Source organism: Anabrus simplex, chromosome 5, assembly GCF_040414725.1.
Source record: "Anabrus simplex isolate iqAnaSimp1 chromosome 5, ASM4041472v1, whole genome shotgun sequence".
Lineage (NCBI taxonomy): Eukaryota > Metazoa > Arthropoda > Insecta > Orthoptera > Tettigoniidae > Anabrus > Anabrus simplex.
Window position 1 is genome coordinate 409119432 of NC_090269.1, and position 144179 is coordinate 409263610.

Genomic DNA, 144179 nt, shown 5'->3' on the forward strand with positions numbered 1-144179 from the left:
GGGCGATGATTGCAGATGGTATGCTAGGCTCTACACCGCAAACCACGCAGCTATAGGTGTTAGCATAGGCAGAAGGCGGTGGTATCGGTGGAAGATGTACGATGTTTCCAGGAGCATCTGTAGTAGAATTTCCCTCGGCAGGTGACTGAAGAGATGCGTCGTGGAGGCCAGTGCATAGGCTACTTGAAGCCACCAGCAGTGCCAATGCACTATGAGAGACTATGTTTCACTTCCAAAATTGATGTCTGCCTGGCCATCAGATGATATAAATGTTGATTCCCATAGGGAACATGAAATATTTGTCCTGAATGAGTAAATTTATAATACCAATATAAAGTATAAATACTTAGAATCTGCCCTAGCCATCAATCATTCTACGATTAAAGAAGCACTCAACACTTCTCCACTTGCCACCGCTCTCCTTAATAATGACCGCTCTCCTGCTATCTCTTACTTTTTCCCCACCCCTATCACGTAACTTCCCCCTCTGTCCCACTGCCTTTTAATTCTAACTATTCTTTTACTGGATATTATGATGCTCCTCGCGGCAGTGGTACCGGCCTCCAATATCTGTGTCTGAGTGCTTTACGACACTACCAGTGTCATCTCTATCCGTGTTCATTTTCCATCATTCTGTGTTTTTCGCGTCCTCATTGTTTCACTAGTGTTCGTTCATTTTCTTCTGCTTCCACCATAGTGTTTTTCGTATCGTACGTCAAGATGAACTGAAGACATTTCTCTCTCAGTATGATGTGTTGTGCGTTTATATGTTGTGTGCCAACCGAAATCAATGAAAAATAGACTGACATGGAAGAAATCACATACTATTTTCTTGTTATATACTTGTGTATGTTTTATATTTTCTCTGTTTCAATCTGTAATTGACTATGTTTTGTTTTCAGTATGTACGAGACATACTTCTATGTATGTGTTCCAAAATTCTACTTTTATGTACCCACTCACCGGCCAAAGAGCTACATGTTAAGCTGGTGGCCGGCCTGCCCCTTACTGGGCAGGAATGAAATAACTAGGCCTATTTGAATATTAAGAATAAAGCCTCCACGGTATGCAGTAGCCTTGCGTCTTGGTGGGTGTGCTAAGTGCCAGCTGATGAGCCCAACTTAGCACACAAGGGCGAAATGCAGGCAACCAAGAATGATGATGCTTTTTGTTTAAAGGGGCCTAACATCGAAGGTCATCAGCCCCAACCAAAAATGAGTTAGCTGGAAAATTTATGATGTCCAATAATGGACCATTATATTGGTATTATAAATTTACTCATTCAGGAAAAATATATTTCATGTGCCCTATGGGAATCAACATCTATATCACATACCACTTAGTCGAGCAGCTCGTCTTCTTTCTCACAGTTCTTCCCAGCCCAAACTTTGCAACATTTTTGTAACGCTACTCTTTTGTTGGAAATCACCCAGAACAAATTGAGCTGCTTTTCTTTGGATTTTTTCCAGTTCTTGAATCAGGTAATCCTGGTGAGGCTCCCGTACTCTGAAACCATTCTCTAGTTGGGGTCTTACCAGAGATTTATATGCCCTCTCCTTAACATCCTTACTACAACCCCTAAACACCCTCATAACCATATGCAGAGATCTGCACCCTTTATTTACAATCCCAGTTATGTGATTACCCGAATGAAGACCTTTCTTTACATTAACACATAAATACTTACAATGATCCCCAAAAGGAACTTTCACCCCATCAACAGAGTAATTAAAACTCAGAGGACTTTTCCTATTTGTGAAACTCTCAACCTGACTTTTAACCCTGTTTATCAACATACATTACCTCTGATTCCACTTGTTTACTCATATCATTTATATATATATAAGGAATCATAAAGGTCCAATGATACTGCCCTGAAGAATTCCCAACTTAATTATTACATGGTCAGATAAAGCTTCACCTACTCTAATTCTCTGAGATCTATTTTCTAGAAATATAGCAACCCATTCAGTCACTCTTTTGTCTAGTCCAATTGCACTCATTTTTGCCAGTAGTCTCCTATGATCCACCCTATCAAATGCTTTAGACAGGTCAATCGCGATACAGTACATTTGACCTCCTGAATCCAAGATATCTGTTATATCTTGCTGGAATCCTACAAGTTGAGCTTCAGTGGAATAACCTTTCCTAAAACCGAACCGCCTTCTATCGAACCGGTTATTCATTCCACAAACATGTCTAATATAATCAGAAAGAATGCCTTTCCAAAGCTTACATACAACACATATCAAACTTACTGCCCTGTCTTTATGTCTATCACCCTTTCCTTTATACACAGGGGCTACTATAGCAACTCTCCATTCATTTGTTATACCTCCTTCGACCAAACAATAATCAAATAAGTACTTTAGGTATGGTACTATATCCCAACCCATTGTCTTTAGTACATCCCCAGAAATCTTATCAATTCCAACCAGTTTTCTAATTTTCAACTTTTGTATTTTATTGTAAATGACATTGTTGTCATATGTAAATTTTAATACTTCTTTAGCATTAGTCTCCTCCTCTATCTCGACATTATCCTTGTAACCAACTATCTTTACATACTGCTGACAGAATACTTCTGCCTTTTGAAGATCCTCACATACACACTCCCCTTGTTCATTAATTATTCCTGGAATTTCTTCTTGGAACCTGTTTCTGTCTTAAATACCTATACTTACCCTTCCATTTTTCACTAAAATTTGGACGACTGCCAATTATGCTTGCCATCATATTATCCTTAGCTGCCTATGTTTTCTCTACATCTACGAAAAATAACTGTCTATTTCTCTCGTAGCACTTTTCAATTACCTGCTGCATATGGAAAATATGATACTGACATCTGTTGTGTGTGTCCTCCGCCGCCTGCAAGCTCCTCAGCCCGCCCAACATCAACGTTTCAAGAGACCACGAGGTGGACTGCAGTGCGCTGACGTAATCGCCTGTGATGTCAGCCAGCACTATAAATTGAGTGACGTTTCCGCCTCTTCAGGCACTCCCACAGTGTCCAACGACCAGACTACACCGTATGTCAGACACGGAGGTACCCTCTTAAATAAGTGTTCTGAATAGGTGGACTAACTCTGGCTGGGAGGTTTCGTCTCAGGACATTGCCTCATACATCCTGCCTCCCTTATCGCCGTCATGCATCCTGTCCTAGCATTCTGCTACTCATGAACTTTAACACAGGTTCCCTGCAAGTTCTCCATCTTCAATGCAACCATTCTGCTATTCATGAACTTTTCTGCAAGTTCCTTGCAAGTTCTACAACTCCTAACTAGCATTCTGCTACTATGGACTTTTTACAAGTTACACTTGTCATTCTACCAACTACAGATAGTCGTCAACTATCACAGACATTCATTCATCTGAGCAGCCTATCTCAACAAGATAGAACTCAATGTACATAGAAATATTAATGTGTATAAGTGTAAATAGTTTTCAGACCCTCAGTCTACTAATTTATGTTATCATTGAATGTGTGTAGCATATTAATCATCAAGAGAAGTTTCGTTCCTTTTATGTACATACTGTATGAAAATTTCCAAGAAATAAACTTTTATGTTGTGTCTTGTATATCAAGTTCCTCGTATACAACAACATCCCTCTGTGGTCTGAAACCACATTGTTTTTCATCCAACTTCCTTTCAACCACTGATCGCACCCTCTCTTCCAAGATGCCAGTGAATAGTTTGCCTAGTATACTAATCAATGGGATTCCTCGATAGTTGTTACAATCCTTCCTGTTCCCTTGCTTATAGATAGGTGCAATTACTGCTTTTGTCCAATCTGAAAGTACCTTACCATCACTCCATGCTAATCTTATTCCTCTATGAAGCCATTTCATCCCTGCCTTCCCATTATACTTCACCATTTAGGTCTAATTTCATCTATTCCTGTTGCTTTATGAAAGTGGAGTTCATATATCATCCTTTCCACTTCCTCAAACGTGATTTCACCAACATAATTTTCTTCCTCCCTCCTCCCCATGAGCTCGGTTGTTCATGACACCACCAGGAAGATTTCCTTTCACATTGAGAAGATTTTCAAAATATTCTCTCCACCTGTCCAGTGATTTCCTGGGATCTATTATAAGTTAAGCAGAATTACCCAAAATACTGTTCATTTCTCTTTTCCCTCCCTTCCTAAGATTCTTTGTTAATGTCCAAAAAGGTTTCCCTACTGCTTGTCCTAGCCTTTCCAGGTTATTACCATAATCTTCCCATGACTTCTTTATGGATTCAACAACTATTTGTTTTGCTCTGTTTCTTTCATCTATGTACAATTCCCTGTCTGTATCAGCCCTTGTTTGGAGCTATTTCTGATCCGCCTTCTCTTTAAGTTTACAATGCTGCACTCACTTCTTCATTCCGCCAAGATGTTCTCTTTTTCCCAACTTTAGGCATTCCCTTGCTGATTCTACTACAGCATCCCTGTATGCCACCCATTCTCTTTCTATATCCTGAACCTGTTCAGAACTTCTCACCAATCATATCCATGTACTTCTGTCTAATTTCCTCATCCTGGATATTTTGTACCGTTATTCATTTGCAGACAGATTTCACTGTCTCTATCCTAGGCCTAGAGATACTTAGTTCAGTACAGTTTATATGGTGGTCTGTATCATAAAAAAATCCCTGAAAACCTGTACATTCTTAACAGATTTCCTGAATTTGAAGTTTGTTAAGATATAGTCTATTATTGATCTGGTACCCCTACACTCCCTTGTATAGAGGTGATTAGCCTTATGCTTCAAGAATGCATTCATAATTGCTGAACCCATACTGAGAAGGTACTAGCATTAGTGCCAAGGAAAAAGGAACATACACAGAGGGGAAGCGAGTTGAACCAAGCTTAAGGAGATGTCCATCCGTAAATTCATCTGTCATTTATTCTAAGGTAGCAAAATATTTACAAAAGAAAACTGAAGCACCTTACAGCAATAAACTAATAAACCTCTATTGCCCTCATATTATATATATAACAAGAGAACAGAAAGTCTATTATATATTACAAGAAAACAGAAAGTCTATTATACATTACAAGAGAACAGGAAGTCTATTACCAAAAAGTAATATAAAAGTAATACAAATAACAAAAATGGAACAGCCTTCGACAGGAACCTAGGCCCCTGGACTAGGAGCACGGCACATGCAAACAGCTCAGCACACACAGAAGCACAACTCTCGTATGCTGCCACAAGCATATACCTTCTCAACATACACGTTCACTCCGATGCTCGCAGGCCAGCAGCCTTGGGTTCGAAAGGAAGTAGATACTGAGTTCGAGCAACAAATAATTATGATCCACAATCACTGGACACAATCAGTCACCAATCAGAAGAGAAGGGGAAGGAACAGGAGGGGGAACATCTAATGTTGAAACAGAAAATCACATACCAATAAGATACACTCAAATCATAGCGCAGGTGCACTTCAAGCATCTGTAAGCATCTTTTGAGTCTGAGCGAACAATTCAAAGTTTTTTGTTATACAATTTTTTTAAAGAAATGAATAACATCTGTGACAATACTAGTACAGAAATCTAGCTAATGCTTCCCGTTCCTGTTTGCTTCCATATCTTCCCCACATTTACTAATCACCCTCTCACAACATAAGGTTAAAGTCAAGAGTGTTAGCACGACCAGGGATAAATAAGCAAAATTAAAGGAAATACTTACAAATTATCCCAACAAAAGGCCGTCGCTGATTGAGGAAGCACTGGACACAAGAGGCCAAGCGAATCAACTTAAAATAAGCTTAACTCATTGGCTGAAATAATAATTCCTTGATCAATTTAAAAATTTTAATAAGCCAAAATCGTACGGAACATCTGAGCTTCTTAAAATAATTTAAATTTCGAGCAATTAATGAAAGAAACTCAATTCAGAATTATAATATTAAAATCAAGTTTTAAGAATGAGGGCTGAAAATCTTCCAGAACAATAAATCAATGTAGTTCAGTTCAACCTAAAATGCTAAGTCAACCCAAATCATTTAAGGTAAGTACCAACTTCAAATCTGTAATTAAAATTCAGATCCCTTAAGTAATGGGAGGTCAACTCAAATAAGAAAACTTGAATCAAATATTTCAATATGTAGGCTGAAAACTTCTCCAATCGATTATCTCGGTTACCACAAATGGTATGAAAAACAGTCATAACCCACAACACACATTACTTCAGAAATGAGTCAGATATAATGCAATGACATGCAATAAATCCACAAGTAGCACAATAATTAGATACCCCACAAGGAACAGTAACTTCAATAAAATCAGTCACACAAGACTGAAGAAAGGTAAGCAACACGGGCAAACAATCCTTCCCAAAAATCAGATGACAGTCAAGACATAATAATTACCCGACACTCATGTGTCAGACACAAAGGAGCAACGCCCCCTTTCGTTTGCATTCTGTTACACGGTTGGTGTAACAGAGTGACAACCACCATGATCAAATCCCAACTCAAGTACCGAGTAATTCATCAGAAAAGCTTTCATCCTAAAACTTATTCTTTTCCTCTTACTTGCTCCGAAGAGCTTAAATATATTTAAATAATAACATCATTATTACGATTTAAAGGAGGAAATGAAGTTAACCACCATAAGCTTAAGCAAACACTTCGTATATAGTAGTTAGTTGGGAGCTCCGCAACGTAAATATACTTTTACTAACATGGAAACTTCGAAAACAGCATTAAAGCAAACAATAATATCTTTCATACACTCGAATTCAAATACCAAAGGTATGAGTATTACATTAAAGTATTACATAGATATGATGAAATCCAGTTTTTTTTTTTTTTTTTTAAACTCTAAAAATTTTAAGCTCGAAAGTCCGAAAGATCAGCTGTAGAAAATCACACATATCGTAGTGTTTAGTAGTGTCCATGTCTCTTAACACAAATAATTAGCAGCCTTCGATGGGGTAGGTTAACCATAATAGATATGCTTGAAGCTACTTACAAGGTCAGACGCAAGAAGAAATGAAATCTCTTTAAAATAACAAACCAGTTCTTCAGGCCCTTACGCCCTGATGGAGAAATGTTTATCCAGGATCAAATCCCACAATCATTTTCCTTCTCTTCACGGATAATTTATCCTCAAACCAGAACCAGAAGTGTAATTTTTCAAGGCGTCTTCTTCCAATTCACCAACAAGAATTTAAAAAAACTGCAATCGATTTCATTATTGACAAGCCACGATCACTGGCCTAGCAGGGTTAACTACTTCCCGGCTAGATAGCAGCACCGCTTGGTCACCTCCTACGACTGGTTCAAACTCGAACGCCAGATGGCTCACCATTACCAAATCAGAGAAGGTTCAAGGAATCTTGAGATTTGAATTCACCGTGACACAGACAGTAAGAGACGCATGAATAAAATGCTGAACTGATCGTACATAGCGAGGAATAATACTAAATCCATTACAGCCTCCCCCCCAAAAGCATCAACATGGGGTGGCGTATATCAAGCAGGCATAGTTGAAAACCATCTGTTGTCTCAAGAATATGTGTAAGAAAGGTTCCATCTTCAATAATTTAACCAAAACACGTCTCAATGTGAACAGAGGTATACTTGGGTGATATATAACAGTGATACAGACCACTCGCAGTTGTTTAGTGTTCAAGTAAGTCCATGTTTTCACGCGCAATATCATTAGCGCGCCAATTTTCCTTGAAATGTTCAGATAATACTAAGGTAACTAAGGTAATCGGAGTTTGCTTAATCACAATAAATTTTCAGACACATAACCTACACAAGAAAACAGGTCTTACAATGTTTAAAACATAGCATAATTCTCATTCGAACATAATTCAGGGCTTCAATTATAGGGAATGACAAGACTTCATGAGTGATAACCATATTACCACATAAATACCCCAAAAGGAAAACACAAGAAGAAGAAGAAGAAGAAGAAGAAGAAGAAGAAGAAGAAGAAGAAGAAGAAGAAGAAGAAGAAGAAGAAGAAAAGGACCAAAATAAATAGGAAAACATAAGCCTCCACAAGAAGTAAGTCAGTGCAACAAACATTAGATAATTCTTTAAGTAACTTATCACACTAATTACTTTATCATCATTTTCCTCCAATCCGATCAGAATACCACAGCAAGAGCCGAAACCTGAACATCAGATCATTCACGATAATTATCACATCAAGTTTAAGTGTAGCAAATCAATCAATATATCAATAAGGCTAAAATTTTAACAGACATATCTGTGAAATCAAAACCCCCCAATCAATAGATGATAACCCTTTTTTTAAATTTTCAAATCATTTCTTGGCTTAAATTAATATTCCATTCTCACAGCTTCAACTTCCATAGGCTTACTACACATATACTCGTTCCAAGCAGAAGGTGAAAACAAGAAACAATAATAAATAGAAGGATACCGAATAACACGTTTAGAACAGTAAGCAAAGCAAGAGTAGAAGATATGAATGTTTAGAGCCAAGGGTAAAAGGTTAATTACAGTTGGAGACATATGTACAATTCAGATGTAGGGTACGCATAAGGTGGGTCATCAACAACCGAACTATCAGCAATTACCAGGCAATCAACACACAATATCAACACTTACACCGGGATAGGAAATGACCAGGAGAAACACCGGAGACAAACTAGCCTGAAATCACATAGTCCTACTACAAGCTCCCATATGCAGGTAGAGGATCGATGACTGCAATACCGACTGTACAAGGAGAATAATCCCATACTTATTCTTCTACAAAACAGAACGATAAGTTACGATACCAACGATACTAATCCAGGAAAGGCTCCATTTAAAAAAATGCGCTAGACAGGCAGGTTAATCGAAATGAAAATTAAGATCGTAGGATTAACAAGATGACTTCAGAAGAACGGGTTATGGCAGAGAATATAAGAAGTTGAACCAAGAACAAGATGACAGTCACCAAGATACCAATTAGCTAATAATCATTCCCAAAAGAGTTGTAGACGCCAAGATTAGTTCTATTTAAATCCCACTCGACACCAAGAAATCACATCAAAAGTCATGTCCAACCTACTCTTGATGTCCATCGAAAACTCCCCCAAACTAGATTACCACAACAACAATCCAACACCACTCAAATGATTACCAGTGCCGATGTGTCAGCCACAATGGTAAAGGGCATACAAATCCTCGACAGCATCCCACAAATCACAGAGTGCCCACCCAATATCATTACAACAATGGCAATAACCACCATTATGACTTCAGAGGAACACAGTTACCTCTCAACGAAACCATAATGCCACCCCAACATAATTCCCAAAATCAAATCCATAATTCCAAACTTCACCGATACACAAGGATCAGAAACCATACCATAAGGTCAAAAGGATGTACACTCCTTAGGTCATGAATCCTATATTACCCAAACCAAAATCCCACAACAACCCATGAAGCCAACGAATGCCAAACCTCTAACATGACTCTACAACTCTACGCCAAATCAGTACAGCAAAATAGGTTTAAATTTCCCTAAAACCCTCAGCAGAAAGAAAACAGTGATGTACAGGCAGGATACTCGACTGCAATTCAAAATAAGGCCACCCGATTACAACTTGCATAGGCTCAGAAATAACGCTACAAGATTTAACCCACCACCTACCTTAGTAATTCCCATGCCAAACCAAATAAAAGAACAGGAACAAGAGATTCATGAAATAAACACGATTTATACTGAGAACCAAATTACTTCAAAGAAAAAACGTGAAGTTCATTTACCCAAAAAAAAATCCATTTTTCCCCGGAAACCAAGAACTAAGATACAGTAAGAGCACAAGGCTCATGCACACAGCAACCAGTAACTCTTCTCCAGCTCCGGACGACAGGATTTCATCCAATTAACTTCACTCGGATAAGGGCAGAGTATCCAATATCCTCAACACCTTTCCTCAAGATTTCATAACCAAACCTTTAAGACCCATAGCTCCAGAGAAACACCTTTTTCTTATTATCACCGCAAGTAAGTACCCAGACAAGGAAAAAAAACTCGAGATTACAAGATACATCAGAAATTTTACGGTACTACGTTATGGAACGCAAGCACTCAACATAGGTAATTAAAATCTTAGAATTTTTCTAATAGACACTATATCAATACCAATATCACCCAAATTTTTTTTTTAAACACAGAAAGTTCTCTTATAGACATCCATCCTGCACACCACTGAATCATACTACTAAGGCCACATTACCAAAACTGGGAACCACCACAATTCTCAAATTTCAATCCCCCACCACAACAGGCTCCAATTAAATTCACACCGATTATACTTAACAATGATAATAATAATAACATTATTTTAACTTCCATCCATTGATCACTGAGTATTAATTTCACAGATATTCCCTACTTAAACATGATGAAACATTTAATACAGCCTTTCTTACATTTGTCCACTTCAACAAGATTCATACTCACCAAGGATGAAAATTATCAAGATACACACGCCCCAATACATAACTTCCCCAACCTCCATATGGACAGCACAATTTCCACACTTCCATTACCCATTTTAATCAAATAATAACCCGATCCATAATTACCAACCACAAATAAGATTTTGAACTCAACCAACCCCCCCAATATATCAAGTCGCTTTCACTTGGGATAAATGAACTCTCCGAATCCTTTTCGCCACAGGATCACTGACAAGCATAGATACAGGGCTCAAAAACTGCAATATCGTACAAGCTCCCTGAAATCTAGGAGCTAATTTTGAAGTAAATTTATTTATAGCCTTGCTGACAGGATAACATTTTACGAAGACTTGGTCTCCAACACTTAGCTTGGTGGGTTTTCGGCCTTTGTCATAGTTCTTTCGTACCTTTTCATACGACACAGCCAACCTCGTTTTGGCCTCATCCCACACCTTTCGCACATCGCGAGGAGTAGAGACTTCAGGAAGCAGTTCCTCAATTCGAAGGAGATTTGATAGAGGAGAAAATGGAATAAAACTCAACATTAATTCCATAGGAGTTTTGCCATGAGACTCATGAACAGCAGTATTAAATGCATATGACAACCAATGAAGACAGGTGTCCCACTTGGTATGATTCGAGTGGTGGTAAGCTATGAGAGCAGATTTTAAATTTCTATTCATTCTCTCGGATTATGAGGGATTGGGATAATATGGAGTAGTGGTTACATGGGAGATGCACAAATCAAACAAGTACTTCCTGAATAAATGACTAGTAAACCCAGCAGCATTGTCAGATACAAGAAACTTAGGAGTTCCAAAGGAGGCAAAAATAGAATTTAAACAAGAAATAGTGGACTGCGAATTGGTCGATCTAGTCGGGAAGATCCAGCAAAACCTGGTAAACCCATCAATGCACACCAATGCATGAGTATTTCCTCGACTGGAACGTGGAAAGGGTCCAACATGATCGATAAACAATCGCTCCATAGCTCTGGAAGCTTGAGTCGATGACAACAACCCCGCACGTTTGTTTAGATTAGGTTTACTAATGGCGCAACTTTTACAAGACTTAACCATGGATATGATATCCCTATCCATGTTTTTCCAAATAAAGAACTCCCTTATTTTTGACCTAGTTTTGAAGTTTCCCAAGTGTCCACCAACAGGACTACCATGGTAATACTGAAATATGACAGGAATTAAAACCTTGGGGACAACAATCTTTATCCTTTTATCATAACGAGATTGACAACAGAGTACCCCTTTCACCAAGGAATAGGGTTTGATAATTTTACCAGAATTAATCTTTTCCAGAATTCCCTTTAACTGAGGATCATCGTTTTGATGCAGAGCAATATCTTGATACAACATTGGAAGATTAGTCAAGATAGAATTCACATTTACCGAACCAATTTGAGGTACACTCTTCGCTTCCAAGTTTTCAAAAACATCCTCCTCATCAAACATGCGACTAAGCCCATCAGCGATTACATTTTCCGTTCCACGAATGTGCCGAACATTAAATTTAAAAGCAGAAATTCTCAGCGCCCACCTAGTTAGTCTTCCAGTTCTTTTGGGTCTTTTCAGAACCCAGGAAAGAGCTTCATTGTCAGTCTCTAAATCAAAATTAACGTGCTCCACATAAACACGGAATTTCTCCAACGAAAATAGTACCGCTAAACACTCTAATTCATAGACAGAATATTTCCTTTCCAGAGGGGAGAGAGCTCTAGATGCGTAAGCGATAGGACGTCTACCCATTTCCGACTCTTGCAACAAGACTCCGGCAATAGCCTTGCCTGAGGCATCAGTCTGGATAATGAACCTTTTATTAAAATCAGGAATAGCAAGTATAGGAGCATTACTGAGAGCTCTCTTCAAGGTTTCAAAGGCTCTTTGTTGAGGGTCTTCCCACACAAATTTGACATTCTTTCTACGTAAGGAATTCAAAGGGGCAGCAATTTCAGCATAATTCAGAACGAATTTTCTAAAGAAATTAGTCATACCAATGAATCTGGCAATCCCTTTCACATCTTTAGGTGGTTTAAAATCGTGAATAGCTTGAGTACGGACATGGTCAATTGAAATACCTTGTGACGATACAATATGTCCCAAGAAGGAGATCTGAGATTTGGCAAAATTGGTCTTGGAAAGCTTGACAGTTAAACCTGCTTTCTTCAATCTTTCAACTACCTCCTGTACATGCTTGAGATGATCTTCAAAATTTGCAGAATATACAACAAGATCGTCAAGATAATGAATAACGTACTTAAATTTCACATCCCCAAACACAGAATCTAGTAATCGAGTTAACACAGCCGCTCCCGTCGAAAGCCCGAAAGGTATAACCGTGTATTCATACAGATTCCAGTCAGTGGCAAAAGCAGTGAGAGGAATAGATTCCTCATCAAGAGGTATTTGGTTGTATGCCTGATTCAAATCAAAGATCGAAAAATAATTAGCACCATGGAACCAAGAGAAGCACGTATGCAAATCCGGTAGGGGCACAGACTGCATGACAATCTTATGATTTAACTCTCTATAATCCGTCACTGGCCTGAAACCTCCAGATGACTTGGGCACCAGAAACATCGGAGACGAGTACGGAGAGATAGAAGGTCGAATAACACCATCCTGAAGCATCTTATCGATGATTTTCTTTAATTCAACCATCTTAGGTGGTGATAACCTATAGGGCGGAGATCTAACAGGAATCTTGTCCGTAATATCAATGTGGTATTTAAGCACATTAGTCAATCCCAATTTATCAGTGAAAACTTCAGGATACCTAGCACAAAGATCACGAATTTTACGAGCTTGATCGAGAGGCAGGTGATCAAGATCTAATTTATTACCTTCCCCTTCCTCAACATCCTCATCCAATGCACAAGCAGAATACCCTTGAAACACTACATCTTCGTGAAATTTGAAAATTCTATTAGGACAAAATTTGAAACTAAAGTTCCTATCTTGTAAATTCAAAATCATTCCAACCTTGCCCATAAAATCCGTCCCTAAAATTACTTGATAAGATAAATCAGAAGCCACGAGACAATCTGTTTTCCAAGTAAACTCGGCAATTCTAATTTTGACAGATATACAACCTAGAATTCTTAATCTGCCTCCATTAGCAGTCACACAATTAAGTTTAGAAGTCCTAATTTCAGGTAATTTGCAACAAACCTTCATCCTCGAATACGAAGTCTCACTCATAAGTGACACAGCACTACCGGAATCTATCAATCCCAATGCAGGTTCGTTATTCACTTCAATACAAATGGTCGAGGTTTTAGAAACAACATTACTAGAAATACCTAACATTCCCAGAAAAGAACACTCATTATTCACATGACCTTCAACAAACCAGCTCTCATTATCTGCATTGGGCATACCACACAGTCATTGAAAATTACTATTGTTTACCTTAGGGCACTGCCTTTTCATATGTGACTTAGATCCGCAAACATAACAACTACCATTTTGTCTACGACTCAATGTATCTTTTCTTCTCTCGGAAGGGCAATTATTCCTCAGGTGATCTCTAGATCCACAAGCGTAACATTTTTTGAAGGAAGAAGAAGGCACAGGATGAGCGGAGACATTGTTAGAGCGAAATGAAACACAGGGAGGGGGATACCTAGTGTGCCGGGACTCATCTCCATGTTTTACATCCTCGGCAAATGTACAAGCTTCCTCGAGTTCTGCAAAACTACTCGGGCACTTAGTCAAGGATAAAAAGGACCGATATTGAGGAGTAATGCCTTTGATTATACGACCTACCATCTCTTCTTCCGGTACCATGATTTTAAAAACCTCGCAATAAAATTTCAAATCCAAGACATAGGCCAATAGATTTTCATGCAAGAACTGCGTTCTATAACAATGTTTTGGAACCAGACTTTGTAACGCAAGGGACGGAATAAATCTTGCCAAGATTAACTCGTGAAATTCATTTACACTTAAATTACTGCTAATAGCCTTAGAAATTTCTCTTTTAAGTACACCTTAACAGTTGGGAAATAATACTCTAAAAATTCCCAGAGCATCCATGCAATACACATTAGCCGACTCAGATAATTCTACTAGAAACCGCAGGAATCTGATGGTTTCGTCAATGGAATCTACAGAAAAGGTCATTACATTTTTGAAAAGATCCTTAATAGAATTGGGAGCCGAACATGACCTAATCAACAAATTCTCAACCACAGGACTAAGTCCGCAGCAATGAGATGAGGATGGATTATTGACGGTCTGAGGAGTAATTAACTCATTAGTGGCACCAAGGTTGTTACCTTCATTAGTTTCAATCTCATCACTTAATGATAACTGACCAACCTTCTTCATGTTAATCATAAAATCGAGTTCAACCGAAACATTAATTACTGAAGTCAACAACGAAGTGCATTGAGACATCAATTCACCTTCAGGTCCAAGAGAAATCAAATCTTGCACCCTGTTAATAAAGTGATTGGTACGAGCTTTTAATCTTCTCAATTGGTAATCTGATGGACTACACTCTTTTAACTGTTTTATAAACACTAATAATTCGTTAATAGAACTGGACATTGCATGCACTGACTTACCCAAGTCGATGCTCATGTTACCTGGATCTACAGGGGAATCAAGGGAGGCCAGAAGCAAGGTAACATCGCCTTTCATAGAACCAGTGGACACCAAACCCCGAATATCGAGCTCGTACAACAGCTCACCCTTCCTCAGCATTCTTGGCAACAACACAGCACGTGCACTCATATTGATATGAAACAGAAAACGCCAAGGTTAGCACTCGACACAAGCCTGTCTTTCCCTTCACAAGTTTAACTTCCTAGTCTTAATTGACTTATTATTTCAGCCAAGGTGATATCGATGATCTAACGAAATAGCCAACAGTCACAAGAAACAAGAAAGAAAAATATGCTTTCACAAGATATCAGAATGTAGCTGTACAGAAAACCACGCAATCTGATACCAAACACACTCTCACAACATAAGGTTAAAGTCAAGAGTGTTAGCACGACCAGGGATAAATAAGCAAAATTAAAGGAAATACTTACAAATTATCCCAACAAAAGGCCGTCGCTGATTGAGGAAGCACTGGACACAAGAGGCCAAGCGAATCAACTTAAAATAAGCTTAACTAATTGGCTGAAATAATAATTCCTTGATCAATTTAAAGAAAAATGTTAATAAGCCAAAATCGTACGGAACATCTGAGCTTCTTAAAATAATTTAAATTTTGAGCAATTAATGAAAGAAACTCAATTCAGAATTATAATATTAAAATCAAGTTTTAAGAATGAGGGCTGAAAATCTTCCAGAACAATAAATCAATGTAGTTCAGTTCAACCTAAAATGCTAAGTCAACCCAAATCATTTAAGGTAAGTACCAACTTCAAATCTGTAATTAAAATTCAGATCCCTTAAGTAATGGGAGGTCAACTCAAATAAGAAAACTTGAATCAAATATTTCAATATGTAGGCTGAAAACTTCTCCAATCGATTATCTCGGTTACCACAAATGGTATGAGAAACAGTCATAACCCACAACACACATTACTTCAGAAATGAGTCAGATATAATGCAATGACATGCAATAAATCCACAAGTAGCACAATAATTAGATACCCCACAAGGAACAGTAACTTCAATAAAATCAGTCACACAAGACTGAAGAAAGGTAAGCAACACGGGCAAACAATCCTTCCCAAAAATCAGATGACAGTCAAGACATAATAATTACCCGACACTCATGTGTCAGACACAAAGGAGCAACGCCCCCTTTCGTTTGCATTCTGTTACACGGTTGGTGTAACAGAGTGACAACCACCATGATCAAATCCCAACTCAAGTACCGAGTAATTCATCAGAAAAGCTTTCATCCTAAAACTTATTCTTTTCCTCTTACTTGCTCCGAAGAGCTTAAATATATTTAAATAATAACATCATTATTACGATTTAAAGGAGGAAATGAAGTTAACCACCATAAGCTTAAGCAAACACTTCGTATATAGTAGTTAGTTGGGAGCTCCGCAACGTAAATATACTTTTACTAACATGGAAACTTCGAAAACAGCATTAAAGCAAACAATAATATCTTTCATACACTCGAATTCAAATACCAAAGGTATGAGTATTACATTAAAGTATTACATAGATATGATGAAATCCAGTTTTTTTTTTTTTTTTTTAAACTCTAAAAATTTTAAGCTCGAAAGTCCGAAAGATCAGCTGTAGAAAATCACACATATCGTAGTGTTTAGTAGTGTCCATGTCTCTTAACACAAATAATTAGCAGCCTTCGATGGGGTAGGTTAACCATAATAGATATGCTTGAAGCTACTTACAAGGTCAGACGCAAGAAGAAATGAAATCTCTTTAAAATAACAAACCAGTTCTTCAGGCCCTTACGCCCTGATGGAGAAATGTTTATCCAGGATCAAATCCCACAATCATTTTCCTTCTCTTCACGGATAATTTATCCTCAAACCAGAACCAGAAGCGTAATTTTTCAAGGCGTCTTCTTCCAATTCACCAACAAGAATTTAAAAAAACTGCAATCGATTTCATTATTGACAAGCCACGATCACTGGCCTAGCAGGGTTAACTACTTCCCGGCTAGATAGCAGCACCGCTTGGTCACCTCCTACGACTGGTTCAAACTCGAACGCCAGATGGCTCACCATTACCAAATCAGAGAAGGTTCAAGGAATCTTGAGATTTGAATTCACCGTGACACAGACAGTAAGAGACGCATGAATAAAATGCTGAACTGATCGTACATAGCGAGGAATAATACTAAATCCATTACAACCCTTTCATGTCCTTCAGTTCTACTTCCAACTTTCACATTGAAATCGCTCATTAGCACTATCCTATCCTTGCTCTTGACCCTAACTACCATGTCACTCAGTCCATCATGAAACTTGTCAACTCCATCTTCATCTGCACCCTCACATGGTGAATACACTGAGGCAGTTCTCATCTTAATTCCTCCAACTGCCAAATCTACCCACATTTTTCACTCATTTATATGCCTAATGGAAACAATGTTGCATGCAATTGTATTCGTGAAGAACAGCCCTATCCCAAATTCTGTCCTTCCATTTTAACACCCATCAAGTGCATTTGATAATCTCCTAGGTACTTTAAGGCAGAAACAGGTTCCAAGAAGGACATTCCAGGAATAACTAAAGAACATGGGGAGTGTGTATGTGAGGATCTTCAAAAGGCAGAAGTATTCAGTCAGCAGTATGTAAAGATTGTTGGTTACAAGGATAAGGCCCAGATAGAAGAGGTGACTAATGCTAAAGTAGTATTAAAATTTACATATGATAACAATGATATATACAATAAGATACAAAAGTTGAAAGTAGAAAAGCGGCTGGAATTGATAAGATTTCTGGTGATATACTGAAGGCGATGTGTTGGGATATTGCATCATATCTGAAGTACTTATTTGATTATTGTTTGCATGAAGGAGCTATTCCAAATGAATGGAGAGTTGCTATAGTAGCCCCTGTGTATAAAGGAAAGGGTGATAGACATAAAGCTGAAAATTACAGGCCAGTTTGACATGCGTTGTATGTAAGCTTTGGGAAGGCATTCTTTCTGATTATATTAGACATGGTTGCGATATTAATAACTGGTTCGATAGAAGGCAGTTTGGTTTTAGGAAAGGTTATTCCACTGAAGCTCAACTTGTAGGAAACCAGCAAGATATAGCAGATATCTTGGATTCAGAAGGTCAAATGTACCGTATCGCGATTGACCTATCTACAGAATTTGATAGGGTGAATCATGGGAGATTACCAGCAAAAATGAGTGCAATTGGACTAGACAAAAGAGTGACTGAATGGGTTGCTATATTTCTAGAAAATAGATCTCAGAGAGTAGGTGAAGCTTTATCTGACCCTGTAATAATTAAGGGGGCAATTCCTCAAGCCAGTATTACCGGACCTTTATGTTTTGTTATATATATAAATGATTCGTGTTTGGTTCATGTTTGTGGGTTACTGTAGTCACTTCCTAGTTAGTGAACCATGGACAACGGCTGAGTGGCCTAGTAAGTGTCCCTGAGAGTCGGGATACCAGTTGCTATGGAATGGGAGTGGGCATCTCGGACATATTCTGAGTCATGGCCCTCCTTGTGCTCAGGCGGCTAGGACTATACAATTCACCGGTGGTCCATTACTCGTTAGAAGAGAGATCCTCACTTGGACTATGTGCAAGTAGGGTAGCATCCTGCTTCATGAATTTACCGAGCTCAGAACATTTTAAGCAAGCCTCAGACCTATGGGAGTAATGGAGTCCCACTCCCATTTGACAGGCGAGGGACTCCTTGGAAACAACTTGGCGAACAAAATGGAATTCGATGGGGAGCTATCAATATTAATGGGGCTTATGGAAGAAAGAAAGAAAGAAAGTAGAACTGGCTGAGTCAGCAAAGAGGATGCATTTGGATGTGCTAGGAGTAAGTGATATTTGGGTAAGGGGAGCTAACGAGGAAGAGATAGGAAATTATAAAGTGTACTTGACGGGTGTTAGAAAGGGAAGGGCAGAGTCTGGGGTAGGGCTTTTTATCAGGAATACCATTGCATGCAACATAGTTTCTGTTAGGCATGTAAATGAGCGAATGATGTGGGTAGATTTGTCAGTTGGAGGAATTAGGACAAGAATTGTGTCCGTGTATTCACCATGTGAGGGTGCAGATGAGGATGCAGTTGACAAGTTTTATGAAGCATTGAGTGACATCGTGGTCAGTGTCAACAGCAAGGATAGAATAGTGTCAATGGGCGATTTCAATGCGAGAGTTGGGAATAGAACTGAAGGATACGAAAGCGTGATTGGTAAATGTGGGAAGATATGGAAGCTAATGGGAAAGGGAAGCATCTGTTGGACTTCTGTGCTAGTATAGGTTTAGCTATTACGAATACATTCTTCAAGCATAGGCTATTCACTGCTATACATGTGAGGCTAGGGGTACCAGATCCATAACAGAGTATATCATAACAGACTTTGAATTCAGGAAATCTGTTAGGAATGTACGAGTTTTTCGTGGATTTTTCGATGATACAGACCACTATCTCATCTGTAGTGAACTAAGTATCTCTAGGCCTAGGGTAGAGAAAGTGAAATCTGTCTGCAAACCAGTAAGGGTTGAAAATCTCCAGGACGAGGAAATTAGACAGAAGTACATGGATATGATTAGTGAGAAGTTTCGAACAGTAGACAGTAAGCAGGTTCAGGATATAGAAAGTGAATAGATGGCATACAGGGATGCTGTAGTAGAAACAGCAAGGGAATGCCTAGGAACAACTGTGTGTAAAGATGGGAAAAGGCGAACAACTTGGTGGAATGATGAAGTGAGACCAGCTTGCAAACGTAAAAAGAAGGCTTATCAGAAATGGCTCCAAACAAGGGCCGAGACAGACAGGGATTTGTACGTAGATGAAAGAAACAGAGCGAAACAAATATATGTTGAATCCAAAAAGAAGTCATGGGAAGATTTTGTAACAACCTAGAAAGGCTAGGTCAAGCAGCAGGGAAACCTTTCTGGACAGTAATAAAGAATCTTAGGAAGGGTGAGAAAAAAGGAAAAAACAGTGTTTTGAGTAGCTAATTCATGTGAACTCCAGGGAATCACTGAAGAGGTGGAGGGAATATTTTGAACATCTTCTCAATGTAAAAGGAAATTATCCTGATGGTGTTGCAAACAGCCAAACTCATGGGGAGGAGGAAAATGATGTTGGTGAAATTATGCTTGAGGAAGTGGAAAGGATGGTAAATAAACTCCATTGTCATAAGGCAGCAGGAATAGATGAAATTAGACCTGAAATGGTGAAGTATAGTGGGAAGGCAGGGATGAAATGGCTTCATAGAATTGTAAAATTAGCATCGAGTGTTGGTAAGGTACCTATAAGCAAGGGAACAGGAAGGATCGAGGTATCTCATTGATTAGTATACCAGGTAAAGTATTCACTGGCATCTTGGAAGGGAGGGTGCGATCAGTCACTGAGAGGAAGTTGGATGAAAACCAGTGTGGTTTCAGACCACAGAGAGGCTATCAGGATCAGATTTTCAGTATGTGCCAGGTAATTGAAAAATGCTACGAGAGGAATAGGCAGTTGTGTTTATGTTTCGTAGATCTAGAGAAAGCATATGACAGGGTACCGTGGGAGAAGATGTTCACTCTACTGGGGGACTATGGAATTAAAGGTAGATTATTAAAATCAATCAAAGGCATTTATGTTGACAATTGAGCTTCCGTGAGAATTGATGGTTCTTGGTTCAGGGTACTTACAGGGGTTAGACAAGGCTGTAATCTTCCACCTTTGCTGTTCGCAGTATACATGGATCATCTGCTGAAAGGTGTAAAATGGCAGGGAGGGATTCAGTTAGGTGGAAATGTAGCAAGCAGTATGGCCTATGCTGACGACTTGGTCTTAATGGCAGACTGTGCCAAAAACCTGCAGTCTAATATCTTGGAACTTGAAAATAGGTGCAATGAGTATGGTATGAAAATTAGCCTCTCGAAGACTAAATTGATGTCAGTAGGTAAGAAATTCAACAGAATTGAATGTCAAATTGGTGTTACAAAGCTAGATTAGGTCGATAGTTTCAAGTATTTAGGTTGTGTGTTCTCCCAGGATGGTAATATAGTAAGTGAGATTGAATCAAGGTGTAGTAAAGCTAATGCAGTTAGCTCGCAGTTGCGATCAGCAGTATTCTGTAAGAAGGAAGTCAGCTCCCAGCCAAAACTATCTTTACATCGGTCTGTTTTCAGACCAACTTTGTTTTACGGGAGTGAAAGCTGGGTGGACTCAGGATATCTTATTCATAAGTTAGAAGTAACAGACATGAAAGTAGCTAGAATGATTGCTGGTACAAACAGGTGGGAACAATGGCAATGGTACTCGGAATGAGGAGATAAATTTAGGAATGAACTCTATGGATGAAGCTGTACGCATAAATCGGCTTTGGTGGTGGGGTCACGTGAGGCAAATGGAGGAGGATAGGTAACCTAGGAGAATAATGGACTCTGCTATAGAGGGTAAGAGAAGTAGAGGGAGACCAAGACGACGATGGTTAGACTCGGTGTCTAACGATTTAAATATAAGAGGCAACTAAATGAGGCCGCAACACTAGTTGCAAACTGAGGATTGTGGCGACGTTTAGTAAATTCACAGAGGCTTGCAGACTGAACGCTGAAAGGCATAACAGTCTATAATGATAATGTATGTATGTATGTGTATCTATATATATAAACTAGCAAGATACCCGTGCTTCGCTACGGTAATATACTGAAATTTATAATTGAATGCTTATCGTTTTATATACAACCCGCCGATATTCGTGATCTGACTCGTTTACTGAGAGATTACGGCAACGTTCCTTCCATTTTTCATTCTTTCTTTCCAGCAATCGATTTCGTATTTCCCGGGCTGGGTCAAGGTATTCCACCCGGTCAGTTGGGTTCCTAAATCTTAGCCATGCTTTCCTATAAGCATTTTTAATGTGTATCAAATCCGTAGGAGATCCGGCGTGGTGTCCTCTTAGGTGCCTTGGCGGTACTAAACCGGGGGCCGGACTGCAATCGTAGTCATTACCCGTCCAGGACCCATTTCCAGCACGGTCCGCACATGTTGACGACGGTCCAGGATATTATTATTATTATTATTATTATTATTATTATTATTATTATTATTATTATTATTATTATTATTATTATTATTATTATTATTATTGATGTTCTGGACCCCACAGCAATATGCAAGACCGCTACTTGGCGGTAAAATACATCTGCTGCCATTGTCATTGCTAACAATGTGACCAGCACCATTGTTGCGCGTAGGCAAGTGTGCGGAATTTCTGGCGATACGAATGACATACCTCCGTGTATTATTGACCTTATTATAGAGGTGAACAATTTGACGGCCAATCTCATTCCTATCGTTTATTTCAAATGTGTTGAAATTTTTATTTATATGCCAGGAGAATCTTCTCTAATCTAAGAACGTTCTCCGAAGGAAAATATGGCTGTTGAAAACGAACCCAGGAAAGATTAAAAATGATCGGTTTATGATCAGAATAAGTACATCGCAAGTCTACAGCCTGTTTCCTATCATTCGACAGGATCAGTGATGGAATGAATAAAGCCCCATCTAGCGGCGACAATAGGAATTGTGCCGGCTGCCGAAGCTCCCCTCTGGGGCAATGATCGATGAGTGACTAATGAAATGAAATATTGGACAGTGTTGCTGGAATGAATGATGACAGGGAAAGCCGGAGTATCCGGAGAAAAACCTGTGTCGCCTCCATTTTGTCCAGCACGAATGTCACATGGAGTGACAGGGATTTGAAACACGGAACCCAGCTGTGAGAGGCCGGCGCGCTGCCGACTGAGCAACGGAAGCTCCTTATAAGTACATTACGAACAGTAAAATCAATTGGTCTCACCTCCTTTTACACCCCACCGCCGTTAAGTTTATTTAACCCCACCCTCCAAAAAATTAAAAGAAGGCGTGTTTCTTTATGTTTAAAGGAGATTCCAAATACCAATGTTCACGTTTATTACCTTCCGTTTTGAGATATACAGTAAGTACATACATACATACATACATTATCATTATAGACTGTTATGCCTTTCAGCGTTCAGTCTGCAAGCCTCTGTGAATTTACTAAACGTCGCCACAATCCTCGATTTGCAACTAGTGTTGTGGCCTCATTTAGTTCTATACCTCTTATCTTTAAATCGTTAGAAACCGAGTCTAACCATCGTCGTCTTGGTCTACCTCTACTTCTCTTACCCTCCATAGCAGAGTCCATTATTCTCCTAGGTAACCTATCCTCCTCCATTCGCCTCACATGACCCCACCACCGAAGCCGGTTTATGCGTACAGCTTCATCCATCGAGTTCATTCCTAAATTAGCCTTTATTTCTTCATTCCGAGTGCCCTCCTGCCATTGTTCCCACCTGTTTGTACCAGCAATCATTCTTGCTACTTTCATGTCTGTTACTTCTAACTTATGAATAAGATATCTTGAGTCCACCCAGCTTTCGCTCCCGTAAAGCAAAGTTGGTCTGAAAACAGACCGATGTAAAGATAGTTTCGTCTGAGAGCTGACTTCCTTCTTACAGAATACAGTCGATCGCAGCTGCGAGCTCACTGCATTAGCTTTACGGCACCTTGATTCAATCTCACTTACTATATTACCATCCTGGGAGAACACACAACCTAAATACTTGAAATTATCGACCTGTTCTAGCTTTGTATCACCAATCTGACATTCAATTCTGTTGAATTTCTTACCTACTGACATCAATTTAGTCTTCGAGAGGCTAATTTTCATACCATACTCATTGCACCTATTTTCAAGTTCCACGATATTAGACTGTAGGCTTTCGGCACAATCTGCCATTAAGACCAAGTCGTCAGCATAGGCCAGACTGCTTACTACATTTCCACCTAATTGAATCCCTCCCTGCCATTTTATACCTTTCAGCAGATGATCCATGTAAACTACAAACAGCAAAGGTGAAAGATTACAGCCTTGTCTAACCCCTGTAAGTACCCTGAACCAAGAACTCATTCTGCCATCAATTCTCACTGAAGCCCAATTGTCAACATAAATGCCTTTGATTGCTTTTAATAATCTGCCTTTAATTCCATAGTCCCCCAGTCTGGCGAACATCTTTTCCCTCGGTACCCTGTCATATGCTTTCTCTAGATCTACGAAACATAAACACAACTGCCTATTCCTCTCGTAGCACTTTTCAATTACCTGGCGCATACTGAAAATCTGATCCTGACAGCCTCTCTGTGGTCTGAAACCACACTGGTTTTCATCCAACTTCCTTTCAACGACTGATCGCACCCTCCCTTCCAAGATGCCAGTGAATACTTTGCCTGGTATACTAATCAGTGAGATACCTCGATAGTTGTTGCAATCCTTCCTGTTCCCTTGCTTATAGATAGGTGCAATTACTGCTTTTGCCCAATCTGAAGGTACCTTACCAACACTCCACGCTAATTTTACTACTCTATGAAGCCATTTCATCCCTGCCTTCCCACTATACTTCACCATTTCAGGTCTAATTTCATCTATTCCTGCTGCTTTATGACAATGGAGTTTATTTACCATCCTTTCCACTTCCTCAAGCATAATTTCACCAACATCATTTTCCTCCTCCCCTTGAGCTTCGCTGTTCACAACACCACCAGGATGATTTCCTTTTACATTGAGAAGATGTTCAAAATATTCCCTCCACCTCTCCAGTGATTCCCTGGGATCTATTATGAGTTCACCTGAATTACTCAAAACACTGTTCATTTCCTTTTTCCCTCCCTTCCTAAGATTCTTTATTACTGTCCAGAAAGGTTTCCCTGCTGCTTGACCTAGCCTTTCCAGGTTGTTACCAAAATCTTCCCATGACTTCTTTTTGGATTCAACAATTATTTGTTTCGCTCTGTTTCTTTCATCTACATACAACTCCCTATCTGCCTCGGCCCTTGTTTGGAGCCATTTCTTATAAGCCTTCTTTTTACGTTTACAAGCTGCTCTCACTTCATCATTCCACCAAGATGTTCGCCTTTTCCCGTCTTTACACACAGTTGTTCCAAGGCATTCCCTGGCTGTTTCTACTACAGCATCCCTATATGCCACCCATTCACTTTCTATATCCTGAACCTGCTTAATGTCTACTGTTCGAAACTTCTCACTAATCATATCCATGTACTTCCGTCTAATTTCCTCGTCCTGGAGATTTTCTACCCTTATTCGTTTGCAGACAGATTTCACTTTCTCTACCTTAGGCCCAGAGATACTTAGTTCACTACAGATCAGATAGTGGTCTGTATCATCGAAAAATCCCCGGAAAACTCGTACATTCCTAACAGATTTCCTGAATTCGAAGTCTGTTAAGATATAGTCTATTATGGATCTGGTACCCCTAGCCTCCCACGTGTAGCGGTGAATAGCCTTATGCTTGAAGAATGTATTTGTAACAGCTAAACCCATACTAGCACAGAAGTCCAGCAAACGCTTCCCATTCCCATTAGCTTCCATATCTTCCCCACATTTACCAATCACCCTTTCGTATCCTTCAGTTCTATTCCCAACTCTCGCATTGAAATCGCCCATTAGCACTATTCTATCCTTGCTGTTTACCCTGACTACGATGTCACTCAATGCTTCATAAAACTTGTCAACTTCATCCTCATCTGCACCCTCACATGGTGAATACACGGACACAATTCTAGTCCTAATTCCTCCAACAGACAAATCTACCCACATCATTCGCTCATTTACGTGCCTAACAGAAACTATGTTCCGTGCAATGGTATTCCTGATAAAGAGCCCTACCCCAGACTCTGCCCTTCCCTTTCTAACACCCGTCAAGTACACTTTATAATCTCCTATCTCTTCCTCGTTATCTCCCCTTACCCGAATATCACTTACTCCTAGCACATCCAGATGCATCCTCTTTGCTGACTCAGCCAGTTCTACTTTCTTTCTTCCATAAGCCCCATTAATATTGATAGCTCCCCATCGAATTCCATTTCGTTCGCCAAGTTGTTTCCAAGGAGTCCCTCGCCTGTCAAATGGGAGTGGGACTCCGTTACTCCCATAGGTCCGAGGCTTGCTTAAAATGTTCTGAGCTCGGTCGATTCATGAAGCAGGATGCTGCCCTACTTGCACATAGTCCAAGTGAGGATCTCTCCTCTAACGGGTTATGGACCACCGGTGGATTGTATAGTCCTAGCCGCCTGAGCACAAGGAGGACCACGACTCAGAATATGTCCGAGATGCCCACTCCCATTCCATAGCAACTGGTATCCCGACTCTCAGGACCACTTACTAGGCCACTCAGCCGTTGCCCATGGTTCACGAACTAGGACGTGACTACAGTAACCCACAAACATGAACCCCTTAAAAATAATTCACGTTTTTAACTTCCTTCCACACTCCCCCCACCCCTCCCTCGCAGAGTGATATTAAAGCAAAAAATACTTGTTCCTTTAATAGTAAAGGATCTTCTAAATACCAGTTATCACCACTCTAACCTCTTCAGTTTTTTATTTATGTGTCCTCATGAGAGGAATTCAACTCCTTTTCACTCCCGCCCCCCCCCAAGATTGTTTCCCCCCCCCAAAACCCGCTTTTCTTTGTTTTTAAAGGAGATCAAAATACCAATTTTCACGTCTGTAACAACTTTAGTTTTTATTAGATGTATGTATTCTCATACAATTAAGTCAATTAATTTTTTCTATCCTTTAACACTCCAAATCCCCTTCATTGGATTTTCCGAGAATACGTGTTTGTTTACTTTTAAAGCAGATTCCAAAAATAAAATTTCACGTGTGTAACATCTTCATTTTTGAGATATCAGTAGCCTAATTAAAAGAATTCAACACCATTTTCAGTCACTTTTACGCCCCCACCACCCACTACCCAAGTTGTATTTCCGAAAACTAAAAATACACTTTTCTTTATTTTTAATAGGATAAAAAAATGACCATTTTTCACTTCTGTACATGTTAAGTTTTTTTAGATATACTGTAGAAATTACATTTTAAAATTTCACCCCATTTTAGTTCCCCTTAACTGGAGTTTCCAAAGACAAATCACCTATGTTTCTTTACACTTACAGGAGATTCCAAATACCCACTATTTACGTCTGTAACATTTTACGCTTCTCAGATATTCTGTAGATATAGTCTTTCAAAAAATTCACCCCAATTTGCCACTCCTGTTTAACCGCCATTAATTGAATTTTCCAAAAGCAAAAATATACGTGTTTCTATATTTTTAAAGGAGATCCCATATACAAATTTTCAGTTCTGTAATATCTTCAGTTTCTGGGATATATGTATCCTCATTAAAGGCATTCAACCCATTATTCACCCTTTTACACCCCTCCTATTGGGATTTAGAGAAAACAAAGAAATACGTGTTCCTTTATTTTTAAGGGAGATTCTAAACACCAATTTTTACATCTGTAAACGTTTAAAATTTTAAGATGTAGACACACTCATTTTAAAAATTCACCCCCTTTTCACCCCCCATTATTTGTATTTTCCAAAAACGAAAAAATACCTGTTTCTTTATTTTTAAAGTAGATCCCAAATACCAATTTTCAGGTCTGTAATATCTTCAGGTTCTGAAATATAAGTAGCCTCATTAAAGGTATTCAACCTATTTTTCACCCTTTTCACCCTTCCTATTAGGATTTTCCGAAAACGAAAAAGTACGTGTTTCTTTATTTTTAAAGGAGATTTCTAAATACCAAATTTTACATCTATAAACTTTAAAAGTTTTGAGATATAGATACACTCATTTTAAAAATTTCATCCCCCTTTTCACCCCCCATTATTTGGATTTTCCCAAAACGAAAAAATACCTGTTTCTTTATTTTTAAAGTAGGTCCAAATACCAATTTTCAGGTCTGTAATATATTCAGTTTCTAATATATAAGTATTCTCTTTAAAGGCATTCAACCCATTTTTCACCCCTTTTCACCCCTCCTATTGGGATTTTCCGAAAACAAAAAAATACGTGTTCCTTTATTTTTAATGAAGATTCTAAATACCAATTTTTACATCTCTAAACTTTAAAACTTTTGAGATATAGATGCACTTATTTTAAAAATTAACCCCCCTTTTCACCCTCGCATTAATAGGATTTTCCAAAAACAAAAAAATATGTGTTTCTTTATTTTTGAAGGCGATCAAAAGTACCAATTTTGAGGTCTGTAATATCTTCAGTTACTGAGTTATATGTATTCTCTTTAAAGGCATTCAACACATTTTTCACCCCTTTTCACCCCTCCTATTGGGATTTTCCGAAAACAAAAAAATACGTGTTCCTTTATTTTTAATGAAGATTCTAAATACCAATTTTTACATCTCTAAACTTTAAAACTTTTGAGATATAGATGCACTTATTTTAAAAATTCACCCCCCTTTTCACCCTCGCATTAATTGGATTTTCCAAAAACAAAAAAATATGTGTTTCTTTATTTTTGAAGGCGATCAAAAGTACCAATTTTGAGGTCTGTAATATCTTCAGTTACTGAGTTATATGTATTCTCTTTAAAAGCATTCAACACATTTTTCACCCCTTTTCACCCCTCCTATTGGGATTTTCCGAAAACAAAAAAATACGTGTTCCTTTATTTTTAATGAAGATTCTAAATACGAATTTTTACATCTCTAAACTTCAAAACTTTTGAGATATAGATGCACTCATTTTAAAAATTCACCCCCCTTTCACCCTCGCATTAATTGGATTTTCCAAAAACAAAAAAATATGTGTTTCTTTATTTTTCACAGCGATCAAAAGTAACAATTTTGAGGTCTGTAATATCTTCAGTTTCTGAGATATAAGTAGCGTATCCTGATTAAAGGCATTCAACCACTTTTTCACCCTTTTCACCCCTCCTATTGGGATTGTCTGAAAACAAAAAAATACGTGTTCCTTTATTTTTAAAGAAGATTCTAAATACCAATTTTCACATCTGTAAACTTTTAAAGTTTTGAGATATAGACACACTAATTTTAAAATTTCACCCCCCTTTTCACTCCCTTAGCGACGGAATATCCAAAAATCCTCTCTTAGCGAGCACCTACATCTTAATATGAATATATGCCCAAAATTTCATTTCTTTATGTCCAGTAGTTTTGGCTTGGCGATGATGAATCAGTCAGTCAGTCAGTCAGTCAGTCAGGACAAGCTACTTTATATATATAGATGATATGAGTGAAGGAGTGGAATTATAGGTAAGGCTTTTTGCAGATGATTTATTCTGTGTAGAGTAATAAATAAGTTACAGGATTGTGAGCAACTGCAACATGAACTTGATCATGTTGTGAGATTGACAGCAGGCAATGGTATGATGATAAACGGCGTTAAAAGTCAGGTTGTGAGTTTCACAAATAGGAAAAGTCCTCTCAGTTTTAATTACTGCTTTGATGGGCTGAAAGTTCCTTTTGAGGATCATTGTAAGTATCTGGGTGTTAATATAAGGAAAGATCTTCATTGGGGGTAATCAGATAAATGGGATTGTAAATAAAGGATACAGGTCTCTGCACATGGTTATGGGGGTGTTTAGGGGTTGTAGTAAGGATGTAAAGGAGAGGGCATGTAAGTCTCCGGTAAGACCCCAACTAAAGTATGGTTCCAGTGTATGGGACCATCACCAGGATTACTTGATTCAAGAACTAGAAAAAATCCAAAGAAAAGCAGCTAGATTTATTCTGGGTGATTTCGGACAAAGGAGTAGCATTACAAAAATGTTTCAAAGTTTGGGCTGGGAAGAAATGGGAGAAAGAAAACGAGCTGCTCAACTAAGTGGTATGTTCTGAGCTGTCAACAGAGAGATGGCGTGGAATGACTTTAGTAGACGAATAAGTTAGAGTGGTGTCTTTAATAGTAGGAACGATCACAATATGGAGGTAAAGTTGGAATTCAAGAGGACAAATTTGGGCTAATATTCACTTATAGGAAGGGAAGTTAGGGATTGGAATATCTTACCAAGGGAAATGTTCAATAAATTTCCTATTTCATTGAAATCATTTAAGAAAATTCTAGGAAAACAACAGATAGGGGATCTGCCAACTGCATGATTGTGACTGCCCTAAATGCAGATCAGTATTGATTAATTGAATTGATTGGTATGGGGAATCATTAATAGTTTCATTGGGCAGTTTGATATGTGACAGAGATTTCATATTTGATGAAGACAAGTGGTAGAATAGCCTAAGCATTTATATCCTCTTCAATAACTATCAGTGGATTTGTATGTATTTCATAGTCATTTTTATCTAACATATATTTATGTATACAAAGTGGTGACAGACATGATGGGAAAAAAAAGAAGAAAAGAAACTCAATCACACAATCAATACTGATCTGCATTTAGGGCAGTCGCCCAGGTTGCAGATTCCTTATGTGTTGTTTTCCTAGCCTTTTCTTAAATGATTTCAAAGAAACTGTATATTTATTGAACATCTCGCTTGGTTATTCCAATCCCTAACTCTCCTTCCTATAAATGAATATTTGCCCCAATTTGTCCTCTTGAATTCCAACTTTATCTTCATATTGTGATCTTTCCTACTTTTAAAGACACCACTCAAACTTATTCGTCTATTGATGTCATTCCACGCTATCTCTCCGTTGACAGCTCGGAACATACCACTTAATGTAAAAAGTTTCAAACAAATTTATTAAAAACCATCATTCCATTTTAATAAATTTTTTGAAACTTTTTACATTCTGTACTCCAATACGTCTATCATACTGAACCTCATAACACGTAACATACCACTCAGTCGAGCAGCTCGTTTTCTTTCTCCCAATTCTTCCCAGCCCAAACTTTGCAAAACTTTTGTAATACTACTATTTTGTCCAAATCACCCAGAACAAATTGAGCTGCCTTTCTTTGGATATTTTCCAGTTCTTGAATCAAGTAATCCTGGAGAGGGTCCTGTACATGGATTTATGTAGGTAGTTCTCCTCCCTGTCCTTTTTATATTATTATTTCATTTCAGTGTTTTCCAAATTCAGACCCCAATGGTATTAGGTTTCAAGGCCTAGAGAGTCTTTCATTCTCCTCGCCCTTCATGGACCTTCCATTTCTTTTGCTGACAACTTCATTCTTTAGTGGTACATCCCTCTTCTATTTTTATCTTCTATTTTCCCTCTGGTTAGCATTACTAGATGATGGTTACCTAGTTCTATTTCCTTTTAAAACAATAATTACTGCCAGTTCTGCTTCCTTATGGTAAAAATTCATTCCTTCTCACATAGAAAAGTAAAACAATAATGTTACAGAAAATTGGATGTTGCTTTCTGCACAACCTATAGACTAAATTACTAGCATGAACTTGAAAAATTCATGCAAAGTGCATATCGATTATATGATTCGTCCAGTCCAGTCATATCTGGTAGGTCTACAAGATTTTAATTTTCATCAGGGATCTCTTCATCTTTGAAGGCAGGTAGAAATAATGACAAATTTGCAACAAAGGAAAAGTAACTCTTGAGTCATTTTTCAAATATATTCAACTTCTAGAATTTAAATTAATATAGTACAAATTGGTCAACTGTGTTTGTAAAAAAAAGTTTCAAAGAGATTACTCAAAAATAGACACCAGGCAAAATGTCAAAATTGCACATTTTATGTACTGAAAAATGCATTTATTTCTGGAACTTACTGGACCAAACTGAGGTAAATTCATTTGTCTTGTTAGTCAATACTACTAAAAATAAATTGAGTGAATTATAACAAATATTTTGAACTTACTGGGGCCCCGTCAACTTACTTGCTGAGAAATCAAATGATATCCACCAACCTGGCAATTTACTGCTTCCAGTTATAACATTACTGTGCTTCTTGATGGCTTGGGGCCACTGCTGGAATGAGGGTGCAATATAGCACCAAATAATTCTACGAAAATTGCTCCTGCAAGCAAGATTTTATATATTATTGTGAAAATTACTTTCTTACATCTGAAAAATATAATGATTATTAGTGTAATGGTTATAGCGTCCGCCATGCCAACTGGCTATGGGTCGGCCCGGCACCGTATAGGCCCACCCATTACGCTTCAATCATGCCAATCACAAGCAGCACTCAAGTGCTAGGCCAGCCCCACTTGCTTCCGCCCGCGGTCCCGTAGCAGAGGAGTATGGAAATGACTCCACGATTAATATGGAGTCTTCCATCTCGCGATGTTCCTGGATCCATCAAGCATCTGGACTATTCTAGAAGAACCAGTGCAGGTATATAAGAGAGGAACGACCTGCCTGTAGTTAGTGAGAGTTAGACTGAGTTAGAAGTTGGTGTTGTTCAGTCGTGAGCGACTGTCAGTGTAGTGATGTGTGTGAACTGCCGTGTATATTAGACTAGTGTGCTACAGTGCGGACTATCGGCGAAGGAGAGAACGTGTAGTCATGTGACGTGGCACCTTGTGTGTGAGTGTAAAACTGTGTAGTGTGAGGACAAGTGAGAAACTACGGGAGGGAGAGCGCGCGAACTGTGTTAGTGTGTGTTATGAGCAAAAGTTGTGTGTAGTCTTGTGTAGTTCAGAGCGTAGCTAATAAATCTTAGTATTGAAGCTATCAGTCTAGTGTTTATTGATCCTGGTACCCTGTCAATCAATCAGTCAATCAATACTGATCTGCATTTAGGGCAGTCGCCCAGGTGGCAGATTCCCTATCTGTTGCTTTCCTAGCCTTTTCCCAAATGATTTCAAAGAAAGTGGAAATTTATTGAACATCTCTCTTGGTAAGTTATTCCAATCCCTAACTCCCCTTCCTATAAATGAATATTTGCCCCAGTTTGTCCTCTTGAATTCCAACTTTATTTTCATATTGTGAACTTTCCTACTATTAAAAACGCCATTCAAACTTAGTCGTCTACTAATGACATTCCATGCCAACTCTCCGCTGACAGCCCGGAACATACCACTTAGTCGAGCAGCTCTTCTTCTTTCTCTCAATTCTTCCCAACCCAAACATTGCAACATTTTTGTAACGCTACTCTTTTCTCGGAAATCGCCCAGAACAAATCGAGCTGCTTTTCTTTGGATTTTTTCCAGTTCTTGAATCAGGTAATCCTGGTGAGGGTCCCATACACTGGAACCATACTCTAGTTGGGGTCTTATCAGAGACTTATATGCCCTCTCCTTTACATCCTTACTACAACCCCTAAACACCCTCATAACCATGTGCAGAGATCTGTACCCTTTATTTACAATCCCATTTATGTGATTACCCCAATGAAGATCTTTCCTTATATTAACACCTAGATACTTACAATGATCCCCAAAAGGAACTTTCACTCCATCAACGCAGTAATTAAAACTGAGAGGACTTTTCCTACTTGTAAAACTCACAACCTAACTTTTAACCCCGTTTATCAACATACCGTTACCTCCTGTCCATCTCACAACATTTTCGAGGTCACGTTGCAGTTGCTCACAATCTTGTAACTTATTTATCACTCTATAGAGAATAACATCATCCGCAAAAAGCCTTACCTCCGATTCCACTCCTTTACTCATATCATTTATATATATAAGAAAACATAAAGGTCCGATAATACTGCCTTGAGGAATTCTCCTCTTAATTATTACAGGGTCAGATAAAGCTTCACCTACTCTAATTCTCTGAGATCTATTTTCTAGAAATATAGCAACCCATTCAGTCACTCTTTTGTCTAGTCCAATTGCACTCATTTTTGCCAGTAGCCTCCCATGATCCACCCTATCAAATGCTTTAGACAGGTCAATCGCGATACAGTCCATTTGACCTCCAGAATCCAAGATATCTGCTATATCTTGCTGGAATCCTACAAGTTGAGCTTCAGTGGAATAACCTTTCCTAAAACCGAATTGCCTTCTATCGAACCAGTTATTAATTTCACAAACATGTCTAATATAATCAGAAAGAATGCCTTCCCAAAGCTTACATACAATGCATGTCAAACTTACAGGCCTGTAATTTTCAGCTTTATGTCTATCACCCTTTCCTTTATACACAGGGGCAACTATAGCAACTCTCCGTTCATCTGGTATAGCTCCTCCGACCAAACAGTAATCAAATAAGTACTTCAGATATCGTACTATATCCCAACCCATTGTCTTTAGTATATCCGCAGAAATCTGGTCAATTCCAGTCGCTTTTCTAGTTTTTAACTTTTGTATCTTATTGTAAATGTCATTGTTATCATATGTAAATGTTATTACTTCTTTGGCCTTAGTCTCTTCCTCTATCTCGACATTATCCTTGTAACCAACAATCTTTACATACTGCTGACTGAATACTTCTGCCTTTTGAAGATCCTCACATACACACTCCCCTTGTTCATTAATTATTCCTGGAATGTCCTTCTTGGAACCTGTTTCTGCCTTAAAATACCTATACATACCCTTCCATTTTTCACTAAAATTTGTATGACTGCCAATTATGCTTGCCATCATATTATCCTTAGCTGCCTTCTTTCAACCTGCCAACTCTTTACACTATAAATATATAAATATCTGCATAATTGTCACTTATTCAAAGACACTACTTTGAAATGAAAATGAAGGTGATACGTTTCACCTGCAATCTTGCTGTAAGCCTATCTGTTGTGCAATTTCTGCCAGTGACACATAGCAATTTTCTAGGCACACTTACATACACAAGAAAAGTGACACAAGTCAAAATAATGCATTTTGAGTTAGAAAGTGGAAAACTTTGCTCTCACTACATATTTTTATATAGAAAATCATCATAACTCTATCTAACACAGGCAGTGAGAGGGGAAAAATGTTGTTCCATTGGAAGAAACATGACTGGCTATTATTTTGAATACTATCACATTTCACTTGAGGTCTGGGAGCGGAAGAGGAAACATTGCACCTGTGTCAAGTTTACTGAGTAAGGGGTGAGTTATTCAAAACTCATAATATTTCACTGCATATTACTTTAATGAAAGTTCTAGCACTATACTGGACACAGAAAATTACAACATATGCTACCCTGAAATAATCATTAAAATTTAAAAGGAAACATACAAAACTGAAGAAATGACTTGTTCTTTGTAGAAAAAATTGTCATTAGATGCTCGACTGTCTCTTTCACTCCTTGCATCTTTATGCAGCTTTGTTACATAGGCAACCGAGTAACAAAATATGCTCCTTGGTCCTCTGTGTAATAGAGCATTCTTTCAGCGCCTTTGGTCCTTCACTATCAGTAATAATTTTAACTTTTCCGTTGTCTTTATCTCTTCATCTTCTAATTCGTTTTCATCTTTATCTTTGTTTTCCATTACCAGAGCAATTCCTTCACTAAGTTCACATTTTTTGTCCTGCCCTTTCCAATCTCCAACACCACCTCCAGTAACATCTTTGCTGCTTGGAATTTTCTTCAATAAGTCCACTATTTCACAATTTTTTTTCTCATCCCTGCTTCCTTAAGACTTGTTTTCTGATTGGCCCAGCAACTATCACCAGGAATGAACGATGCTTATATGCTCAATTTTATTCCAAGATTCAGATATGCATCCCAGTACCTCTAACATGTCTGTTTTCTTTACTTTATCTTTCATGTTAAGACAAGATCATGTTAAAACAAGAGAAGGAAGAAGTTTATGTCGTATCTCTACTTCATCATCATCATTGAACCCCACCACTGTGCCAGGTAGGGTGGTGTTGAATGAGCCTTTACCATTGTCCGTCCAGAAATGCCTTCTCTCTTACCACTGACTACCCATTCATCCAGCCTAGTTTGTACCTCTATCTCTATCTCTTGCCGGATGGCTACAACCGGGTGAGTTGACCATGCAGGTAGCGCCACGCAGCTGTGAGCTTGCATCTGGGAGATAGTGTTGGCACTGTTGACAGCCCTGAAGATAGTTTTCCATGGTTTTCAAATTTCACAACAGGCAAATGCTAGAGCTGCTCCTTAATTAAGGCCACGGCTGCTTCCTTCCTGCTCCTAGGCCTTTCCTATGCCATCATCACCATAGGGCCTAACTGTGTCGGTGTGACTTAAAGCCAAATTGTAAAAAAAAAAATAATAAAAAAAAAAAATAAAGATGGCTACATCTTCAGCAAACACCAATGTATGTAGTTCTCCATCTTGTTCTCTTTTCAGTAGTTTTAGAATACTGTCCATAACAGTAATGAATAGCAATGGTGAGAGTGTAACCATTCTGAATGGCCATTCCTAACGTGCACACAGCTGCTGCAGTTGTGGTACAGCATCTGGACCATGCCTGTGAGATATTGAGGCACTACCAGTTCTCGGAGGCACTTCCATATGACTGTTCTAGGACCCTATCATATGCCTTTTCTAGGTTTAAGAATACTATAATTAGGTCTTTCCCTCTCTCCCAGTGCTGCTCCATTAACACCCTTAGCATGAAGAGCAAGTCTGTTGTTCTTTTATTGCTTCTAAATCCATACTGTTCTTCTTCCAGGACAGGTTCTACCACTGCTCGCAGTCTGGTTTCAATAATATTTTCCATTATTTTCATGCGATGGGAGAGAAGTGTTATATCCCTATAGTTGGCACACTTTCTTCTGCATCCTTTTTTAAATAAATAGGTAATAATAACTTGTGTCCAGTCCTCCAAAACTCAATTTTTGCACCATGTTGCTCTCAAAGTTCTGTACAGCCACTGCACTACAGGTATACCTGCTGCTTTGATCATGTCAGCAGTAACTTCATCGATTCCAACTGACTTAGACCCTACTACTTTTTCATTTTTACTTCAATGCTTCCAAAATTCCCAGGTCTATTGGCTGACACACTGAATTCACATTAGGAGGGAGAAACATGGCTCTTCTACATTGACCAGTGAAATTAATTTAGCCATTAAAGAAAATTAACTTTTGCTCATCAAGTTGTTGATTATACAGAATATTGAGCTATTGGGAATCAAGTTACCAGGATTCTACTATATCTATATCAGACATTTGACATTAAATGTAATATGGTGATGTTATAAACAGTCATATTATTGCTTTGTTCCAAATAAAACACTGTATGTTTTATTGATCTCATTTAAAATAGTATGGCCAAATCAGTACATGCACATATACATTACAGATAATTATACATAAATATGAATGACAACAGCTCACTAATTACTGGCTACTTATAAAAGTCTCTTGTCCTCACAGTGAATCTCAAGCTGGCAGGTATTTACCTGGAGCAGGTGGCCCTTCTGTAAACTCTACGGACAGCTCTCTTTTTTTTTACTTTTCTTTGCATGCACCATTCACTCACACAGCAGTTCTAATGCAGACAGGTTCAAACAAACGGGCATTGGCTGCTAAAACTCAAGACAATTGTACATTGATCTCGGCTTCCAACAAGGCCGGTAACTCGCACAATCAACTCAATCAACGTGAATGTTTCATATACTGAAATACTCAACATGTATCACTCAAAAATAACACAACACGAGCAAAACTACTGTTCACACACCAGGAGAAGGCCATTGAACAAGCTGAATTGGGGAGCCAGGGGGTGGGGTTCGGCTGTACGCATGTGCAGCTTTCTATTTGAGACCTAAATATATCAGCCATCAGTTAGTCGCAGTTGCAGCTAATTTAATACGGTTAGTATGGCTAAAAGAACCAAAAAGCTGCACTTTTTGATTGGAATGTGCCACTTTCTGTGGTCATAGTCAATGCCCAAAGGTAACATTTTAGATAGGGAGTCACTTGAAAATCCATCTAGAACACCAAAATGGTGGCCATTAAAGCTGGTGCCATTAGCCACAGTATTAGCGCATTATATTCTTTTGCCTCTCAGCTCCTAATGGTCGGATTTCAATTTTATTTTTGTTTGTTTGTTTGTTTGTTTGTTTGTTTGTTTGTTTGTTTGTTTGTTTGTTTGTTTGTTTGAGAGCTCTTGTGGAGAGGACACCTGTTGTCCCTATACATTTATCTCTACACATTAAGGGTTCTACACAACTTTAAAAAATCTGAAAATTTCACTTTTCTCACAAATTTTTTAATACTTCTCAATGTCTCTTTTGTTTGCAAGAAAGGCTTATGTATATGGGGGTTCCATACAGGTTAAAAAAGATCTGTTTTCATAAACAAAAATGTTAACAATTTTGAAAACATTTATTACCATACTCCAAGGAAAGACATTTTTACAAACAAATCACTAAATACTAAGAAATATTCATATAATTAACTGCTTCTATACAGCTCTTATGACTCTAGATCAGGGCCTCTCAGAGTGCAAAAGACAACTTTGCTTGGTTGACCAGAGTGCGGACCCCCACTCCTCGATTTGGAGCAATAGCGCTGTCTCTCTCTTTCCCCACACCTGTCTCACTCGCTCCACCCATCTCCCTCTTCCTCACTTGCTCCGTAGTGCTCCACATCCGAGCCGAGTATAGCCGACCTTAGCCGAGTAGCCCAGAGACGAAGTATTGGTCCAAGCTAAGAAGAGTAGGACTGATGCACTGTGAACAGGAACTCTGCACCCCAGTTTGCACGCGTGAGATTTGAGGTATTTGAGAGGCCCTGCTCTTGATCATGCAATCATCTTATTCATCCTTCTGTCCATCCCTGGAACAAAATCATCATTATATTATGGCACTGGATCAACAAAACAATATGATCTTGAAATTGTGAAACAAATTTAAAAGTAATCAGTTTAACACATACCTGATATTGTATTTATTGCTGCATTTTTGAGCCTCAGTGCAGTTCGTAGAAAGTAGCGTGCATGGAACCTTGGACTTTCAACAAGAGGATAGCGTACAGCATCTGTATCAACTACACTTAATCAGTTCTCTGCAGACTGTCATAATAGAATGAAGAGAAGACCAGACTGGCATCCACTCCCCAGCATCCATTGTCCACCCCTATCCTTCTGGCCTGGAACATTGTCCAACTCTGAACACGAATTACCCCAAACTTGTCCTGCCTGGTATGATAAACGAAGATAATACTGCCTTAGAACCTCTCTTGTTGGGGGGTTGACTTTGTAGACTGCGACGTTTTGAAGTAAAAATAAGCTTTTTAATATCTTTTTCTCTCAGTATGGATGTGGTCTCACCATTCCTGTTCCATTTTCCACTCAGATCCAAATTATGAAATTGACATTTCCAAAGAGGTGGTGGTGTGGTTTGCTTAAGTGGCTCATTCTCGGGCTATATTACAGGCAATACAACACTGTAGCTATCTGGATGCTCTGACACTTTTCTGTTACTGTGATCAATACAAGAAATATTTGTGACTATTTCACGAGGTTCACCGACCTCTACTTTGGCGGGAAACATCATTTTATGGCAGAGAGAAAAAGGGTTCTGTGGTCTGTGTTGTCTGTAAGGCCAAAGAAGTACAAGAAGAGACTATTTAATATTGTAAAACTTGCACAGCAAAGCCATTCTTACACCTTGATACATGCTTTGAAATGCATCACGCAAGTGAAAGTTTCTAAACTGTCAGGGAAGACCCAACTTCATGTGTATAAAATTCTATCATAAATACTAGTTAGGTTGTTACTGTACATGTTTATTAGTGAATTTGCCAGTTCAATATTTACAGCAGTCAGGGGCGAATGCTGGTCATGAAAGTCAGGCTTGCTCTTCCATTCGTGAAAGTTGGTGGGAGAGGACATGCATAGTTCTGAAGGAATAAAATTTATAAACCCAATAATCGCTAAATCACATGAACATTTTAATCATCGGTTACATGAACATGCATTCAAACTGGTTACGTCACACCTTCAAGAATGGCCAGAAGAATAACAATCAGACACATTTTATAATTATTAACAAATCATGGCAAGGCAGTGATTATATAATTTAAACAAGTAAACGTCAAACTATGTACACAGAAAAATTGCAACTATTTATTAGATCTTCCTACTTGAAAACAAACTCTTCTCTGCGGCTTCTCTTTACAAAACCATCAATAACATCATAGAAAGAGGACTGTAATCTAATTTTTGCAAGCAATCCTTTTTGAATCGACAACATAGCTAATGATGATAGCCTCTCCTGACCTTGAGCCGATCTGCAATATGTATTAATGCATCTCAGTGTTGAAAAAGAACGTTCTGCAGAGGATGTACTCGTAGTAGCAGGAATTGTTGCTATAAGTTTGATGAGCTTGAAAATTGCTGGCATACCCATGTACAGTTTATTTGTATGCATAAACTGCATTAAGTCTGAAACATTTTTCTCTTTAAAATCAGAAGATGAATACATCATACTTAATTCGGTTTTTAAGCGAACAATGTTGAAAAATGACCCATAGGTCTTTTCTAGGGCAGTAACATCACTGTCTGGAAACCTATTTCTGTGCTTCTCAAACAAATCACAATCCAACAGCGAGAAGAACACAAATTGCTTTATGCATTTAAAACGCTCTCCTATTTGGACAAGAACATTGTCAATAATTTCATTGAATAGACGTTTGTATTTTGATTTTTCTGGTTCATCACTAATTCTTCGATTTTTAGAGCACGGCTGTCCTCCATAACATCAATTTCAGTATCAACATGTCCATACAAACTATCAAAATCTTCATTTCTCATAGACTGGATATTTAAAAAGAGCTCCTCAACCTTCTTGCCACAGTACTGTATATCTAGACTTTTTGTTTCTAAAATATTGAACACAGTAGCGGAGAATGAAAAATCTTGGAGAACACAGCCAGCAGAAATCTAGTGTTGAACTTAAGTAAGAAGAACAAAGATCCTTGTGCTTTCAATGTAGCGTCTTCATCCCAGTCGTCTGAAGTATCCTGTACATGTTGAAAGAATTTCACCAGCGTATTATAATATTCCTTCGCAGTATTAATAAGACGTGAAGCAAAATTCCATCTCATTGGTGCTACTGTTGGCAACTTCTTCTGAACAAAATCTCGAAGAGCAGCTGTTCTCTTTGTAGACCTTGAAAAAAAAAAGCAGCTAATCCTGACATAGTTTGGAAGAAAATTGTACATTCTTTGATTTTTGAAGCAGACTGCTGTAGTGTTAAATTCAATAGGTGGCTATAACAATGCACAAATGTCGCATATGTATACTGGTCTTGAAGTAGTTTATTAAGCCCATTCACATGACCGGCTAAGACAGCAGCACCGTCATATGTTTGAGCCACAATCTTTTCCTCACAACTGAACTCTTTTAAAATAGCACGAACATGATTTAAGAGGGCTCCAGCAGTGCTATCTTTAATAACGTGAGAGAAACCAAGAAAACTCTCTTGAATTTCACCACTTTCACCTAAAAAAAACGGAGTAAAGTAGAGAGTTGTGACTTATTAATAATATCGGACGTTTCGTCCAACATTATTGCCACAAAAGTTGCTTGTTTAAGATCCTCCTTTATTCTTCTCACAATTACTGAACTTATTTCTGCTATTAAATCATTTTGGATTGCAGACGACGTCCCTCTAAAAATGGTGGAGTCTTTCAGATGAGCTGCCAGAAGAGGATCATATTCACTTATAATTTGTAGAAGTTCAATGTAATTCCCTCTGTTTACAGAAGTTGCAGACTAGTCATATCCGCAAAATGGTAGTTCCTGTTTTTCTAAAAAAAAAAAACACACTGCATCGATCAGTCGTTTAAGTATATCACGATTTTTCTTTACCTTTTCATTATGAAGTTGGTCACTGATACGTTTCTGTTCATCCAGCTGGTGCTCGATCCTTGTATGCCCAAAGTTATTTAACTGCAAGAAACACTCCATATGGTTTGCAGATTTCTCATGTCTTGTAATGGACAGTGCCAAGGTGTTCAAACTGGCAAAGCCACTTATCAGCAGAAAATAGTAAACACGGCCAGCAAAACAGTCTATTCAGTTTCTTGGACCCTGTCAACCAGTGCGTATTATTATATTGAGATACAGAGAACGAACGTACATATTCTCTATTTTTCTCCCGGTGCTGTGTCTTTAAATCTGGCAGCGCCGGACAGGGCCTGCCATTCTTAATAATATCTGTTTTCTCTTGGATAGTCCTCCAAGAAAATGGATTTGATAACAAGTTGTCAATAATGCACGGTTCGGAACCCATTGCAGCACGTCAAATCATTCAGAATAGATGATCAGGAACTTACAGTACACTACTCACTGACACAACACACTAGATCTGTAGCTCTCAGACCAGAGCTTCCAACTACACATTGCAAACGTGATAGCTTGCAACCGGCCTTGGAGAGAAGAAACCTGCGTGCACATACATTTCTCGCTGTGTCGACAGCTCCGCTGAAGCTCTAAGGCACGAGCAAGCCTTGCTGGACTCGCCAAAATATATGCAACATGCGATTTGTAAAATGCAGATCTATTAAAGATACGGTACATATTGTAATTTTTTTAACTCGCCTGCTTTAGAAAAATATTGCGCTTGCGCAGCAAGCGTAGCATGCTCGGAGAAATCGCCCCTGACAGCAGTAGTCATAGTGAATTATGATTTAGGGTAGAAAGTGAATTACAGCTCAGTTGTTTAGAAATCTTATTTGAGACTACACTGTGTTGTGCCTTGTGCCATTTTTGCACTAAAACCAGCAGTTAAGAATTTATTTTTCAAGATTTTATGGATATACATACAACCTGACCTCCTGAAATCAGGTATGAATGACTTCATAATCCTTATAGTACTTACATATTTGTATTTTCATGTGTGTTAGGAATACAAAATATTTTTACAAAAACTAATTACACTCACAAGCAAAAACTTAACCGCATGGCAAGGATTAATTGGCTGATAGTCAAAGCAGGCTGGGTTGTTCTTGTTGTGTTCTCAGCTTGAGTGTAACCATGGAGTAAATAACACAGAAGTACTGGAGGAACGCTTGCAGTCTGTTGACCATTATTCTGGTGACCGAACATTGTTCCTGTTTTTCTTTTACTGGGACATTACATTTATAATTTGTTTAATGCATCCTTCACATGCAATATCATCATCATCATCATCAAGGTTTTCAGAGCGAACATTTTGGAAAATATTACCATGATCTCGGTACAGGAAGAAATCTCTGCCTAAAAGTTGAGCTTTCAATTGTGGTAAGTGATCGAGCTTTCTCTCACATAGACAGGTATTACGTGTATTTGGAAGGACTTTACTTTCGACGCCCAGAAGATTTGCTAGACTTTTCATATACAGAGGCTCACTAATTACTGGATATTTATAAAAGTCTCTTGTCCTCACAGTGAATCTCAAACTGGCTGGTATTTACCTGGAGCAGGTGGCCCTTCTGTAATCTCTATGGACAGCTCTTTTTTTTTTTTTCACTTTTCTTTGCATGCACCATTCACTCACACAGCAGTTCTAATGCAGACAGGTTCAAACAAACGGGCATTGGCTGCTAAAACTCAAGACAATTGTACATTGATCTCGGCTTCCAACAAGGCCGGTAACTCGCACAATCAACTCAATCAAAGTGAATGTTTCATATACTGAAATACTCAACATGTATCATTCAAAAATAACACAACACGAGCAAAACTACTGTTCACACACCAGGAGAAGGCCATTGAACAAGCTGAATTGGGGAGCCAGGGGGTGGGGTTCGGCTGTACGCATGTGCAGCTTTCTATTTGAGATCTAAATATATCAGCCATCAGTTAGTCGCAGTTGCAGCTAATTTAGTACGGTTAGTATGGCTAAAAGAGCCAAAAAGCTGCACTTTTTGATTGGAATGTGCCACTTTCTGTGGTCATAGTCAATGCCCAAAGGTAACATTTTAGATAGGGAGTCACTTGAAAATCCATCTAGAACACCAAAATGGTGGCCATTAAAGATGGTGCCATTAGCCACCGTTTTGAGCACAATCTCAGTACTTCTCTCATGAAGCATGCGATGTAAGCAAAGACCATACTTTTGCAGATAGAACTGACCTCTTCCTCGTTTACTCAGCTTGATGTTCTCAGACAATTTGTCAGATTTGTATAGCACTTCGATTGGTACTTTGTTTCTTGGCAACAAAATCGCTACCCTTGAGGAACACTTTAACTCCAATGTTATTGGTAATTCTAGCACATCTCTTAACTTCATTTTCTTGTAGAGAAGCAACCTTCTGCACATGTTTTTGAATAGTCCCCTTCTCATTGCATGTAAACATATTTCGTCTTTCATTTTAGAAGATAATGCTGTACAGCGCCCAGACCACCCTTTTTTTTTTTCTTCCATTATTTTATGTGATTCTGATTGAGTCTATAGACTGTTTTCAGGTGATTTATTCGGCAAGGATGATGAATGTTTGTGTTCCTTTGCCCTGCCAAGTTTTGTTTTATTAAAGTTAAGGGCACTCGTTTTGCGCCACTTTGCTTTGTTTTTTTGAAATGTTCCTTCCATTCTCTCTCATTTAACTTCTGTAAATTGAAACCATGGGGCACTGCACCTAGATTCTGAAATTCCGTTAAATGTTCTGTAAGCTTCTTCTAGCCAGCATCAACAAGCAGTGGCGGTTCATGAAAAAATTTTCAGGGTGTTCACAACAACATTTTTGTTCCCACCTCAAATGTACCAAAGTTGTCCGACTCGTTGGCTGAACGGTCAACGTACTGGCCTTCGGTTCAGAGGGTTCCGGGTTCGATTCCCGGCCAGGTCGAGGATTTTAACCTTAATTGGTTTATTCCTACGGCATGGGGGCTGGGTGTATGTGTTGTCTTCATCATCATTTCATCCTCATCACGACGCGCAGGTCGCCTACGGGAGTCAAATAGAAAGACCTGCACCTGGCGAGCCGAACCTGTCCTAGGGTATCCTGGCACTAAAAGCCATACGACATTTCATGTACCAAAGTACAGTACAAAATCAGTACAAAACAACTTACTTAAATCATTTTACTGAAAGTTCCTTGTATGGCTCCTTTTCCTCTCATAATATTGTACAGCCACTGCATCTGAAGATGCATTTTTCCGAGATTAAACTGTGAGTGTACAACAAAACTAAAATTACCACTGCTGGGCTGAGTGTCTCAGACGGTTGAAGCACTGGCTTTCTGGCATGTTAGATACTGGCTCAGTCCAGGGTATTCGAAGGTGTTCAATTATGTCAGCTTCATGTCGGCACATTGACTGGCATGTAGAAGAAATCCTGCGAGACTAAATTCCAACACCTCAGCTTCTCTGAAAACCGTAAAAGTAGTTAGTGGGACGTAAAAACAATAGCATCATCATTATTATTAGTATTATTATTGTTACAGAGTCGAGTCAAATGTGCGCGGCTGCCATGGTTATCTGCGTGCGGTTCCTGCACGTCGTAGGCGGACCCCGATGAAATCCTACTGTGGTGCTCTTCATCGAGTGTCGAGGTGGGCCAGCATGTTTACTTTGAAGAAATTAGAGTGCTTGAAGCAGGCTGGCTGCGCCTGAATACTGTGTGAATGGAATAATGGAATAGGACCTCGGTTCTATTTTGTTGGTTTTCGGAACCCGAGGTAATGATTGTGACGTTAGAGGTGAAATTCTTGGATTGTCGCAAGACGGACCGAACCGAAAGTATTTGCCAAGTATGTTTTCATTAATCAAGAACAAAATGTTTGAAGGCAATCAGATACCGCCTTAGTTCTAAGAATAAACGACGCCAGCTAGCGATCCACCGAAGTTCCTCTGATGACTCGGCGGGCAGCTCACGGGAAATCAAAGCTTTTGGGTTCCGGGAGAAGTATGGTTGCAAAGCTGAACCTTAACGGAAATGATGAAAGGGCAACACCAGGAGTGGAGCCTGCGGCTTATTTTGACTCAACATGGTAAACCTCACCAGGCCCGGACACCGGAAGGATTGACAGATTGAGAGCTCTTTCTTGATTCGGTGGGTGGTGGTGCAAGGCCGTTCTTAGTTGGTGGAGCGATTTGTCTGGTTAATTCCGATAACGAACGAGACTCTAGCCTGCTAAATAGTCGCATCCAGTATCCGTTCGTGCTACCGGCAACAACACATCTTAGAGGGACAGGCAGCTTCTAGCCGCACAAGATTGAGCAATAACAGGTCTGTGATGCCCTTAGATGTTCTTGGCCACACGCGCGCTACACTGAAGGAATCAGAACATTACAGGTACATTGGCAATTTCAAAATGGAAAAACCCAAGAATAGGGAATTTAACAGATTTGTGCTTCAAGCCCCTAATTTGCAACTTTACATCAAGCCCCTAAATGGCAACTTTACAATATGGCCAATTAGCGTTTACATAGACAAGGAGGAATCTCCCAAAAGAGCACCTTGCTCCAACAGATACAAATTTTACAGCCTTCCAGAGGCACCCCTCAGTGTTACAGAAATCTCAGAAAAGAGATTACATGCTCTCCAACACTAAACAAGGAGACTGCACTCCCAATTTCTTACAGACTACTCAAGGCAATATTACACAAAATCCAATGCCTTCCGGCCTCTCTAGGCCCAACCTAATATTTACAATTTGTACATGGGAGTATCTATTACCCAAACTACTGGGCCTTCGTGGAAAGAAGAACAGGTTAAATTACTGGCCCAAACACAAAATGGATGGAGGCGTACACTTGTGCTCCTAGAAAATTTAACACCTTAATTGGGCTCTCGGCCCAATGATGCAGAGGTTAATCCCAAGCTACTGAAGTGACTAGAATGGAGGTTAATTTAACACTTTACAGAAAAGAGAAGAGGTTACAAAATCATAGTCACTTCAAATTAAACTGAAGGGGAACTCGAGAGGGTAATGCACTCTATCCCCGATTTACAGTTTAAGTATGAAATTTTACATTAGCCGAAAGATTTACATTTTAGAAAACAGGTTACATAGTTAGAAATTAGGACCTTCCCCTCGTGTAAGTCTGCAGAGGTAGCTACAGAAAAATAAATATGGTGGCCATTACCTTGGCTGTTGAACTGCCTGGCTAAGAATGAGGAGCCCCACCTCCTGACTTAACACATACACTCTCAGAAATACTGTGATCCAAAGACAAGGTAGCCAGAAAGGCCTCAGCTTATGGTATATACTGAGAGGACGGTTCAAGAGGTTTCTGGACTAATCCAGACACACCCTCTCAATTTTATTGGGTTAACCAAAAATCTACAAGAAGCCAGTGATTGGCTGGAAAATAATTACAGAAAATACATGATTGGCCAGATTCAAAAAGTGGCGGAATATGAAGGAAGTGTTGCAAACCTTGAAATAACAAAATAAATGAAAGTTAATTTAGTTGAGAAAACATAATAACACAAAACTTCCTTAAACCATTAACTCATTTACTTTGGACCAGAGCGCATTACCTTAGTTTTTATAAGTGACATCTCTGGGAAAAAGTTCGAACTTCTTGACGTAAACAAATACAAAACAAATAAATCCAGTCAGTTTAGGCCACTTCGCAATTACTCCAGAATTCAATGGTGACATCTCCTGGTCAATGTCCCAACTTCATGCATTAGTTGTTTCACACTTCATATGAGAGATAGTGTTCCTTAAGGTGCTTCTTTTAATGTGCGGAGTTGGGGTGTACCTCTCGGTACAATTATTATTGTTCCGTGGTTTTGGTGGATCAGCAGAGGTAAAAGAAGGTGCGGGCTGGAATGGGTCTACCTACAAGTCCGAAAGATGAATTTTAAAATTTTAAATAAAGGTTATATTTTCAACAGATAACAAGATTTAACAATTTTTCACTAAGTGAAATAACAATGAAAAATCAGGTACAAGTATAATTTTACAGACTCCAACACAAGTTCAGGGATCTTTACACATTCAGGGCTTCGAGCCCCAATTTTACATTCCTTGAGCTATTAGCTCCACTTTACCACTGTACACACTGGATCAAAAGGGCAGAAAACCCTTCATACAGGGAGTATAAACTTCAAAAACCCTATCGGGCCTCCTAGAGGCACAACAATCACCTCAGACAGAGCTAACTCGCTCTCAGTTTTTCATGCCTATCAAAGGCCACAACAACCTTCCTATTAACTGCCTCACAAGGCACACTTACAAATAGACAGGGGTAACTTGTACCCAACCTAAGGGGCCTTAGTCAAAAAAACAGATTAATTAAATGGCCCAACAAACCAAGATGAATGGAGGCGAGTACTTGCACTCCTACATGAAACTTATTCAAACCTAAGTGGCACTAGGCCGATAAGCAGGGGCTATTCCCATACTATGGAGGTGACTTGTACAAGCAAAATTTTTAATATATATTACAGAAGGAAAGGTTGAGAACCAGTAACGAAAACGTAGTCACCTCAAATTCAAGATGAAGGGGAGCTCGAGAGGGAAAAGTACTCTCTATCCCCGATTTAAAGTTAAAGTTATATGAAAAGACCAGAAAGATTTACATGTTTCAAAGGATAGTTTACATATTAAAGTTTTTGGACCTGCCCCGAGAGATAAACTGCTGAACTGGCAAGAAATAAAGATGTTAAACAGCCATTACCTTGTTGAAGAACTGCTGCCAGAAGAAAGGGCGCTTCCTGCCCCCTGCTACATATTCACACACAGAGCTAGATGTTGTCCGAGTGGCGAAGAGCCGAGAAAATCAGCAGTTTTAAACCCTTGTGGAAGATTCGAGACCTTTCATGAATAATAAAGACACACCCACTCAACTTTATTGGGTAGCTTAGAGTTACACATGGAAATTCGAAGAAGAAAGCTATGATTGGAGGAAAATTAATTACAGAAATTACTGATTCAAAACTGGCGGAAAGCTTAATATTGCCAACCCACAAATGAAAGAACAAAATTTAGTAAAGACAAAAACTTTTGAATACAAAATTTCTTGGAGAAAGTTCATTCCTTCACACCAGGGTGCATGATCCTAGTTTTTTAGGCAGTGACATCTTCCCGCCATTACAAACACCTGTTTACAATTGCCTGCTGGCAAAATCTTTTGGTGATGTAATGCAATAGTAACTTCTGGGAGCTGTTGCGAGCAGTAACAGGGGAGGTGGCATACCCTTGTGGTTAATAAGAAACTGTTTTAAATTAAGTTAGAACATAACTAGATCCATCTTCCCTTCCCACTTTGCTGCCCCATTCAACCCTCCCCAGCTATTTTATTTATTTTTATATTTTTGAATTAGTTTTGTTTTAAGCATATCAAAGGCATTATTTTAAGACAGGTTTTTAGAGAAGAAGATAATTCCATGTAATTTCACTTAAGCAATGTTATGTAGATGAAGTTGTTCTGAAGGAATGAATATCTTCAAACCAACATTCATGCCTATCTTAACTCACGGGTAGCAACATACTGTGCAGAGGGGGTCAAAAAGCTTGTCCACAGGTATGACAGATGCCTCAACCTTCATGGTGATTATGTTGAAAAGTGACTACAAAGGGTCAGAGGGTATCTGGACACATTTCTACTGCAACAGTTCAAAGAACCTTTCTGCAAAAGGGGTTCCGTAGTCAACAGTGTATGACTGAACCCTTGCTAACACAGCTGCATTGACGAAAGTGACTGGAATTTGCTCAAAAGTATGGTGACTGGACTGCTGTTTATTGGCAATGGGTAGTCTTCTCCAAAGAGTCACATTTTCAGATGCATAGAACGGGTGGACATTTGCGTGCTTGGCAAGGAATGTTGCAGAACCAATACCCTGCAATCATTGCTGGACAAACTCAAGGCAATGGGAGCAGTGTTGTTGTTTAGGATATGTTCTCATTGTATTATCTAGGATCCAGGACAAACACAAGGCAGTGCAAGCAGTGTTATTGTTTAGGATCCATCATCTGTGTGGAAAGTACTCTTGATCGGTTTGTTTATGAATCCATCCTTGGTGATTGCATCCACCCATACAAGTTAATTGTCTTTCATCGGAAGAATGGAATCTTCCAGTACAATAATTCACCACGCCACATGGCTAGAAGTGTCCACATGTAGCTGGAAGAGCACGATCAAAACTTCGAAGTTCTTCCTGGCCCCCACACAGCCCCAATCTCAGTCCAATTGAATAGCTGTGGGATCACCTTGTCTGTCTCATTTGCAACACACCCTTCAACAGTTGTGGGATGCACTGAAGACAACATTGGTCCAGATACCTGTGGAGGCCTACCAGTGCATGGCTGAATTGCTGCCAGCATGCCTGGCTGATATCCAAGGTTCAAAGTGCAGTTTGTCTGTATATTAGCAGGTGGTCATAATAATGTGATTCGATACTGTAATATATTTATTGAATGGTTATAGATCCTTATAAAGAGAGATTTACCAATACCTCTTTGCAGATAATATTATTGTCTAACTAAATTGACACCTTGTGTTGTGTAATGCAGGTTAGTGAGCTGCAGCTCAAAACTCTTAAAAGAGTCGACATTCACGATACCAACCGTCGAAAAGGGGTAAATTAAGTCAAGTGGTAGCCCAAGTCTTGGACTCAGTATACGCCACTGACCTATGCTAAATACTCAGAGCTACCAATGGGTTCTTTCTTACCATCATTGTTTATCTACCCTATAGCACTGTTGAAAGTGTGGAAACCAGTAATGTCCGCAGAAGTGGAAGCCTCTCTGAAGAATATTCTAGCCGTGTTTCCATCATTAGTATTGCCAGAACTTTGCTTCAATATATCAGCCAATAAACCCGTTTCCTCGCCGAATCGAACCTGTATAATTTTGCTGTCTTTTTCAACCAATTTCTTCTCCTCGGCATCTCTTAATAGCCACTTTCTTATGTCAAGTCCGTACGCTATATGTAAAAGGCATTCGAAACATCAAATCCATGCATGAAGTGGTGATAACCCACACTTAAATACTGTTGTGTTAATTACTCCCTCAGTCACTTCAGGAATATTATTCATCTCTTTAGTGGACGCGCCACATATACTGTATACTCGTGTTCATAAAAAGCAGAACACCTTGAAAGGCTAGTAATAGGAAGTTCCTATTCACAGGACATGCTCACGAATATGTTGTGCAGATGCCATTAGCATTTCAGTCACCTAGGTTCAGCATGTGTCCTGTTGCCTAGCAGGCAGTGGGCCCACCATGGGCACTGACAACTTGCTTTATTTTTTACAATTTGCTTTACGTTGCACCGACACAGATAGGTCTTATGGCGACGATGGGAAGGGAGAGGGCTAGAAGTGGGAAGGAAGGGCCCGTGGCCTAAATTAAGGTACAGCCCCAGCATTTGCCTGGTGTGGAAATGGGAAACCACGGAAAACCATATTCAGGGCTGCCGACAGTGGGGTTCGAACCCACTATCTCCCTAATACCATAACTTGTTCCATCAACACATATAAGACGTGAATGGTGTCCTGGGATATACCCACCCATGTTGCATTCACCTGGCTCTACAGTTCATCTTTGGTGGTTGGCAGATGGTCACAGTGCCACACCCGTCATTTCACCATATCCCACACATTTTCGATTGGCGACAAGTCCGGTGATTGGGCGGGCCAGGATAACAGTCTGGCATCCTGTGACAACAAGAAGGCATGTATTCGTGCAGCAACATGTGGTCGCTTATTGTCCTGCTGAAATGTGGTGTCTGGGGGGTGGGGGGGGGGGGTGTGCAGAAAGGGCAAGGCTACAGGTCGCAGGATGTTATTCACGTAGGTCAAACTTGTCACATTGCCAAGGATACGCACCAACTGTGATTTGTGGGTGAACCCAATAGCACCCCTACCATAAGGCCTTGAGCTGGTGCTGTACGTCTTGTGCGAATGCAGTCAATGTGATGCCTCTCCCCCTGTCTGCGGCGAATTAAAATGCGGCCATCATTTTCAAACAAACAGAACCTGGATTTGTCCGAAAACACTATCTGCTGACATTCCTGTCCCCAGTGACATCGTTCGGTACACCATTGCTGTCTAGCATGTTGATGCACATTACTCAAAGGTAGGCGGAGAAGTGGACGACGCGCTGGTAACCCAGACTGTAATAAAAGGCGACAGATTGTCACTCCTGATAATGTACAATGTGTTACACTGTTTCACTGTTGCGCCAGAGTCGAGGAGGACGCAGTTCTGTCCTGCAATGCCATTTGGATGAGGTGCCTATCTTTTCGGGGGGGTGGTCTTGGTGGTGCGACCAGACCCATCTCATCGTGTTTTACGGCCTTCTGTGAACCATTCTGTATACACCCGTTGCACTGCCGACACACTTCGTCCCATACGAGCAGCATTTTCCCGGATGGATGCATCACGTTCTCTCATGTCAATAATGCACCCTCACTCAAACTCACTCGTTTGACAGTACGGTTGTTTCATACGTCTGCGAGGCATCCCGCACGTCTGCTCAAGTCACACTAACCCATTACCTTCGTTTTATAGCGACAACGAGAGCCGCAGGCACATTTTACCAGTCGGTGGTGGTGTGCCGAGATATCGATGTGGACCCTGAACTTGAGGGCAGACATGATTCAAATGCTAATCGTTTCTTCAGAACATACTAATGCGCATGTCCTGTGAATGTGAACTTCCTCTCTCTAGTCTTTCAAAGTGTTCTGGTTTATATGAACATGAAGAAAGAAAGTAGAACTGGCTGAGTCAGCAAAGAGGATGCATCTGGATGTGCTAGGAGTAAGTGATATTCGGGTAAGGGGAGATAACGAGGAAGAGATAGGAGATTATAAAGTGTACTTGACGGGTGTTAGAAAGGGAAGGGCAGAGTCTGGGGTAGGGCTCTTTATCAGGAATACCATTGCACGCAACATAGTTTCTGTTAGGCACGTAAATGAGCGAATGATGTGGGTAGATTTGTCAGTTGGAGGAATTAGGACTAGAATTGTGTCCGTGTATTCACCATGTGAGGGTGCAGATGAGGATGAAGTTGACAAGCTTTATGAAGCATTCAGTGACTTCGTGGTCAGGGTCAACAGCAAGGATGGAATAGTGCTAATGGGCGATTTCAATGCGAGAGTCGGGAATAGAACTGAAGGATACGAAAGGGTGATTGGTAAATGTGGGGAAATATGGAAGCTAATGGGAATGGGAAGCATTTGCTGGACTTCTGTGCTAGTATGCGTTTAGCTGTTACGAATACATTCTTCAAGCTTAAGGCTATTCACCGCTACACATGGGAGGCTAGGGGTACCAGATCCATAATAGACTATATCTTAACAGACTTCGAATTCAGGAAATCTGTTAGGAATGTACGAGTTTTCCGGGGATTTTTCGATGATACAGACCACTATCTGATCTGTAGTGAACTAAGTATCTGTAGGCCTAAGGAAGAGAAAGTGAAATCTGTCTGCAAACGAATAAGGGTAGAAAATCTCCAGGACGAGGAAATTAGACAGAAGTACATGGATATGATTAGTGAGAAGTTTCGAACAGTAGACAGTAAGCAGGTTCGGGATATAGAAAGTGAATGGGTGGCATACAGGGATGCTGTAGTAGAAACAGCAAGGGAATGCCTAGGAACAACTGTGTGTAAAGATGGGTAAAGGCGAACATCTTGGGGGAATGATGAAGTGAGAGCAGCTTGTAAACATAAAAAGAAGGCTTATCAGAAATGGCTCCAAACAAGGGCCGTGGCAGACAGGGATATGTACGTAGATGAAAGAAACAGAGCGAAACAAATAGTTGTTGAATCCAAAAAGAAGTCATGGGAAGATTTTGGTAACAACCTGGAAAGGCTAGGTCAAGCAGCAGGGAAACCTTTCTGGACAGTAATAAAGAATCTTAGGAAGGGAGGGAAAAAGGAAATGAACAGTGTTTTGAGTAATTCAGGTGAACTCATAATAGATCCCAGGGAATCACTGGAGAGGTGGAGGGAATATTTTAAACATCTTCTCAATGTAAAAGGATATCATCCTGGTGGTATTGTGAACAGCCAAGCTCATGGGGAGGAGGAAAATGATGTTGGTGAAATTATGCTTGAGGAAGTGGAAAGGATGGTAAATAAACTCCATTGTCATAAAGCAGCAGGAATAGATGAAATTAGACCTGAAATGGTGAAGTATAGTGGGAAGGCAGGGATGAAATGGCTTCATAGAGTAGTAAAATTAGCGTGGAATATTCGTAAGGTACCTTCAGATTGGGCAAAAGCTGTAATTGCCCCAATCTATAAGCAAGGGAACAGGAAGGATTGCAACAACTATCGAGGTATCTCACTGATTAGTATACCAGGCAAAGTATTCACTGGCATCTTGGAAGGGAGGGAGCGATCAGTGGTTGAGAGGAAGTTGGATGAAAACCAGTGTGGTTTCAGACCACAGAGAGGCTGTCAGGATCAGATTTTCAGTATGCGCCAGGTAATTGACAAATGCTACAAGAGGAATAGGCAGTTGTGTTTATGTTTTGTAGATCTAGAGAAAGCATATGACAGGGTACCGAGGGAAAAGATGTTCGCCATACTGGGGGACTATGGAATTAAAGGCAGATTATTAAAAGCAATCAAAGGCATTTATGTTGACAATAGGGCTTCAGTGAGAATTGATGGTAGAATGAGTTCTTGGTTCAGGGTACTTACAGGGGTTAGACAAGGCTGTAATCTTTCACCTTTGCTGTTTGTAGTTTACATGGATCATCTGCTGAAAGGTATAAAATGGCAGGGAGGGATTCAATTAGGTGGAAATGTAGTAAGCAGTCTGGCCTATGCTGACGACTTGGTCTTCATGACAGATTGTGCCGAAAGCCTGCAGTCTAATATCTTGGAACTTGAAAATAGGTGCAATGAGTATGGTAAGAAAATTAGTCTCTCGAAGACTAAATTGATGTCAGTAGGTAATAAATTCAACAGAATTGAATGTCAGATTGGTGATACAAAGCTAGAATAGGTCAATAATTTCAAGTATTTAGGTTGTGTGTTCTCCCAGGATGGTAATATAGTAAGTGAGATTGAATCAAGGTGTAGTAAAGCTAATGCAGTGAGCTCGCAGCTGCGATCAACAGTATTCTGTAAGAAGAAAGACAGCTCCCAGATGAAACTATCTTTACATCGGTCGTTTTCAGACCAACTTTGCTTTACCGGAGCGAAAGCTGAGTGGACTCAGGGTATCTTATACATAAGTTAGAAGTAACAGACATGAAAGTAGCAAGAATGATTGCTGGTACAAACATGTGGGAACAATGGCAGGAGGGTACTCAGAATGAGGAGATAAAGGCTAATTTAGGAATGAACTCGATGGATGAAGCTGTACGCATAAACCGGCTTCGGTGGTGGGGTCATGTGAGGCGAATGGAAGAGGATAGGTTACCTAGGAGAATAATGGACTCTGTTATGGAGGGTAAGAGAAGTAGAGGTAGACCAAGACGACGATGGTTAGACTCGGTTTCTAACGATTTAAAGATAAGAGGTATAGAATTAAATGTAGCCACAACACTAGTTGTAAATCGAGGATTGTAGCGGCGTTTAGTAAATTGACAGAGGTTTGCAGACTGAACGCTGAAAGGCATAACAGTGTATAATGATAATGTATGTATGTATGTATGTATGTATGTATGTATGTATGTATGTATGTATGTATGTATGTATGTATGGGTGTATAACGCTTTCGGAAGACTGATAGGAAGACAATGCATTGCAAACTTTTCCATCCACCACAGTGAAATGTAGCTCATGTTCACCCACTATTGTGTTTTTACCGTTCAGACGACCGTAGTGGGCAACAACTTCTCTTCCTGGGCACTAGTACATTGCACCTCATCCCGGATAAGTCGGTTTCTTTCTGGAACTCTAATTATGTAGGACTGCAGTAACGAGAAGGTGAAGGTCTAGGATAATGCGAAATTGTATCCTGGCTTCCGTTGTTTGGGTGGTTAAACAAAAGCATAACAAGTTCGACTACCGAGCTCGATAGCTGCAGTCGCTTAAGTGCGGCCAGTATACAGTATTCGGGAGATAGTAGGTTCGAACCCCACTGTCGGCAGCCCTGAAAATGGTTTTCCGTGGTTTCCCATTTTCACACCAGGCAAATGCTGAGGCTGTACATTAATTAAGGCCACGGCCGCTTCCTTCCCATTCCTAGGCCTTTCCTGTCCCATCGTCGCCACAAGACCTATCTGTGCCCTTGCGACGTAAAACAACTAGCAAAAAAAAAAAAAAAAACAAGTTCGACTGACATGGTGGCGCAGCGGCTTTACACTTTTGCGCGTTCAAATCCCGGCGAATGTTTTTTAATTTATCTATTTTTGTCCATTGACGATTACTAAACGAATGTTTCGTATCAAGTTAGTGGATACAAAGGCGATATGTTGATTTGTAAAATTACAACTGATTTCACAGTAAGTGTTATGAATGAATGAATAAATGATTATAGTCACCAACTGGGGGACAGAACACCCGGTCAACAAGAATCACATGCAACTAGCTTTGTTGGTAATAAAAAAATCCCAAATTTATGTTTACATTTCTACCCCACATGACTGTACGAAGCCGCCTCTGTGGTGTAGTGGTTAGCATGATTAGTTGCCACCCCCGGAGGCCGGATTCGATTCCCGGCGCTGCCACGAAATTTGAGAAGTGGTATGAGGACTGGAACGGGGACCACTCAGCCCTGGGAGGTTGCTTCGATTCCCACCTCAGCCATCTTCGAAGTGGTTTTCCGTGGTTTCCCACTTCTCCTCCAGGCAAATGCCGGAATGGTACCTAACTTAAGGCCACGGCCGCTTCCTTCCCTCTTCCCTGTCAATCCCTTCCAATTCTCCCGTCCCCCACAAGGCCCCTGCTCAGCATAGCAGGTGAGGTCACCTGGGCGAGGTACTAGTCCTCCTTACCAGTTGTATCCTACGACTCAAAGTCTCACGCTCCAGGACACGGCCCTTGGGGCGGTAGAGGTGGGGTCCCTCGTTGAGTCCGAGGGAAAAACCAACCCTAGAGTGTACACAGAAAGAAGGAATAAGTGTTATCCATTTACTATATACCTATGTGCTATTCTTAAGGGATTGCAATGTTTTCGTTTTTATGTTAACGCTTCAGGAGATACAGTACATTCCGTTGGATGATACCGATAGCAGAAACATTCGAATCATAGAAATTTCGCACACCACGAGCATCGCCCGAAGGCAGATTTGCCGCAGTTACATTTCTGCGTGCGAATGTCACTCCGAAAAGAAACATCGTTAATATTACTGAACATTTCACGTGTTCGCAATAAGTCTGCGACAAACTACGCATAACGGATCATTCTTTAAAAAAAAATTGGAGCTTGCAGTTGATTATGAATCAGTGCGTGGATTTTTATTGCGTCGCGTCTAGTCTTGATATCCTTTTGCTGTGCAATGAATGTAGAGCAATAAATTGAACATTAATTAACATACGAAAAAAGACAACCATATTTCAAAATGCATTGAACAAAACCAGTCGTGTAGTAATCAGCAATGGACATAAGTAAATCATAATAAAAAATATAAAAAAAGCAGTTCCTCGGGATTTGAGCTTCCATGGCTCAGGCGGCATCGCGCCGATTTCTCACCACTGGGTTCCGTGCTTCAAATCCCTATCACTCCATTTGAGGTTTGTGCTGGACAAAGTGGAAGTGGGACAGGTTTCTCTCCGGGTACTCTCTGTTATCATTCATTCCAGCAACACTCTCCGCTATGATTTCATTTCACCTGTCAGTCATGAATCATTGCCCCAGAGGAGTGCGACAGGCTTCGGCAGCCGGCACAAGTCCTATCCTCGCCGCTAGATGGGGGTTTCATTAATTCCATTCCTGACCCTAGGGTTGCCACATTTTGATATAAGAAATAAGGGACATTTACCTAAAAATAGGAGATTTTTCATAAAAAAACTCACAGTTCATAAATACTTGAAAATCGAACGTTAGGTACCAATTAGGCCTACAATTAGATTATAATTAGTTTCATTAACAGAATAAGATAATTACTGAAATTCGTAAAAGCAACTAACTTACACCCTCTTAACAGTACATACAGTACAATGCATTCGGTATGATAAAACAGGCAAAAAAAGAAACGTTATTAGAACTACCTTACTTTCTCCATCTGTACTTCACGTTTGACTTAGCTGACTTAATTGAACTGTCTAAATGCACCATGCCATGGAACTCCCAACAAGACATGTTAATGTGTACTGTAATTAGTAGCTAACTTTAATCAGAACTACTGAACACCTGTTTAAAGGGGGAAAATTCATCCAATAAATGCATTTGACTCTGGGACACTCATTACAAAAGACAACAATTTTTTTTCTAATTCTATTCGTTTCTGTTGTTCTTCGTGTACTAGTAAACACTGACTACCACTTGCTTGATGCATCTTCTGTACTCACCGAAATACAGGCAGGGATGTTCCCTATAAGACAAAACTCTTCATATAGTTCCTGTATATCAATTATTTTAGTTAATTGGAGGGATTGATAACTTTACAATTTACGTAGATTTGGTCTCAAACAGAATGAACGAACACGTTGGAAATTGGTATGGTAGATCTACGGAAGTTCGAGGCGGAAGACCAGGCAGTTAACCCAGAATGCTCAGCTTTACCAGCAAATGGCGAGACATCGCAAGATTTCCTCCTTCTGAGGCTCCAAAGAGAAAATAATAATTGACCTACTTTGAACTTTAATGGCACTCAAATCAAATGTGAATCTTAAAATATTTAGGGACAAAAAAGACAAACACTCGATTTTACGGGATAACAGTTCATAATACGGGACTCAAAATTTCATCTCAAATACGGGATGTCCCGTACGATACGGAACAGGTGGCAACCCTAATATGGATAGTCGAAAATGATTACGGTAAGTGGCGCTAATTATCGCAGATTAGCAGAAGAGGAGGTAAAGTGCATTGTGTCTCAGACACCAAAATTAGACTTGTTTTTCCACAGGATCCAAACTCTAATTCAAACAACTTCCTCTCGTGTAATGACGAATGTATGGTAACGGCACAGAAACCTTTGATGAGTGTACGCCCAGTTTTAGTTGCGTTTCCATTGGTCTGCTGTTGGAACTGTAAGTGAAAATGGTGAAGACGTTCTAGTACCAAGAGAAGATATTTTAACCAAACGATTGCCCTGATTTTTGGCTTATGAATAATGTTACTAGAGGCTACATGCGAAAAGTGAAGTGAAACGGCATCAGGATAATTTCTGTAATTCTATGCAGATGTAGCCAGACAATTAGCGATTTCTGACAAAAGTGTTGTTTTGAAGAAAGCTTTAAAATGGAGACATTATGAAACGTGGGTATCTTGTTTATACCTGCAGTCAACGATCTCACTTTATTTTTCTGTGTATACGTTTTGGAGGAACATCCCAATTGGCAACAATTGGCTTCAATGATTAGAAGCACGGAAATCATTGGTTAACGGAACTTTAGAATTTCCTACCTGCCCGAGTGGCTCAGACAATTGAGGCACTGGATTTCTGACCTCAACATGGCAGGTTCGATCCTAATTCAGTCCGGTGGTATTTGAAGGTGCTCAAATACGTCAGCCTCGTGTAAGTAGATTTACTGGCATGTAAAAGAACTCCTGTGGGACGTAAAGCAAATAACATTATTAGAATTTCCACTCCCATCCCGATTAAGTGTTAATGTTATAAAGACGGGGGTGTGAACTGTGCAGAACTGAGAGCCGTGTGCTCTCTCAGTTGAATTATTATTATTATTATTATTATTATTATTATTATTATTATTATTATTATTATTATTATTGTTGTTGTTGTTTGGGTCATCAGTCCATATACTGGATCAATGCAGCTCTCCATGCCACCCTATCCTGTGTTAACCTTTTCATTTCTACGTAAATATTGCATCCTACATCTACTCTAATTTGCTTGTCATATTAATATCTTGGTCTACCCCTACCGTTCTTACCACCTACACTTCCTTCAAAAACCAACTGAACAAGTCCTGGGTGTCTTAAGATGTGACCTATCATTCTATCTCTTCTTCTCGTCAAATTTAGCCAAATCGATCTCCTCTCACCAATTCGATTCAGTATCTCTTCATTCGTGATTCGATCTATCCATCTCACCTTCAGCATTCTTCTGTAACACCACATTTCAAAAGCTTCTATTCTCTTTCTTTCTGAGTTAGTTATCGTCCATGTTTCACGTTCATACAACGCCACGCTCCACACGAAAGTCTTCAAAAACATCTTTCTAATTCCTATATCAATGTCTGAAGCGAGCAAATTTCTTTTCTTAAGAGAGCTCTTCCTTCCTTGTGCTAGTCTGCATCTTATGGCCTCCTTACTTCTGCCATTGTTAGTTACTTTACTACCCAAGTAACAATATTCATCCAATACATAGACTTTCACGACCACTAAATGACATTATAATAATTATTTGGGGATATTAGGTCGTGTAATAATAAATAAATACCAGCTGACGCGTTTCAATCCTGCGACCAGGATCGTCTTCAGAGCAACAACAAAGCAAAATGGCTACGGTCTCTCCATAGTAAACAGACTCAAGATAGAGAGACCCTGTTAGAAATGTAGTTCATTCCAGGGCCTCCAGAGTCACGGAGAAAGATGTTGACATGTTAACTATGGAGGGTAGCCATGATCTACTCAGTATATAGCCGTCACCTTCATTAAAATTATTCGGGCGTTTAGCAATTTCTATCGCCTCACGAATGATTCTGGGAATAAAATGTTTCTCTTTACAAATGACAGAAGTAGCATCAAAAATTATTTGATGGTCATTATGTATGGCATGTTCTGCCACAGCAGACTTCTCTGGCTGGCAAAGACGTAAGTGCCTGCGATGTTCTTTAACCCTTGTTGCTACTTTCCTACATGTTTGGCCGACATAAACCGATCCACAGGAGCAAGGAATCATATATATTCCAGCGCAGTTTAAATCAATAGGATCTTTGACAGATCGCAAACAATTGCCTATGGTGATGTTAGGCTTAAAAATGGTCTTGATATTGTGCTTTCTGAGAATATTGTCAATCCTATCCGTGACAGATTGCACGTATGGCAAGAAGGCCAGACTCAAAGGACGAGAATCACGTGACAATCTGTCTTTTGGCTTAGGATGTAGCACGTCGTCAATCTGTTTCCCTGAATAGCCATTGCTCAGAAATCTTCTGGATAGGAACTCAAGTTCACCGTTTAATTTATCCTCCTCACAAACTTCCCTTGCTCGGCTGATAAGAGTGTTAAGCATAGCACGCTTTTGGCAAGGATGGTGATGAGAGGACCCATGAAGGTATCTACTAGTATGGGTAGGTTTACGGTAAACCGAATGACCTAAAGTTCCATCTGATTTCTTAGAAACCAAAACATCCAAGAACGGCAAACATCCTCCACGTTTAGTCTCCATGGTAAATTTAATGTTTGGATGTATGCTGTTCAAGTGATCCAAAAATATAGATAATTCGTGTTCACCTTGGGGCCAGATAACAAATGTGTCATCGACAAATCTCAACCAGATGGACGGCTTGAGCGTGCAAGATTGAAGACAACGCTCATCAAAATCTTGCATATAGAAATTAGCGATGACTGGTGCCAATGGCGATCCCATGGCAACTCCATCCAATCTTGCACGCTCAAGCCGTCCATCTGGTTGAGATTTGTCGATGACACATTTGTTATCTGGCCCCAAGGTGAACACGAATTATCTATATTTTTGGATCACTTGAACAGCATACATCCAAACATTAAATTTACCATGGAGACTAAACGTGGAGGATGTTTGCCGTTCTTGGATGTTTTGGTTTCTAAGAAATCAGATGGAACTTTAGGTCATTCGGTTTACCGTAAACCTACCCATACTAGTAGATACCTTCATGGGTCCTCCCATCACCATCCTTGCCAAAAGCGTGCTATGCTTAACACTCTTATCAGCCGAGCAAGGGAAGTTTGTGAGGAGGATAAATTAAACGGTGAACTTGAGTTCCTATCCAGAAGATTTCTGAGCAATGGCTATTCAGGGAAACAGATTGACGAAGTGCTACATCCTAAGCCAAAAGACAGATTGTCACGTGATTCTCGTCCTTTGAGTCTGGCCTTCTTGCCATACGTGCAATCTGTCACGGATAGGATTGACAATATTCTCAGAAAGCACAATATCAAGACCATTTTTAAGCCTAACATCTCCATAGGCAATTGTTTGCGATCTGTCAAAGATCCTATAGGTTTAAACAGCGCTGGAATATATATGATTCCTTGCTCCTGTGGATCGGTTTATGTCGGTCAAACATGTAGGAAAGTAGCAACAAGGGTTAAAGAACATCGCAGGCACTTATGTCTTTGCCAGCCAGATAAGTCTGCTGTGGCAGAACATGCCATACATAATGACCATCAAATAATTTTTGATGCTACTTCTGTCATTTGTAAAGAGAAACATTTTATTCCCAGAATCATTCGTGAGGCGATAGAAATTGCTAAACGCCCGAATAATTTTAACAAAGGTGACGGCTATATACTGAGTAGATCATGGCTACCCTCCATAGATAACTCGTCAACATCTTTCTCCGTGACTCTGGAGGCCCTGGAATGAACTACATTTCTAACAGGGTCTCTCTATCTTGAGTCTGTCTACTATGGAGAGACCGTAGCCATTTTGCTTTGTTGTTGCTCTGAAGACCGAGGGGGTGACACTTCATAGGGAGCGCCCGAAGCAGTTCCGAGATGGGCTCCTCAATCTCCGCCAACTAGTGAAAACTAAAATTCTCTTATAGAGGGTTAATTTAGTAGGCAGTGGTTGGCATTACACATTCAGTTGCGCGGTACAACAAATTCAAAACACAACACTGTTATCGTTGCGCGTGAAGGGAACTTGGTCGTACGGTAAGTAATAGTGCTTGTTAGACGAAAATTTGTTGAGATTCTTTCGCATTGAACGAGATTTTTGATCCAGTTTTTTGAGAGTATGGAGTGAAATTACAATTATACGCGTTCTTAGTGTGAAGAAATAGTATTATGATCATGAACGTATTTCACATTGAACTACCTAGCTGTTGCGAGTAAACGTGTGTGTGATTTTGCTTCTTACCTGCTGTTTGGAATAAAATTCAAAATATAAACTGTGTGCATTATGCTGTGTTTTACTTCTTCCTTTCTTTCTCCTGTTTTCCATTCCCATACTTAAAAGTCGTGGGAAGTGTTTAACGAACGAGCGAAAGAATGAGGTTACGTTAGATCGTGATTTAGGCAAATATGGGCGTTTTGGGGTTTTATATGAATTGCATTAACATTTTCAGTAATCAATGTTGCATTTATTATTTAATAGATGTAAATGTACATTAAAATCCGAACGGTGAAACAACGATACAAGCTAGCATTATAGCAGTATTGCCAACATACAAATACGATAATTGCAATTTGCTTTTCAAGTAAAAGACACAAGAGAAGCTTTAGATACAACTTTCCTACCGAAATGCAATCATTAGCTCTATCACAATTAAAATTTTAACAAAGTAACAACTGTTATTATCAAGTTTATTACGAGGTATTATCGTGGTATTTATTTTCTTATGTTGGCGGAGATACAGGGGCCACTATAGCTTCCATGACCTGTTTTCTCAGTGAACTATATTATACAGGAGTGACGGATCTATTTCTCTTATATGATCCTTGCTGAAGACGATCCTGGTCGCAGGATTGAAACGCGTCAGCTGGTATTTATTTATTATTACACGACCTAATATCCCCAAATAATTATTATAATATTCATCCACTTTCTTTAAGACTTCATTTCCCAATCTGATATTTCCTTCAGTGACATGTTCATGTTTGATTTGATGGAGTCTATCCATCTCAGAACTGGCCACCCCCGTCTCAGAAACTTCTCCACCTTCCCAAGTATAATAGTTTTAGAAGACGTGATGAGTGGGGCAGACGGCTGAGGCACTGGCCTTCTGACTCCAACTTGGCAGGTTCGATCCTGGCTCAGTCCGGTGGTATTTTACGGTGCTCAAATACGTCAAACTTTTGTCGGTAGATTTACTGGCACGTAAAAGAACTCCCGTAGGACTAAATTCCGCCTGCTCGGCGTCTCCAAATACCGTCAAATGTTAGTTAGTGGTACGTAGAAACATTATTATTATATTATTATTAGTTTTGGAAATACTGATTTTCATACCATATTCCGTGTACCTCTTACCTAGCTCCAGTGTAGCCTTCCAGCCCAGTCGGCCACTGTGACTACGTGGTAATACCTCCCCCACAATCCCTTACTATGGGGCTAGTGCCATGATGGACCGTGGTCTAGCAAGTGACCACTGCTCGGACCGAAGACCTGCAGATTACGAGGAGACGCGCGTCAGGGCGACGAATCCTCTTGACCATTATTCTTGCCTTTCTAGACTAAGGCTGATACCTCAGATACCTCACAGTCAGATAGCTCCTGCATTATTCTCACGTAGGCATAGTGGATCTCGAACCAGCTTTCAGGTTCCCGCAAAAAATCTCGAACTCGTGGCCTCTGGGTGAGAACCGCGGGGCCAGCAGGTCATCAGCACGGGATTTCCATTAACAAGTAATATTGTGCGGCACTTTCAACGATATCTACAGCAAATTTCTTTCTCGATGTCGAAATGAGGCAGGTTCCTCGTCAGCCTTAATGCCCCCATGCAGAATACAATCTGTTTCACTATAGGAACTCTAATTGCTATTGCGGTGGGATCCCGTTGTCAAATGTTTATCTCTCCCCTTCTATTTCTTCAAATGACTTTAAGGAAATTCAATTCTATCCATTCCTCGGCATCAGACTGCTAGCAATTTTGTTTTCTCCGGTTTCGAAGCTATTTCATCTTACTTTCTGTTGAATACATTTTCTCTTGATGGGTTCGTGTACTCCGCTTTGTTTCTTTGCCTCCCGTCCTGGTCTGCTTCCTTCGAGAGACCGCATTGGAATGAGTCACAAATACACTCACAATTATTCTACATTAGGCAACGTAATGGTATTAGTAAAAAAAGTTAAGGATATTGAAAGGATATTCTTAATGTAAACAGATCCTTTCGTACAGAAATGTAGAATTCTGACTGTAAATAACGTTAAGACATGAGGACTGGAAGGATCAATTATATTGCACTCCACAAATTGTCCGACTCGTTGGCTGAATTGTCAGCGTACTGGCCTTCGGTTCAGAGAGTCCCGGGTTCGATTCCCGGCCGGGTAGGGGATTTTAACCTTCATTGGTTAATTCCATTGGCCCGGGGGCTGGGTGTTTGTGCTGTCCCCAACATCCCTGCAACTCACACACCACACATAACACTATCCTCCACCACAATAATACGCAGTTACCTACACATGGCAGATGCCGCCCACCCTCATCGGAGGGTCTGCCTTACAAGGGCTGCACTCGGCTAGAAATAGCCACACGAAATGATCTACTCCACAAATTAACATTCAGTTTATAGGAACATCTTTCTCCGTCTGTCTATTCACAGGCCCTTACCTAGCCAGTTAGACTAATCCCACTGTGGGTCGGTTCAGTAGAATAACACCCACGGTATCCACTGCCTGCCGTAAGAGCCGACTAAAAGGAGCCCCAGGGGCTCTTAACTTGGGAGCGTGGTTTGGCGACCATGGGGCACTTAGCCAAGTACTCTTATTGCTTACACTGTCTTGTGCCACGCTCCTCACTTTCATCTGTCCTATCCGACCTGCCTTGGTCAACTCATTCGAGGCCTAGGGAGTCTTTCATTTTCACGCCCTTCCTGGCCCTTGTCTTCCTTCGGCCGATTCCTTCATTTTTCGAAATGTCGGATCCCTTCCGTTTTTTCTCTCTGATTAGTGTTATAACAGAGGATGGTTGCCTAGTTGTACTTCATCTTAAAACAATAATCACTACCACCAATTAGACTAAGTGGTATTAGTTCAGTCTGCAGTGACTTTCATGTTATCTTCTTCTTCTTTACGATGAGACCTACTAGGGACGACGATTCAATTTCAATTCATCCTTCTTTGTAGTTTCCTCCTCCGTTCGTTCCAGTATTCCTTCATAATTCCTAAAGCTTTATTCTTTTCTCTTTAGATCACTTTGGACCGGATTTTCTTTTCGTTCTTCCTTGGAATCGTTCCATTCTTTAAACCTTCTTTTTAAAAATCTCTCTTTACATAGTTTCTTCTTCTCATATTTTACTTCTTTCTAAATCGTTCTTGAACTCTTGTATCCAGCCTGTTGTTGAATTTTTCTCCCAAAGGTACTTGAATGTCTGTTATATTTTTAGGTTCTGGTATATTTTCTCTCTTTCTTATCCGTGTATCCTCCAGAGTTGGTTTTCCCTTCGGACTCAGTGAGGGATCCCACCTCTACCGCTTCAGGGGCAGGATTCTGGAGCGTGGGACTTTGGGTCGGGGTACAACTGGGGAGAAGGACCAGTAACTCGCCCCGGTGGCCTCACCGGATATGCTGAACAGGGGCCTTATGGGCGGGAGTATGGGGAGATCTGAAGTGATAGACAAGGAACAGGGAAGGAAGCGGCCGTGGTCTTAAGTTAGGTACATCCCGGCATTTGCCTGGAGGAGAAGTGGGAAACCCGGAAAACCACTCTGAGGATGGCTGAGGTGGGAATTGAACCCCCTTATACTCATTTGACCTCTCGAAGCTGAGTGGATCTAATTCCAGGCCCCGTATCACTTTTCAAATTTCGTGGTGGAGCCGGGAGTCGACCCCGGGCCTCCGGGGGTGGCAGCTAATCACACTAACCACTAGACCACAGAGGCGGGTGTATATTTTCTTATTATATCCAAATTAGCATTGTTCTGTTGTTTTCATTGAACCTAAGATTTTTCTCATGATTCTTCTTTCTAATATTTTCAAAACTAGACATTCACTGAAAAACAGACATTTTGTTTTCACCACTCTATTCTAGTGCTTGATTTTAAGATATTTAGGTAAGCATTTCTTGTAAAGTTTCCTAGTGATGCCATACGCTGTTTCTAATCTTGTGTAACCTTATATTATTACTAGCAAGATACAAGTGTTTTGCTATGGTTTGAAATGAAAGTTATCAAACAAAGTTTCAAATTTTGGGGAGTCCATTGTCGGCCAAGCCTATAAAATACACCTGCAGTTCGTACGTCAAACGTTTTGGCGGAATTATTATTAATTATTTTTGGATCTGGCAGTTATTTGAACTCCATAGAATTGGAATTTCAGTAATTCCTTCGAAACAATTCTCAGAGGTAATTGTCAAACGACTGGGATTTATTTCAAAACATTGAATTGAAGATATGCTATTATTTGGTGTAGTGGTTAGTGTGATTAGCTGCCACCCCCGGAGGTCCGGGTTCGATTCCCGGCTCTGCTACGAAATTTGAAAAGTGGTACGAGGGCTGGAACGGAGTCCATTCAGCCTCGGGAGGTCAACTGAGTAGAGGGGGGTTCGATTCCCACCTCAGCCATCCTAGAAGTGGTTTTCCGTGGTTGCCCATTTCTCCTCCAGGCAAATGCCGTGATGGTGCCTAACTTAAGGATACGGCCGCTTCCTTCCCTCTTCCTTGTCTATCCCTTCCAATCTTCCCATCCCACACCAAGGCCCCTGTTCAGCATAGCAGGTGAGGCCGCCTAGGCGAGGTACTGGTCATACTCCCCAGTTGTATCCCACGACCCAATGTCTCACGCTCCAGGACACTACCCTTGAGGCGGTAGAGGTGGGATCCCTCGCTGAGTCCGAGGGAAAAACCAATCCTGGAGGGTAAGCAGATTAAAAAGAAAGAAAGTTAAAAAGGGGGGTGTTATCTGATTACAGCATCTTTCGCTCAGTGACACCCTAACAAATGGGGAAAATGAGTAGAAGTTTGGTATGGATATGAACATCCACAACCTGTTTCCAGTCACTCGACCGGGTCAGGAATGGAATGAATGAAGCCCCCATCTAGCGGCGAGGATAGGAATTATGTCGGCTGCCGAAGCCTGTCACAATCCTCTAGGACAATGATTAACGAATGACAGGTGAAATGAAATGATAATGAAATGAAATGTAAAACCGAAGTACCCGGAGAAAAACCTGTACCGCTCCCGCTTTGTTCAGCTCAAATCTCACATGGAGTGACCGGGATTTGCACCACGAAACCGAGCAATGAGAGGCCGGCGCGCTGCCACCTGAGCCATAGGATCTGGTATGGATATACGAGTATCTTACGTATTGAGTACAAGCACACTAGCACAGACTTGTTATGACATTTCAGTTATTGACTGTTTCAAAACGGTGGTCATAATATGCGCACATATTTCCAGAACTAGGACATACCCGCTAAAGTATGGTTAGTCCTATCGTACCGAGCTCGATAGCTGCAGTCGCTTAAGTGCGGCCAGTAACCAGTAATCGGGAGATAGTGGGTTCGAATCCCTCTGTCGGCAGCCCTGAAGATGGTTTTCCGTGGTTTCCCATTTTCACACCAGGCAAATGCTGGGGCTGTACCTTAATTAAGGCCACGGCCGCTTCCTTCCCATTCCTAGGCCTTTCCTATCCCATCGTCGCCATAAGACATATCTGTGTCGGTGCGACGTAAAGCAAAATAGAAAAAAAAAAAAAGTCCTATCGTAAAATGAAGCTCAAAGTGTGGAATGCAAATTCAGTTTCCTGCAATAAGGTCCTGTGTATTTCCTTTTTTACTCCGATGCCTCTTCAGAAAATTGCCCTTTAATGTATTAAAGCACTTTCCAGTGCAGTCGAGTCGCGTCTGTCACCGGCTTTCATCGCTGACGTGGAACTATTTTCAGCAGTCATGGTAACTTAACAGATAAGGTGGGGTGAGAGGGCTGAAATTCTACGTCATGTAGCCTTAACTCACGGAGCCGGGCTGAGTGGCTCAGACGGTTGAGGCGCTGGCCTTCTGACCCCAACTTGGCAGGTTCGATCCTGGCTCAGTCCGGTGGTATTTGAAGGTGCTCAAATACGTCAGCCTCGTGTCTGTAGATTTACTGGCACGTAAAAGAACTCCTGCGGGACTAAATTCCGGCACCTCGGCGTCTCCGAAAACCGTAAAAGAGTAGTTAGTAGGACGTAAAGCAAATAACATTATTATTATTATGAACTCACGAAAAAGTGGGCCGAGGGTGATATCACTGCATTCTGTGGTAGCGAGTGGGCATCGATAGACACTGTTGTATGTATTGTTTTCAATAGCCTCCGTGGCTCAGGCGGTAGCGCGCCCCTCAGCGCTGGGTTCTGTGATTCAGATTCCGGTCACCCCATGCGAGATTTGTGCTGGACAAAGCGGTACCCGGAGAAAAACCTGTCCCGCCTCCGCTTTGTCCAGCACAAATCTCACATGGAATGACCAGGATTTGAATCACGGAATCCAGCGGTGAGAGGCCGGCGTGCTGCCGCCTGAGCCACGGAGGCTCTAGTGTTGGTCATACTGATAAATAACTTGCAAAATGTAATTCGATGTTTCGACATTTCGCAGCATTGTCATTTTACCAGCCGCTGAAGTTAGCCAAACAGATCGCTTCGCGGGGAATTCAAATGGTGTTTGCGAGGCGGTAATGAAATGGCGTCTGGTTTTTAGTGCCGGGAGTGCCGAGGACATGTTCGGCTCGCCAGATGCACGTCTTTTGATGTGACACCCGTAGGCGACCTGCGCGTCTTGATGAGGATGAAATGATGATGAAGAAGACACATACACCCAGCCTCAGTGCCAGCGAAATTAACCAATGATGGTTAAAATTCCCGACCCTGCCGGGAAACGAACCCGGGACCCCTGTGACTTAAAACCAGCACGGTAACCATTCAGCACGTGGCTTAAGACCAGCTTGACAGCATCAGTCGAAGAAACAAACTTCACTACAGAAGAGATTTGAACACTTACCCCCCGCGCTCACAGGATCACGCCATAGCGGGAGTAAGGCGGAGTAAGCCTATTTATCACAGTAAATAATCATGTGTCCGCCTCTGTGGTGTTGCGGTTAGTGTGATTAGCTGCCACCTCCGGAGGCTCGGGTTCGATTCCCGGCTCTGCCACAAAATTTGAAAAGTGGTACGAGGGCTGAAACGCGGTCCACTCAGCCTCGGGAGGTCAAATGAGTAGTGGTGGGTTCGATTCCCACCTCAGCCATCCTGGAAGTGGTTTTCCGTGGTTTCCCACTTCTCCTCCAGGCAAATGCCGGGATGCTAACTATCTTAAAGCCACGGCCGTTTCCTTCCCTCTTCCTTGTCTATCCCTTCCAATATTCCCATCCTCGCACAAGGCCCCTATTCAGTATAGCAGGTGAGGCCGCCTGGGCGAGGTACTGGTCATTATCCCAGTTGTATCCCCCAACCCAATGCCTCACGCTCCAGGACACTGCTCTTGAGCCGGTAGAAGAGGGATCCCTCGCTGAGACCGAGGAAAAAACCAACCCTGGAGGGTAAACAAATTAAGAAAGACAGAAAGAAAGAAATAATCGTGGAATGTGTGTTCGGCAGGGGTTGCAGGGGCCGTGCAACCTGTATGCGCAACTGGATACGTCCGTGCTTTAGCAAACTATCACTTCAATACTAGAATCTCTGGCTAATTATATGATATGATGATCATATGTCCTGATCTGCTGCGTGAAAACATTCTAATTTCACACCATCTGGTGGCTTGCTCCTAATTTTCGACGTTCCTCTTTACTTTAGACCTGTTAGGTGGCAGAGCAATCAGAATCTTTCTTGGGCGTTTATGGCTGAGTATTTTAATTAATTTTGTCGCGTAAAACACCAAATGTGTCAAATACATGTGCTAGATACAGATGTAAAGAAGGTGGCGCCATGGAGCATGATGCTTGATGACGACACTGTACTCTGCGAACCGACCCGAGAGGAAGTACAAGAGGAGAGTGGTGGAAAGTTATGGAAGAAAGAGGAATGAGAGTCAGAAGGGTGAAATCAGAATATATGTGCACGAAGAAAGCACAAGATCTATATATTAATCTGCAAGAAGAGCTACAATTGGTCAAGAAGTTTAAATATCTGGGTTCATATGTACAAACTGATAGAGGACTGGAGAGTGAAATACAGCACAGGGTAAATAATGGATGGATGAACTGGAAGAAATCGAGTGGAGTACTGTGTGTTAAAATCACTTGCAGGATAGTCAGGCTCCATGGCTCAATGGTTAACGTGCTGGCCTTTGGTTATAGGTCCCGGGTTCGATTCCCGGTAGGGTCGGGAACTTCAACCGTAATTGGTTAATTTTGCTAGCAAGGGGGCTGGGTGTATGTGTCGTCTTCATCATAATTTCATCCTCATCACGACGCGCAGGTCACCTACGTGCGTCAAATAAAAAAGACCAGTAGGCCCTATCTGGCGAGCTGTCGTGTCAGCCCCAGATTGGAGCTCAGGACTCATTCTTCCGAGGATCGAACCCATGACCGGGACGTAGGAGGAATGGTGTCGCTGAGATATACGTTAATATTATAAGGGAAATTATAAGTTAATAGTAATGACTATGTAATGGCAACAAGGCCAAGGAATCATAATTATAATGCTGATATAAGTAAATTAAGAATCATACAAGATTTAAGAGTTGAAGGCACACCAAAAGCTGTGAGCCACAAGTTGTGTAATTAGAAGTAAGGCTTGGTCGAAGTAGGTGAATCATAAGCTGCACCCTGCTAAAGGTGCGTAGTATATCTTCAGAAAAGGTGGGTAGCGAGTGAACGGAAGAGGCAATTCCGTTTTCGTGTGTCTGAGGACATTCTCCATAGGATGGAAACTTCGATGGCCTTCTCGAAGGGAGGCGAAAGTTAGTGAAGGTATAAAACAGGGGTACACACCCTGATCGAGGCTTTTTGGAACAAGTCGGCTAGAAGTGCGGGCGGAAGCCCTGTCAGTCAGGTCTCCGATAATAATAATAATAAGGTCCAAGAGTGGACTTAGAGTATTCACTTCAATACTTCGACCACGCCAAGTCTTCTATGTCAGCGTCATTTGAAGCTAGGAAGGAGATTGTAAATACTGTATATAATTATACATACTCATCAGTCTGCTATTAAAGGAAGGTTTTGGGAAATAGAGGACTTCGTCTCTTCACACGTAGCAAATCTCCCAGGCCCATTGAACAATCCCTCATTACCGCTCGGAGGAAGTCAATCTGATTATTTATCATTCTCGTCGTGGCAAAGCCTGTGTCACGACAGGAAAAACAAAACTGGTGTCAGATGTGGGGTACTGGGTTCGATTCCGCCTCAGTGAAGAGACAGATTTTTAAGAGCCACGCAGAAGAGGCTAGCTCAAGCAAGAAGATTCGCAGATCCGGTCCAGAGCAGCAGACGAGAGGCCTACCGTTCCAGCCTACGCAGAAGGAAGCGGACATCAGGACAGGAGAGCAGCAGGAGGCACCTGGAGGAGCTCAACGCCGAGACACCGAGAGAAGACAGCAGATATTCGGGCAGTGGTAAGTACCCACAAGTGTTGTAAATATGGCAGATTCCAATGTACCCAATGATGTGCCAGATAATGTTTCTGACTATGATAGTGCTGGGGATGCACAGGATGGACATTTATACGTGTCAGTTACTGAGGGATATCGGTTAATAGGTCATGAATTTAGTGGTGCCAAACCAGAGCAATTGCGTGAGTTTATTGCTAATGTGGATGCCGCACAGAGTATGATTAAGGATAGGGACCAACCGTTGTTCTTTAAATATATTTTGACAAAGATTACGGGTTCTGCTCGCGAAAAGTTCTTATCTAGAAGTGACATAATCAACTGGGAAAGAGCTAAGGAAGCTCTTTGGGAATATTATGGAAAACAGGGCACTTTTGACTTGTATTTGTGTCAATTGTTCCAAAAAAGCCAGGGACCGAAAGAAACCGTGGCCGAGTGGGCCCATAGAATTGAAGAAATGGCGTTGATGTTTCGAAACGCTATCCTGGAGAATGAACCAATAGAATATCGTACAGGGCAGCGCAGAATGCTAGTGAAAATCGCGATAGCGGCTTTCACTCAGGGGATTCATACAGCGCGAATACAGGGTAAGCTACAGGATCGTAGCCCTCAAACTTTTGAGGCGGCTGTAGCTATTGCTAGACAAGAAGAAGCCATGATTAATTCCCAGAAGGAGAGAGAGGCACTCCTCAGGAATAGTACGGCTTCTAGAAAAGAAGGCGCGCACACCCAGCCGGTAAGCTACACGAAGGGTCGGTGGCAAGGCAAGGCCACGCAAGGGGCGCAAAAACCTAGTAAATCTCCCCATTATAACAAGGTGCTGCTAATATGCTTTAATTGTAATAAGGAGGGACATATAGCTAGAGATTGTAAGCAGAAGAATCAGAGTTCTAAAACAAAGGAATCCCTTACTCCTCGAAGAAACGCCGCAGGAGAGATAAAATGTAATTATTGCGGAAAGCCAGGCCATTGGGCACGGCAGTGTAGAAAGAAATTAGCTAACCAAAACAGAAATAGAGAGACCGGTAAGACCGGTAACGAGGTGAACATAGTGCGCACCTCTGGTTACCAACAGAGCGCGAATAAGGTGGGACCGAAATGCTTTAAGTGTAATGAAAGAGGGCACAAAAAGGCAGAGTGCCCACGTAGAAATTCGAAGCCGGAATTCAGGCGTTGTTACGCTTGCGGCAAGGTTGGCCACCTACAGTGGCAGTGTCGCACCAGATGCGATAGCGAGCCCAAAGGTAGAACAGAGTTCTTGCCTAGAAGACAGACTAGGAATGTTCAGAGTTGTAACGGTAATAATAATAATAATTCCCGTGATAGAACACGCGAAAAGACGCGATGTAGAATTTGTAGGCGATGGTCGCATTCAGCTAAAGAATGCTGGTTTAAAACCGAGAGAGAGGCTTTAAACTAGATAAGGGAGACAAGTCAGGGACGCTTGAGATCTCCCATAAGACCATCAGTCCCAGTAAGGTCGGACAGCATGAAGAGGGTACCGTATTAATAACGGTAACCGGGCGTAAGGATGCCTTAAGATTTTTAATCGACACAGGAAGTGATGTCTCTCTTATTAAGGAAGGTAGTGTTCCTTACGGTGCTTGGGTTAACCGCAAGGAAATTCTGAAGTTAAGAGGCATAACGAAAGGTTCGAAGCAAACCAAAGGAAAAGTTCGAATTCCCGTTGGTGGTAGATGTCCAGACTTCCATGTAGTGGACAACGACTTTAATTTGAAACAAGACGGTATAATTGGAAAGGACGTGTTAAGAGACAGCGTCTTAAATTATAAGGAAGGCTATGCTGTGATAGCAGGAAAAAGATACCCACTAGGGGCGAAAGAGGATATGTGGGTGGTGCTCGAACCAAGAGTGGAGAAAATCGTAGCCATAGAAGTAGACAAACCGTCAGCCGAAGGCTTGATAGAGCGGCAGGAAGTAAAGCCAGGTGTATACCTAGCTGAGTGTTTAACGAAAGCCAAGGATTATGTCGCACTCGTTAGTATGTTGAACACTACTGACAGGGAGTGGCGATTAAAAAGCCCAGTAGTTAAGTTACTGGATGTAGAAAGCGAAAATACAGCGGAGGTACACAAGGTTGAAGAAACCATAGCTGTAAAGGGCGATAGTCAGGCCAAGAGGCCGATCGCGCAGAGGGATGATAATAATAATCATAATCAGGAAGGTAAATCTCGAACGCAGCGAATACGGGAGCTGCTTAGAGTAGATCACTTAGCTCCCCAAGACAGGGAGAAAATTTACGCTATCTGCACGGCTTATCAGGATATTTTTCACTTAGAAGGGGATAAATTAACGCATACGAATATACTTCAACATGCTATCCCCACACGCGTAGATCAACCTCCAATTCATGTGAGGCAATATAGGTTACCCGAGGCTCAGAAAGAAGAGATAGGTCGTCAGATAAATCAGATGTTACAGGATGATATTATTACTCCTTCGACTTCCCCATGGTCTAGTCCCATCCTTCTAGTCCCAAAGAAATTAGATGCTTCTGGTAAGCAGAAGTGGAGGGTCGTAGTGGACTACAGACTTTTGAACGACGTCACCATAGGAACTACGTATCCTATTCCATTAATTTCTGAAATATTAGATGCCCTAGGAAAAGCGAAGTATTTTTCCACTATGGATCTGGCCAGTGGATACCATCAGGTATTGCTGAAGCCTGAGGACAGAGAAAAGACAGCATTTTCTGCCTTGGGAAGGCACTATGAATACAAGAGATTAGCTATGGGACTTCGAGACGCGCCAGCAACTTTTACGCGTTTGATGAAAACAGCACTAGCAGGCTTAGAAGGCATTAAATGTTTGGCGTATATGGATGATTTGATTGTGTATGCTAGCTCTGTAGAGGACCACAATCAGAGATTACGTGATGTTTTTCAGAGATTGAGAGAGGTAAATCTCAAATTAGGTCCAGATAAATGCGAATTTCTAAGAACGGAGGTAGCTTTCTTAGGACACGTGATTACTAAGGACGGTGTTCAACCTGATGATCGGAAGGTTCAAGCAGTAAGAGAATATCCGCAGCCCACCACTACGAAACAGCTGAAAGGATTTCTAGGCTTGTCAGGCTATTATCGTAGGTTTATTCCGAACTATAGTAAGATAGCGAAACCACTGTACGAGCTGCTTAAGAAGGAAGTACCGTACGAATGGACGGATAAGCAAGAGCAGGCATTCCAGATCTTAAAGAAAAAGTTAACAGAGAAACCAATATTGCAGTACCCAGACTTTGAGAAACCCTTCATATTGACCACAGACGCTAGTAATGAGGCCTTAGGAGCAGTGCTGTCACAAGGACAGATAGGTAAGGATTTGCCGATAGCTTACGCTAGCAGGACTTTAAATAAGGCCGAAAGAAATTATTCTGTGACAGAGAAAGAATTACTAGCAATTGTTTGGAGTGTGAAGTATTTTAGGCCGTATTTATTCGGCAGGCATTTTACGGTAGTAACAGATCATAAGCCTTTGAAATGGGTATTTAATGTCCAAGACCCATCTTCTAGATTAATTAAATTCCGATTGAAATTAGCAGAGTACGACTTTGAGATAGTGTACAAGGAAGGCAAACGTAACTGCAACGCAGATGCCTTAAGTAGAATTCCAGTTAGAAACGAAGAGCCTGATCAAAAAGTGCGAGTAGTTAAATCTAGTGATAATAACCAAGAGACTAGTAATGAGGAGTGTGAGGCTAATGACAACTTAGGAGGACCTGTTAGCTCAGATAAAAATGTGCAACCACGGAGACTCAGCTCTGAATCCGAGGACGCCACGGCAGAGGTGACAGAGCCTGAGAGTGGAAGCGAAGAAGGTAGTAGTGATAGTGAGGATGTAACCGAAGAGGCTAGGAACACTAGCCCGGAGCTAACAGAACAAGATAAATTAGAGATTATTAAGGAATGTCATGAGTCATTAGTATCAGGCCATCAGGGCATATCCAGAACGTATGCCCGGATAAAAGACCATTATCAATGGGAAGGGATGCAAAAGGATGTGGAAAGGTATATACGCTCATGCCCATCGTGTCAAAAGAATAAGATTACCGGGCCTGAAGTAAGAGCAAAAATGGAGATCACAGATACTCCGAAAGCAGTCTTTGAGAAAATAGCACTAGATGTGGTAGGACCTTTAAATGTAACGGAAGCAGGAAACAGGTACATACTCACCTGTCAAGACCAGCTGTCTAAGTATTTAATTGCGAGTGCTATGCCGGACCAAAGTGCAGAAACCATAGCACGAACTCTGATTAATAGAGTAATTAGTATATTCGGTATACCAAATATTATACTGACAGATCAAGGTGCAAATTTTATGTCAGATGTTTTTAAGAAGTTATGTAGAATATTGCGAATCAAGAAGGTCCATACAGCGGCATTTCGACCGCAATCTAACGGTAGTTTGGAACGCTCTCATAGGGTGCTCTCAGAATATTTAAGACATTATGTATGCAGTTCACAAGATGACTGGGATAGTTATCTTCCTATGGCAATGTTTGTGTATAATACGACCAAGCACACTAGCACAGGTTATACACCATTTGAGTTAATATTTGGGCGAAAGGCAAATATCCCTGGTGTTCTTCAAAGGAAACCAGAGCCAAATTATAATGAATGCCAGAATGTCTTGGAGCAGTTAACCAGACAACTGCAAGAGAGCCATGAAATAGCTAGAAAGACGTTAATTAAAACCAAAGAACGAGATAAGGAATACTATGATAAGGCTAAGAATGAAGTTTCATTCAAAGTAGGAGATCTCGTGTTGTTACGTAACGATGCCCTACGAAGGGGACGTTCAAAGAAACTTTCTCCACCGTATCAAGGTCCTTATAAGATTACTAAGGTATCGGGAGTGAATTGCACGTTACAGGTAAACAAGCGTGGTAGACAAATTATCGTGCACCAGAATAGATTAAAAATGTACATTAATTAGAGAAGAATGTAAGGTAATGGTTCCTATTTAGGTCGCAGTGAGTTACACTTCCCTCACTCCAACGGCATTGTGGATTATCGTGTACCGCTGATAGAGTTAGTTGAAATACTCTGTCAGGTCGCGTCGAAATCAGGAAAGTACTAGAAATTTTAACCTATGTAAGAGAGGAACCTAGGAATTTTGGTACGGGAGTACCATGGTGAGTACGTCCTAAGTACCCGTCAGAAAGACTACAGGTGACGAGACTGTATGTCCAGATATCAACTCGTCAAAATGAACCGCAGGGTTCAAACTGAATATGGAGAGAATTCGAGTTCTTAATGAGGATTAAAATTATCTACACTTGCTATATGCACGTTCTGAAAAGCCTTCACTTACTGTCACTAGAAATTAAATGAGTAAATTAGGTAGCGTCGTATGTAAAATAAATGAGATCTGCTTGTAATTATTAAAATCAGAAAGGGCGTGAAGCCAAGCTTAGTTCCACTGAAACGAAATTCATTCATGGTACAGAAAAATTTCACAGATAAATGTTTTATGTAATCCATATGATATCTAATTGAAGGTCGTTATCATGAGGATAACCCCGTGTGGTGTCGGGGATTTACGCAAACAACAGTCTACACTTTGGTACTCTTCTTCCCATACAGTTACACAGCCAGAATAACACCACGACTCGAACCTGTCTGTCGTAGGAGGCGACTAAAGGTTCCACTTAGGGAATGGCCTTGTATTTAGTCCTTTATGCACGAATACGGGCGTCCTGAGTGAGGCATGAAACCCAGTGAGGCGGGTCCTGCCTGGGAAATATCACCATTAGGCCGGTGATTTTCCACAAAAGTGTGATTCTCGTGGGAACAGAATCCACTGAAGGGAATTTTCTCACCACGTTGAGAACCATCCCGTGAGATGTGACTCCAAGGGTACGGAGTACAATCCAAAAAGATCACTTCGGTAGATTCGTACCTGTATTTAACTTTAACTTCTGTAACCATTCCTGGAGGTGAATCCTCTGCAGTCTTTAACAGACGCTATTCAAATTCTTAATTGCCAATGATGCCTTTCATCTGTCCGTAAGGATAAGGAGGAGTAACGCAGGTACGTCAAACAAGGAGAGAATTTTTGAATGGGCTAATGATGGCTCTAAAATTTTGTTAGAGCTGCCCAAGAGTGAAGTTCACAGAGATATCGGTTACGAAAAGGAATTCGTAGATTTATTTAAATCACTCACGAGTATACTAGTAGACTAGTACAGAGCATAATTATGAGAAGACAAACGTTACAGTAAGACAGTCAGTCACATTAAGTGTGTATTCAGGTACAGATAAACAGTTGAGGGTAGGTTCCACAACACCTAACAGTATAGTGTGTAAGGGAGAGTGACAAGAAAGTGAAAGTCGCTGTTTACCTTACAGGGAGGTGAACGAACGAGGGGAATGGAAGGGATGACAGACCGCACGACCTGGAGAATGCTGGTCGTCGCAGTTATGTTGCTAGGGGTGTCCATACCCACCAGTCAATTGGATTTCAAGATGAAACGGTACGAGAATACAGCCGGAGTCTATTTTGATTATCAAGGAGAAGTACAATTATACACTGTAGAATGGAAACTGGTTACTTATATTAACCTTACACGTTTGGCAGATCTATTTGTGATAGCCCGTAGAAATTTACAGAAGACTAAAACCCTCTGTATTCAGATAGAAAAGGAAGTACATGTTAAGTGCGAACATGAGATAATGTTAGTAGAGCAACAATTTCAAAGGATTCAAGGGATTAAAGATTTAATTAGGAAAATTACTAGGATCGAAACACCGGAAGGCAACGGGAAACGAAGCAAGCGCGGGTTAATAAATGCAATTGGTACCATCGCAAAGACGTTATTTGGTACGCTCGATGACAGTGATGCAATGTATTACGAGGGCAAAATTAAGGAACTAGAACAGGAACAATTGTCCATGATACAAGTAGCAAAAAGTCAAATGTTAGTTGTAAAGTCAACTTTGCAATCTGTCAATAATACCCTGTATGACATCACAGCAAATGAACTCAAGCTAAGTGAAAACTTTGAGCAACTTAACAGTTACATTCAGAATGAAACAACGGGTATAAATGAGGCTTTTAGACAATCAGCAATGCAAATATCATTAAATAAACACTTAATTGAATTGCAAGGATTTCTGATGCAATTGCACGAGCATTATCAGATCTTATTAGATAGTATTGTAAGTTCTCAGACAGGCACGGTGAGTGTCCAAGTGTTAAGCCCCGATGATCTAGTAAGGGCATATAAGAAGGCCCAAAGAGATTTCCCTAAGGGTTATGATCTGCCATATGATTTGCAAGTCACTTATGGGTACTTGATTCTAAAAATATCATCAGTGAGTGTATATATAACTCGAGATACCTTGGTGTATATTTTACGCACCCCTCTTACTAACAAAATAAAGTACAATTTGTACCATTGTATACCTTTCCCCTCTCCCATGAAGAGTAATCCAAACCATTTTGTGTATATATCTAATGAAAAACAATATGTATTAGTTAATCAAGAAAGACAGACATATGTAGAATTAAGTGATGAACAAGTGAAACAATGCAAGTGGACTGACAATGGACAGAGATTATGCAAGGCAATTTTTCCTATTAATAATGTAATGTCAAAGGGTAGTTGTATTGTCAAGTTGTTAACTGGTGTTAGCTTTATTCCAGAAGACTGCAAGAAAAGTGTGATGTCGATTTATGAACTCTTATGGATACCTATTGATGATAACATGTATATTTTTGTATCGCCTCATGAAACTAAGGTCACCAGTGTTTGTCAGGATATTACCAGTGATATAAGTTTAAATGGTGTGGGAATAATACAATTCACAGACTTGTGTACAGTTTACAGTCCCACAAGTAAAATTCAGAGTGCAGGTTCAGTGAATACGACAACAAGGAAAGACTTAGTGCCAGAAGTAATGTTAATATATGATTGTTGTGAACAATTAGACAGTGAGATCAAATTAGAGGATGTACCAGAATTAAATAGGGTTACAGTAGGAAGCTTACTGAATCATATAAGCGACATAAGGTTAGCCAGTCATAAGACTGAAGATGTAGAAGCACTGGTAATGCAGAAAGAAAAGGAATTTAAAATGCAAATGACCCAACAGTATACAAGTGTATATCAAATTGTAACTGGTATTATTTTGTTTGCAGTACTTATAATAGTCTGTTGCTGTTGTTGTTACTGTTGTGGTTGCTGTAGAAGGTGTAGACCTTTAAGTAAATACATAGAAGATAGTAGAGAGCGCTGTCCCAACTTATGTATTTTTCAGAATGTGATCGCTAATGACCACAGAGCTAAGGTCTCTGATGAGGACATTACTGTCCATTTTCAGCATCCTCGACTGGCTGAAAGGGCCCTCAGCCACTCAGGATCGCTGTCGGGATTAGAGTTACACGAACGCCCTACTACAGGTAGAGCAAGTATCAGAGATAACTTGGCACAGCGCACCCACGAACAAGAGCATGGAGACTCTAACAGGATGTAAGAGTAAGAGTAAAAAATGAATGCAGAGGTATTGCATTCATTTTTCCCCAAAGGGGGGAGGTGTCGTGTCAGCCCCAGATTGGAGCTCAGGACTCATTCTTCCGAGGATCGAACCCATGACCGGGACGTAGGAGGAATGGTGTCGCTGAGATATACGTTAATATTATAAGGGAAATTATAAGTTAATAGTAATGACTATGTAATGGCAACAAGGCCAAGGAATCATAATTATAATGCTGATATAAGTAAATTAAGAATCATACAAGATTTAAGAGTTGAAGGCACACCAAAAGCTGTGAGCCACAAGTTGTGTAATTAGAAGTAAGGCTTGGTCGAAGTAGGTGAATCATAAGCTGCACCCTGCTAAAGGTGCGTAGTATATCTTCAGAAAAGGTGGGTAGCGAGTGAACGGAAGAGGCAATTCCGTTTTCGTGTGTCTGAGGACATTCTCCATAGGATGGAAACTTCGATGGCCTTCTCGAAGGGAGGCGAAAGTTAGTGAAGGTATAAAACAGGGGTACACACCCTGATCGAGGCTTTTTGGAACAAGTCGGCTAGAAGTGCGGGCGGAAGCCCTGTCAGTCAGGTCTCCGATAATAATAATAATAAGGTCCAAGAGTGGACTTAGAGTATTCACTTCAATACTTCGACCACGCCAAGTCTTCTATGTCAGCGTCATTTGAAGCTAGGAAGGAGATTGTAAATACTGTATATAATTATACATACTCATCAGTCTGCTATTAAAGGAAGGTTTTGGGAAATAGAGGACTTCGTCTCTTCACACGTAGCAAATCTCCCAGGCCCATTGAACAATCCCTCATTACCGCTCGGAGGAAGTCAATCTGATTATTTATCATTCTCGTCGTGGCAAAGCCTGTGTCACGACAGAGCCGAACTTGTCCTCGGACACTCCCTGCACTAAAAGCCATACGCCATTTCATTTCACTTGCAGGATGGCAGGAAAGCTCTATACATCTGTGGTGAGTGCTGCAACAGAGTAAATGGCCGTGCGGTTAGGGCCGCACAGCTATGAGCTTAGTTTCAGGATGTAGTGGGTTCGAACCCCACTGTCGGGAGCCCTGAAGATGGTTTTCCGTGGTTTACCAGTTTCACACGCTGTGGTTGTACCTTAATTAAGGCCACGGCCACTTCCATACCATTTCTGGCCTTTTCCTATCCCATCGTCGCCATAAAATCTATCTGTGTCGGTTCGACGTAAAGCAAATTCTAAAAAGAAATAGGTAATTAAAAAACATAGCTGCGATGCTTTATAGTGCATAAACTTGGCCGATCACAAAACCCAAGAGAGAAAGATGGAAGCGGTCGAAATGCGAATGCTAAGGTGGATGAGTGGAGTTACAAGATGCGATGGAATAAAGAGTGATTCCATTAGAGCAGGAGCGCGCAGCTGTGAGCTTGCATCCGGGAGATAGTGGGTTCGAATCCCACTGTCGGCAGCCCTGAAGATGGTTTTCCGTGGTTTCCCATTTTCACACCAGGGAAATGCTGGGGCTGTACCTTAATTAAGGCCACGGCCGCTTCCTTCCCACTCCTAGCCCTTTCCTATCCCATCGTCGCCATATGATCTATCTGTGTCGTTGCGACGTAAAGCCACTAGCGAAAAAAAGCATTAGAGCAAGGCTTCTCAGGGTACATACACCGGTGCATTGCGCGGCAGAATGTGCAAAAGACGACTTCGCTAGGTTGACCAGAGTTCAGACCCCCACTCCTGGATTTTAAGCAATAGGGAGAGCTCTCTCTCTCTCTCTCCCTACGCCTGTCTCGCTCTCTCTGCCTGTGTCCCCCCATCCTCACTAGCTCTGCAGCGCTTCGCCATCCGAGCAGAGTTGAGACGAGCTTAGCTGAGCTCAGCCGAGTCGTCCCGAAATAAAAGGCTGGTCCCAACCGGGCCGAGTTGGATATAACTGGGAAAGAGGACCGGTACCTCGACAAGGCTATGCTGAACAGGGGCTTTATGGGGGAGAATGGGAAGATCGAAAAGGACAGACAAGGAAGAGGGAAGGAAGCTGCCGTAGCCTTAAGTTTGGTACAATCCCGGCATTTGCCCGGAGGAGAGGTGGGAAACCACTGAAAACCCTTTGGACTATGGCTGAGGAGGGACTCGAACGCCCCTCTACTCAGTTCACTTCTCAAGGCTGACTGAACCACGTTCCAGCCTTCGTACCACTTTTCAAATTTCGTTGCAGAGCCGAGAATCGAACCCAGGCCTGCGCCTCGGTTTGCACGCGTGAGATTTTGGGCGTTTGAGAGGCCCTTCATTACAGGATCACTAAAAGAGGGACCCATAGTAGGGGGTAAGGAATGCCAGAATAAAAATTCTGCCCCCCTCAAATAAAACGTAAGAACCAATGAATAAGTAATATAAATTTAATCACAGCAGTTAGAAGTAATGCAATACGTTGTCAAATTATATGAAGAATGGAATTATTCGCTATATTAAGATTATTAAAACGTAATATTTAATAGGTTTTATTTCGCTGCCTCCCTGGTTTAACGGCTGAGCCATCCACCACGTAGATATTCGTACTTAACTTTCATTGGTTTCATTTTTAATAAGTACAGAACTATACTCCATAACTGATACTGAATTCTCTGTTGTTTATTTACTTATTTATTTCTTTATTTCTTTCTTTCTTTATTTTTCTTTTCAAGTGGCGAGGTTAACCTCACCTAAAATGCGTTTCTGCAGATCTTAGCTACACGACACATAAAAATAATATAATTTTCTAACTGAAATTTCATATTTGGTATCAATTTTCATTGCTGTAATTATTTTTCAATAGTGTGGTGCAGGTCTTTTGTGAGTAGCGTGCTGGGGTGTTGCAAGAGATAGCAAGGGCAAGCATTTGTTTACAGCTGTGCTGTGTTACGTGCCGGCCTCGTGGTGTAGGGGTAGCGCGCCTACCTCTTACCCGGAGGCCCCGAGTTCGAATTCCGGCCAGGTCAGGGATTTTTCCCTGCGTCTGAGGGCTGGTTCGAGGTCCACTCAGCCTACGTGACTACAACTGAGGAGCTGTCTGACGGCGAGATGGCGGCCCCGGTCTAGAAAGCCAAGAATAACGGCCGAGAGGATCCGTCGTGCTTACCACACGACACTTCGTAATCTGTAGGCCTTCGGGCTAAGCAGCGGTCACTTGGTAGGACATGGTCCTTCGGGGCTGTTGTGCCATGTTTTCTTTTGCTGTGTTACACTCGGTACAATAAAATGTAGCTAGATGCAACCAAGTGGAAATTCCTCAATATACATATTTTAAACAATCGACTGATTCTATAAAGCTGCCCTGCTCATTCCTGTGCAGAGTGATATTAGGCTATATATTTATAATATTTTTATTATTTTTCCCAAAAACTGAAAAATGAACACCTTGGCGAAAGTGAATAAGACCTGCCATATTTGCACGGGACACTACGACAGGCCAGTACATGTAATGATCAAAGGCGCAGCGCTGCGGACCCAACAGGAACCACGTTATCAGCCGTGGAATGCTGCAAGCTGCGCAACAGTTGATCACCGCCACAGCCACTGGCAGCCAGTTTGTCGTGGCATATGGAACTCTGACTGTGTTTGCAACATTGTTAAAATGCCGCGACAGCGTGTATGTGAACCGTTTGTGCAACTGACGGAGTTTGAACAAGGGCGTATAGTGGGCCTGCGGGAGGCCGTGTGGTCGTGCCGCAGAATTGCGCAACACGTGGGGTGAAAGGTCTCCAGAGTGCATTGATGTTGTCACCAGTGGTCAGCAGATGATGCGCATGCCCGTCGGCTTGGGTCCGGACAGCGGCGACGCACAGATGCACGCCAAGACCGTCGCATCTTACGAAGTGCCGTATTGGACTGCACTGCGACATTGTTGCTCCGGGGGTATCAGCGAGAACCATTCGCAACCGTCTCCGTGAAGCAGAGCTACGATCTTGCGTGCTGTTAGAACGTCCCAACACCGTGGAGCCCGCCTCTAGAGCTGTGATAGGCGCTTATGGAGGGACGAATGGAGACGTGTTGTCTTCACTGATGAGAGTCCCTTTTGCCGTGGTGCAAATGATGGTCGTACGCGTGTGTGGAGTCGTGGAGGTGAGCACCAAAGTCTGAAGTGTATACGAGACACACAGGGCCAACACCCGGCACCATAGTGTGGAGAGCCATATCCTTCACTGGCAGTTCTCCTCTGGATATTGTCGAGAGAACATTGAACAGTGCAAGATACATCCAAACCATCATTCAACCCGTCGTGCTACCGTTCATGCACCAACAAAGCGATGTGGATTTGCAACAGGACGGTGCACGTCCACATGTATCCCATGCCACCCAACGTGCTCTCCAAGGTGTACGTCAACTAGCCTGGCCAGCATGATATCCCGATCTGTGCACCAGGAGCATGTTTGGGACCGGTTGAAACGTCATCTTGTGCGCTCTGCATGACCGGCAGGAGATCTGGCCCAATTGAGGCACCAGGTGGAAATTGCATGACAGGCCATTCCGCTAGACTACATTCGTCACCTCTATGATCGTCTCGGTGGGAGAATTGCAGCCTAAATTGCTGCAAAAGGACGGTACTAGCGCTGATGGTGCGCTCGCCCTGTCGACTGTACTCAGATGCGTATGGTGCTGTCGGTGGGATCGTGTGTTGTATACGTCCTCAACAGTGTGTCAATAACATTTCCCTCTGTTGGGTCGACGATTTCATGGTGTTCTTTTTTCACTTTCCCGGAGTGTATTTCCGAGGAGACTGTGGGTCCATTAAAGACCCGAACCCGCCTGAATTGCAGGCCCAACAAGCCTTAACGTTACGCCTCTGACACACAGGAAAGAAGGTTCAAGAAAGTAGGCTAAGATTATGGGAATGTGCAGAGAAGATACGAGTACTAGTTGGGGAAAAGAGTTGGAAATATGGAAATTGAAGGGCCAAGGAAGAGAGGAAGACTAAAAAGGAGATGGAAAGACGAGGTAGAAGGAGATGAGAAGCATTGGATAGACATTTATGGAAGAGAAGAGTCTACAAAAGCTACACTGACCCTACGTGACGTGGGAAAGGCTGAGATGAAGTTGAAGTAGAGGAAACACCAAACGTGACACCAGAGATCTTTTACAAAAGACATAAAGTGTCAAATTGATTATTTCAGCCCTTCAGAAAATCTGACTACCACGGCCTGTTTCGACCCACCTATCTTTGCGATCTGGAGGCCGACACTCTACTACTTATTCACAGAGGGAGCTACTAGCTAATAATACAGGGTGATTCATATAATGTCCGCCTCAGTGGTGTAGTGGTTAGCGTGATTAGCTGCCACCCTCGGAGATCCGGGGTCGATTCCCGGCTCTGCCACGAAATTTGAAAAGTTGTACGAGGGCTTGAAGGAGGTCCACTTAGCCTCGGGAGGTCAACTGAGCAGGGTTCGATTCTCACCTCAGCCATTCTCCAAGTGGTTTTCCGTGGTTTAACACTTCTCCTCCAGGCAAATACCGGGATGGTACCTAATTTAATGCCATGGCCACTTCCTTTCCACTTCCTTGTCTATCCTTTTCGACCTTTCCATCCCCAGGAGGCCCCTGTACATCATAGCAGGTGAGACTGCCTGGGCGAGGTACTGGTTCTCCTTCCCAGTTGTATCCCCGACCGAAAGTCTCATGCCCCAGGATACTGCCCTTGAGGCGGTAGATGTAGGATTTCGACAAAAACAGTCCTTGAGGGTGAACAGATTAGGAAAACAGAAAAAGAAAGATTCATATAAGGCTGGTGGATCCTAAACGTCTCCACCTCCGTCCGACAGCGAGCAGGAAGACGTGACCCCTCTCCAAATGTGAAGAAACTGAAAAAACCCAAACCCCACGGCAATTAACGCCCTTGAAAAGGCCTTGGCCTGCCCAGCGACCGCTGCTCAGCCCGAAGGTCAGCAGATTACGAGGGGCCGTGTGGTCAGCACGACGCATCCTCTCGGCCGTTATTCTGGGCTTTCGAGACAGGGGCCGCCATCTCACTGTCAGATAGTTCCTCAATTCTAATCACGTAGGCTGAGTGGACCTCGAACCAGCCCTCATGTCGAGAGAAAAATCCCTGATCAGGTCGGGAATCGAATCCGGGGCCTCCGGGCGAGAGGCAGGCACGCCAGCCCTAAACCACGGGGCCGGCTTGAAGAAACTCCGGTAGATTTATTTACCAACATTTGTCAACATTACTCATTTGAACTTATCATTCGAAGAGAATATGTAAAGGTGGGAGATGAAGCTGGTACTCCCGTGTGTCACCGTCTGAGAGGAGCTCGCAAACTTGATAATCAAAGGATAAAGTTGGTGCATGCACTGAAGAAAGCTTGTCTAGTGTTTTCCCTCGGGGCTGACACACTTTGATGCAACGCAAGCCTGGCATTCGCAAGATAAATTGCTCCACCCCCTCCCCTACGTCACTCCCTTACTCCCACAAGCTCGCTCCTACAAGCTTTTGCAAATCAAATTTTCTTGGTTAATCCTTGAGGTTTGTTGATGTTTCCCTTTCCCCACCTTCAAGTGCATATAAGATACTGCGAACAGAATAGCAGCAATGCGGTTAAAGATATAATTTGTAGAGTATGAACGTAAATAGACTTACCAAACAGATATTTGATTACTTCTAGAAAAAGAAAATCACTAAATCATGGATTCAACCAACATCAATAACCACTGATCGGCATTTAGGCCAGTCGCCCAGGTAGCAGATTCCCTAAATTTTTTTATCTAGTCTTTTCTTAAATAATTGGAAATAATTTGGAAATTTATTGAACATCTCTCTTGATAAGTTATTCCAGTCCCTAACTCCTCTTCCTGTAAACGAATATTTGTCCAAATTTGTCCTCTTGAATTCCAACTTTATCTTCATACTATGATCTTTCTTATTTTCAAAAACACCACTCAACCTTATTCGTCTACTAATGTCATTCCACGCCAGCTCTCCACTGAATGCTCGGAATATACCACTTCCCAGCCCAAACTTTTTAATGTTTTCGTAACGTTACTCTTTTGTCGCAAATCACCCTGAATAAATCGAGCTGCTTTTCTTCGGTTTTTCTTTCCACTTCTCGAATCTAGTAGTCCTGGTGAGGGTCCCATACACTGGAACCATACTCTAGTTGGGGTCTTACCAGAGACTTATATGCCCTCTCCTTTATATCCTTACTACAGCCCCTAAATACCCTCATAAGCATGTGCAGAGATCTGTACCCTTTATTTACAATCCCGTTTATGTGATTACCCCATGCAGATCTTCCCTTGTATTTACCCCCTAGCTACTTACAGTGATCCCCGTAAGGAACTTTCACCCCATCAACGCAGTAATTAAACATGGGAGGACCTTTCTTATTAGTGAAACTCACAACGTGACTTTTAACCCAGTTTATCAACATACCGTTGTCGCCTGTTCATCTCACGTCATTGTCGAGGTCTTTTTGAAGTCGTTCACAATATCGTACTCTATACGGTATAACATCATCCACAAAAAACCTTACCTTCTGATTCCAGTTCTTTATTCATATCATTTATATACAGGATGAAGCGAAATTCGCGCACTCGGGCGTCGCAGCGCGACTCCTCACATGCCAGCAATAAAGAAATGTCTCTCACAAAAGTTCGTCCTGCGAGTATATCCGGCAGAAAAAGGACGTTGAAGAATGGCAATCTGGCAACACTGTAACCATGTGTACGGTAACTACCTCTGTCAGCACTTACTGTTCTTTTTGTGCAGTTGGTGCAGTGGATAGAGTTATGGGTTAGCATGCAGGAGTTGGAGGGGTCGATCCTGGGTTGAGCCGTACGATTTTTTATTTTGTAAATGTAGTCCAGGTGGTATGGTATCTAGCATCTTAATAGTGAACAGCGAATAAATTCACGCCTACGACGTGAAAAGGGCGTCTTTCAAACCTGACAAATGAAAACGACTGTTCGTCCATTTCTAGGATCATAGTATGTAAGTACACATGGTTTCTAGAGGACCCGCTGCAATCACTGTTGACGATTAAGATGCCAGATACCACCTGGAATACATTTACGAAATAAAAAGCATGCACCTCAACCCAGGAACGACCCCTCGACCTCGTACATGCTAAGCCAAAACTCTAACCAATGCACCAACTGTGCAGCACGGCAAATATGTGCTGACAGAGGTAGTTGCCCTACATGTGGTTACAGTGTTGCCAGATTGCCACTCTTCAACGTCGTTTTTCTGCCGGATATACTCGCAGGACGAACTTTTGTGAGAGACATTGTTTTTATTGCTGGCATGTGAGAAGTCGCGCTGCGACGCCCGAGTGCGCGAATTTCGCTTCAGCCTGTATACAAGAAAACATAAAGGTCTGCCTTGAAGAATTCCCCTCTTTATGGTTAAGGAAAGGTGGAGAGACATGGAAAGGTTAAGGATTTCGGAGGTCCGAATGTTAGGCAGAAGTAAATATAGGAACACAGTGAAATGTGTGGAAGGGTTTCAAACCGAAGAAAGTACAGTGAATACCGTAGGGACCTGGACAGAAGAACAACGAAAGCAGGTTGTTTTTGCTACTGGTTTAACGTCGTACTAACAAATCGAACGTTTCTGGCGACACAAGGATGATAAATGGCTAGGATCGCGAAGGTACCGGCCGTGGTCTTTTCTTAACCCCGTGTGACCTAAGATCAGGGGAGAGGGAACTTTACTTACGTCTTGCTTTACGTCGACACGGATATATCTTATGGCGACGGTGGGATAGGAAAGAGCTAGGAGTTTGAAGGAAGCGGCCGTGGCCTTAATTAACGTATAGCCTCAAAACTTGCCTGATGTGAAAATGAGAAACCACGAAAAACCTGTTCAGGTCTGCTGACAGTGGGATTCGAACCCACTATCTCCCGCATGCAAGCTCACAGCTGCTCGCCCGTATCCGGATGGCCAACACGCCCGGTGCCATGTTACAGAATATTTAGTTATAGCCTAGATTTGTTTATAAATGTAAGCTCGTCAATAAATAAATAACTAAATAAATATGTAAATGAACAACTGTCGCATGCCAACAAAATAAAACTATTAACTTGATTTATTAATTATTTGATATCGATCACCGAGTAGTTGGGTTAGGTTTCAAGAATACTTTAATAATCAGCATTAACTTATGCAGCTTTTGCACTGTTCATTACTTTCATTGGGGCTGCCTGGCCGAGACGGTAAAGGCGTGCTCGGTTCGCCCGGAAGGACGTGGGTTCGAATCCCCGTCAGGAAGTCGTAAAATTTAAGAAACGAGATTTCCACTTCCGGAGGTGCATATGGCCCTGAGGTTCACTCAGTCTACACCAGAAATGAGTACCAGGTTAATTCCTGGGGGCAAAGGCGGCCGGGCGTAGAGCTAACCACTCTACCCCATCAAATGCCCCAGTTAACAATGGTGGAAGCCTTTACCTTCCACTCCTCCAAGGGCCTTCATGGCCTGTACGGAGGTGTCTTTGTCATTACTTTCATACACCAATATGTAATTGAAGCATTTAATTAAAAGTTTTAAAATTTAAAGTTTTACCATAAGAATTGCAGACATCGAATTGGGATTAAATGTTCAAATAAATTCAACTTACATTTAAATGATTCTCACACCAGTAAACTGTAGACTTTTTTCCGATATATCACCGGCATATCTTCCTAGTTTTAATGTACTTTGGTATATTGATAAATGATTTGTTTGGAGTGGTATGCCATTATTCGTGTACATCGGAACTATATAACTTACCATTTATAAATTGTCTGCTTCACTGTCTGCACAGGATTCACAATATATAAATTCTACTTAACTTTGCCAGACAATAACATTAATCGGGAGAGTTGGCCGTGCGGTTATGGGCGCGCACCTGTGAGCTCGTATGCGGGAGATAGTGGGTTCGAACCCCACTGTCGGCAGCCCTGAAGATGGTTTTCCGTGGTTTCCCAATTTCACACCAGGCAAATGCTGGGGCTGTACCTTAATTAAGGCCACTGCCGCTTCCTTCTCATTCCTAGGTCTTTCCTGTCCCACGGTCGCGTTAAGACCTGTGTCGGTGCGACGTAAAGCAAATATCAAAAAAAAAAAAAAAAAAAAAAGTAATAACATAAAGGAGAAACGTGAACTGTATTCTGTTTCTCAAAGCACACTATGTGTTATTTCGTCTGTTAATACTGTCAATCTGACGATGACCTCAGACCAATGAAATTGAGTACTTGCGTCACGTGATATTTTCGTACTTTAATATGGATTATTATAATGTTTGAAATTATATCATCATTATGACCACGTTTCTGAATCCTGCATGAAATTTTGAATGAGATTTGGATATTTTTAGTTAAAATCCCGGATCGTGCATGTTCCCTATTGTCTACGTAACTCATACCCACAATTGCGAGGGCTAATCACTTCATAGGACTGTTTTGATAGATGTGCACACATGTGTTCTAATATTTACATATAATTACAATATTAGGCGATATATTATTGAAACAATTGCTTACTAAATGGAGCCATGAAAGAGCAGGGTGTGAGGAAGTTATTTTTTGAATATTACAACAAAGTACATCAAATATAGATTCACTCGAAGGTATTTTACGTCTGTTACATTGACATAATTAAACATTATCCTTCAGCATGATCTTGCTTTAGTGGACGCTGAAAATGGTGTAGATTTGGAGTGTACAGATCGGGAAAGGGTAGCACTGATGCGGATTCTGAATTATTTGATAGGATAGTCAGCTATGTGGGAAACGACATGGAAAGAAATGTGATTGTAGCGGGAGATCTGAATTTGCCAGATGTCAATTGGGAAGGAAATGCGAACGACAGGAAGCATGACCAACAAATGGCAAATAAGTTAATATGGGAAGGACAGCTGATTCAGAAAGTGATGGAACCAACCAGAGGGAAAAATATTTTGGATGTGGTGCTGATAAAACCAGATGAGCTCTATAGGGAAACTGAAGTAATAGATGGTATTAGTGATCATGAAGCTGTTTTTGTGGTAGTTAAAAATAAATGTGATAGAAAGGAAGGTATTAAAAGTAGGACTGTTAGGCAGTACCATATGGTTGATAAAGCAGGTATGAGGCAGTTTCTAAAAAGTAACTATGATCGGTGGAAAACGGTAAATAAAAATGTAAACAGACTCTGGGATGGGTTTAAAGAAATTGTTGAGGAATGCGAAAACAGGTTTGTACCTTTAAGGGTGGTAAGGAATGGTAAAGACCCACCTTATTATAACAGAGAAATAAAGAGACTAAGAAGGAGGTGCAGACTGGAAAGAAATAGATTTAGAAATGGCTGTGGAAGTAAGGAGAAATTGAAGGAACTTACTAGAAAATTGAATCTAGCAAAGAAGGCAGCTAAGGATAACATGATGGCAAGCATTATTGGCAGTCATACAAATTTGAGTGAAAAATGGAAGGGTATGTATAGGTATTTTAAGGCAGAAACAGGTTCCAAGAAGGACATTCCAGGAATAATTAATGAACAAGGGGAGTGTGTATGTGAGGATCTTCAAAAGGCAGAAGTATTCAGTCAGCAGTATGTAAAGATTGTTGGTTACAAGGATAATGTCGAGATAGAGGAAGAGACTATGGCCAAAGAAGTAATAAAATTTACATATGATAACAATGACATTTACAATAAGATACAAAAGTTGAAAACTAGAAAAGCGGCTGGAATTGATCAGATTTCTGGGGATATACTAAAGACAATGGGTTGGGATATAGTACCATATCTGAAGTACTTATTTGATTATTGTTTGGCCGAAGGAGCTATACCAGATGAATGGAGAGTTGCTATAGTAGCCCCTGTGTATAAAGGAAAGGGTGATAGACATAAAGCTGAAAATTACAGGCCAGTAAGTTTGACATGCATTGTATGTAAGCTTTGGGAAGGCATTCTTTCTGATTATATTAGACATGTTTGTGAAATTAATAACTGGTTCGATAGAAGGCAATTCGGTTTTAGGAAAGGTTATTCCACTGAAGCTCAACTTGTAGGATTCCAGCAAGATATAGCAGATATCTTGGATTCTGGAGGTCAAATGGACTGTATCGCGATTGACATGTCTAAAGCATTTGATAGGGTGGATCATGGGAGACTACTGGCAAAAATGAGTGCAATTGGACTAGACAAAAGAGTGACTGAATGGGTTGCTATATTTCTAGAAAATAGATCTCAGAGAGTCAGAGTAGGTGAAGCTTTGTCTGACCCTGTAATAGTTGAGAGGGGAGTTCCTCAGGGCAGTGTTATCGGACCTTTATGTTTTCTTATATATATAAATGATATGAGTAAAGGAGTGGAATCGGAGGTAAGGCTTTTTGCGGATGATGTTATTCTCTATAGAGTGATAAATAAGTTACAAGATTGTGAGCAACTGCAACGTGACCTCGAAAATATTGTGAGATGGACAGCAGGCAATGGTATGTTGATAAACGGGGCTAAAAGTCAGGTTGTGAGTTTCACAAATAGGAAAAGTCCTCTCAGTTTTAATTACTGCATTGATGGGGTGAAAGTTCCTTTTGGGGATCATTGTAAGTATCTAGGTGTTAATATAAGGAAAGATCTTCACTGGGGTAATCACATAAATGGGATTGTAAATAAAGGGTACCGATCTCTGCACATGGTTATGAGGGTGTTTAGGGGTTGTAGTAAGGATGTAAAGGAGAGTGCATATAAGTCTCTGGTAAGACCCCAACTAGAGTATGGTTCCAGTGTATGGGACCCTCACCAGGATTACCTGATTCAAGAACTGGAAAAAATCCAAAGAAAAGCAGCTCGATTTGTTCTGGGTGATTTCCGACAAAAGAGTAGCGTTACTAAAATGTTGCAATGTTTGGGTTGGGAAGAATTGAGAGAAAGAAGAAGAGCTGCTCGACTAAGTGGTATGTTCCGAGCTGTCAGCGGAGAGATGGCGTGGATTGACATTAGTAGACGAATAGGTTTGAATGGCGTCTATAAAAGTAGGAAAGATCACAATATGAAGATAAAGTTGGAATTCAAGAGGGCAAACTGGGGAAAATATTCATTTATAGGAAGGGGAGTTAGGGATTGGAATAACTTACCAAGGGAGATGTTCAATAAATTTCCAATTTCTTTGAAATCATTTCGGAAAAGGCTAGGAAAGCAACAGTTAGGGAATCTGCCACCTGGGCGACTGCCCTAAATGCAGATCAGTATTGATTGATTGATTCGTGAAATCAGGTGAGTCCAATCGTCTCTTCGTGATTATAATTCAAGAAACACAGTCATCCACTGGGACAATAATCAACGACTGAAGGTGTACATTTGTGTACAAAAGGGCTCAGTACATTAAGGTAGAGCCCCAGCATTTGCTTGCTGTGAAAATGGGAAATGATGTAAAAAGATCTTCAGAACTGACGATTGTGCGATGCGAACCCACCATCTCCCGAATGCAAACGTGACCTTAACCGCACGGCCAACTTAGTCTGTATTAGTAATAATAAAACATTAATTCATCGTAACATTATTTTATAAAAATGTGACATGAAAATTATGATATATCTGTTCAGAGAAAATACCACATAAGGCAAACATTTTTGTGGGTGGCATACAGTATTATACAGCCTTCATTTAAACAATCCTTATTTACCCGTCATTACAAGAAAATACTTTATGATGCAAATTATTCTAAACCTTTCTCGTCTTTATAATATATTTACAGAAACATAATATTAATGAACGTATTATTATACAATCTTCCTGCAATAGCTGCAGGTTGCTCAAAGACAATGAGTACCTTAACAACAACAATAAAACATTATTACTTCATATCAGATCCATACGGATTGAGAAAATATATTGAATGTGCTTGAGAATGTAGCAAATAAATGTTTCTTATTTACTTGAACTATTTTGAAATAAAAATGCAATTTATCTATTGATTATCATGGTAAATAGAAATATTATGTCTCATAAGTTCTATAATTTATATTTCAGACCAGAGTTCAATATTTCATCATTTTTTACTTTCTCCTCAAAATGAAAAAAAGTTGAAATGGTTTCTAAAATTCGCACTAAGTTCTCATGTATGTGGAATAATAATAATAATAATAATAATAATAATAATAATAATAATAATAATAATAATTCTTTCTTTCTTAATCAGCGAGGGATCCCACCCCTAATGCCTCGAAAGCAGTATCCAGAAGTGTGAGATTTTGGATCGGAGAATACAACTGTGGAGGAGGACCTGTATCTCGCCCAGCCGGTCTCAACTGCTATGCTGAACAAGGGCCTTATGGGGGACGGGATGATTGGAAGGCACAGAGAAGAAAGAGGGAAGGAAGCGGGCGGCACCTTAAGCTAGGTACCATTCCGGCATTTGCCTGGAGAAGTGGGAAACCTAGGAAAACCCCTTCTAGGATGGCTGTGGTGGGAATCGAACCCACCTCTAATCAGTTGACCTTCCGAGGCTGAGTGCACCCCGTTCCAGCCCTCGTACCATATTTCAAATTTCATGGCGGAGCCAGGAATCGAACTCAGGCCTCTGGGGGTGGCAGCTAATCAAAATAACCACTACACCACAGGGACGGACATAATAATAATAATTTCGTTTGGCAATTGGTAATCTTGTAATACAGACCCTGTGACGAGGTTTGGCTGCGTCTACATTGAATGGGTAGCTGAAAGTTAGTGTGGTAGGAAACGTACATTTGTATCCATATACCGAGCTGGTTTTAGCTCTTTTCGGGCAACACTCCATGGAGGTAAGCTGCATGTACCTTATTAAGCATTTACCAGCCCTTGTGCCAATCTTAAAGTTCTGGCAGTACCAGAAATCCAACCCGGCTCTCCGATGACGGCAGGTGATAGCACTAACGGTTAAACTACGGAGGTAGGCGTTACTGTGGCGGAGATCGTGTTATGAATGATGCGCGAGTTTCAGGAATGTTGGAGACAGCACAAATACCCACTCCCAGAGCTAAGGAAATGAACCATTTTAAGATTAAAACCCCTTGACCTCGCCGGAAATCGAACTCGGGCCGCGAGCATTGAAGGCCAAGACACGGAGCAATTGAGCCATGGAACGCGTCAATTAAAAGAATGAAATGAATTTTAACTTAAACCCGTGGCTCATAGCTCAAAGTATACCATAGTTTACCTGAACTAATTATAATGTTATTAGATTTTCGTCTCAATAAATTTTTGTGCGGATGTGGAAAAGCGAGATTCCGTTAACTTTCACCACAGGAGTTCCTTAACGTGTCGATTGATGCACCAACGTGAGACTGCCGTATTTGAGCACCGGCTTAGAAAGCCGGTGTTCCGATCCACTCAGCTCGGCTAGCTACGGAACCGTTTTATCCTTTTCTTTGCTACTTTCACGTCTCTATGTTCTGACACTGTGGTTTCAGTTCCTTTGTTCGAAAGACATTTTCACCATCAGACAGGGTAGGAGAGGTGCTGGTTTACAATGTATAATCACGATTGCGTGCCGAAAGCCTGGATTCGGTTCCAAACATCTCCGCTATGTTCATAGGATACTGTTGATGGTGATTCGTTCGTCGCACAGTGAGGTATTTGGCCGAAATAGGAGGCCGAACATATTTTTGTTATTTAGCTGAAATTACACGTTTCGTTATGTGTAGTTATTTGAATTTTAAGTAACCGAGGGCATGTGCAAGTAAAAAAAATATTTTTCGCATTTTGATGGACTGAATTTTTCATATTATATTATTCATGCCATTGTTAAACAATTCTTCTATTATTCTTAAAGTACACGAGTCGCAGCACAACGGTATAAGTTACTAGAAATATACAGCTTACCTTGTTTTGTCCCTCTGAGTGTCATGCCTCCGACATCTGAAGGGTTATGATGACAACCAAGGTTCCTCATCAGAAGATACATTCTCCTCCTCTTCGTCTGAGAATTTATCAGGATCTGCAGTGGTGGACTCATTTGGTGCAGGTGGTAGTAGCATCTCCAATGTCTTTAAAAAAAACGGTTTCGTTCTCTTTCTAGTCAGCGCCCTCATTCTAGTCAAAAGAGGATCGGAACATAAAATAAGTCATTTAAGCAAATCCAGGTTACATGATTCTCTGGAGAACTTACTTGCGTATCGTTCGCGATACAAGCGAAAATACTTTTTTCGTGCTTCAGTGGCCTCTTCAGAGAACTGACTTGTTGGAAATAGAGCATTGTCCATCACTGTAGAACTATAAATGAGAATTTTGGGAATTGTAGGTGCCATCAGATACCATGGATATAACTGGACATACACCTGTGCAGTAGCCAGTGCATATTGAGTAAATTTATCTATATGAATTTTATGTGTAGCTACTTGATATTAATTCTAGGATCACTCTGAAGCGGTTTATAAGATCAAAATGTATTCCTTTTATTTCAGCAGCACTTCTAGGCGCATGAAAAACCTTCTGTTAGTATTACCAAATCAAGGCTTTGGTACGTCAACTATCAGTCCCAATTTGTTTCTGAAGTCGTCTTGAATTTTTAATTGCCTTTGTCTTACAATAACCTTTGCACTTTCCAGTTCCAACTGCCATTTCTTAATCGGCAGTTTGTATGGCAGATGGAAAAGACTTTCACATAAACGTATCCTGGCGTGCAGAATCGATAACCCAAACTCTAAGGTTCCTTCTTTAACACTCCGCTTGAATGTTAAATTACCGAGCTCGATAGCTGCAGTCGCTTAAGTGTGGCCAGTATCCAGTATTTGGAAGATAGTAGGTTCGAACCCCACTGTCGCCAGCCTAGAAGATGGTTTTGCGTGGTTCCTCATTTTAACACCAGGCAAGTGTTGGGGCTGTACCTTAATTAAGGCCACGGTCTCTTCCTTCCCACTCCCAGCCCTTCTCTGTCCCATCGTCGCCATAAGACCTATCTGTGTCGGTGCGACGTAAAAAAAAAGAACAGTTAAAGTATTTTCAGTAAATGCATTGCAAACAGTTCATTGCTCAGGCAACAACACTCCATACGTTGGCCTTACCGTCGTAACAGTAATGGTTCTTACTTGTCAGTGTTTAAATGTTAAAGTTCAAATTATCTTGGATAAAAATGCGTTGTGTTGCTGTCATATGGTAAATACGACTCAGCCTAAAGGATTATTCAATGAAAGAAAATTTAAGGGTAAAAATTACCCGATTAGCGTGGTTAGTTGCCACTCCCCAGAGGCCCGGGTTCGATTCCTGGCCCTGCCACGAAATTTCAAAAGTGTACGAGGGCTGGAACGGGGTCCACTGAGCCTTGGGAGGTCAACTGAGTAGAGGGGGGATCAATTCTCACCTCAGCCATCCTCGAAGTGGTTTTCCATAGTTTCCCGCTTCTCCTCGAGGCAAATGCAGGGATGGTACCTAACTTAAGGCCACGGCCGCTTTCTTCCCTCTTCCTTGTCTATCCCTTCAAATCTTCCCATCCCCAACACAAGGCCCTTGTTCAGCATAGCAGTTGCGGCCGCCTGGACGAGGTACTGGTCATCCTTCCCAGTTGTATCCCCGACCCGAATCTCACGTTCCACGACACTACCCTTGAGGTGGTAGAGGTGGGGTCCCTCGCTGTGTCCGAGGGAAAAGCCAATCCTGGAGGGTAAACAGTTCAAGAAAGAAAGGAAGAAAGAAAGAAAGAAAGAAAGAAAGGGGAAGAAGATGAATACCCGAAATAGAAACGGAAAGATAAGATGAAAGTGCTAACTGCTTTGAGCCATCCGTAGTTTTGTCCTGGTCTACAGAGAATTCGTGAAATGATGGTGTCTCTTCGCTATATATATTCAAATATTTGCGAACACTGTTAAAGGAAAGCAAATCACTGCACCATTAAAAAAACGAATTAGCGCATAAATTAAAATTCTTGTTTAGGACGAAGTTACAGCGAGAAATCACTTTGAGCCATTCATTACATTTGTTCTTGTTTTCAGAAAATTTCTGTTCGAAGTACAAAAAGGCGCACGATAATGTCACAAATTCCAAGATTTGTAAACACAATTTAGAAAATATAATCACCAAAATACACAATAAAAAATTAAACTCACTAGCGCATAACTATCAGCTCTCAATAACAAGCCAACAAGCACCTCATTGCGAACGCATTGCCAACATTTACGACAGCAAAACAATATGAATAAAACTGGAAATGTGGCAATTTGCGGTATACAGCTTCCTGTCAGTGACTAGGAGGCCTGCGCTCCAGCGGCATTATGGTGAAACTTTCCAATTAACAGCTTAATGCTGGGCTTCACAAGCGATTGTCAAGGTCGGTATAAGGAGCGCAGCGAGGGATCCATTCGGCCGTGCAACTGCAATAGATTTTTCGGGACACGTCCTGGCGAAGGAAAAAAACAATAATAAAAAAAAAAACAACAAACAAACAACGAATATATTAAAGAATACTAGATTCTTATATTTTCAAACTGTTACCAGTGGTAATAACAGTGGATACTAGCACGCTTCGCCACTGGTTATTATTTGTATTTATTTATTATTTGTATCATATCAAGTCAAATCAAATCAAATCAAATATAACTTGCTTTTCCATTCAAGATTCATCACTGCCATAGGAGAAGTACTGACTCTGTTGATGGTAAACTATCAAATCAAATCAAATCAAATCAAATCAAATCAAATCAAATCAAATCAAATCAAATCAAATCAAATCAAATCAAATCAAATCAAATCAAATCAAATCAAATCAAATCAAATCAAATCAAATCAAATCAAATCAAATCAAATCAAATCAAATCAAATCAAATCAAATCAAATCAAATCAAATCAAATCAAATCAAATCAAATCAAATCAAATCAAATCAAATCAAATCAAATCAAATCAAATCAAATCAAATCAAATCAAATCAAATCAAATCAAATCAAATCAAATCAAATCAAATCAAATCAAATCAAATCAAATCAAATCAAATCAAATCAAATCAAATCAAATCAAATCAAATCAAATCAAATCAAATCAAATCAAATCAAATCAAATCAAATCAAATCAAATCAAATCAAATCAAATCAAATCAAATCAAATCAAATCAAATCAAATCAAATCAAATCAAATCAAATCAAATCAAATCAAATCAAATCAAATCAAATCAAATCAAATCAAATCAAATCAAATCAAATCAAATCAAATCAAATCAAATCAAATCAAATCAAATCAAATCAAATCAAATCAAATCAAATCAAATCAAATCAAATCTGAAACTCATAATATGAAAATGACGTTGGAATTCAAGAGTACAAGTTGGAAGAAATATTCATTTATAGGAGTGAAGTAAGGGACTGGAATCATTTATGAAGGGATGAAGAAATTGGCTGTCACTATCGTATCAACCGCAGAGTTTTGAGGGTTTCGCAGGCTTACTTATTAAATTGTTTTCGCTGTTTCAGCTAATCCCGAACTGAGCGCGCACGAGTCAACACAGCGCCATCTTATAACAGAGTATGCGTATGACGTCACATGTTAAGCACAAATTTTGCCTTACTTAGAAGCGCTATTTCATGAAAACTAAGTTTCAAATTTTCATTTTTTTGCAACAGGTACCGGTAGCCTCTTATTTTATGTCAATTGAGACATTAAAAATAAACGTTAACTAAATACTCTCAGTGATATACTCGTTCTACCCAAACACTAAAAGTATCTTAACATTTTACGGATGCAGAGCTGGTCTCGACCCACAAGTGGTCTGTGGCTCTACGCCTCTGTATTCGGGAGTCGGAGAGGGGCTGGTCCATGCCGTCGGCTGTCCTGAGAATGGTTTTCTGTAGTTTTCCATTCTCCGGCACTAAGGCGAATGCCGGGACAGTTCCTAGTATAGGCCACTGCAGGGCAACCCTCTCTCGCCTTCTCCACACATCACCTTCTCCGATACAAATCTCCTGGTCTGAGAGACATCACCGTCTACGAGGCCCGCCTCCCCCTTCAGGGGAGGAATGAAACCATTTAGTAATAGTATTCTTTCCATATCCCCGTTGTCGAGAAACGTAGGTCTACCTTGAAAGAAAAATCCACAGCCTGTTTCCAGTCATTCGACCGGGTCAGGAATGGAATGAATGAAGCCCCATCTAGCGGTGAGGTTAGGAATTGTTCCGGCTTTCGAACCCTGTCGCGCTCCTCTGGAGCAAAGGTTACTGACTGATATGAAATTAAATGATACTGGAGAGTGTTGCTGGTATGAACAATGATAGGGAAAACCGGAGTGCCTGGAAAAAAACCTGTCCCGCCTCTTCTTTGTCCAGCATAAATCTCACATGGAGTGACCGGGATTTGAAGCACGGAACACACGGGTGAGTGGCCTGCGCAATTCCGCCTTAGACGTTTCCAAGTTCGTTGAATACATTTAAGAAAAGGCTAGGTAAAATATTTATAGGGAATTTTTTCCGTAAGCGGCAGCCCTAAATGAAGATGATTGATTGATTGATTGATTTATTGATTGATTGATTGATTGACTGGGTTAACTCCACCTTTCTATCCACGGAGGTAATGTGCGAGAAAATGACCCATCCTCGTTTCGAACTGATGATCTTGAGAGTAGAGAACGGTGAAAGCTATCGAACTGCGTGAGTGGCGAGAATAAAAAGTGGACTACATTCACAGAGCCCAATGCTGCAATAGTCAGCGTGTTGAGCAGGCACTGGACTCTATAATATGCAGTCGCTATGAGGTTTTCAGAGTTCGTATCACGCTCGCCCAACCACTTCTCTGCAGTGCTTATCGCGACGCGTGCTATGTATAGCGCACAGTGTGTGCAAAATTCGCGTGACCCATGTAAACGATTCTACTGGAGTAAGCCGGAAAGTTTTTCAACTTATAATGATTGTAGAATGCGGGTGTATTCAATTGTACGTTCTCTTGTGGAATAATTCGTGCTAGCTCTTTTCTATGTCTATTTATTATTATTATTATTATTATTATTATTATTATTATTATTAATACTATTATTGTTAACGGTAATTCAATATTTTCATTATTGTTATTAACAAATACATCGCAATTGGGAAATACCCCGGCGCCAATGGTTACTCACAGGAGTATAATAATAAAGTTAAAATATAATTACCCAAAAACAACAAGAGTACAACACGGAAGGAAATTATTACAAGAAATACTACTAGTTTAACATTCTAAATCGAACATCGTCATATACAAATTCACGCACAACTTAAGTATTTCCAGTGCTTAACACTGCGGCTTACAATACTATAGGTTGAACTTACATTAGCGGATATAGTAAGGGTGTAAAGGAGAGTGCATACAAGTCTCTAGTAAGACCCCAGCTAGATTATGGTTCCAGTGTATGGGACCCTCACCAGGATTACTTGATTCAAGAGTTCGATAAAATCAAAGGAAACATAGCTCGATTTGTTGTGGGTGACTTCTGACAAAAGAGTAGCGTTACAAGAATGATGCAAAGGTTGGCCTGGGAAGACTTGAGAGAAAGGAGACGAGCTGCTGGACTAAGTGGTATGTTTCAAGCTGTCAGTGGAGAGATGGCGTGGACTGACATTAGTAGACGAATAAATCTGAGTGGGGTCTTTAAAAGTAGGAACGATCACAATATGAAGATAAAGTTGGAAGTCAAGAAGACAAATTGGGGCAAATAATCGTTTATAAGAAGGGGAGTTTGGGATTGGAATAGCCTAACTTACCAAAGGAGATGTTCAGTAAATTTCCAATTTCTTTACAACCATTTATCAAAATGTTAGGAAAACGGATAGGGAATCTGTCACCTGGGGGTTGCCCTAAATGCAGATTAGTATTGATTGATTGGAATGATAATAAAATAGAGTAAAACCATAACTACCCATTAACAACAAGAGTACAAGTAATTATATTTTTTTTATAAAGAAAACGTTTAGTGGTAGTCTCACCTGAGATTTGACTTAATCGGTATCAATAAATTTGAAGTTCACCTCGCAAGTGGGAGGAATTTGATCTCAGCAAACCAGAGTGAGAACCTAGCCACAGAACGCCAAGTGCACCAAGTTTGAGAAGCCATACCACTGCTGCAGAAGAATCTACGCATCAAAGTACTCTACCAGGAAACGTTGTTGGGCTCTTGAGCATGAGAAAGGTCTCGGGTAATGTGCGGTACTTAGGAGCCAGTACAGAGAAGGAATTTCGCAGGGCGAAATAATAGATGGTGTATTTTCTCTGAAGAATTTATTCAAGATCTGAATGAAAATTACCCTGCTTTTATCTCGTCTTTAAATTCTTGAAACTGTCTTGAAAATATTTTCTTTCATTGACATGATCAGTCCAAAATAACAATTCAGAACTCTTTAATGCAGATAAAGTTGAACAGATATATATCCTTTCGTCTAATATGTTCCCTGACGCTTGAAAATGTCCAAAATCAACTCTTATTCTTGATAATCACACTGAAAGAAACTGTACAGTTCATCTAAGTTGGTTCCTAGAGTCCAATTAAAATCTTGACTTGTCATGTATAAGTTAAATATGGCTCAAAATAAACACTTATTTCATAAATCTCTCTTATGAAACCCTAAAGTTCAAATTACTTCATTAATAATACATTCAATATGATTTTCAAAAGTTCAAAATTAAACATTGATTCTCATAAATCACTCATGTGGAATCCTAGAGTTTTTTAAAATTGTAGTTCCCAGATTGAATATGGTTTCAGAAAATAAACTGTTTAAGAAAACCCTAAAGTCCATCTAAGTTCACTTGTTTTCATAAATAGACCTACGGTTCATCTAAATTAATTCCACTATCGGCAGCCCTGAAAATGGTTTTCCGTGGTTTCCCATTTTCACACCAGGCAAATGCTGGGGCTGTACCTTAATTAAGGCCACGGCCGCTTCCTTCCAACTCCTAGGCCTTTCCTATCCCATCGTCGCCATAAGACCTATCTGTGTCGGTGCGACGTAAAGCCCGTAGCAAAAAAAAAAAAAAATAAATTAATTCATACGGTTTATCTAAATTGTAGAATTGAAATTCACACGAAAATTAAACTTTCATGAATTTGGCACTTATATTTGACTAACGTAGCACTCAAGAATTATGATTGAAAAAGTGCCTTTGCAATGAGTCAGTGAATATCCAGTGCAATATTTTGATGTTATTCGCCAGATCAAAATTGTAAAGTGCACTCATATCACCTGAGTTCTGCAAGCTGGTACTGATGAAATGCAGCTCCGTTGGTCGGCGACTGGAACTCCCGCGATGTGATCACCATGAGGTTGAACCAAGCACCAACAGCGTCGTACCACATTCAAAATCTTTCGACGTACCACGAAGTATCCCTCGATGTACCACCCATCTCCTCCAACGTCGTAATCTGTCCCACATTGAATTATATGTTCGAGTGGATACGAGACTTTAACACATGGTCAAGATTTCCGGTGTCGTCTGATATAATTGACACACGAGAAAGTTTAATTGACACAGTAAGTAGAATGAAAACGTTGCACTGTCTGTTAGCAAGTTAAGAAGTACTAGTGCTGCACTTTAGAATTACGTGAGTCTTAAACCACAATTCATAATTTGCACTTTGTAACACAGTATTTAACGTAATATTCAAAATAATAATGGCTTTCGGCCTAGTCTGAAATGTTAGAAACACATGTCTTTGTTCGAAGTATTTACAGTAAAAATGTTTTCACTTATTAAATCACAAGTGTTTTTAAATGCACAGTTTTTAAACGTACTTCCTATAAACGACATAAAATGTCTTTAAGGTTCATTCAGTTGCCTAATAGCACTGCTTAAACATTCGTTATATATGTGAAAACTGTCCACATATGATCCCAATAATCACGGAGTTTCTGATTACCACAACGCCTTGAGTTATGTAAAGTCACAGTTCAAATGTGAGAACACACGTAGAAATGTCTTTAAATTTAGAAATGCATCGACAATAAATTCAAATTGTCACACACAGTATTTTCAATGTCCGTAACGCTGTATCTGAGAATGACAGAGTTCGAATACACATTGAAAAATCGACAAGTCCACAACTCGGTAAAAATGTATAAGTCTCACACTGTATTGCGTTCGACTTAAATGCACCTTTAAAATTTTACAAGTCCACCACTCGTAGAAAATTTCTAAGTTACACAGAGTTTGACTTAGATGCACTTTGAAATTTTTCACAAGTTCACGACGCGGCTGAAATTTATAAGTATAGCGTTCTCGTACGGCGAACATTCCAAGTATTTCTGTACGGAACCGCTTCATCACTCCGACTTCGCGTAGCGCGACACGACGGTATCACCTTACATGGTCGAGTTGTAGATTTCAACTGGTTATACTCAGCGAGTCGTTGAACTTTAATACCCGTGGCTGACCGGATCGCAGCTCGAAGCCACGAAAATGTGGTTTCCTTTCCACCTCGATACCTCTGGAATTATTGGATGGATTTACTTCAAATTTTGGTTACTTCCCTTTCTAAATGCGGGCTTCATGCTGGTGTAGCTCATATGTCTGTACCTTAAGCCGTTTGGTAGATATTGAAAATGTTTCCAGATCATTCCAGATGGGTGGGTCTACAGCACGTCACTCAGCCGGTTCTTTGCCCTGTGACGTCGCGCTGTTTCTCTAACTCCTATAGCAAGCAGCTGAGTCGAGAACATTCGTTCGTAAGGCTGTTTCCAATGCTAAAGCTTAGCAGTTCTTTTACAAATGCTGAATTGTAAATATGATGAGCCAGGCCATAGGCATTCCTGGTACAGTACATTTCTAAGAACCTCAAACGCTGGCATTATTATTATTATTATTATTATTATTATTATTATTATTATTATTTATTTTCCACAAATTCTAGATACAGTTCAGGGATTGTGAATGGGTGAAGGGCATAACCCCACATACAAGAATGTGCCTCCATCCCCACTTAAAGACCAAACCCAATCCATCCCATCCCAATACAAATATGAATACTAAAATAATAAACTGATTAATTTTCAAATAGCCATCCATATACTCCTCACTATAAATCACCAAAGACGAAATGAACAACATAAACCCTATAAACAATAATTATATTCAATCAAATAAAAATGATATAACAATAGATCTTCTGTTTAGGTTGAACACCTCCCATTCAATAAAAGCTACTAAATCATTTATAATACACTGACTGACAGAGCAAATGCAACACCAAGAAGGAGTGGTCAGAACTTTATGCCAATTGCAGGGTAGACTGACGTCACTGAGGTATGCTCATGATGTGAAATGCGCCACTGTGCTGCGCACGTAGCGAACGATAAATGGGACACGGCGTTGGCGAATGGCCCACTTCGTACCGTGATTTCTCAGCCGACAGTCATTGTAGAACGTGTTGTCGTGTGCCACAGGACACGTGTATAGCTAAGAATGCCAGGCCGCCGTCAACGGAGGCATTTCCAGCAGACAGACGACTTTACGAGGGGTATGGTGATCGGGCTGAGAAGGGCAGGTTGGTCGCTTCGTCAAATCGCAGCCGATACCCATAGGGATGTATCCACGGTGCAGCGCCTGTGGCGAAGATGGTTGGCGCAGGGACATGTGGCTCGTGCGAGGGGTCCAGGCGCAGCCCGAGTGACGTCAGCACGCGAGGATCGGCGCATCCGCCGCCAAGCGGTGGCAGCCCCGCACGCCACGTCAACCGCCATTCTTCAGCATGTGCAAGACACCCTGGCTGTTCCAATATCGACCAGAACAATTTCCCGTCGATTGGTTGAAGGAGGCCTGCACTCCCGGCGTCCGCTCAGAAGACTACCATTGACTCCACAGCATAGACGTGCACGCCTGGCATGGTGCCGGGCTAGAGCGACTTGGATGAGGGAATGGCGGAACGTCGTGTTCTCCGATGAGTCACGCTTCTGTTCTGTCAGTGATAGTCACCGCAGACGAGTGTGGCGTCGGCGTGGAGAAAGGTCCAATCCGGCAGTAACTGTGGAGCGCCCTACCGCTAGACAACGCGGCATCATGGTTTGGGGCGCTATTGCGTATGATTCCACGTCACCTCTAGTGCGTATTCAAGGCACGTTAAATGCCCACCGCTACGTGCAGCATGTGCTGCGGCCGGTGGCACTCCCGTACCTTCAGGGGCTGTCCAATGCTCTGTTTCAGCAGGATAATGCCCGCCCACACACTGCTCGCATCTCCCAACAGGCTCTACGAGGTGTACAGATGCTTCCGTGGCCAGCGTACTCTCCGGATCTCTCACCAATCGAACACGTGTGGGATCTCATGGGACGCCGTTTGCAAGCTCTGCCCCAGCCTCGTACGGACGACCAACTGTGGCAAATGGTTGACAGAGAATGGAGAACCATCCCTCAGGACACCATCCGCACTCTTATTGACTCTGTACCTCGACGTGTTTCTGCGTGCATCGCCGCTCGCGGTGGTCCTACATCCTATTGAGTCGATGCCGTGCGCATTGTGTAACCTGCATATCGGTTTGAAATAAACATCAATTATTCGTCCGTGCCGTCTCTGTTTTTTCCCCAACTTTCATCCCTTTCGAACCACTCCTTGTTGGTGTTGCATTTGCTCTGTCAGTCAGTGTAAAATAAAACTATTTTATAATTATAACTATTCTCATAATAAACAAAAACTCAACAAACGATAATGGATAATGACCATTAAATGTTCTAGAGTAGGTTCTTATAAATTTGGCATTACAAACCAACATTTTCACTAAATCAATTGCAATCAGTGCAGCAACAACAAAATAAACTCACGGCTATAATTATCCTCGAGAAGAGGGGGTTTCCAATTTTTAAGGGCTCGAGGGCCACATTGCAAAACCTTAGTCATGTTCGCGGGCCGCACTTGAATAATAGGCCAATTTTCGCAAAATTCTGCATATAGTAGGCCTACAGAAGTACCATTATGAAAAAAGAATATGCATAATTCAATTGAAATAAAGGTTTGATAATTTAATTACTTAGGTAAAACATTATTTCACAGTTGCATAAAAGAGTGAAATTTGGAGCCGGGCTGAGCGGCTCAGATGGTTGCGGCGCTGGCCTTCTGAAGCCAGCTTGGCATGCTCGATGTTAGGTCATTCCGAAGGTGTTCAAATACGTCAGCCTCGTGTCGACTGATTTATTGGCACGTAAAAGAACTCCTGCGCGACAAAATTCCGGCAACTCGGCGTCTCCGAAAAAATCAAAAGTAGTTAGTGGGACGTAAAAACTAATCATTATTATCTGAAATTTGGATTTTAAATGTTCAAAAATGAAGAATAATCCATTCAGATCAAGTGATTTATTTTAATGGATGAAGTAGTTCGGACTTGGGCCTGTAACGAATATAAAAAGTGATACATTTTTGAACGACCTATAAAATATTATTTTTTAACTATTCTTCACATTATTTATTAAAATGCTCTCGCGGGCCGCATTATATGGCTTCGCGGGCCACACGCGGCCCGCGGGCTGCCATTTGGAAGGCCCTGCTCTAGAACATGAATAAATACCAGAATATAATATACTACGAAGTATGTTGGCTATAGGAATACAAATACAAAGTATAAACTGCTCTGAAAATGATAATGCCTTCAATGTAAATATAGCTACCCAGGATCCAGCAACTAAACTATTAAACAACCCACTATACCCTATTAAATTCAGTGAAAGGGCTGCCGCCGTATTTGATGAACTGAGTAAAAACCATCACGTAGCCATCAATGGTATAAAATTCATTAAAGCATTTCTGACCAGTATACTCCGACTACCAAACCGCTCGTATATTAGCCAGAGCAAACCATAATGCAGTGGTAAGACCATCTGTTCTCTACAGTTCTGAGTGTCCCGTGATGACCAGGGAAGGCCCTCTCAGGAAACTGGAACTCAAGAAAAGAAATATACTCAGGAATATATATACTGCGACCCGTGAGAAAAGAGGGAGGCACCTACAGAATCCGGCAGAACGATGAGCTGTAAAAACATCAGGAAGACAGGAACCCCGGCAGACTTACCAAAAGGATCTTCGCTGTGGCAGGTAGACGGAAGGCATTCAGGAACGAGTGGATATTCCGTCAAGTCGGATCTGGAACAACTGGGGATCCCGCATGAATCCATACATGACCGCCCACAGCCATCCAGCGGGGAATTTTTCCAACGTCGCTTACGAGTAGGAAGAACACAGGGATTGGCAGACTTATGTGGACGGAGGAAAGAAAGCGGGCTCACAGTTAGAAAATGAAGTAATACTGGAAGAGGAGGAAACAGAGGGCCCAAGTGACGAGAAGATACGAGCCCCGTAGTCCTCAGTAGGTTCAAACGATAAAGGAGAAGAAGAAGAAGAATATCTATATAATAACTTTACATCACCGCACTGAGTGAGTTGGCTACGCGGTTTGGGTCACGCGGCTGTCAGCTTGCATTCGGGTAATAGTGTGTTCGAACCAATGTCCGCAGCCTTGAAAATCATTTTCCATTGCACCCCATTTTCACACCAGGCAAATGCTCGGTTTGTACCTTAACCCTAGAATACTAACACGTCGTAATCTTTACGAAGAAATTTGGTAACATAGCTTGCTGCTCCAAAATCAGAAGTTCCTGTGGCTTGAACGCCTTGCTACCTTCAGATAGAAGCAAGCTGCATTGTTGGACGAGTTTATCCGTATTCCCAATTGTTTTGAAAGTACGGTAGTATTTTATCAGTGTAGTCGTAAAACCTACGACAGGTTAGTATTACTAAAAGTTTAGTTGTTTGAGAATGAAATGAATTTTCATTCGCTCTTCTGTGTAGCGTTGCGAATAGAACCGAGTTTTCCTGTAAACAGTGCTAAATCAACTTCGTGTGTTTCCAAGGGCGCCCATATCCGGGGCCAAGGTGGGGCCGCGGCCCCTCTCTAGCTCTCAGGGAAAGGTAAATCTCTAGTGTAGTCATGCGTTTTCCTTTCAAGAAAATGATTTAAAAATCAGTTTTACGTACAAGCGGCAGTACCGCCCCCCACCAACAAGCAGGGGATACCGTGGGTTATCTTCCAAAATACTAAAATTACTACGTACCCCCAGGTCAGGGCCCCCTCTGGAAACTGTCATATGGGAGCCCACGTGTGCTTCCCAAGCATGTCCATCGCCTTTTGAGAAGAATGACGACCAATTTCTGTGAACACCGTCACCGCGCTATGTGTGCCCACCATCGTGTAATATGTCCGGCTCCATGGCTAAATGATTAGCGTACTTGCCTTCGGTCACAGGGGTCCCGGGTTCGATTCCAGGTAGGGTCGGGAATTTTAACCATCATTGGCCAATACCGCTGGCACGGGGGCTTCATCATCATTTCATCCTCATCACGATTCGCAGGTCGCGTACGGACGTCAAATCAAAGGACCTGCACTTGGCGAGCCGAAGTCCTCGGACACCTCCCGGCACTAAAAGAAATCCATACACCATTATTATTATTATTATTATTATTATTATTATTATTATTATTAATATTATTGTTATTATTATTATTATTATTATTATTATTATTATCATCATCGTGCAATATGCTGTGCTTTGTGTAACGAATGAACAATCAAATCATACCTATTATTGTTCAATTTTAACTTCGTACTTCTTGAGACTGCTTAAATTACCTTAAAGTATAAAAGTTCTTACACTGACTGACAGAGCAAATGCAACACCAAGAAGGAGTGGTTCGAAAGGGATGAAAGTTGGGGAAAAAACAGAGACGGCACGGACGAATAATTGATGTTTATTTCAAACCGATATGCAGGTTACACAATGCGCACGGCATCGACTCAGTAGGATGTAGGACCACCGCGAGCGGCGATGCACGCAGAAACACGTCGAGGTACAGAGTCAATAAAAGTGCGGATGGTGTCCTGAGGGATGGTTCTCCATTCTCTGTCAACCATTTGCCACAGTTGGTCGTCCGTACGAGGCTGGGGCAGAGTTTGCAAACGGCGTCCAATGAGATCCCACACGTGTTCGATTGGTGAGAGATCCGGAGAGTACGCTGGCCACGGAAGCATCTGTACACCTCGTAGAGCCTGTTGGGAGATGCGAGCAGTGTGTGGGCGGGCATTATCCTGCTGATACAGAGCATTGGGCAGCCCCTGAAGGTACGGGAGTGCCATCGGCCGCAGCACATGCTGCACGTAGCGGTGGGCATTTAACGTGCCTTGAATACGCACTAGAGGTGACGTGGAATCATACGCAATAGCGCCCCAAACCATGATGCCGCGTTGTCTAGCGGTAGGGCGCTCCACAGTTACTGCCGGATTTGACCTTTCTCCACGCCGACGCCACACTCGTCTGCGGTGACTATCACTGACAGAACAGAAGCGTGACTCATCGGAGAACACGACGTTCCGCCATTCCCTCATCCAAGTCGCTCTAGCCCGGCACCATGCCAGGCGTGCACGTCTATGCTGTGGAGTCAATGGTAGTCTTCTGAGCGGACGCCGGGAGTGCAGGCCTCCTTCAACCAATCGACGGGAAATTGTTCTGGTCGATATTGGAACAGCCAGAGTGTCTTGCACATGCTGAAGAATGGCGGTTGACGTGGCGTGCGGGGCTGCCACCGCTTGGCGGCGGATGCGCCGATCCTCGCGTGCTGACGTCACTCGGGCTGCGCCTGGACCCCTGGCACGTGCCACATGTCCCTGCGCCAACCATCTTCGCCACACGCGCTGCACCGTGGACACATCCCTATGGGTATCGGCTGCGATTTGACGAAGCGACCAACCTGCCCTTCTCAGCCCGATCACCATACCCATCGTAAAGTCGTCTGTCTGCTGGAAATGCCTCCGTTGACGGCGGCCTGGCATTCTTAGCTATACACGTGTCCTGTGGCACACGACAACACGTTCTACAATGACTGTCGGCTGAGAAATCACGGTACGAAGTGGGCCATTCGCCAACGCCGTGTCCCATTTATCGTTCGCTACGTGCGCAGCACAGCGGCGCATTTCACATCATGAGCATACCTCAGTGACGTCAGTCTACCCTGCAATTGGCATAAAGTTCTGACCACTCTTTCTTGGTGTTGCATTTGCTCTGTCAGTCAGTGTATTTGTAACATCATAAAGTTTAAATAAAAAATCGTAATTTTTACGAGTCATTAGCATTAACGTAAATCCTAGGTAACGTTAGTTACTAGGGTTAATTAAGACCACCTTCCTAATCCTCGCCCTTGTAGAATATATCCACTTTCGTAAGAGTCGGCTAAAAGGGGGACCAGCGGCACTCAACATTCGAGCGTAGGTTCTGTGTCTATCTCCTCTATCCGACTTCCCTTAGTCAACTTTTCTTCTCTTCCAACCCAACGGTATTAGATTTGCGAAGCCTGGGGTGTCTCTTCATTTTCACACCCTTAGCGGACTTCACTTTCACTTACTTTCCTATTCTTCGAACTGTCGGTCCTCTTGCGGTTTGTTTCTGATTCGTGTTAAGAGAGGATGGTAGCCCAGGTTGTGTTTCCCCTTAAAATAACAAACACCATTACCGCCACCACCACCACCACCACCAGGACAGACGACATCGAGACAGGAGACTGCAATTTGCAAAGACCTCATCTGCACTGGTAGCTACAGTACCGGTCAAAAGTTTAGGACCACATTAAAAAATCATGAAGTTCTATCTACAACCTAAAATTTTGCTACTAGACCTCTGTATTTTTTTTCCTGAGCTCTCGCATCTAATATGATATACGTCGCATGATTTCAGTGATTCATGCCAAGTAGTGTATAAGTTATACATTTTTAACTGTTGGAAGGTCACGTCAGAAAGTCAACATTTTTGGAAATATTATGTACTATATACTCTAATCGGCTTCAAGTATCACCAACAAGATTATTTTATAGACTTAGCAATAGTCGGGGGTCATTTTGGTATAAATAGAAAACTTCCGAAAAAATGCGGCACCGACTTTTGTGCTTTTATTTTTTTGTTTCAAATCAGCTCTAAAATGGTCAGTTTTTCCTTGTTCTTGTCATAGGTATCAGTGTGAGCTATCGTCATCAGAAATGTGTTCTTGGTTGCCTTCCACAAAATGCAAATGGAACTATCAGGGCAGATAAGTTTCATGCTGATAGCTCGTCCTGAGACCTTGGGTCATACATGACAAAGGCAAAGAAAAGTCAACCATTTTGGCCCTGGTTCAAAAAAAAAAAAAAACGCGTGAAGAAAATGTGCCTCATATTTTTGGAAGTTTTATATTTATACTAAAATGGCCCCCACCTATCTCTAAGTCTACAAAAAAATTTTGGCGGTGATACTTGCAACCAATTAGAGTGTACAGTACATTATATAACCAAAATTTTTGATCTTTTGTTGTGACCGTCCAAGAGTTAAAGATTCATAACTTCCACATTATTTCGACTAACTCAATGAAATCAGGCGACATTTATCCTATTAGATGTGAGAGCTCAGAAAGAAAATTACAGATATCTCGTGGCACAATTTTAGGTTCTAGATGACATTTTGTGATTTCTTTACGTGGTCCTAAACTTCTGACCGGTACTGTAGGAGACAGGCTCTGTGCTCTTCTGGGATTAATCCCGTTCCGTGTATATCATTCAGATGGCTGTGTGTGAGTCTGGAGAGAACGTGCGAGCGATTTCATTCGACTGCTGTGCAGTCCACCGTTGCTTATGGAGATATGGAGATGTATCTTTAAAACCCTGTATCAGGCGCGTGGAGGACAAGTGTCTTCTTCTTCTTTATTTTGTTGCTATCACTTACTCCAGGTTTGCGTGTTTTTCAGTAGCGGAAAGCTATTCTCAAGACAGCCGACGGTTGGGGCCAGCTGTGAGGTCCAGCCCTATCCCGTCTCCCGAATGCAGAGGCATAGAGCCACGGTAGAGCCGTGACCAGCCCTCGTCTGCTCGGTTAGCTGGTCAGAGTACAGAGCTGTTGGACAACGGAGCAGCCGTGGCCACCTGAGGGACGAAACCCAAGGGCCGAGACCCACTCTGCATCTACCGACCTTCTTTTATTGGTATTTTGGTGGTATTGCGTGTGTATACTCCACTTAACAAAAAAGAAATTGGTAAACGATTAGTCCTATCAACAAAATAAATGACAGAATGTGTAATTAAAACTCTTAAAATTTTCAAAAAATGTCCTCAGCATTTACTTTGTAACTCCAATTTTTCTCCAGGTAATCTCATGTTTACCGGTTGGGCTTTGAAGAATAACGTTACACTGACCTACAATTGCTAATTGAAATGACCTCGGTTTCTTGTGCTGCCGCTCACCCCACAAAACTAACTCGTTAAGGACGGGTACAGGAGATAGTTTTCTTATGAAGCACGTTATATTTTCTTAAACTCCTCCTTCTGCGGCTACTCGGTCATTATTGAATTACTGTGCGAGATCTCTGTCCCTCCTCTACTCCCACCGTGAAGGAAGCTGTACCGCAAGCCATTTAGAAAGAGATTATTGTGAAGTCTTATTTTATTTTATTTACTATCAAATTCCCCGGAATGACGCACAAAAGCTTTTGTCTCTCTGAAAGGCCAGCTTCTTGGACTGGAAACTACAAGTAATCTGATCTCGGCAAAAGAAACAAAAAGTTCGTTTTCATTCGTGGTTTATTTTCAAACCGACATTCCCTTTCTCTTTCTTTTGAATGTCCATTGGGAACACTTCCAGATGGAAAGGCTGTAAGAAATCTACAAGAAGAGAGGAAACTGTTACGGTAGGCGTGTCATGCACCAGCAATGCATTAATGAAATACTTCTCCAGAATAAAGTTGGATAATCCTTTTGATCTTCTTTGCAGGAAACAGTTTAATTTAGATTTTCTAGAATTGCTAACTATATCGTATTACTGTTAGCTCTACAAGTTTCAGTTTCATCATCTTCTTCCACCGCTTTTCCCACATCTGTGGGATGCACACTGTGTCGCACATGTGGATTTTTTTTTGCAGGTTGCTTTACGTCGCACCGACACAGATAGGTCTTACGGCGACGGTGGGATATTAAAGGGTTAGGAGTGGGAAGGATGCGTCAGTGGCCTTAATTAAGGTACAGCCTCAGCATTTGCCTAGTGTGAAAATGGGAAACCACGGACAGGGGTTCGAACCCACTATCTCGCGGCTGAAAACTCACAGCTGCGCGCCCCTAACCGCACGGCCAACTCGCCCGCTTCATCATGTTTTACGGCCGGATACCCGAACTAACGCCAACCCTACAGTGAGGGATGTAATCATTCTTGTATTATGTATTCGTTGGTAATGTGGTGTGTTGTCTTAATACGAAAAGATGAGTGGTGGGACAAACACAACAAACCCCCAATCCCCGAGCCAGAATAATTAGACGCTATTACAATCCCAGTCCTGGCCGCGATTCGAACACGGGGCCCCTGTGGACCGAAGGACTCAACGCTGACCATTCAGTCAAGGAGTCAGACACAAAGTTCAATTTGATTTGTTAGAAAACATTGGTGTCCACCTCCGTGGTGTAGTGGTTAGTGTGATTAGCTACCATGCCCGGAGCCCCGGGTTCGATTCTCGACTCTAGCCACGAAATTTGAAAGGTGGTACAAGGGCTGGAACTGCGTCCGGTCAGCTTCGAGTGGGAGGGGCAACTGAGTAGAGGGGGGCTTTGATTCCCGCGCCAGCCATCTTCGAAGTAGTTTTCCGTGGTTTCCCACTTCTCCTCCAGGTAAATGCCGGGTTGGTACCTAACTTAATACCACGGCCACTTCCTTCCTTCTTCCTTGTTTATTCCTTCCAGTCTTCCCATCCCCCCCCCACAAGGCCCCTCTTCAGCATAGCAGGTGAGGTCACCTGGGCGATTTACTCGTCCTCCTCCCCAGTTGTATTCTCGCAAAATTTCTCACGCTTTTGGTGGTAAAGGTGGGATCCCTCGCTGAGTTTGGAGGAGAAATCAACCCTAGAGGTTAAAAGGATGAAATAATCATAATCTTGATGATAAGAATAATAATATTTCATACTGGTAGAACTTCGCATTGACACATTGAAGGTTCACCATGACGCAAGGTTGTGATAAGGCTAGGTTTGGGAGGGAAATAGCCGTGGCGTTAATCAAGGTACAGCCCCAGGATTTATGGGGCGTGAAAATAGGAAAACACAGAAAACCATCTTCAGAGCTGCCAACTGTAGGATTCGAACACATCATCTTCCGAATGCAAGCTCACAGCTACGCGGCCCTAATTGCACGGCCAACTCGGTTGCTCAACGTTAGTAGCTGTAGTCCTTGGAGGTCTGGTTTCAGTTCCCTGTGCTGCCGGAAATTAAAAATTGGCGAGGGTTCTGGTGTGTGGTACGTGCAGCTCATCCCCATCGTGGGTGTCCCTCAAAAGAGCTGCACCACCTCAGGACGGAGGCCACGAGTTTTCTTTGCCCGCCTCCTTGGCTGAACCGTCAGCGTAGTGCTCTTCAGTTCAGAGGGCCCGGGTTCGATTACCGGCCGGGGTGATTTAAATGATTTATACCCCTGGCTCAGGGATGGGTGTTTGTGCTATACCCAACATTACATCGACTCACACACCACGCACAACACTTATCTTCCACTACAGTAACATGCAGTTTCCTATACACGGCAGATGCTACCCACTCTCTGACTTACAAGGGCTGAAAAAAAAAAAACCAAAACCAAACCCCATGGCACTACAGCCCTTGAAGGACCTTGGCCTTCCAAGCGACCGCTGCTCAGCCCGAAGGCCTGCAGATTACGAAGTGTCGTGTGGTCAATCCTCTCGGCCGTTATTCTTGGTTTCCTAGAACTTACAAGGGCTGCTCCAGATTAAAATAGCCAAACGATATGATTATCTTGCAGACAACTTCACGAGAGTAATAATTAAGAGGGGAATTCATCAAGGCAGTATTATTGGACCTTTATGTTTTCTTATGTATATAAATGATACGAGTAAAGAAGTGGAAACAGAGAAATACTTTTCGCGGATGATGTTACACTGTATAGAGTAATAAATAAATTACAAGATTGTGAGTAACTACATAATGACCTCGATAATGTTGTGAGATGGACAGCAGATAATGGTATGGTGATAAACGGGGTTAAAGGTAAGGTCGTGAGTATCACATATAGGAAAACTCCTTTAAGTTTTATTTACTGCGTTGATGGGATGAAAGTTCATTATGGGGATCACTGTAAGTTCCCAGGTGTTAATATAAGGAAAGATCTTCATTGGGGTAATCACATACATGGGATTGTAAATAAAGGGTACAGATCTCTGCACATGGTCGTGAGAATATTTAGGGGTTGTAGTAAAGATGTAAAGGAGAGGGCATATAAGACTCTGGTAAGACCCCAACTGGAGTATGGTTCCACTGTACGGATCCCTCACCAGAATTACTTGATTAGAGACCGGGCGAGTTGGCCGTGCGGTTAGGGGCCCGCAGCTGTGAGCTCGCATCCGGGAGATAGTGGGTTCGAATCCCACTGTCGGCAGCCCTGAAGATGGTTTTCCGTGGTTTCCCACGGCCGCTTCCTTCCCATTCCTAGGTCGTTCAGGTCCCATCGTCGCCATACGACCTATCTGTGTCGGTGCGACGTAAGAAAGGAAACAGCAAAAAACTTGATTCAAGAACTGGAAAAAATCCAAAAAAAAGCAGCTCGATTTGTTCTGAGTTTTTTCCGACAAAAGAGTAGCGTTACAAAAATGTTGCAAAGTTTGGGCTCGGAAGACTTGGAAGAAAGGAGACGAGTTGCTCAACTATCTTAGAAGTGAAGTTTCCACGATGTGAAGAATTATTTAATTTAAGGACTCGTCGGATGTTATTGAGCGAGTAGACGACACTTTTGTAATCTGGCCTCACGGGAGCAATAACCTACAGCTATTTCTCGACCATCTCAACTCCATACACGTAAATATTCAGTTCACCATGGAAATAGAAGTAGACGGAAAACTACCGTTCCTGGATGTGCTAGTAATACGTAACCCCAATGGGACGCTGAATCGCGCAGTATACAGGAAACTCACTCACACAGACAGGTACCTACACGCCTCGTCTCATCATCACCCATCACAAAAGCAGGCTGTCCTAACATCACTAGTGAACAGGGCCATAGCGATATCTGACGCAGAGCACCTCGAGGAAGAAAAAGAACACCTCACGGAAACCCTTATGAAAAATGGCTACTCGTTCAATAACATCCGACGAGTCCTTAAAAAATCAGAAGAGAACAAAGAAAAGGCCGCCGCAGGAGAAAACAACGGGAAAGAAGAACTGACCCGCCAGAAAACAGCGATACTGCCATACATTAAAAACACTACAGACAGGATCGGCAAGATACTGGACAAATACAACATAAAAACTATCTATAAACCTCACCGTAAGCTAGCCCGTTATCTACCACCAGTAAAAGACACAATAGAATTACAGGCCCCTGGAGTGTATCACATTGAATGTAGCTGCGGAGCTTGTTATGTAGGTGAGACAAAACGTCTGATCTCCACCCGCCTATAAGAACATATCCGTCACACCAAGAACCAAAACACAGATATTTCAGCAGTAGCCAAGCATTCCTACGAAACTAGGCACGGAATATCATTTGACAAGACCAAGATCCTAGCAGCTATCCCTTGGAACCTGGAAAGGAAAATCCGCGAGGCTATAGAAATCAAGAAACATCCGAACAACATAAATTTAGAAGAAGGATACAAAATCAGTAATTCTTGGATGCCTATCATTCATAGCTTAAGACATACAGACCACAACATAAACACACGGGCCGCAACCCCATTACATAACAGCGCGGGCAAGCCCCCACTACCTGGCTGTGACAAATACTTTCCAGAAGTCTCGCGAGACAGCCAGGGCTTACGTCAGCCAGAAAGGCTAGGATATAAAAGGCGAAGATCAAGGCCACTCTAGAAGTGTAATTTCTGCCTGGGAGACTGATTACCTCGGATCGAGTAGGGGTATTTCAGTCGCCTTGACAAAGAATACCGCAATGTATTTGAAACGTCGGCAAACTGTATGTGATATGCGTACAAGTACTACACGGTTCAACCCGGAAATTAAATTAAATAATTCTTCACACCGTGGAAACTTCACTTCTAAGATACGAAACCTTTACGGGGAGGATATTCTCAAAGCTACTAGGCAGTTCGACAACCTTCGAAAGAAAATGAGTAACTACCTGGCTCGACTCGCCTTTCTGAAACGCTGCAGGGACAACAGCATTATACCAGCATGTGTGAGACTGAAATATCACACCAAGAACCGACGGACTGACCGTATTCTTCACGAAACCAGCATAAAACTCCTTAGAGAACGGATCAGTGACACAAGACAGACTCTGGACTACCTCAACAATAAATTATTTCATCTCCACCTGCAACTTGCCAGCACTTTGTCGCTCAATGACTGGACCACGTTAGACAGCATTAGCAACACACAATCCCAGCGTACACTGGAACTAGCCACTGCCAAGCAAAACAAGAAATTCAACCGCCTCTTACAAAAACAGAAACCGAAACCACCTGCTCCACTGAAGAAGAATGTAATAGTAAACCTCACAGACAAGCCGCTCAGTGAAACTACTACCTCGGTCTTGAGAAAAGGACTCAACTACGCAGCAGCTCCGAATAGTATACCGGTAGAAGAAATAATCAGCAAAGTAGAAATTGCAATCCGGCACCTTCCTACCGAATCTGCAGAGGAGATCAGACAGGATATATCATGTCTACTGAGATCCGCAAAGCCGCCGCCATCCAATTAATCTAAAGAAGAAATTCATGCCCTAAAAACACTACGTCAAGATACGGAAACAATTATCCTATCCGCAGATAAAGGTAACGCTACGGTGATAATGACACGCACAGACTACACTCGGAAAATAGAACAATTACTCACCGATTCTACATACAGGAAAATTAGGAACCCTACCAACCGCATTAAGAACAAACTCCACACACTAGTAAAAAATTCCAGTATCCCAGACGAAATACAGAAGAAACTGATATCCTCGGACTCGATACCTTCAAAATTGTATGGCCTGCCTAAAATCCACAAAGAAGGCATACCTCTGCGACCTATCGTGAGCGCTATAGGCTCTCCCACGCACGATATCGCCCGTTACCTAGCTGGACTACTTCAGTCACATACAGGTAACACTGAAACCTACGTGAAGGACTCCCGACATTTCATCCAGCTCCTTAAGGACAAATCAATTGAAAGTACGGACCTATTAGTAAGCTTTGACGTCACGTCACTTTTCACCAAGGTGCCGCTAACAGAAGTATTTCCCCTATTAGACCAGAAACTTCCAGAAGACCTGTCAACACTAGGTAAAGAATGCCTTAGCGCCACTTATTTCTATTTCAACGGGGAGTTCTGCGAACAGACAGAAGGGGCCGCGATGGGGTCGCCACTCTCTCCAATAATAGCAAACATGTATATGGAATACTTCGAACAAGAAGCCTTAGCTACATCTGCCCTGAAACCGAAATGTTTTTTCCGTTTTGTGGACGACACTTTTGTAATCTGGCCTCACGGGAGCAATAACCTACAGCTATTTCTCGACCATCTCAACTCCATACACGTAAATATTCAGTTCACCATGGAAATAGAAGTAGACGGAAAACTACCGTTCCTGGATGTGCTAGTAATACGTAACCCCAATGGGACGCTGAGTCGCGCAGTATACAGGAAACCCACTCACACAGGCAGGTACCTACACGCCTCGTCTCATCATCACCCATCACAAAAGCAGGCTGTCCTAACATCACTAGTGAACAGGGCCATAGCGATATCTGACGCAGATCACCTCCAGGAAGAAAAAGAACACCTCACGGAAACCCTTAGGAAAAATGGCTACTCGCTCAATAACATCCAACGAGTCCTTAAAAAAATCAGAAGAGAACAAAGAAAAGGCCGCCGCAGGAGAAAACAACGGGAAAGAAGAACTGACCCGCCAGAAAAAGCGATACTGCCATACATTAAAAACACTACAGACAGGATCGGCAAGATACTGGACAAATACAACATAAAAACTATCTATAAACCTCACCGTAAGCTAGCCCGTTATCTACCACCAGTAAAAGACACAATAGAATTACAGGCCCCTGGAGTGTATCACATTGAATGTAGCTGCGGAGCTTGTTATGTAGGTGAGACAAAACGTCTGATCTCCACCCGCCTATAAGAACATATCCGTCACACCAAGAACCAAAACACAGATATTTCAGCAGTAGCCAAGCATTCCTACGAAATTAAGGACGGAATATCATTTGACAAGACCAAGATCCTAGCAGCTATCCCTTGGAACCTGGAAAGGAAAATCCGCGAGGCTATAGAAATCAAGAAACATCCGAACAACATAAATTTAGAAGAAGGATACAAAATCAGTAATTCCTGGATGCCTATCATTCATAGCTTAAGACATACAGACCACAACATAAACACACGGGCCGCAACCCCATTACATAACAGCGCGGGCAAGCCCCCACTACCTGGCTGTGACAAATACTTTCCAGAAGTCTCGCGAGACAGCCAGGGCTTACGTCAGCCAGAAAGGCTAGGATATAAAAGGCGAAGATCAAGGCCACTCTAGAAGTGTAATTTCTGCCTGGGAGACTGATTACCTCGGACCGAGTAGGGGTATTTCAGTCGCCTTGACAAAGAATACCGCAATGTATTCGAAACGTCGGCAAACTGTACGTGATATGCGTACAAGTACTACACGGTTCAACCCGGAAATTAAATTAAATAGTTGCTCAACTAAGTGGTATGTTCCGAGCTGCCAGTGGAGAGATGGCGTGGAATTACATTAGTAGACGAATACGTTTGATTGGTGTCTTTGGAAGTAGAAAAGGTCACAATAAGAAGATAAATTTTGAATTTCTTTCTTTCTTTCCTTCTTAATCCATTTACCCTCCAGGGTTGGTTTTCTTTCGGACTGAGCGAGGGATCCCACCTCTACCGCCTCAAATGCAGTGTCCTGGAGCGTTAGACATTTGGTTGCGGGATACAACTGGGGAGCATGACCAGTACATCGCCCAGGTGGCCTCACCTGCTATGCTGAACAGAGGCCTAGGTGGGGGATTGGAAGATTGGAAGGGATAGACAAGGAAGAGGGAAGGAAGCGGCCGTGGACTTAAGTTAGTACCATCCCGGCATTTGCCTGGAGAAGTGAAAAACCATGGAAAACCACTTCCAGGATGGCTGAGGTGGGAATCGAACCCACCTCTACTCAGTTGACCTCCCGAGGCTGAATGGATCCCGTTACAGCCCTCGTACCACTTTTCAAATTTCGTGGCAGAGCCGGGAATCGAACCGGGGCCTCCGGGGGTGGCAGCTAATCACACTAACCTCTACACTACGGAGGCGGACAAAAATTTAAGAGGACAAATTGGGCAAAATGTTCGTTTGTAGGAGCGGGAGTTAGGGATTGGAATAATTTTCCAAGGGTGATGTTTAATAAATTTCCAGATTCTTTGCAATCATTTAAGAAAAGGCTAAGAGAACAACAAATAGGGAATCTGCCACCTGAACGACTGCCCTAAATGCAGATCAGCAGCGACTGAGTTGTATTTACTTACTTACTTACTCCATGGCCCTACGGCCCTTTAAGGACTTGGCCTCCTTGACCATAGCTCTCCAGTCGTCCCGGTCTTCAGCACGCCTACGCCACCTCCTGACTCCAACGGTCCTCAGATCAGTCTCCACATCCTCCAGCCGTCTCATCCGGGGCCGACCTCTCCTTCTCCTGCCCCCAGGGTGTCCTGTCAGTGCTTTCCTTGGAAGTCTTCCCTCCTCCATCCGTTGTACATGCCCCAGCCATCCAATTCGTCTCATTTTGATTGATGTCACCAAGTCCGGCTCCTTATACAATCTTATTTCTTCATTTGTTCTGATTCTCCATAAATCTCCCTCCTTCACCGGTCCAAATATCTTCCTCAGTACTTTCCTTTCCCACACATTTAATCTCCTCTCTTTGGCCTCAGTCAATACCCATGCCTCACTCCCATACATAAGCATTGGTTTAATTACTGAGCTGTATTTGGTGGGACTATTTAGGAATGAACCCGAAGGTCTCGGGTACTATTTCCGGCCAGGTCAAGGCTTTTTACCTAGATCTGAGGGCTTGTTCGAGGTCCACTCCGCCCAGGTGATTACAGCTGACTAGCGGTCAGTTCGTAGGCCAAGGCCCTTTGGGACTGTTGTAGCATGGGGTTTGGATTATCAACTAACTTACAGTTTTAATAAACAAAGTTATAAAATAATAACATAGGTATTTCCGCACACTGGTGGGGTTGCGGGAGCAAACTGTATCTCGCATATGGATTTGATCTTGATTTACGGCCGGATGCCCGTGCTGACGCCAACCCTGTGTGGAAGGATATATCCACTATTGCGTGATTGTGCTTGTTCGTGTGTTTGAATCACAGGAATTAACCAGACCAGACTTAAGGCACCAACTCGATCGGGATTTGAACACGAGCGATTTGAAGGCTTCAGCGCTGACAATTGAGCCAAGGAACCAAACACCAATGATATTTTACGTAATATTATATATTGTTAGGTTGCATAACAATGTATTTTAACTGGTAACTAACAATCAGACACGAGTACTTGTTTCGTATAAACAAGGCGTTTCTAGGACGATGGGCATTACTCCTAGAAAATTTTTAGATGTTTAAGCAAGCGAAAAATGTTGACTTTTCTGACAATAAATTCCAAAATTACTGAACAACTAATTTTGATGCAATTTTTATTTGTTGGTGGATTGTTTCTAAAACTCCATATTTGAAATTAGTAAGGATAAAATATTAACTGAGTTCGTTAATTTCTAGACAAGGGTGGAGGAAATCATAATATACGTTGTTTGATATAAGTTTGGAATGGAAGCACCTAGCACATTCATAACATGCTCCTACTTCGCAGCGGATCCCAAACGCTGCTGAGTAAACCGAACTGTGCTAGGTGCTTCCTTGCGAAACTTATATCAAACAACGTATACCATGATTTCCCCCACCCTTGTCTAGAAATAAACGAACTCAGTTAATATTTTATCCTTACTAGTTTAAAATATAGTGTATTAGAAACAATCCAGCAATAACTAAAAATTGCATTACAATTATTTATTCAATAATTTTGGATTTTATTGCCTAGAAAGTCAAACATTTTCGCTTGCCTAAAAATTTATAAAATTTTCTTACAGTATCCATCTTAGAAACTTCTTGTTGGGGCGAACAGAATGCTCGTGCCTATTGGTAGTTAACAGCTAAAAACATTGTCAGTTATCTAACAATATAGCGGCAGGGTCCCCTAAGTTTAAATTAAGGTGTGTCCCCCTAAACTTTCTGGAAAACTGTATATAGGCATCCAAGAATTGATGATTTTGTATCGTTCTTCTAAATTCATATTGTTCGGGTGCTCCTTAATATCGATAGCCATAAAAAATTATAAATTATTGGATTCTTATTATACGTAGAATAAAAGATGCAGGCCGCAACATAAACATACAAGAGGAACCTCAAGTTATGTTACAGCACCTGCAATTCCCAACTAACTGGCTGTGACATATACATTCGAGAATTCTCAAAAGACCGTAAGGAGCTTACGTCAGCCAGAGAGAAAAGCCTATTTAAAACCAAGGACAGTAATTAATCTCGTAGTTGATTAGCTGCCTAGAAGACTGATTACCTCGTATCGAGTAAGGGTATTTCAGTAGCTTTGACAAAGAATACTGCAATGTATTCGAAAAGTCCGCAAACTCTACGGAATGCTCACAAAATAACTCGGTTTATACCATGGAAGCTTCACATCTAAGTTACCCTTGAGGTGCGATAATCTCATTTCGGCAATATTTCACTGACAATAGACCCGTGATTGGTTGAATCTGACACGTACTGTGAATTGGATTGTTCAATATTCTGTGCGTGGCGGGATGAGGTAAATAGATATTGTAAGCACAAATAATTAATTTCATCATGTCCTTATGCTTTGTACATTGTGACATCCGTTAGCTGAGGGAATTTTTTCTAAGTAAATGACAAACAGTTAGCCGCAAATAACCATAATGTCCGCCTGTGTGGTGTAGGGTTTAGTGCGATTAGCTGCCAAGCCTGGAGGCCTGGTTTCGATTCCCGGCTCTCACACTAAATTTGAAAAGTAGCACGAGGGCTGGAACTGCTTCAGCTCAGCCTCGGGAGGTCAACTGAGTAGAGGGGCTTCGATTTCCACCTCAGCCGTACTCGAAGTGCTTTCCGTCGTTTCGGAATTTTCTCCAGTCAAATGCCGGGATGGTATCGAACTCAGGGCTACAGATGCTTTCTTACCTCTTCATTGCCTGTCCCTGCCAATGTTCCCATCCCCCACAAGGCCCCTATTCAGCACAGCAGGAGGTCGCCTGTATGATGTTCTGATCCTACTTCCCAGTTGTATCTCAGACTATATGTCTCGCATTCCAGGACACTGCCCTTGAAAAGGTAGTGGTTGGATCCCTCGTTGAGTACGACGGAAAAGCCTACGCTGGACGGTAAACAGATTCAGAAATAAAAAAACCATAATAAATTTACGGGTGTGGACACGTGAAAGTGGGTTTTATGACATAATAGCCGGCGATATTCTGAATTAAGTTGAAATGAAATGCACAGTAGCTTGCAAGTTCAAATGTTTTTACAGGTGGTCAGTGATGTCTGCAGAAAGATGAATGACATTTTAGTGGACAGTTGTAAGTAAATAAAGTATGAAATAATTAATCAAATGCTAAGCCTTGTCGCTGCAGCCATTCTTCTCTCAGTCCTGCTGTTCTCTCCACTTCCTTGTAGTTTTTACACCCCATGAAGTTTCTCGCATCCTTGGTCTTCCTCTTCCTATCTTTATAAATAATAATTCATGACTAGCATAAAGGGAGCTCCAATTACATTATCACTAATCTCATTTTTTAAGTCCCTGAAGTCAAGTACCTAGGAGCCAGTTAGAGTGAAACATTAGCAATATACACCAGATGTGCCAAGTTGGAGAGGGTATGTAATTCCTGAAGAGCGTTTACACATCGAAATATCTTTCCAAGTATCTTAAACTTAAACTCGGTAATAAGACCCTCTGTGCTCTCCGCCTCTGAGTGTCTCTTGAAGACCAGGAAGCGCCCACTCAGGTAAATAGAGCTCAAGGAACGGAACATCTTAAGGAGAATACTAGGACTCATAAGAGGAAAGGATGATACCTATAGGATTAGGCACAACAATGAGCTCTATGATTATCCGGAAGACACAATCACGACGACAAGGAAAAGGTGACTGGCCTTCTCCAGCCAGTTGACCCACATGGACCCCTGTAGGTTCACCAACAAAATCTACAGTACAGCGGGTAGAGGGAAAGCCTCCAAGAGCAAATGTGTTACCGTATTGACATCGGACCTTGAGCTGTTAGAAATTCCACTAAACACCGTAGACGACCGACCACTATGCATGGTGTCAAGTTCTCCACATAACCTTGCATTCATCAGCGTACTAACAAGCGAAGGAAGACTGTAGATTGGAGACTGGAAAGATGCTTTGGAGAGTGCTCTGCTGATACAACCAAACAGTGGTTACTGACGGTACTTCGTGTTGCATCAGCTTGTATAATACTCCGATTATGATTTACAGGAGTCTACCTCTGTGGTGTTGTGGTTAGCGTGATTAGCTGCCACTCCCGCAGGCGCGGGTTCGATTCCTAGCTCTGCCACGAAATTTGAAAAGTGGTACGAGGGCTGGAACGGGGTTCACCCAGCTTCGAGAGGTCAACTGAGTAAAGGGGTTTGATTCCCACCTCAGCCATCCTCGAAGGGGTTTCCATGGTTTCTCACTTCTCCGGGCAAATGCCGGAATGGTACCTAACTTAAGGCCACGACAGCTTCATTCCCTCTCCCTCGTCTATCCCTTACAAACTTCCCATCTCTCCACAAGGCCTCTGTTCAGCATAGCAGGTGAGGCCGCCTGGGCGAGGTACTGGTCCCCTTCTCCAGTTGTATCCTTGACCCCAAGTCTCACGCTCCAGGATACTGTCCTTAAGGCGGTAGAGGTGCTGAGTCCGAGGGAATGTCTAACAATGGAGGTAAAAGAGATTAAGAAAGAAGGAAAGAAAACAAGAAAGAAAGAAAGAAAGAAGGAAAGAAAGAAACAATGATGATTTACATGATACTCTGATTGTTTTGAAAAGAAGCCAGTCTTGTATGTAGAGATATACTTGTTGCTGTTTACAGTTATTTATCGAAATATTAAACGAAATGTGATATCAGCTGGCTCTTGGTGACGTGTAGCTCGCCGGAAGCCGGAAGTAACATGGATACATTACTTGCTCTACAATGGAAGTGGTACTGTACGGCTGTTGTACTTTCGACCGCTGGAAATACTTCGCGATTTAGCCCTGAATAACTGGTGTACTGAAACCGTACAGTGTCCTGTACAGCTCATTGAAATCATAGGTGCCTTTTTGCCTTATTAAAATCACTTCTAAAGGTCGCGTCATTGGTAGTAGTATGGGCGACGGGGATCGAGCAGCGTCCGGCCAGAACGGAACCCGCGAAAGAGCGCCTGGAAAACAAAGGGAAGGCTGAACAGGAGCCAAACCCCGTGAAAAGGCCCTCTCAACTTGCAGAGAGAGTTGGAGATATGACGCGACGCTGGAGTAGTCAAACACGCCCCGAGGTGTGGCTTATTTTTCCAGGGATCCAAACTAACAGAAGGAACTTCCGGTTTTTATGCACGTTTCACGGGTGCCAACGTCGAATTTTGGCGCGTAAAAATTATAAGATAATTTGATCCAGACATGGGAAAATTATGAGAGGCACACCAATGAATAGAGCTGAATTTTCTGCGTATCCCCGACTAACAATATGGAATACTTTATTCAGGGGAAGAAAGGAGGTCACCAGATGTCCAGCCGTGACATATCGCAAACACATGTAAAAGAGAAAGCGTCCCCCAAGCTAAGAGTCGCGCTCAAAATTGACTCCACCCCCCAGATGACGCAAATGGAATAATTAAAAGCGGGAAGCAAATTACGTGGAAACTGCCGATCGTCGGGAGAGCACACTTGGTTCAAATAAGAGAGGAAAGAGTGGGTTACAATATGCACCATGTAAATGTTTTGAATTCCTGGGATGAAAGGAGCTGCTGTCCTTAATGAACCGTGAATCGTTTACGCCCATTGTCTTCCGGTGCGTATTCCATAAAAGCTGAGCTGACCCTCGTTGGACAGAGTTCTTAGCGGGTCGTGATAGGGGACAGAGTGTGTCCCGTTGTGCCCCAGTTTTACAGTCCGAACCCTACTGACCGCATTCTAAGACAGTGCTATTGTGTCCGTCACGGCCGTGAAATACGAAGCTTTTGTGAAGTGTGGACGGGAAGCCAAGCGAGCCTAGGCGAATGTCTCTGTGCCGCATGTTATTAAATAAGCTGCGAGCATAATTTATAAACGAGTAGCGGGTTTCGGCTGTATACAATGCCGGCCTAAATGAGTCCGTGATATTAGTAAATTGGTATCACCCAAATTGCTACTCTAAGTCAGGGTGCTCAAGTCTCGTGAGCCACCCGATTCCTGCTGTGAACGCGCCCGCTGTGATTAGAATGACCTGCTTCTTCGTGGTGTAAACTCTGTGTGCGTGTCGCGGTAAACAGAGGACCGTGTGACGAGTGGTGAAGTGTTACCCATTTGGATTACTCTGAGATTTCAGCTGTGAACGAGATATCCAGGATGTCTGACTTGTATGGCCCAGGGTTGAAGGACAGCACACCCGTTACCAGCGCTGAGGTCATACGGCAGTAAGCACCACCATGGGTCTCCCGTGGAAGGAAAAACCACGGCCACCAAACAGATGGGTGATGTAAATATAAATTTCTTAGCACGTTAATGTAGAACCGGTAGTAAGATGAACTTTCCTCTGTAATACCTAAATGTTGTAAAATAACGCATGTCCTAATATGGAAATTTTATTGTTCATGATCATATTAACGTAAAATTCAAGGGAAGCTAACTCCGCGGACAACCCATTTGTTTTCTTCTTAACGATTAGTTTTATCGTGAGGGATTATTCTTAGTAATATTTAGAATATCCTAGCAAGCAAGAGAGACAAGGATAGGAGGATATTTGAGTTCCCCTAGGGGTGGCTAGAACAATAATGAATGAGCAGGGAAAACCATGTCCAAAGGTTGCTAGTTAATGTCCAAGGTGGCTAGCGTATATGCTGTGGAAACTCATGGGTCAATCAGACGATGCATGCGTAACTTACACACATAATCAGTGCATGCAGCAAGAAAGAAGATATCCCTGACTGAGAGAGGTACATAAATATGTTATTTAGGTATAATAGTGAGGGACAGTTCGCGAGTTTCCCGTGATTATTGATTATTTAACCAAAAATGTATGGAGTTTCTTTTTTGCCTGCAAACGGCTGAGATCCGGAAGGGCGTAGCACCAGTATTACTGGTCCTATATACATGATCCTCATTCTTCAAACAATTTTGATTGCAGACTAGGACATAGTGTACCAATATACATTATAATTTAAACACTTATACTGCAGTTGAGGAAACATAATACTTATACATAGAATACACTGAGTGACGAAAAGTCACGGGAAGGGGTGTCCCATTAGAAAACGTGCCGTGTATGATCCCTGAGCGTTGAGGCTAGCTGCGACGTAGCTGAGCAGTCCGTCGCAGTCACCAGTGTCGTGAAGATGGTAACAGGTCGTGAGTTAAACGACTTTGAACGTGGGATGATTATCGGTGCACGGCGCATGGGTCGTGGCATTGCGAAGACTACACGCGAATTAGAGTATCCGAGTTCAACAGTGTCGAGGGTAGATATTCAATATCGCAGAGTGAATGTTACCAACCGCGTAAACCGCCGCACGGGAAGACAACAGATGTTTAACGACCGGATATCACGTCGCCTCCACAGAACCATACTGGGCGCTCGACGGGCTACTCTGAGTCAGATCACAGCCCAGTTGAATGTTGGGAGTCAGGAACCTATTTCTACCAGGACTGTAAAGAGGCAACATAATACACATATATAGAATACATTGAGTGGCTAAAAGTGACGGGAAGGGGTGTCCCATTATAAAATGTGCCGTGTATGACCCCTGAGCGTTGCGGCTGGCTGCATAGGCTTCACCAGCCGACAACCAACCCGTGACCCTTTGCTGACACTTCGACACAGAGCTCAACGACGTGAATGGGCTCGCGAACATCGGCAATGGACCATTGAACTGTGGCAGCGTGTGGTATGGTCCAATGAATCCCGGTTCCACTTTCGAGCTGATGCGCACGTGAGAGTGTGGCCTGTGCCTCATGAATATATAGATCCTGCGTATCAGCAAGGTTGTGTGCAGGCGGGAGGTGGCCCAGTTCTGGTATGGGCGGCGTTCTAATTGTCGCATTTAGTCCCATTGTCCGGCTGCAGGGAGCGCTGACAGGTGCACGTTATGTGGACATTCTTTCAGACCATCTTCATCCCTTTCTGGCCCTACAGTACCCTGATGAAGATGTCATGTTTGAACAGAACAATACGCAATGTCACCACCCTGTGGTGGCACGCAGGTGGTTGGAGAAGCACTCCAAAGAAGGTACGAGCATGACTTGGCCCTCCAGATCCCCCAATCTTAATCCAATCGAGTATTTATGGGATGCTGTCGATGCTGGTGCATGCTCCATGAACCCCGCACCCACAACACAAGACTAATTTTATTGTCGGTAGCAGTGCAAGATGTATGGGTCCAGATCCCTTCAGAACGATAACAACACCTTGTAGAGGCGATGCCTCGCCGTATTGCTGCCACTTTGAAGGCTCGCAGAGGGCCAACTCGTTATTAACATTACGTTCAGTGCCTTCCCATATCTTTTGGCCACTCATTGTACATACCAATAAAATAATATAAATAATATTCATCGATAAGTTGATATTTTGGAGTATGTCAGAGGCTACCTTCATTTCTTTCTCTATCACTGTGTATCCCAATACACAGTAATTTGAGATTAAGGAAATAAAATAATTAGTGTAATATTATAAATCATATTAATACATTTAAATCATTAATTTATATATATTGTTCTAATTGCTGTTTTAAGTATTGCATTGAATCTTAATTATATTTTTTGTTGTAATAGTAATTATGTTATTCTTCTTGTTGTTTTTAATCTGACTTGCTTGTCACTGAAAGGTAATTTAATGAATATTCTAATTAATGTTTTACATATAATTAACAACTGTCGTCAACATTGTAACTGGGCCTCGGGACCTGTTATGTTTACAATGTAAATAAATAAAAACTGATGAACTAATTTTAAATTTACGACTATTGTGTTATTGGTATTGTGGAATAAATTGCTTGGTCGCCTACGGAGAGGAATAGTTAATTATGAGGGACACAGTATGTTTCAATACATTTGATACATATATTTCGAACGAACATCTTACCGTGAGTAACATTTAACGACGACCTCCCCAGCATATAAAAAGTATATTATTTGTAAAATTAATAGAAATTTACTTCGTAAGACTTCTAGGAGACTGATCTATTCATTCCCGACACCAGGGGCCCTTTACCCCACTCGCAGATATAAATTCTCTTTTATAACCTAATATCGTAAATCATAGGACATTAGGCGTACCAAACCAAAACCAAACCCCATGGCGCAACAGCCCCGACGGATAATGACCTACAAAACGACCGCTGCTCAGCCCGAAGGCCTGTAGATTACGAGGTGTTGTGTGGTCAGCACGACAAATCTTCCCGGCCGTTATTCTTGACTTTCTAGAGTGGAATCGCTATCTTATTGTCTAATAGCTCATCAGATGTAATCACGTAGGCTGAGTGGACCTCGAACCAGCCCTCGGACACAAGTATAAATCCTTGACCAGGCCGGTAATCGAACACGGGGTCTCCGGGTAAATGGCGGCATCCGGAATCCGGTGAACACTGGACGAGGCCTGATCCGGTGGGTGACGTCAATTCTTAATTTTTCGCTAAGCTTTTAACATTCAAGGACAGAACATTACTGCGTACTGGCCATGGGTACTTAAATGCAATGTGCAAGTATACTTGCACTGCCATAGGCCGGTAAGGTCTTTAAGGTTGAGCTAGAGGTAATCCTGAAGCCTGTAGTAATGTGATGGGGAGGGCCCGCATAAAATAAACGGTGGTTGGTACGCGTGGATGTTAACGGGTGGAAGGAGTACTTTTGGTTGTAGGGCTGTTTTATCGTCTGTTATACAAAAAAGAAAACAAGGCAACACTGGTATATGTGTTGAATTGGCTGTACAGTAGAAGCTGTACCATGAGTAACAGAAACACCAACAGGTTACGCTGACCACGCTTAACCTATCCAAACTCACACCCTGGCTAAAAGCGTAGGCCTAACCTTACACCGACCAGATGTTAACCTAACCAGTTGCCCTTCCCTGTAACCTGGCTAAAAGTGCAGGCTTAATCTTCCCCTGACCACGCGTTAACCTAACTTAACCTCCCCGGACTTGGAGCTGGACTTGGGACAATATGACGGCTATAAAGCTTAGTACGTATGCTTTATTCATACGGGCGTAACATTGGAAAGCGATTTAAGAGAGCTTGAAGTTGAACTTGGAACAAGATGGCTGCACATAGGACTAGGGAGAGGGTGTAGGGCTTAAGACATGCACTTTATTCATAGGGGGCGTAACATTTGCGAAGCATCTTTGGGGCTCGAAGCTGAACCTAACCTCCCAGCCTAACTGCGAAAAAGTGTGAGTTTAACTTAACAGAATTTGAGTTTGATACCCAGATTAACCGCATAAAAGTGCAGTCTTAACCTTACGATGCCCAAGCGTAACCTTAACCGGTTGTTCTTCCGTACTCCAGCTCGCACATTTAAACCCTTGCTAATTGTGCAGGCTTAACCTCACGCTGACCAGGTATTAACCTCAGGAAGCCCTTCCCTACACTAGCTTAGCGGCTACACTTTGAACTAATAGGACGAGGAACATAGTGTAAGACTTAATACATATACTTTATTCATAGGGGCGTAATGATGAAAGGCACGCTCAGGGGCTTGTAGATGAACTCGATACAAGATAGTGGCACGCGACTAGGGAGATGGTGTTAGGATTAATACATATGCTTTATTCATAGGGGGCGTAACTTTAAAAGCGGCTTAAAGGAGCTTAGAGCTGAACTTGGGACAAGATGGTGCCTATGCTGACGCGTAACGTGTTGTTCGTTTCTTTAGTGTTTGATACACTCAGTTTTTTATTTGAACGTTAGAGCTTATAGTTTTGAACTCTTAAGGACTTACAGTAGCTTAAATATCGTTGATATCCCTTGTGTTCACATCCGTAAGATGTTTGCGCCACTTACTGGGTACCTAACAAGAGAGGTTAAGACTTAACTGATATACAGTATACTGACGACATTTTCGATACATGTAATTGATTGGAACAAAGTCTTTTAAGACGTATGCATAATACTTACCCGTAGAACGATGCAAAAACTTTTACTGGATAGCTGTGCATATGTTCATTGACGAAATAGTTTGCGGTATTAGGAGTGGCGAATATAGAGATAGGTTTATTGAAATAAATATATGATTGGGCAAGTTGGCCGTGCAGTTAGGAGCGTGCAGCTGTGAGCTCGCATCCGGGAGATATTGGGTTCGAACCCCACTGTCGGCAGCCCTGAAGATGGTTTTCTGTGGTTTCCCATTTTCACACCAGTCAAATGCTGGGACTGTACCTTAATTAAAGCCAGGACCGCTTCCTTCCCAAAAAAAATCACATCACGACTTTCTACTTTGTTACATATATTAACACATCTGAGATACAGCTTTCAAATACATTGCATAATTCACGCATGCACAGTCTACAGTCCTTTATCATGTGATTCCATTCCAATCAGTATTACTTTTTTTTAACCTCGACTCTGGCAACGTATGCATGCGGTTATTTCTAATGACATCTTACAATGGAAATATAGCATTTCCCCCTATGATAAAGTACATTTGTTAAGCCTTACGCCTTCTCCCTAGTCCTATGTGCAGCCATCTTGTTCCTAGTTCAGCTCTGAGACCCCGAAGTCACCTTCTGACATTACGCCCCTATGAATAAAGCATACGTATTAAGCCTTATAGCCGCCGTCTTGTCCCAAGTTAGGTTAACGCGAGGTCAGGGGAAGATTAAGCCTGCACTTTTATCCAAGTTGTATGGAAGGGCAACCGGTTAGGTTAATGCCTGGTCAGCGTAAGGCCAAGATACACTTTCAGCCACTGTGTGAGTTAGGTTAGGTTAAGCGTGGTCAGCGTAACGTTAGACCTGCACTTTTAGCCAGGCTGTAGGGAAGGGTAACCAGTTAGGTTAACATCTGGTCAGCGCGAGGCTAAGCCTACACTCTTAGCCAATAACATCATGTAAAGTTAAGCCTACACTGTTATGCGGTTAGCCTCGGCTTCGAACTTAGGTCTGTAAGTTTAACGTCCTTAGGCCTGGGATTGAACCCTGGATCTGTGAGGTTAATTCTAGACACGTCATGCCTGTTAGTTTAAGCTTGCTCTCTTAGCCGTAATCACGTTGGCTTTTAGGGTAAGCTTGCACTATTTGGCATCGAACTTGGATCTGTAAGGTTAACGCTCTTAAGCCTAGGGTCGAACCCGACTCCTGTAAGGTTAATCGTGGACACGTAGCCAGTGTAAAGTCATGTGAGGTTAAGAGCGTCCTCTTAGTCGAATAATGTTAAGAGCACGCTCTTAAATAGCAGCCCGCACCACGCTTTGACGTCACCCACCGGATGAGGCCTCGTCCAGGGACCAGCGGATTCCGGATGCCGCCGAACCTCCCAAAAATATACTACTCACGCTACTCCTACATGCACAGCGAAGCGTCACTATTTTACGTACTGTTGTCGTCAATATCCACTGTCACTGGTTAAAATGTTTACATTATGACGTCACTTCCAGAAATGAACACAGATAGACGCCATTGCGAACTACAGAACTATAGAAACTCATCAACCAGTGGTGGTAAGTTGTTATACACACACACACACCTTCGCCCGACATATACAGGGTCTCTCATATAAAAGCCAGACCGAGCGCACGATGTTCGTAGACTGCGCTGCGGCAGCTGCCTCAGCCGAATTTACGCCCGCCCCACTTGAAGGGTGTGTACAATCTTACATGAAACCTTACCATGTAATAGAGGCTGAAAGTGTCGTCCTTCCTGGGTTATACAGGCATTCTGGCTGACACAACACTCTAACGTTTCTGATTTCATTCGTAATGTTTCCTTTCAGTTGCTGCAATGTGTTAGGATTTGCTCGATACACTTTTTCTTTCAGTTTACTCAAGAAGTAAAAATCACACACTGCATTTACTGTCGTCTCTAAGAAAATAGGCCCAATTTTTCGCCTTGCACTAACAGCACACCAAACACCAATCTTCCTATCATAATGAGGGACTTCATAAACACCATTAGAATTTTCTGCGCATTAATAGCGAGAAGTTATGACTGTTTACACGACCATTAAGATGAAACCAGGCCTCATCCGAAAAGAGCACAATGTGTGGTTCATTCAATGACCACTCACACTATCTCACACTTGTGGCTGGGTTAACTGGTTTTAAACTATGTTAAAATTGTTCTGCGTGCGCATGATATTTTTATTGAGAACTGAGCCAGTAGTTTCAAAATTACTTACAGTGTATTTATTTGCAATTTCGTGAACCTGAGCTCGTGATATGCAGTGATTGATTTTTTCTCGTTGAATAAACTGAAAGAAAAAGCGTATCGAAGAAATCCTCATACATTGCATGAACTGAAAGGAAACATTACGAATGAAACCAGATATACATTTCCATTTATTTAGGAACAACCTCCTGTTGTTGCCATTAAGTACAAGGTAAAACATATAAAATTTTCTGTACAGTTCTATTAATTGAAGGAAACTTTAAATTATAAAGAAACAGTATAATTAGTGCGGAAATTTTGAGCTGTAGTTGTAGAGTTGGTGTCTTAGGACCTTGAACGATCTATGGAGGAGGAGAGTTACAATTTTGGGGATAAGCTTCATTGGAAGTCGGTAGCGCTTCCACGTGGTGACAAAGTGACGAGGTATGGTACAACGAGCTCCAACCATTATCCCTATTATTTCAATTTCCTGAAGGAGGTATTTGGACTTGTAGTGAGGGATATTGGGTTTGTATTTTTTAATCTTTTCTAGATTAGCCTCCACTATGGTGTTCGAACCTGACAGTCGGACTTACCTTGAGAAATGTTGTCTTTAAAGGTTGTGATAGCAGTTCTCTGCGGACTATCGTTTATGACCAGTCCGTGTGCCTCCTCATGTACACTGAATCCCTTCTTTATCAGTTCTTCGGCAATGAAGGAACTGATCTGGTGGTGCCACGTTTTTCTTAGGAGCTCCTCGCCTGTGCAGAATTCCAGGGCATGACCAAGAGTTTCTTTCTCTCCGTGGCAATGCCGACAGAGGTTGTTGTCTAGGGATCTGCTTGGTACCGAGGGCACCGTAGAAACATTAGCAGTCATCTTTATAGCCTCTCTCCACTCGTTACAAGACAGTTCGGTATGATCTGGCACCCAAGAGTTTGCTGGAGTGTATTATTTGTAAAGTTGTACTCCGAGTCTTTTTGTGGTAGTGAACACCAGGAGGTGAATTTACGTTCTCGTAGCTCTTGACGGATCTTCTTAGTAACGTACAGGCCGTTCTTGGCGGTTATTTTCCGAGTATCAACGTTTGTTAATTTGAGCCGTTCTATACATTTCCTACTCTCCGCGTGAGAATCCCCTGAATCAACACCGAGTGGATTTTTACCCTTAAACAAGATGTTGCAGGAATTAATACATTGAAAGCAGGCTTCGTACGAGGTTTTAAAAAGAGCTAGTCCTCTGTATTCCTTTTCGGTGTACAGCATACCATCTGGAGTATCCGTCTGCAACCGCAATATCTCCTTTGTTGCACTTTTAATCACTTTATCGCTATCGGATAAACATTTCTGTGTGATTTTCTTGAAACTGCATGATAGGATAGGGTATATCAGGGTGGGACAGATTGAAGAATTGAGGACTAAGAGCTTTTGGTCTTCTTTAAGCAGTGGTGATGTTAGAAGTTGTAGTTTATTATGAAGATCTTCCATTACAGCAGTCTCGTCGAGCACTAGAGTAACCCTGAGGGTAGTTCCAAGGTAACGAATTTGTTCGCCGTCTCCAATTAAGTCAATACTACAGTCTTCCTCGACGAATAGCGACCCTTGCTTCAACTAGCTTCGGATTACACATATCCCTGTGCACTTGAGGATTGATATCAAGTCTAATTTCTTCCAACCTCCTGCAGGCTAGCCGATTAATGTCTAAAGCGGCTTCTTTATCCCTTCCGACAATGACAGTGTCGTCAGGAAAACCCATTACGGTTATAGGTGGTAGTTCGTGTGACAGAAATGAAATGGCGTATGGCTTTTAGTGCCGGGAGTGTTCGGCTCGCCAGGTGCAGGCCTTTCTACGTGACTGCGCGTCATGATGAGGTTGAAATGATCATGAAGACGACACATACACCCAGTCCCCGTGCCAGAGAAATTAACCATTGATGATTAGAAATCCCGACACTGCCGGGAATCGAACCTCGGATCCCTGAGACCAAAGAGCAGCACGCTAACCATTTAGCCATGAAGCCGGACCGTGTGGCAGAGATACTCCGTAACGCCGCGAGAGACTGTCTTTGCTTAACTCGTCTAACATACGATCTACGGCTAAGTTATAGAGGGCTGGTAATAACTGAGATCCCTGCAACACGTCTCTTTTTATGAGTATAGATTTAATTCTACCCTTCTGCGTTTCGGTTTGAGTGACGTTCCCAGTCTGAAGGTTGGAATTTAAGTCCCCGAGTTTTGAAGGTATTCCTTCGAACTATGGTGTTTTTAGAAGATGACTGTGACTGATATTGTCAAATGTCTTTCGAATGTCCAAAAATTTACCGTGATGTCTTCCTTCCTCTGTTTAGCAGATTTTAACAATGCGCCTAGAATGGAAGTATTTATAATGGCGCCTGGAGTTGAGTAGAATTCATTGTAGTGGATGTACTCACGTAGGCGAATGTCGAATATTCTTTCTATTACTCTCATAATGACTGAACAGATAGTGATGGGTCACCAGTTCGACACATCCTTCGGATCACTTTTCTTATATAAAAAATTTGTTCGTGCATTTCGCAGACATTCGGGAATTTCGGCAGTTGGTATCATTCTGGTTGGTATTTTTGTAATAATAGCCTATACGTCGTCATATTTAAGGGCTCTCATCAAAACGCGATCTGGGCCCGGTGGAGTATCTACTGCGATATGATGGACGGCAACATTAATATCCTCCTTCGAAACAGTGGGCACGAACATTAAATTAATTTCCACATGTTCGGATTCAGTGATGTTAGAAGGGTTAGTTTCCACTTCGTGTAAATTTTCATGGAAAAAGGTATCGGAAAAGAAACTATGGTTGTTTCCACGATCAGTTATACATACCGCAAACTTGTTTTCCAACACCCACCTCACTGCCTTCCATCTCTGAGTGTAGAATTAGTATTGAGTCAGTTCATAGTTATACTTGTTTCGCCTTATTTCGCGAGCAAATGCATCGCGTACCCGTCGAACCAATTCGTACATAACTTTCACAAACGAAAATAACTGTCTCACCATGTTAACACCTGAGGATCAGACTGGCGACTGCTCCTTGCGAGGTCAGGAACTATGGGCGCCTCCTGTACTGCTGCTTAACTCTCGGGGAATGGAAACGCCGCTGTTCGGTTTCGGTTTATATGAGGGAGCCTGTATGCTGAAAATAAACGAATGCTGGTAAGCAATAATTATTATAACAATTCCTTTGAGCAGGCCTCCATAGGGCCACGCCGGTCAACCCTTGGGTTTTAATCGTTTCCCGCTGTTGTCGCATCTTCTCCCGGTGTAGCGGCAGGTAATTGAAAAGTGCTACGAAAGGAATAGACAGTTATTTTTATGTTTTGTAGATCTAGAGAAAGCATATGCCAGGGTATCGAGGGAAAAGATGTTCACCATACTGGGGTACTGTGGGATTAAGGGTAGATAATTAAAAACAATCAAAGGCATTTATGTTGACAATTGAGCTGCAGTGAGAATTGATGGTGGAATGAGTTTTTGGTTAAGAATACTTAGAGGGGTGAGACAAGGCTGTAATCTTTCACCTTTATTGTTCGTAGTTTACATAGGTCATCTGCTGAAAGGTGTAAAGTTACAAGGATGGATTCAGTTTGGTGGAAATGTAGTAATCAGTCCGGTCTATGCTGACGGCTTGGTCTTAATGGCAGATGGTGCTGAAAGCCTGCGGTCTAATATCTTAGAACTTGAAAATAGGTGCAATGAGTATGGTATGAAAATTAGCCTTTCTAAGATTAAATTGATGTCAGTAGGTAAGAAATAAAATATAACTGAATGCCAGATTGGGAATACAAAGTTGGAACAGGTGGATAAATTCAAGTATTTAAGATGTGCTTTATACCAGGATGGTAGTATAGGAAGTGTGATAGAATTAAGGTGCAGTAAAGCTAACACAGGGAGCTCTCTGTTGCGATAAACAGTATTATAGAAGAAGGAAGTTAGTTCCTTGACGAAACTATCTTTACATCGTTCTGTTTTCAGACCAACTTTGCTTTACGGGAGTGAGAGCTGGTGACTCAGGATATCTTATTCATAAGTTAGAGGAAACAGACATGAAAGTAGCGAGAATGATTGCTGATACAAACCGGTGAGAACAATGGTAGGAGGGTACTCGGAATCAGAATATAAAGGCTAAGTTAGGAATGAACTCGATGGATGACGCTGTTCGCATAAATTGGCTTCAATGTTGGGGTCATGTGACGCGAACGTAGGAGGATAGGTTACCTAGGAGAATAACGAACTCTGCCATAGAGGGTAAGCAAATTACAGGGCGACCAAGACGACGATGGTTAGACTCAGTTTATAATTATTTAAAGATAAGAGGTATGGAACTAAATGAGGTCACAGGACTAGTTGCAAATAGAGGATTGTCGCGACGTTTGGTAAATCACAGAGGCTTGCAGACTGAACGCTGAAAGGAATAATGGTATAAATGGTGATGCGTGTATGTATGTACGCATCGTAAACAATGGTGTACATATATACGATTTGATCTACACAGACGACATTGTTCTGGGGTCTCATGGCATCACAGAGTTGCAAACTGAAACCCATGCTTTAGTGAAATTGGCAGACAACAAAGTTTTACAAGTCAATTCAGAGAAGACTGAGCACATGATCTTCAGGAAGGGTGAATGTGCCTCCCCAGGAGAGAGAATATTTTTCAAAGGTAAATCTCTAAACACCGTTAACGGTTTCAAATATCTGGGTATAACTCTACAAACGACAATGAACTCGTTCCGCATCCGCAGCACACAGCAGCTATAAATGCTATATTTGACATCACAGCCATTACAAGAAAAGCATGTGAGATCTACAAACAATTGAACAGGTAAAATCCGGATACTTACAGGCGGTCGTTGGTGTACCTAAATACGTCCGCTCAAGATTGGTATATGAGCTTGTTGGGGAGCCTTTGTTAACGGAGGATCTGAGATTCAGATTTGTTCTACCTCATACGATAAACTGGAAGAGAGTGCTGGTAGAAAGGGCATTGAAAAGAAGAGAAATATTGACAGAGTTCTACTCGACCGAGGCCGTAATGAATAAAGCGTGGATGGACGCGAATCAGGTCTTTCATATTAGGCTATGCATATCTTCCATCATAAAATGTGCAAGACAAAATCAACCATGATACAAACTCAAATTACGTCTGCGAACTGTGCGACAGAATTTATAACGTTAACACGTTCTTACGTGCAAAAACCGAGAAAAATCTATCAGAGACTATTGCATGAACTGAAATGCATACTATAGTTTGTACTTGTAAGCTTATTCTTCACAAATTTTGCGCATTAATATATTAATTGAATGGATGAAAACCATAACGGTATAAGTAGCATTTTGGTCATTCAGAGAAAAAGGCATTTAAACACCTTCAACACTCATATAAAGCATGCTATTTGTAGTTATACCACCCATCACTAGAGCGCAGAATATCACCGCTATCACTTGTATCTCTTTGCTGGTGAAAGGATACATCCTCCCGGAGTTACATTCTGCACTTAACTCATTTTTTAAAAAATGTCACTTATACCGTTATGGTTTTCATCCATTCAATTAAATTAAATATAAACGATTTGTCAGAATCAGATGATATTCTTGTACAACACACCATGTCATCCTATGTTTAATCGTGCGTGCTTCTTTACTGTTATATGCGTTATAGTTAGCGTGTTTGACAGACTGCACAGTTTAAAAGTCACATAAACAGATCATATTATTAAATATATTTTCTTACCATTACGTGACATTATCTGAGCCTCCGTGAATCAGACGGCAACGCACCGTCCTTTCACCGCTGGGTTCCTTGATTCAAAAATCCCGGTCAGTCACTCCATGTGAGATTGGTGATGGACAAAGCGGAGGTCGGACAAGTTTTTTTCCTCCGGGTACTCCAGTTTTCCCTGTCATCTTTCATTTGACAACACTCACCAGTATCATTTAATTTCGTCTGTCAGTCATTAATCGTTGCCCCAGAGTGCGACAGGCTTCGGCAGTCGGCACAGCTCCTATCCCCAGCGCAAGCTGGGGGCTTCATTCATTCCATTCCGGTTTAATGACTGGAAACAGGCTGTGGATTTTCATTTTCATGTGGCATTATGTGAAATTTCCAGCCTGCTGATGTGATTTTATCAATAATCTATTCCTGTTCAATTATCTAATTCTGTACATTGAAAATGTTTCAAAGACGTTTCACTGATTCAGTGTTTATATGATTACAAGCAGCAGTCATTAGGACAGTAAATGAAGAAAACAACCTCTGTTATTTAGCATTATGGCCTAGTGGTGAATGTAAGTATCCTGAAAACTTCACGAATTCAGAATACTGCGCAATATTTGTTACACTGAGCTTCTGAAAAAAAGTGAACCATTTCCCTTCGCATGTCTAATTGGCAATTTCACTTCTGTACTTTCATTTAAAACACTAAGGTGGATAAAGTTCTATTTTAGGATAATTTGGCGCATTCCACGACTCTTGGCCATATGGTGGAATTTTAGGATATGTTCGGATTATTTAGGACGTCCGATCATCCTAACCGAGGGATAACGGACGAATGGAAGCATATTAGAGGCATTTAATTGTAATGAAGATAATTTCAAGAAGAGGTAGAAAGAGGGTGAAGGAACAGAACAATTTAATAACTACAATGATCAGGGATAGAATGTATTGCACAATAGAAATTAAGAACTGAATTGCCATGTCAAAAGAAGGTTTCAAGATAAAATTGAAATTACTTTCAGGGCCAGTAAAGAAAGATTTGAGAAAAAGATTGTCAAGTGTTATATCTGGAGCATTGCGCTGTATTGTGCAGACTTGGTCAGTACGGAAGAAAGGCGAAAGAAGATTGGAGGCACTAAAGATGTGGACATAGAACAAGTGAAATGGGAATTCCGGGTAAGAAATGAACAGGTGGAGAAGAATGAACTATGTTACAAATCATTAGCAGGAGAAAAATGAACTGGTATTGGACATGGTTTGAGGAGGGACTATTTACTGAAAAAAAGGGGACAGAAGGAATGGTGAAAGGCAAAAGAAGAAGTGCAAGGAACAGATATATAATGCTGCACAAATTCAAAAAAAGATATTCGGATATGAAAATCTGGGATTTAGACAGTTAAAAGTGGGAGAGGTTTATCCCGTGGCAAAACCTGCCATAATGCAGAATACCTGAATGCATTGTTTGCAAGCAGTTTTCTATATTGCGACAATACCGTGAAGCGGGGCTATTTATGATCAATAGAGCAAACTTACTGAAGCAGATCACAGGTATACTCTAGCCCCGAGAAGAGTTCTGCAATGGGATTTGCATAAACATTAGGGTCTCGGCTGATTAGATCCCCTAGAAGTTACATTACTCTCACTACAGCACGTATGAGCGGGTTAACCGTCATTTGCTACCAGGCAAATTAGTTAGCATTATAACATAATACTGACGAAACATCTGGACTCTAATGTTCAATAATCGAATTCACATAAGAACCTTTTTATTTTTAATGTGTTTTACGTCCCACTAACTACTTTTGGCGGTTTTATGAGACGCCAAGGTCTCGAAATGTTATCTCGCAAAAGTTCTTTTACGTGCCAGTAAATATACGGACACGATGCTCACGTATTGGAGCACCTTCAAATACCACCGCACTGAGCCAGGATCGAACCTGCCACGTTGCGGGCAGAAGGCAAGCGCCTCAACCGTCTAAGCCACTCAGCTCGGCACAGTTTTATGTACTGCTTCCGATTGAGAATATTAAATATATTCAGGTTGCTCACTTGCAACTAGAAGATATATATATATATATATTTCCTAATACGTCGTCACAGCATTGGGCTTATCATAGGATTGCTTGCGGTAGGGTCAGAACAGTGTTCTAGCCGAACGGCGTCTTGGAGAGGTGCGGTATTCCAAGGGGCACTGGAGCGAAACACTGCTACTTTTACGATAGAGCTATTTATATTGCAATCGATAGGGAGGCTGATGAAATGTTCAGCCTCAGAAGCCAACCTTTGGTTTGTAACAAAGAAAATATATCCTTCCTTTGTGTGGAACACATTATTTGAAAGCTCGACTTGAGTAAGTACTTTCTGACGAAGTTTATAGAAGTTTGCTGCATTTGATGGATCGACGTCACGCGCCTTGAACGTGTTGATGTGTATTGTGCGTCTGTTGCTTATTCCAGGTCTACCAACCATACATTTTTGAAGTGCTGCTGAATGATGAATTTAGTTTATACAGAAACTCTGAGATGAGGGTGAGATTTAAAGCGGATGGCAACAAGATTCCCAGTTTCATTCAAATTCTGCAAGACGTTAGGCATTTCATTTCGTATGTCACTTTGTGACACCGACATGCTTTAAATGTATCTCACATTTGAGAAGTGTCTGTTCAAAAGGTGATGTTTCCACTTACAAGAAATAAATCATTATTTCGTTCACATGAAATACAGTGATTGAATATTATCGATTGTCATGAGAATCCCCATCCAGAAAGATGTAATTCCTTAAAATTTGTACCAAACCCGATGATGAGTACGTTCCATGTGGCTTTTATTTTACGTTTCTTGTGCTTTTCCTACAACTTTCTTAATGCGGAAATAATACATTTTGAACAGGCACTCCTCCTTTACATTTTTGTACTTGTTTCTAAGTGTGATTTATGGTGAAGGTGAGTTGTTGTGGTCGATCGGTAGTCCATGAATCGTTTGAGAGAAAAATTTCTCATTAACAGGAACAAGCCCCAACTATGGCATTAATGAATTAGTTGAAACATTTTAAGGTTTACCTGTGTAAAAAATAAACGGATTTGTAGAAGGTTTCATGCCGTTGGCTGTTGTTTAACGAGACAATAGTGCTGCATACCAGTTTGTAATTTGCTTTTGGTCAGCGTCCCTGACTTACACTCGGGTATCGCGGGTCGAGGTGGACAGTGCCACAGTCTAGCATTTCAAAGCAGGAACATTGTAGACATATGTGGTTGTGAGTACGCATAGTGAATACATTATTACACTCACAGTTTTGTTGAATTGATTCAAACGAGGATGACCCATTTAACACACACACACACACACACACACACACACACACACACACACACACACACACACACACACACACACA